The sequence below is a fragment of the Fringilla coelebs genome (genome assembly GCF_963513975.1).
Source record: "Fringilla coelebs genome assembly, chromosome: 2".
NCBI classification, from domain to species: Eukaryota; Metazoa; Chordata; class Aves; order Passeriformes; family Fringillidae; genus Fringilla; species Fringilla coelebs.
Window position 1 is genome coordinate 77,167,415 of NC_140029.1, and position 134,647 is coordinate 77,302,061.

The window sequence follows — 134,647 nt, forward strand, 5'->3', positions numbered from 1 at the left end:
CCGTGCTGTCTTCAAATTAAGTGACTGACACTGTTCAGCAGTCATTGCCATTGGGTGCTAATGAAGCTAAAAACCAGTTAGAGTTTAAAGAGGATTTAAGTGAGGTGTGGGGGAGATGAGCCTGGAGTTCCCCAGGTTGGCAGGGCAGGGCCTGGCATCAGACCTGGGCTTTTCTTAATCACTACACATTAGTGACTAGGCATTAATTTTCTTCTCATAAGCAAAAGCGGTTACTTGAGTATTTTCTCAATAAGCTCATGGATTTAAAGTATTACAGCCTAAGTTCTTGTGGTATTTCATTTTAGAGATAGTGGGAAATTTGTGTTCTCGAGATCAGATGTCATGAATTTGACCTTCATTTGCAGACAGAGTTTTGTTTCCCTCCTATTTTTTTTTTTTCATATTTGTCCTTCTGTTGGTCACAATCAATTAAAAAAGCCTCAGCTTAAACCAAAGTTGACAGCAATGTGGAAGATGATGACAAAATGAAGAAATACATCTTTCATTATAATATTTTATGGATTCCTTTGTTTAATCTCGTGTTTAATTAATTTTTTTAAGTTAGCTTACTCAAGGTTATTAAAAATTGATTCCTGGTAATTTATATTGACTACTATTAAATTTTATTTGGATTAATTAACTAATTTCAATCCAATACTTGAAGAAAATCTTAAAAGGTCTATTTTCAGAAAATATTGCTTTTATTTTCCTTTGGACATACTTATAACTCTGTTGAACTAATTCTCAGATAAGAATCAAAGGGCTGATAGAGGTACTGTAAGAACCTTCTAACCTTTCTCTGATGCTCTCAATGAGGACTGGTACCAAATAGATTCCCAAAGTCTTGAGTCACTTGCTTAAGAGCACAGAATTGATGGCTCAGTAAATTCCAGATGTTGGTGAAATAATAACATTTTTATTCTGGACTAATAGATTTTTGAAATGTAACAAATTACATTTCTGTCAAACGTGGACTCAATTAAAATCACTCACTGATTCAATAAAAAATAAACCAAAAATTAAATAGCAATGAAAGCTATCATTTCTTTTATTGGTCTTACACATTTTTGGACATGGTACTGACAGTTTATGGACAAATCTTTCCTCAGTTTCCATAATGATCAGTTTCCATAATGATCAGTTTCCTGATCATCAGATAAAATGCCCATATATAGACTGTATATCAATACAAGTTCTTATTCCACATGACAGTAAGCAGCCCTAGCAAGCCCATTGCCCTCATTTTTTAGGAAGCCCCAGGACTGACATATCTCAAAGCCCAAGTACAATTTCACAAGCTCCTCAGAGCATGACAGTTTGCTGCCAGCAAAACTGATTCAAAAATTAGCAATTTTCCACTCTTTTTAGAGAAAATATGGAAGAATTTAAGCAAATGTGGTCTCTTAATACCTGACATCCCCAGGTAGTAAATTTTAATGTGTTGGCTGAGAATGGCAGAGTGACTTGAACACACTTTCCTCTTCATCCTCCCTACAGTGGCACTCCTTTGCCAGCAGTGAGGGACAAATGCCCACCTCTTTGAGATGACAATGGAAGGACACTTGATTATTTGAAGCAGAGGTTTAGATTTTCAAAGAGTTGTCCTTTGGGAAGTATAGGAAAATTTAATTAGTGTTGCATGGAGATAATTTCATGGTAATGAGTAGAAAGCATGTCTTGGTGCATGGTTTTTGGAAGTGGTAAGGAAGAACTGACTGTTTTAAAATGCTGCCCAATGCATCTGCATCAGGGCATATAGGGTCTTTTTAAAAAACATTTTAAGTTTTATTCTGCTAAATCCTGCTGCATGTCTTGAATTGATTTACTTTCTTCAGCAAGTTGTACAGCTGAGTCCAGGCCCCTGTCAGGGAAATATTGCCCTGCTCTGAGATGCCAGAGTTGCAGTATCTCCCCTAAATATTTTTCTTGTGCTCAATTTGGAAAAAAAAATACAAAAATCCACCCTCTTTTAAACCCTCTAGGCAGAGGGTTAGTGCCAGAATTGGAAGTGTCAATTATGGCTCTCTCCACAGGCACTATTATGTATCTCCAAGGCTTTCAGACAACTGGCTAACTAGGAAGATGAATCACTGTCATCCATTTAAAAGGCGGAGAACAAAGAGCATGTCAAGGATGGTGTGAGAACCTCTCTAGCAGTTACCTTTGAGCTCAAACTGTTACAGGCTCTGTAACAAATTGCTTGCCTACAGGCAAGGTCACTCCTATTAATTTTTATGAATTGCCCTCAGTTCCTTGAATCCATGAACTCTGCAACAAAAGGCAATCAATAAGCTTCACTAAATCAGTGTTTCAACCTTTAATAATATCCACAGCCTTTATGGAATCAGCTCTGTTTTAATTAAAGCTTATTGAAATTGATTCAGAACAAACCTTGGACAATATGTGTCAATAAATAATGTCTTTAAAGGACAAAGTATTAGAGGAAGGCTAAAAGCAATGATGGATGGCTGGACCTATTTCTGGTCATTCTCTATGCCAGGAAAGGCAGTTTATCATTTTTGTATTGCATCACTGAGAATTCCGTGGGCACGACCTTTCTGGTCGTGAAATTTCAGGAAATTCGGTGGTCCCCTAAACTACTCTAATTTCAGGTTTTCTGGATCCCCTTTTCCTCTGGTTTTGTCATTCTCTTAGTGACTGCTCCTGATGCAGACACGACTGACCTGACCTTAAATTTTCTAGCATAATCTCAGCAGCACACAGCTCATTGTAGGCTGCAGCCCATGGCCAGAGGTGTCTGACATGACCTTCTACTTGATCTCCAGAAACCATTGCTGAAGGACTCTGTTCTGACAGGCCTTGTATAACACCAGCCTTCTCTGTGAGGCTGCCCCAGAAAATTGTGGTGTCTCAAACAGTACAGAACTTGTGTTTAGGTAACTGAGTTGAGCTCAGATTGTCAAGGTAGCTGCTGTTGGGGAAAAACCTAGAAACTCAACTTTTTTCTGTTAATTGATCTGCCCAAGATTCTTTGCCCATATGAAACTTTCAGTAAAATCCTAAGAATAATTGACACAGTTACTAGGAAAGAATGCTAATTTATGGTTAGAATAGTGCTGTATCACCTGTGATGGCAGCAATCATTATGGGTCAAAATCTTGTCATTTAATAATTATCCAATTTTTGTTTGAGCTCAGTTGTCACCTTTCCTCGTATCTAATAAAATAAAAAAAAATTAAATACAATTTTTGCAAGTAACAGATGAAGTAATACACTAGTTCTTCCAGGACTTTGTTTAAGATTAAAATTTATGTAACATGGGTATAATATTCAGCCAAGTTTGAAATTTTCTCTCTAAATTTCTTTTAAGACATAGGACTCAAGTAGAAATAAACTTTATGGTTTAGTTTAGGTCTGGAATTTTATGTTTTCTGGGTTTTATTTTTTTCATTGTGAAAAAAATTCTGTCAATGTCTACATAACCTTTTACTCAATTTCAAAACATTAAAGTACCTCACAACCTTGTAATCTTTTCTTAACAAGAATAAAGATATTTCTCATCAGTTATCTTCATAGTTGACATAACTGAGACCTGCAGTTACTGTCTTAGCCTACATTGGTGATGAAATTGTAATAGCTCCAAAAGCCTGTTTGTCAAGAACTTTCTCATTCAAAAGTAATTTTCTAAAAAAGCAGCTGCAATTAAATTTTGTAAGTTACTGAGGTCATTTAGCAACTACTAAAACAATTGGATTAAACTATTAACTTTCCAATAGTGAAAAAAGTTAGCATATTTTCAATAGGAAATAATCACGTCTTTCACTTATGATTTTATACGGCGCTATACTGAAATAACTCCCATGAGAGAGAACACCAGTCACTTTTATACTCTTCCTGAGAAGAGTGTAAAAGCCGAGTCTTTATTTCATGTGACCTTTCAGAAGATTATTACTGGAGTTTGAAGATGTCTGATAAAATTATATGGGAATGCAATACACATTTCATGACCTCAAGGGCCTTACAAAAAATATTACTTTGCAATTTTCAAGATGAATTGTTCATATAAAAACTTCAACATAATTTCCTATTTATTTAGGGAGAACCCTGATTGTTAAGAAATGCATTTTGAGGGCTGGCACACAATAAATTAGTGAGTGGCTGGAATCTAACAGGCGTCAGAAGTTTTGTTTCTCACTTCCCAGCTTCCCCCTTCTCCTGCATTCCCTCTGCCTTGTGCCATCTTGCACCCATGCTTGGTCACAACAGCAACACAAAGCTGTGCTATTTCCAGCAGAGAAGGCTGGGAGCTGGGAGGTTCAGTGATTTGCACCTTCAGCTCAGCTGTAGAGGGTCACACCAGGACACACTTGCAGCCTCCTTGGTAGCCTGACTGCCAAAGTTCCTAACTCTGCATTGGCCTGTGAGCATATGCTGCCCAGCCTTGTGGTAAAAATCACTCCTATTTTTTTCAGGTTGAATTTTATTTCTACTTTCATCACAGTCTTATCATTGCTGTAAGAACTGTAAGACTTTTTGCCTTTCTAAATCAGGATTGGAGAAAGCGCTCAGACAGCAAGCCCACCTTACAGTGACTGCCCTGGAAGGGTAAAGGGTGGGTTGTGGATTCTTCTCTTCATTTAGAGATCAGCTTGGTCTACCTTAATATTTGTCAGCCATTGTTAACATTGAAGGGTTTTTAATAAGGGACGTAACTGTGATTAATGGGTGATAAAATGATCTTAAAAATTAAGCAGTTAATGTCAGTTATTGACTTAATTTGCTAGTTATGTAGTGAGGCTTATGCTTCAAGTGACAGAAAACTACTTTCTGGCTTTAGTAATTGCTCATCTTCATATGAAAGAGATTTTCTGTACTTCCACAAAGTTAGTGGACACTCTGTCGAGATATTTACTTTCTGACAAAGATAGCATAAAATCTAAGCCATATAACTTAATCTTGTAACTCATCCCAGTATGATCCTGTTTGCCTGAAGTTTAGGCAGTAAGAAGACAGAACATGTTAAACAGGGCAAAAATATGACTGTGAATAATGTGTTTAAAACGTAAAAAATATGTACAGAAAAGAAATGCCAAGGAAGATGTAATTTGGAAAGTGACACAGAAAGAGCACAGAAGGTAGCATGAAAAAAGAATTAAAGTTAAGGGTGCTTACACAAAGCTACAGGGACAAACCTGAGGCTGATGTTGAATTATTTTGTGTACAGGATGAAAGCCAAGCTCTACCAAGTGTGTATGTGAGCAGATACAAGGCATGTAAGCCTAAGGCATGTGTCTGTTCAGTGGGAGACAGAACTGGGACAGAGCATGTTTTGACTTTCTGTTCTCACTAGTATATTGTGCTTGACTAGGAAGTCTGTCTCCATTTGCAGCTAGTGAGCTAAATTTCATTTCATTGTAAAGCATTTGAGGGAGGGGTTATAGAGTTATGTAATTTTCTTTTTATTCTTGCGGGTGCAGTTGGCTTTCCTATATTTGTAAGTACTCAGCTGTTTAGTATCGATTCTGCTATATCAGTTTGATGAAAACATTTGGGCTTTTCCCCATTTATTATGTAAATTAATTATTTATATCTGAAGCAAGGGAAGATATTATAGAATATATCGAGGCCACAGTGACAGTCCTGTAATTCCCCTGATCATTGGTGCACAAGGTACAAGTTCTAAGTTGGAAATTAGAGAACTTGTGAGTAGAAACCTCATGAACTAAGCAATTAATCAGGGAGTCACTTGTTAGACTAGCCTGTACAAGAGGGTTGAGCCCTTGTTTGTTATGTTTGTCTTTTTTTTTTCTTTTCCACTAAGCTTATGAAAATAAATTTAATTTACAGTGTAAATTGTAAATTTGAGATCCAAATGCACTGTGAAAGTCAGGGTCCAGGAGGGCTGCTTTCAAATACTATCACAAAAAACTAATTTCATCACTCTTGGAATTAGTGTTCAGAGTGCACTGCAGTGATGCTGCTTATCATTACTTCAGCCTGGGCTTTGATCATAAGTAATATATGAAAACAGTGATGGATTTACTTCTTGGAACTGTGAGCTTCATAAATCAATAGATCTAGATCTTTTGAGATTTGTTCCTGTTCATTAAAAAACACTGAACAAAAAGATCCTCAACAAAACAGACCTAAAACCATCACAGAACAGAAAGAAAAAAAAAGAAAGAAAGAAAAAAAAAAGAAGAAAAGAAGAATAGCGAGTTCAGTCAAATTTCTGACTGGATCAAGCATGTGAACTGGGGTGGTAGCACATCCTAAGCAGCCAGAGAGTTGTAAGACTTTAAAATGGTTTTGAAGCCATTGGGCAATATTGATGACTCAGCCGCAAACCCGTGGGTATGTGTTGGCTAAAACTTCTCTACCTCTGAAAAATGCAGCTTTGCTTTTGGAATGTCACCCCAATGACTATCATGTTTATTTTTCAGTGAAAGAGAGAGAAGGACTTCTAAGTGGAGCCTCTATTTCAGGAGGCTGTATCCAGTTCCTAACACTTGGCTGACAGATTCAGCAGCTTACCCATAAATTGTAGTTATGTTAGTAACTCTGCTAGACAGATGATCCTTGAGATGTCATGTTTCATGTCAAGTGCCTGAATTTTTTGTGCTTGCATGCTGTGTGCAATTTCCCAAAAGACAAAACTAGATAGAGGGATGCAGGGATTCTGTAATCTATGCAGCTCTCAATACTGCTCTCTTTTGGAGTTGCAAGAAAAACCAAAAACCAAACCAAACCAAACCAAAACAACAACATCACAAACAAAACAAACCCCAAAATTCACCATTAGATTAGGATATAGAAAGATACATGCTAAGAAATTATATTTTTAGGAGATGGAAACTGAGTGTTAGCCTCTGCTCAACAATTTGACATAATAAACCCTCATTTTGGAGCATATTCTTTCTCTATAACCTCGTTTAGAAATCAGTTCTTCGCTCAAGTGCTGCCTCTCATCTGATGCCAATTTAGCAGAGCTGATGGATGTCCCCAGTCCCTGGGACAAGAGGTTGAATCCTTCCTTAGCCCAGTTCTGCACAGCTGCAGAGGAAACTTCAGTGACTCAGGTGTGCATTCTTAAAGGAGTTCCTAACAGCTGCTCATGGTTCTGTGAAGCAATCCCTGCAATCTCAAGTAATGTGCAATTTCTGTACTTCAGTAATAGAGCTAAGTTTAGCACCAGGGGAAAAGGAATACAGAAAATGCTGCCATAACAGCAGTGAAATTTGTTTTGCATTGACAGAAAAATCATAAACTATTTCTGGAAATGTTACTTGCTGATTAAACTCCAAGCAAACACTTGAAAAACTAAGCTTTTAATCAGTGAAAAGTAAATTATCATAACTAATAGTAAACAGTAAATAAACATAATGATAAAATGTATAATTTGAAACTATTTTGCATGAAAGGTAAACAAATAAAGAATCAGTTGTGTCTTATAGGATCTCATTTCAGATTTCTGAGCATCTGGAATTCCTTGATGCTTTCTCATAGAATATAAATGACATTTCTAGAGAAGGAGTAATGTTAGAAAATTAGATTCTCAAGATGGACTCTAGATTTCTTGTGCTTCTCAGCTAGAAGTAGGCATCAGCACAGTAAATTACAGGGTGGAAATACGCAAGGAAAAGTTTCCCCATGAAAAATCTGATAGAGCATATCAGAAAAGAATTAAAAAATCAATATCTATTGGAAGTGTTCAGGGTTGGATGGGCCTTTCAGCAGCCTGATCTAGTGAAAGGTGTCCATGCCCATGGCTGGGGAATTGAACTGGGTTATATTTGAGGTCCCTTCCTACCCAAACCATTCTATGAATCAATGCTAATATTTCATATTTCTCTCAGTGAAAATAAATTAAGATCTAGATGCTGTTATAACATAGTATGCTGCACTAAATTTCTCCAGCTTTCTGGAGCAGACTGGGGACATTTCAGACAATTTTGTAAATACTTGGTGGTGGCAAGGAGGCCATGGGTTTTCTGGAAATACTAGATACAATATTAATCTGGGAGGGAGTAGGAAACAAACCACTATATAATTGTGGGGTGAAAAGAACTTTAGTTTCCATTTTACTCCATGGGCTAAAAGAGTGCCTGAACCCAGAAGCCCTTGTTCAGCTAAACCTGACACCACAGAGCAGCCAGGGGTTGGCCTCCAGGGAATCCACATTAAATATCTGTTTAAATGGACTAAGATAGAGGCTCTATTCAATGAGATTAAATCACTGTAACATCTTCCTAGCATCTATTGCCTAAGATACTCTTTAATGTATGAGCTGTTAATCTTTTGTTTCTGGTGACTCTTTTCTGTGCCAGCTGCTGCAATTCAAAATGCACTTGCTGGTGAAGTGGTGAAAAAAGATTAGAGAATGTCCAGGTGCAAGCTGTTCAGGGCTGTGAGGCTGTTTTCCAAGACAATTTCAGACTAGATGGTGCTTGCAGACGACTCTGAGGCAAGGGTGAAATGGACTAACCATGGGAGGGATTAAACCATGTCAATAAAAGCTGAAGGGGACCAATATTATAGGGCTTTTGTATGGATGAGGGAATTTGTCCATCTTTCTTTATTGTGCCTAGTAACAGTAAAGGCTAGGAAACCACAGTGTTGGAAGCAATACCAGATTTTTTCCCTGAACTTTAGAAACCCATATGTTACAAGAAGTAATTGGGTAAGAATTAATCATCCACCACTGCGGTAGGAAAAAAATCAGCTCCTACTTGACATCTCTGCACAGAAATTGACCTTAATTGCAGTGACTAATATTTCTAGTCCAGTTGTGCTGTGTCCATGCTTTTTGAAGAGGTGCTTCAAGGACTCCAGTGTTAACACCCAAACCTCCTTTCAGACTATATACAGACATCCATCCTGGATGTTGCTATGAAGGGTGATATTGATATTTGTTGAGACTTATTTATGCTGCTACTTTCTGTCCCAGACTATTTCTTGACACGGTTTGGAATAAAATTAGGAAAACCTGGCTAGCACACAGTAACACTTTCAATGAAAAATCGCTGCTGACTGAACAATCAGTCAGTGTGCTTGAAGTTAGAGAGTTTCCAGGGAGGATTGTTGTTCAATGTGACTTGAAGAGTTTGTTTGAAGATAAATGTGTTTAATCATGAAAGACACGGTTCATATACCCTGTACAGTGCTTCTGTCAGCATCTGACTAGGAGCAAAAAGGGACAAGTTTAGATATAAAGGAGCCAGTGCTAACATGCTGATTTGTGCCTCCCAGTAAAAGGGGAAAGCAGAAACCTAAACTAACATTTTCATAATAAATGAGCTAATTTTCTTCACTTATAAAGCCTAAAAACTGGCTTAACAAATAGTTTTTACTGGAGGGAAGAAGATAAGTCTGAAGACACGGACAAATGCAGTGACTCTGATCTCACAGCTGATCTTGTACCACCATTTGTGGCACCGCTTGTTGCCTGGTGTCACCCCCTTGCTCCCCACTGCCTCTTCCTCCTTGCCCTGTAACCACCCCTGGCCATCACAGTTGTGCTCCTATCAGACCCCACCAAAACACAGCTCTCCACAGCTCTGCACTGCAAGAAGTTCAAATTCCCACTCCCATTTCTCTCCTGAAAGGCCTCTTTCCTCTGCCCTGCAGAGACTGATGCTGCTGCCCCAGTGCAATGCCCAGCAAGGGAGCTTCCAGCTGAGCTCTCCCACTGCAGGTCAGGGGGTTGCCTTCCTGGCAAGCACAGCATGTGCAAAATCCATGGGCTTTGGGCCTGTCCATTAATGTCTTTTACTTCTTTCCCCTTGGATCCATCAGGTAACAGTGGAATTCTCCTCTTGGGGAAGTTCTGCTCTGCCATCTGGGCTCACTGCTGGGGAGGGAAGGGAGATGTGGGTTCTTGCCACTGCTTTAGGTCCCAGATTTCAGAATTCTGTATATACAGGTCCTGGGGAACTGGACTGATGGAATTCCTGGCCTGCTGCAATTTTCCTCTCTGTCTTATTGAACTACCCCTCTATAGGTAGGCAAGATGATAGTGAGGTCCACCACCAATCCGAAAAATTGTCAATCAGTACATGTTTGTACTGAAAACCAGATGTAGCTACTCAGGAGTTCCTGCAACCAGCAAGAAGAGAAGAGAAAAGGCTTCTGTCTTAAGGGAATTTTTTGATGTGCTTACTTTTTCTTGGAAATGTTCACCTTTTGGTTTAAATATTAAGGAAATCTTATTAACATATTGACCTACAGCTTTATCAGACACATGGTGGAGTAGAGCATGGTTATGGAGAAGGCACACAAGCTGTAAAAGAAAAAGCCAGTAACAAAATGCAATATTTGATACTTAGAGATTTTTTTATATGACAGCTCTAGGACTTGTTGGAAAATCAGTAGCAAATATTTTCATGTTTGTCTATGTGTTGTGTATTAAAGGAAAAATGGTCCCTTACACAGGAAACCTCCAGGAAAAAGTGTCCCCTGTTTACAAATACCTCCAAGGGACATGCTGCAAGGGGAGAGAGTAAGGTGAACAGATACATAAAACCAGATAAGGATAAGGTGGTAATAATTAAATTTCGGCTAAAAATCATAAAAGCCTTAAACATGGCTACAAGAGTAGTTCTGGAGGAGTGAGGAGTGAAATATGAACCTACTTTTAGGTGAAATTCAATAATAAATTTATGATGGAGATTATATGACATAGTGCATTCTGTAGCCTAAATGATTCAGGAGGTCTTCAAATCTACTTCAAATGATTTGAAGTAAAGGTGTTCTCTGAAAATTTTTTATAGACCGAATCCATAGTGTGTCATATATAATTTTCATTGACAGTGAGCAATATGTAATCTGTGAAGCATCTGTATCATCATTTATGCAGCAGTTGATTAAAAATTGTCAGAGAAAATAAGCTGTTTCAAATTAGCCATAAATATTTCCATTTTGAAGAGATTTGGTACTTTTTTCCTTCTTAGATTATTTTGAGGGGGAAAAGAGGATGAATTAAAAACAGCCCTTGTCTGTCCTTGCATCACTAAAAGTGTTTAGTGCTAAATATTTCAAAGAATGGAGCAAAGCCCTGCTCATGCATATGCTCTGAAGCCATCAACTATATACATGTACATGGAAAAGTTGTGAAGTTGCTTTGTTTATGTCTGTATTTAAATGTATATATGGTTCATCTCAGGGCAAAGAGGCATGCTTCATTCTGCTGTTATGGACCAAAATCAAACTTGAATGCTGAATAGGACTGTAGTAAATTTTTTTTCCACTTTTGTCTAAATTATTCCTTGGATGGTCCATAAAGCATGTGCAATATTTGCAAAGCAGCGTTTCCTGCAGACATCTGAAGCACTGAGATGCTGCTCTCACATAGGAAACAGTAATTTTTCCTAAGACCTGACTTCTAAAATGCCCCAGAGAAGAACCAGAAGCCTTTTAATCTTTCAAATGGACACCAACCCTAAGGAAGCTGTTACCATGTCATGTATCTCAGCTGGAAATGAAATTTGTGTAACAACAAGCAAAACCTGAAATTCTGCAGTAAAGAAGAAAGGAAAAATGTTGGGCTAAGGGCTGGGTGTTCATCAAAGCCTCATTTCTTGTTAAGAAACTATTAGAAAATAGTGCAGCTGTGCCTAGAACATGATTTTCACAACACACATTAAAAAAAAAAAAAACAACTTACTATTTTTTCTGGTTTGCTCTGGATTAATGGCTACAAAAATGTAAAATGTTCTGTAAATAACAGAGGAATAAAGAACTGACTTTGATAATTGTGAATTGCTTTTCTAACACTAATATAGTTATCTTAGAGCTGCATCATCTGCCCTAGACCAATTAAAATACCCAAAGGCATTTTAAATGGGATTTTTAATCTCTGTCACTCTTTTATGTAATAAATATGAGAAATATATTTTAATGAGTCTTAACTGTGGATTGTCTTCTGGCAAATCATTGCCTCCTGCACTCGCTGCACAAACTGGCAACATGATGCCTCACTGTGGAGGTGCTTTTTGTAGAGAGGGGGCAATACACCAGAGCTTGCATCCTAAATAGGGGACGTGAGGGAATGGCACATCCTCTACCACACCCTTGTCAGGGGATCAAAATTAGGAGTTTGGTGTATTGGCAGGGCACAGTGGCAAACACCTTTGCAGAAACTAATCAGAAGACAGCTCTTAAATGAATAACTAGGTTAAAATCTTGTATTAACTGATATGCAGTCACTCATAGGTGAAATTACTGTATCAGCTCAAAAGGAATATAATCAGGGTGGCACTTGTGCTTTACTTCACAGGGTGGGCACCCCTCCCACAATAAAACTTCTAAGCAATTTTGTCTGTACTTTGTGAAATCAACAGCATGGAAATTTTTTGCAGCAAAATATCATGAGATATGTACAGGATAAATTATTTTAGATGGAAATGAATCATGCTCCTGCAGTGAAATGCCTGTCTGAAATTGCTCAATAAGAGTATGGAGTCAGTTTTATGGTGATGAAAACATCACCCTGAGAGAGAGACTGGTGAGGAAAAGAGCTCTGCTAGCTTTGACACTCATGAAATGTGGAGATTTACTCACACATCATTGAATCTGCAACTGGTGGGTTGCAGCATGAAAGCACAAAGTCTTAGGGCAGATATGCTTCTGGTGGTGGATTTTATGATTATTTTTTAACAGTCTTCAGTGATCAGAAAACATATACTGGTTACATAATTAGATTTGTTTTGGATGCCAACAGAAGAGGCAGATGTGCAGGCTTACACTAGGAAATGAAGTTAACTCTTCAGAGTCATTAGGGTTTGCCAAGAAAATTAAGATACCCCCACATTTCCATTCTTCTGAAGCTGATTAAGAGAGGGCTCTGATACTGCAGCCATCACAGGGACACAAGATGAAGTAGAAGAAAAATGATCCAAAGTGAAAAATGGCTCAGAGCCAGCATATATTTGGCCTATCAAGCTCCAGAACTAACAGCAGTTTTTGGGGAGATAATATTAGCAACAGATTATTTTATTTGTCTGGGCTTTGCAAATGACAGCAGTGTGCACAGCATGGACTGGAGGATTGAGACAGTGCCCTTAATTCAAAAGAATTAGGGCTAAACACAAAAGGTGACGCTGCAGCAAAAAATAAACAAGCAGACCAAAAGCACATACAATAATTGCAAATTTTGATTTGGGTAAAGAAAGGTGAAGAGGCAAAAGCTGTGCCAGAAACAATGATATTAGTACAACAAAGAAGTAAAACAGCTAAAAGCTGGGCTGTGTAACTCCAGTCTTACAACAGAGGATGTGATTATCCAGGTAAATACCAGCTGGGAATGAATCTGTTCTGTAACAATGCTGAGGAAAAAGGTGGGCTAAATGAAGGTGAAGCTCTCAGTTTTGTTTACACGGCAGCCACTGGAAGGGCAATAAACTCTCTGAGGACAGTCCAGCAGACAGGACACAAACCTGTACAGACTAAAGCTGAAAAGCTCAATAACCCCAGGTCAAAGCTCTAGAAACGCTGCCATGGCCCCAGAACAATCCAAGACATGGAGAATGGGCTTCAGGATGCAAATAAATACCTCATTTAAGACATTAGTAAATATTTGCCTAAGCAGTTGTCCAGACTTCTAGTAGAGCCCACAGAGATTCAAAATTTAAGTTGATCACTGATATATAAGCACTTAGCCCTCTCCAGTTTCATGTTTCACATGAATGTCTCCACTACCCAGAGGAGATATAGATTGGGCAGCACATGTTTGCCTATTTGTGGATGTTTAATGCCATTGTAGGTCAATGTTTGATTTTGCTGAGCTTCCTTTGCCTGTACCAGTGAAGTATGGATTTCTAGTGGGTGCCAGTCCTTTGTGGAATTTATTTGATACCACTGGAGCACCTCAGATGGTATTAGGTATCCATGGTGAGAGAAATTACTTCTGCCTCTAGCATCAGATCACAATGTTAGGGAAAGAACTTAGGGCCAAATGGGAGCTCTGGTTTCCCTAGCTACCTCATAGAAAGCTTCTGGTACTTAGTATGACATAATGAAATATTTGATCTTGGTATGTCAGCCAGTACTGGTATTCTGTTTAAGAGCCACAGGACAGAGAACTTTAATACTTTTCTCTAACATCTTAAAAAGAATATGTAAATGTCATGTGCAGATTTTAAAAATTCTGTGAAGAAAGCCCATGTTTTAGTCCTGCCTTAGATAAGCAACTGTGCCATAGAAATGGTCAAGAGCCTTTAATATCTCAGAAGCTGGATGACTGGAGCAAAAGAGGCTGGGGAAGCTTGTATGAGTGATAACCCTCTCCCAAAAATAAATTAAAAAAATTAACCTAGACTAATGCTTCCTGGTGCAGCCATACCATAAAGCACACCAGCTGGACAGAGCCCTGCCTCTGAAGGAGCATGCAAGACATGTTACCCATCTCACCTTCACCTCATGTTGTCTCTGCATCTCTCTTTGCCCCTACCCCTAAATGAGCACGTGGTCTCTGTTGGAGGGAGGCAGAAGGGAGTGCCGAGGAGGAAAGAGGTGCCTGCAGAGGTGTCCTCAGTCAGAGGTTGGTCCTGGCTGCCCCCCAGGCTCAGCTGGACACTGGCTGGCACGGAGGGAACCACTGTCTGAGGTATTCACATTCTCTGAACAGAGAGAGACATCATTCTCTCTCCCAGGATTTTTCCTGGGGAAGGCAGTGAGAAAACTCAGAGAGAGAGAAGAGAAAACAATTCTCGTCTCTATTCGCGGCTCCTGTTTGGCACATGCGGAATGTGTTATGGAGATTGTTTACCAACAGAGATTTGTTAATTGGACTCTGCTGATGGTTGCTTGGACTGATTGACCAATTGGGTCAAAGCCGTGTCGTGCCCGTCTGGAAAGGGTCACGGGTGTTTTCTTTAGGATAGTATAGTTTCAGTTTTAGTATAGTCTGTAGTGTAATATAATATAGCTTAATAAAGCATTTCTTCAGCCTTCTGAAATCACTGGAGTCATTGCACATCATTCCATGGCTGGGGGTGTCCCTTGCCAATGTCACAGCTCTGTCCTCCCAGCAAAGGGAATGTGCTGCTACTGCCGCACGACACAAAATCCTGTTAATGCCAGCTGAAGGATATCTTCTGGCTCATGGATGTGCTCTTGCTGAAGTCATGGCAGTACTTAAATGCTACTCTGCTGATGAATGCAGCCTCACCAGGATGATTAATGAGCTTACGATACTAAAAACATAATTTCATGTGTGATAATAATATCTTGCATTGCTTAGATAGCATACCTGCAGTTATTTCAATGAAAAATCCAGGTGTTAAAAATTACCAGCTTAGAGAATTTGGCACAGTGAAAGAATGAGATTCATTCTTAATTAAACTAATCTTTTTTACTGAAGAGTTAATACTGGTCTGTCAGACTACAGATTCAATTTTAATTATAAATTTTGAACTACTAGGCATTGGCTTAATGTAGTAGGTATGAAACAATATCAATAAAAGTCCCAGAAAAGGTGAAAAGTCCCAGAAAGTTTGTGAAAAGTGCTAAATAAAAAAAAGTTACTCTCTTGATCTAGATATTATATTTGAACCCAGACATACACCTCACTGATGCAGGTGACTACACAGGAGGCACAGCGCTGGGAATAGAGATGATGCAACAGAATCTCATGGATCTTGACCTCTGAGTATAAAATATTATAAATATTTCCAATCCAGGAAGCCTCATTTTCAGCTGAGCTACCTGGGCCTCTTTACAGTCTTGCCTGTGTTGGTTTAAAAAAGATTCTCCTAATCTCCAAAGCAAGACCCACTGATGCGAGTTCACAAAAAACTGATGCAAAATGTCTGTGCTTTCGTTTTAATTAATGAAAATTACTCGGATCTTCATGTAAGAAAATTGTACTTATGGACAAATTAAATTCACGTGATTTACTGGACGAAGAATGATTTTTACACTTTTTTAAAACATACTTTTCTTTATGGTTCTGTCTCTAAGAAAACTGTAGTTTAAATCTAATTTTATTTTTGTTTTGCTCTCAAAATGGTAATTAGACTTTTCCCCATAGGAGCTGGCACAGTGGTAGTAATTCTCCTTTTCTGAAATCTGTATATTTTTCTATGGTGCTTCAGAATTTATTGTAAGCTACACTATTGCTACTCATTCAGTTAAAGCACCCTTTTTACACCATGATATGGTTGTTTGCACTTACTAGGGCCACACATGAGTCTGTCATGTTAGTTTACGCACTTTGAGTTTTTGATAGGAAATCTGGTTGTTTTCAATGCTCTTCAGACAGCTGAAATGAACAGCTTTTGGCTAATTCCTGTAATTCAATCTATAAACTAGTCTTAGTTACAATTTGCTATAAGTAATGAGCAAGATGTGAATTAACTGAATATGTCAGTTCCAGTGAATTTAGATATTCAGTGAATTTAGATGAAATACAGTTATCAAAATATGAACTTTACAAGTATAAAAAGAGCTGTCATAAAAGCTTATTATGATAGAACAGCAGCTGGTAAGATCATGACAAATTTATTTACAATTGCGAGTATATTAAAAAACAAATTTCTCCAGGTATTAGTGCCATCTGATTTAAAATAGCATAAACATTTTTATTTGCTTCATGGAAGTTTGTAAAGAGGCACTGCTTCATATCATAATCAGTTATTCCAACCCAATTTCCCAGGCAGTGTAGAGGTCTAGAGCCATATAATTAGCAAAGTTTTCATACTATCTAACATGGAACTTTTCTAGACTTCTGCTACTGGAATCAATAGGCATGAAAATGAAAAACAATTTTTTTTCCCTCTTTCTTTTATATGAACCACTTACCAGTTTCTTCTGTGAACTATCCCTAATGTTTAAGTGGTTTTCCTTAGAGTGCAGTTTCAGAAGTTGAGCACAGTATTAGGGCAAAACATTTACCAGTATGGTGCAAAGAGTAAGGACTGCTTCTTGTGTCTTGCAGGCTATATTCTAATACATACACACACACACACACATTTTTAACAGTTAAGATGGTTATAACTGATTTCCAGCTTGTCATGTCCCTAGAGTTTCTAGGAAAATATTTCTAATGAATTGTTTCCCTAGACACTTGTAAAATTCAATATCCTGATATAAATACAGAGTACCTATTTCTGTTGAATTTTGTCCTTGTTTTACAGAACCCTCCACAGGAGTTCATTTTGTATTGCAACTCTTGTTTCCAAGACAGTTCTTGTTTCTGAGCCTCTTGTCACCTGAAAATTCAATAGCACATTCATTCTGTTCAGTCTTCCAGGTGGTACAGGAGGTAATTGAAGAGTCCAGTACATGTCACAGACTCTCAGAATGGTTTGGGCTGGAAAGGACCTTAAGGTCATCCCTCTCTAACCCTCCTGCCATGGGCAGGGACACCTTCCATGAGATCAGGCTGCTCAAACCCCCATCTTAACTTGGCCTCGAGCACTTCTGGGGATGGGGTATCCACAGCTTCTCTGGGCAGCCTGTGCTCATGCCCCTCAAAAGAAGGAATTTCTTCCTATTATCTAAACCTACCCTCTCCTTGTTTATAGCCATTACCCCTTGTGCCATCACTACATCCCTACTGAATAGTTCAACCTTCCATTTTGATAATCAAAGATTTCTGCCTGAATGAGATTTTCTAATTAGTGCTATATCCAGCCTATGGTACTTGTATCATGTTTCAGGAAAGTGAAGCCTAATCCATTGTTTTGCCTATCAAATTCTATGCAATACTTGACAAGCACACAAATGGCTTGTGCTAAAACAAGGCTTCTGCCCATCATGCAGTCATGGAAAAAGCTGTGCTGGATTGAGAGTATTTGTTCATAGCAAGTTTGTTTTAGTATGTCTTCATTTGAGACCCTAGCTAATTATTTTTAGCAGAATTTCTATGGTAAACTAGGTGGATTAGTTTGTAAATATTTTTTTAAAGGAAAGGTGCTGTGTTTGCCTTCTTTCTCTATTCTCCACAGCTTCTCAAACAGGGCAGGCACTCCTCTGATGCTGCTTTAGCCAGTTCTAACTACCTTAAGGTGACATTTATCAGGCATGCTCCCCCTCTACTCCATCCATTTTAAGTTGTAGTTTTAGAATGAAAAATGAATGTGTGAAAATATGATTTGCATTTTACCATATCCCGTCTGTCTGTAGCATCTGTCAGGACGTGGAGCACGTGCAGCAATAGTGATGGCTGGTGGTGTTCAGTTACTTTTTCTGCCATGTTCTGTGGGTTGAAACATGCATTAGGATGTCCTGCTCTAGGATCTAACACTTCCTTCCAAATTCCATTATTCTTAAAAAAATCAAACCAAAACAAACCCCAACAACAACAACAACAAAAAACCCAAACAACAAAACCAAAAGACCCCAGCAAACCAAAAGAACAGATGAAAAATGACTAAAGGAAACCAGGAGAATGTTGCATTTTGCACTGCAAGGACAATACTGCTTTTCAAGTGCCAGCTGGATTCTTTTCTGAATTAGAAAGTCTTTAATATAATTGCCTGAAACACCCAACTCTAACTGCAAATTCCTTACTGAGATTGTAAGAAGGTAATTAGAAAGTAGTTTGATTGTATTTATTTAATGTGCTAAATTCACTATTCCCTGTTCCAATAAGATTATGTCCAATTAAAACGCAATTACTTCTATATTTCCTCAAACAAATGACTGCATAAGGGAGAATTTTTCAGGCTTGGGGAATCTTTTCTCCATTCACTCTCTTCTACCAGAGAGTGGTGGAATTTTGTTGGTTTTTTTGTGGGTTTTGTTTGGTTTTTGGTTTTGTTTTGGTGGGGGTGGCTCGTTGATTTTTTTTTTTTGGGGGGGGGGGATGTTATTTAGTTTTTTGGGTTTTTTTAAACTGGGGTTTTGTCTGACTGGGGGTTTGTAGTGAAGATAAATCAGCGAGTAACATCAGCTGGTAGAAGTAGATGTGGACATTACCAAACAGGCCTTTAAATATTTAGAGATTTTCTGCAAAAATAAGTAGATGTTTCTTTCCCTCTTGGCATCTCTGTCTTCAGCCTTCCTTCTGTTCCCCTTCTTGATTCAGCATCCTTTCACACTCTTCTAGGCTTTCTTTTGCTTAAGTTTCCACCACAGTACACTTTTATTCTTGTTGCTGTTAGGTATGACCAAAAAACTGAGTTCACTAATAATAAGTGAAAGGCTATGACATCTCAAATTAAATCAGTAAAAGCCAGCAGCCAAGTCATGAAGATCTGTAAAGTTTATGGAAAGAATTGTAGTGCTTTTTCTCTCACCAGACTGTGCATCTCTTCTTCTGGAAGTCCTTCAGTTGAAGCACTAGAAGTTTGTGGTTGCTCTGTAAAATACGTGGTGACCAAATTTCATTGTTAATTTGGGATATTAGGTTCATCTTGCAAACAAGAATTTTACAGACTTTTTTATTGTATTCCATATTTTCCATTTTCAACATTCTCAGAGTTATAAAGTGGTCCTTAGGGAGAAGGATGTGTTCTCCAGAAGCAGCAAAAGTTATATGCAAGTTTGGGCTATCTCTGGAAAAACAAAAGGAAAAAAACCTGGAGAGGAATTGCAACAAAGAATGTAATTTTCACAGACAAACTGTAGCCAGGTGACCTTTAGCAGGATGGTGTTTTACTAGGTTTGAAAACCAGGAGGGAGTGTAGCAGCTGTTCCAAAGCCAACGTTCATGAACATGAAGCAACATGTTCACTGAATATAGGCACTGCCTGTCCTTTTCTTCCACATCACTGCCATCATGCAAGCATGAGGTTCTCTGGCAGCAAAAAATATTTCTGACCCTGGAAGATGTGTCATTAAAGGCATAAAATAGCCAAAACAGGCTGGTCTTCCTCTAGAAGACACATAAATAAGAGTGATTTGGAATGCCAAACATCAGAATACATCTAAGTATAGAACAGTCTATACTGTGGATTTTTTAACCTTCTTTCAAGAAATGATATTCTAAACATAAGCATGTAAATTCACCCTGTTTCATGTTTTTTGTGTGAAAAGACTTGACAAAGGGAAAGACTGCTATCCTGGTGAGACCAGTCTTCATTTGGGTGTGCACATGAACAGTCAGTTTGTGTCGGATGAGTATGGGTGTGTGTGGTGGACATTACTGGCATTGGTAAAATTAAGTTGGAAAGCTCAGAAGATTTGTATTCTGCTTTACGTGCTCTTGCAAAACTCTGTGTGAAACTTTCAGTGTATCTATCACCAGCTCATGAAGCAGCAGACATACATCAGTTGATGTTGGCACATCTCTGTTTATTAAAGGAGACATCAAAGCAGCAATCGTGAGCTTTAAAAGAGCATGGGGAGTGCCCCTGAAAAGTTGTAGTTTCATTTAAGGATAGCCAAAAATGTTTTGTTTCTTTGCTTTTAGAAGAAAGTTTTATTTTGAGGAAAGTAAAATTCTTGTTGCGTGGGAATGGAATGGACTTCTTGGAAAGTTGTGGACCTAAAGGAACAGCCTCACAACTTCTTCAATGTCAAGCTGGAGAAACATGAAACATGTTCTCTTGGGCTCCACTCTCTCCCTTTCCATTAGTGATCAATGAACCTAAACAGGAACAAATCCCAGGGAGCACTGCAGAGGCCCAACATCTGTGACAAGTGCAATATAAGATGATATTTTATTGAGCTTCCCATTGCCATTTGTAGGTCAGGTATGGTTTATTACCAAATACATCTTCCTCATACAGGTGTCTCAGGTGCATCTGTTCATTGCCCACAGTGACTCAGTTATCAGGTACTTCTGTTTCTTTGAGGAAGCACTTTGACTGCTACAGTCCAGAACTGAGTTTTTTCTGTCATGATTATAAAGACCAGTGACTCACCTTCTGCCCTTATTTGATTTAGACAATTAGGTCTCTCTCCTAATTGTCATTTCATTTCAGTTCCTCTGCTTCAGTAAAGAGCACATTTATTAATTGTTCTATTCATGATTTGGATGCTATAGAGCAATATTTGTTCCAAGACAATAATTTCCTTATGTTGAAATACTAGTGCTGCATGATTTTAATAATTTACACGCATAAAAAGTAGTAAGTGTTTTTAAAATAAGGAAAGAATGAATATTGAGAAATGTATATAAGAGTTCATATATTTTTGGTACATTTTCATGGATATTATCTGAGCCTCCATCCTTTGAAAAGGACACCAAGGGAAACTTGAATCCTTGCAAGTGCTGTCTTTTTCCTTCTCTTGCAATTTTTGTGATGGAGATGATTACTCCATGTAATGGATGGAGATGAGATAGCATCCCATAAGAAGTTTAATAACAGAGCTTCCTAAAAAGCTATAACAACTATTAGGCTATGTCACGTTAATCTTCTTGAAGTAAGTTAATAAAAAACCCCTCAGTGAAAAGAACTTTAATAGAAAACCAAAGCAGAGAAGTAGTCAGAAGCCTTGGCCAATAAATAGAACCAAGAAATGCATTTGCTCAAAATATGTTATTCAGATCCATAGATGACGCATAAAATACATATGAAAGTTTGGAATATGTTTTAATTTCTGCATGCTTGAGGTCTGAGACTAAATTATCCAGCAAAGATGTCTCTCAGGTTATCCTGTTAATACAGGTAACCCTGTTAACACTCCAATAGGAAAATTATTTCATCTGATAATATTTAAAAACTTTTAAAAGATAAAGTGGCTGCCTCTCTTGTTATTAGCTTGTAGCCTAAAAGAACAGTTCATAACCCAAAAGATTATAGTAATAACCACTTTCAAGTACTGTAAGTTAATGAATAACTCAAACAGAAATGCGCTATGATGAAAACAATTGAGGTTGCTAAGAGACAAAAATACCATGAAAAGTAAATCACTACTTTTAACATCAGTTTATTCAAGCAATGAAGCTGTATGTATTCTTGTATCACTATCTCACATATGCACACCCAAGTCTGAGATTACACCCTGAGAATTTACAATTCAAGTGCATATATTCATAATAACAGTGCTCTTTCACAAAAGCATTTCACAGCTTGAGAAAAGGCCAGGGTTTCAGTAATAGGAATTCATGTTCTCCATAGATCCCCAGTACATATCTCTGATTATGCATCAAAATGAGGGACACTTTAACTCCAATGAAAAAGTTAATAGGTCCCTGTGCCTTATGCCTGAGAAGTAATTGTCAGTTATACAACACTATTTTTTCCCAAACAGGGAAAAATTTGCTTTCATTTAGTAACACTGCAATGACCCAGAACCATGTTTGGGAGGCTGTAAATGAAACTACGACCTAGTGAAAAACAATCAATCAATTAAAAAAAAAAAAGCACATAAATTTTTGGGTAACATGTACATGTATTAAAAAAACATTAAACATCTAGGAGAAAAAAGCATGGTATTCTCTGTTCATTTAACTTTAATGTGAATTCCTGGGTGCTAAGCATTGACACAGAAAATCACTGCTACAGCAACTTTAGGCAGAGGCCAGTTCAGATGCTCCTAAACCAAAGGGGCTGCCACTGAGCATACCTTGGTGCTCTTCCACAGCCCCTAATTATTATGGTTTCTGAGCATCTCACAGATGCACTGTCTCTCACAGGTGTTCTCCTTTATGAGATGGGCAAATAGTAGGAAATTTAATTTTTCTGGTGGTGGACAATCAGATGTTTGGGTGCCTCACTGCTGCACTGAAATGCCCTGTCCCTGCCTATTTGCTTGATGCCTTCACCAAGTGCTGGGAGGGAAGAGTGATGCCCCAGAGCAGGGAGTGCCCAAAGATGGGAGCAGCTAAAGTAGAGCACTGGCTGGGAAGCCAGCCCAGGTCATGCTGTGGAGAAACACTGAAAACAGGATAGATGATAAATGCCATTTCTCTCCAGGGCTGAGATGCCTCCTGAAGGGTGGTAGATAAGTGCTTCTCCACTTGAGACTCTCACCTCTGAATCCTACAGCAGGGATAGCACATCTTCTTTCTTTCTAAAGCAGAAGCAGGAACAGTTTCTTCTTTTAAAACTGAATCTTTAGTCTTATGCTGCTGTTTTTGAGCAGTATCTTAGCACTTGCTCAGAATGTGGCATCCTCACATTTAATTCCCTCTTGCATCCAAGTGAATTCAGGCCTCTTTTCCCCCTGGAAACATCCTAGCTTTAAGTTATTCTTGGGTTATGGTATTCTCCACCTCTCTGGGTTTTGTACTTGCTGAGCAGCAATTCCCAATGGGAGACAGAGTAAGTTTCAGTCTCTGCCCTGCTCAGTGGGGCGTGAGGAGTGGAGCTGCAACTGCTCCATGGCTCAGAGCCTACGGAACTAAATGGCAGAAAGGGCAGGCCCTGTAATTCCATAAACTGCAATTCACCTACACAGTCTTTCAGCTTTGGTTTATCGCTAATTACAATCCTCCAAAACTGAATTATACATCATTAGGGGTCATTATATTTTACCAAGGCAGCAGAATTTCCTGTGAGTGACAGTTTTGAACACCTTTGTGCGGCGTGGTTCTAATCACAGCGTCCCACGCAGCCTGGCCATGTGAAGTGCAGGAAAATTGGCTATAACAGAGCCAGGAGATAATTTTAGACCTTTGACTTGTGTGCATGGGCTGGGACCTCAGAGCCCCTTTGCAGGGAAGGCAGCCTTTGGAGAGTGATTGAGAACAGCCATGCTGGGAGCCTCCTCCACTCCCACGTGGGCTCCCACCTCAGGCACAAAGTTAAATGCCTCAAGTAAGGAGGGTGAATGTTGCCATTTTCATTAAGCCTATTAGAAATGACAAAAAGGCCAAATCATCATGTGCTGATGCCCTAGCAACCTTTTAATGTAGTGCCCTTGCTGTAACAGCAGAGATTTTAATCCCATAACATTCCTCCCACTGTTTGATGAGAGAAAGGTTAGGAATAGATGAGAACAAATATCCTGAGAAAATGAAATCTTTAGGATTTTGCAATGGATCATTCCTCAAATAGTGAAAAGCTACATGGAAAGCCTGAAGTTAAATATTTCAAATCTCCATTTTGATGGTGGAAATTAACCCCTTCATGAAAAGCGCGACCCAGGATTCACTTTGGCTCCTCAATGCGTGTCTCAGCCACAGGACTCATCACTCCAGCAGCAACTTAGCTGCTTTTTGAGACAAGGTGTGTTGAGTGGCTGCTGATGCCACTCATGCTCACAGGTTGTAATTTATGGGATAGTTATTCTATTCAGTTTCTAGGTGCTGTAGATCATCAAGATTCCTGGTTGTTCTTCAGCCAGCTTTTTGAAATAGAGCTGTGGAAATGCAGAGGTTTGTTCAGAATGTCTTATCTGAGATGCTGTAACACTTCTTTGGTTTATAGCAGCAATTTTAGTAAATATTCTTGTTTTGAGGAGAGCAAGGCTACAGGAAATATGCAATCACTACAGAAAAAGCATGCATAGGTAAGAAATCAAAAATAAACACTTCCCTTCTATTGTTAAAGTGCATATAAAGTGTATAATATTTTTCCTCACATGGAATTAAAAGACATTAAATTATTGAGTGCACAAGAAAGAATGATTACCATTGTAATATATTCACAATTGCTTAGGCAAAGCATTTATATGATTTGCAGTTTCATTTGACTTTAAAATATTACAGTTGTCTCATGCTCAAAATTGGATTTATACCTTTGGTTCTTTACATTTGAACAAGAAAATCCAGACACGTTTTGAAATGGCTGTAAATGTTCAGTGGTGTCCAGTGACCTGGCAGATCCTGCAAAGCAGACTTGTGGCTCAGATCTGAAGAATTCCAGGCAGAAATGACAATCATTTAATTTGATTTTGCTAACAATCAGGAAAGCATGAATTATTAAATTCTGAATAGTCATCTAGTCCTGTTGCCATATTATCCTGTTTCAGGCCTGAAGCAATTTTTTCTCTGTGCAACTGCTTCCTTAGGTCTTTGCCAGAATGTTTGAAGGAAGCATCCCTGCCAGAGGCACAAGGTGGGCATTCCCAGCTCCCTCAGCTCAGCTCACCCTCTCTGGCAGGCTCGGGCTTGCCAGACTCTGTAGAACAGGGCAACTTCTTCCAATAAATGGAATACAAATAAGAAGAATGAAACATTTGTGTTTAATCTGAAATTAAGTTTCCCTGAGTTTTAAAATAGAGTTAAAATATTCCCACTTCATTCCAACTTTATTTCGGCTGTTGGGTTTTTTCAGTTTCTCTCCTCTTCATTTGAACATGAACTAAAGAGGCATTATTCATACAGCTGTACATTTTAAGTGATTTGTACATTTTACAGTGCACATACTGACACTGAGGATAAAAACTTCTGTCTCTAATCTTTTCTAAACATTATAACATACTCTGTTTATAAAATCCAGTCAAGGAAAATAATCCAGAATTTTGGTATTACATTTCCAGGATAAATTATTACAAATATCTCTGGGTTTGCAGGTGCAATACCTGAAATCCCTGGAAATTAAGACACTCACTCTGGGCCACAGAAATAGCCCAAATGGGATTCTGCATTATTTTTCTGGGGACTGGCATAGCAGAGAGTCATTTGTGTTCCTTTGCTGTAGGAAGGCTAATTACAGAAATTTATGCAGATAAAACTTCAAGTGCACTTTATCAAATTTGTTTTTCTGAGGTATGGCTCTGGGAAATCAGCCAAAAACAAACAGCAAACAGCAATTGATTTGCACCTAATTTTTACTAATGCCCTCCATATTTTTTATATTATAAATCTTCTTTATTTTATGGTACTCTGCAACGTCATGATTTGGATTGGAGAAAATGCCTAATTAGTTTGGCTCATAAAGTGCCCAACACAACAGCCTTTCATCTTACTCTACAAAAAGATGGTTTATTATCTAGGTTTTCAAGCAAACAGAGGCTGGTGATGCACAGAAGCAGCCTCATGTATTTCTCTATTCTTGTTAGGTTTATGTTTCACTGAAGAATTTTCATGATCAACAGTTTGATTTATATATCTCAGTTGCTGTTCTTTTCCTTTACAGGCAAATATTATGTTTAAAGTCTCTGTTAGCTTCATGTGTATTATGGCCTGCACAGTTCTGTCTGTGGGATGTGTTTTAAATTGTCAGATGAAAAAACATTTTACAAAGTACTAGAAAAAAGCATAATGAAGCCTCTGTCAGCTTATGAAATGTCTCATTTGGGTAAGGATTTTCTAAAAAAAAAATCACATTCAGATTTTGAAAAAAAAGAATATCACATTCAGATTTTCAAAACCATGATTAACTGAAATGTAAGCATAGCCTGTTACTCCTCCAAGGCACCATGCAACCAGAGGGATGAGGGCTAGGTCTGCCAGAGACATTCCTTCTTAATCATGGCTAAGTCATAGCTCTTTGCTCTATCTCCATTCTTGGTTATAGACAGTAGGTAATCTGGACCTCATAAATACTTGAAATACTTAGTAATATTTTCTTGTCATCCTCTCTTCAGAGTGGGTATTAAGTAGAGCACAGATCAAGTCAGATGAATTGTTCACATTAATTTTTCTTTAAAAAAAAACTGATTATTTTTCAAAATATTTTTTTCATAGGAATAATTGCAATGTTGTACACACAAGTTTTACTATGACCTTACCAGAAATCTTTTCTCCCCTAAATGCCAAAGACAAGCCAAAATCAGATTTGCATGGATTGCACATTTTGCATCTCTGAACTGACATCATGATCTGCAAGACACCTAATCCTGAAGGATGGTTTTCTTGTGTAAAATAACATTAAAATAGGTAACCAATTAGGAAGAGTAAATTGTTGACTTTTTTTCCCCTCAATAAAAGATTTTCAGAACATCAAAAATGCTCACCCACGTCGCAGAACTATAAACATTAGAAATGTAGCGGATCTGCAAAAACTTGCAGAGCATGAAAGAGTTTCAAGAAATCTGCTGAAAACTGTTCTGAGGCACTGAATGCTTCATCAATTGGGCAAATGAGGAATGATAACGACTAGTTAGCTAAATCAGACTTTTGTATAATCTTGCCATCAGAAAGCCAAATTGTTGCATAAAATCAGTGGCAACAAATGCCTTCTTATCACTCAGTGCTTGAATTGATGGAGTCATGTTGGTGCATCATTCACAAGTCTGTGTTCTGAAATGCCAGGGCAGAGCTGCTGCCTCAGCCAAGCAAGGGAATTCTCTGATTCTGCTCCTGTAAAGACCCTGTGCAGCCCTTCTTGCCAGAGGCTGGTGTGGGGGAGATGGTAGGGAAGCATTAAGGTATACACCATTAGAAGACAAATGAGTCCTTCTTTAATTCCCCATTTAAAAGGTAGTTTTGCTCTCAATAGTGGTTATCCAGCCAGGGAAAGATTGCTGTTATCTGTCTTTTGTCGGGATTCACTTCATCCAGCTTCAACTATCTGATTTGTTCAAGTTGCTGAGAGTCAACAACAGAATCAAGGCAGGAGAGGAAAAGAGCCATGAAAAAGCACTGGAACAGAGCAGTTGTAGCCACTGAATACTGCTCCTAGGACATCCAAAGAAGAAAGCATTAATACTTTAATTAAGTTTTAATATATGCTATTGGAAGGTTCTTTCTTAGCAAAATGAGCATTTAAAATTCCTTTAATAAAACAAATGTACAGCATCCTACTGAGTACCAAGGAATTTGTAGTAGTTAGCTAAGTCTGCAAATGTCCATGTGCTTGTGCCATGGACACACATATAAACACATGGACAAAGCTCAGAGGCTCTATTCAGTTTCTTCCCACTCAGAACTGGGAAATCTCTGAAGTATCTTGTGTTTGAAGACCTGTTTTCAGTGCTGCTAAGTGTACAGAGCACCCAGAGCACAGCATTCAAATTGCCTTCTGTGGGACAGGGAAAGGACATTGCTGTACAGAACTTTATCAACATGCTTGTTGCTTAAAAAAGGCAATGATCTAAAATTATTTTAGAGGTGGCAGTGTTGTATGTGCACTTGGAATAGGAGGGTCCTTCTCAAGAAAACCTCATCATCTGGTGAGCAAAGGCATTATGGACTTGAGAAACTGTAATGAGATCAGATGTCTCCTCTGGAGTTCAAATTTATTTTTAATGACACCTACTGCCGTTTTGAAGACTACAAAAGGATAAAATAATGTCTCATTCAGACTAAGGTGGTCACCTCTCCTGAAAGAGTATTGCTGTAGGTTTTATTGAAGAAGCTCTTACACTAAGATTTTGGACGGATATTTACTTTGCAACCAAGTCCTACTGCACATTGTTTTCTGCAAAGTGCTCATTGCTTCATCTGTTCTAGAAGAACTCCTACACTCTTCTGAAAAAAGCAAGATGAGGGAGAAGGATGTGTACAGACCTTGCACCATTACTTCAAGAATACAGGATATTTGCCATCTACAGCTTCCTAGTTTGCTGACTACAAGTCAATTGTCACACTTTAGACAAGACAATTGTCATATTTGCTTTTCTTTTAGGAGATAATGGAATACTTCTTGAGAAAATGCACTAATCTTTGCTCCTATTATGATTGTTATTATCACCTATGTGATATTAGTTTTCACATTGCTCTGGTCTTATTTTAATCTTTATACCTGGTTTTACATTTTTCAAATCCTGTTCACATAAACTCACACCTTCTGACTACATAGATAGGATGGGTTGACATTTTGATAGATCACTATGTTTCCATTATTTCTTTCCTATCTTTTATCTTCAGAAATAAATTTCTTCTGTCTGCAGCATTGAGAGATTCTGATAATGTAGTGGTGGACTCATGTGGCCCCAGGCAAGCCCTACCCAGCTGCTCACTGAGTCTTCACCTTTAACTGGAGAGGAGAGAGAGCAGGAAGAGCAAAAGCAAAAAAAATTCACGAGTCAAGACAATGACAGTTTAGTGAGTGATGGAAAGATGAGAAGGCAAACAAACAAAACCTGAGTGATGTAGGCATGAAGATGACCAGTAGAAGAGCAATGGCCCATGAGTCTCCAAGCAATGGCTACCTCCCACAAAGCCCTCTTCTCTCAGGTTTATTGCTGAACATGTTACATAGCCTGGAATATCTCTTCGGGCAGCTGCACTCTGTTGTCCCAGCTGTCTCCCCTTCCAGCTTCTTGCCCACCTCTAGCTTACTAGCTGTTCCAGTGAGATGGGAAAGAAAAGGAAGTCTTGATTTTGTGCAAGCACTGCTCAGCAATAGGCAAAGCACTGGTGTCCTACCAGCAGTGTTTTAATCCCAAATCCAAAACACAGCACCATTCAGGCTGAGAGGAAAAAAATTAAGTCCACCATTAACAGCCAAACCCAGTACACACTGTTAGTATTATCCAATTATAGTATGAATACTTGAAATAAAACAACCAGAACATACACTGTGAGGTATTTTAGCATCATGCCTTACCATATGTGAGTGAAACAAAACAAAAAAAAAAAGTAGTGCCTGCAGTGTTACACCTCAAATAAAATTATTTTGTATCCAAAACATTGAAGTTAACTGCTGGTTTATTCTTCTTTCACAAGCTAGATTAGCTAATTTATTTATTTTGAAGATGGATATCATGAATCAGGATTGTTCAGTTGATGTGAGAATCTTGTCCACATTGAAATTACTTGCTGTCTGGCTTGGGATGGACTGCAGAGAAGTTCGAATTTCTAGATTGGGGACTTGAATCAATTTCAAGTCAACCTCTGTACAGGCACCTGAAACAGTACACACAAACATTTTGGTGACATCTATGTTCTGAACAGCAAATGCCTTAGGCATGCTCAGCAGCACCCTGCACATATGGACTTCTAAAGTCTATTACCTTCTATTACTTGTAGGAGACTGACCTAGGACTTTTAAAACCACTCAGTCCCCTCAAAACCCCATCCAATGGTGCTGACTGCTGACCATTGTGCTGCATTGAAACATAATTCAGCTTCAGAAAAGCCAGCTGTACCCTGGGCTGCATCCAGTGGTGGGCAGCAGGGCCAGGAGGGGATTCTGCCCCTCTGCTCTGCTCAGACCCCACCTGCAGGGCTGCATCAGCTCTGGGGCCAGCACAGGGAGGGCAGGGAGCTGCTGGAGTGAGTACAGGTAAAGGCCACAAAAATGACCAGAGGAGTGGAACACCTCTGGTGTGAGGAAAGGCTGAGAGAGTTGGGGTTGTTCAGCTTGGAGAGAAGAAAGTTCCATAGAGATTTTAATCCATTCTATGCTTTTTGTTAACATATTAGACTCAGGGTGGATGGTTAGTAGTAGCAGGTCTTCATAATCCCAAAGATAAATCTGAAAGAGTCTATGTGCCTTTAGAAACAACCTTTAGAAAGACAAGATTTTAGAGTTTCTCTAAATCAAATGTTTGGTTAGTGCAAATTACACACAGAGTACCAGATGAGCCATGTTGCTCTTTTAGAAAAGCTGGCTACTCAATACACTGATACCTACCTGTGGGAAAATTTTGAAATACTGTAAGTCTTGTGTGTTTCTGCTTTTCATTCCTAGGTAGGAACCCAGAAGAGGAACAAACGAACTTAAAATTTTGTTGAGATGAATTTTCCCAAGGGTTTTTCCTCTGTCTCTGGTCTGAGATGGAGGGAAGGTAGTAGCTCAACTTTTCTGAGCTTTTTTGCTCTGATTCTATAAGGGGAATAAGAACAAGGAATCATCTCCAAGCTCTCTGTAGATTAATGACTTCAAAATACCCAGAGACCTGGACTTGTGGCGGACCTGGATGTCCCCACAGGTGTATGTAGAGGTCAAAATGAAGCAAAGATAAAAATGTTGGCTCGTTTTTCCTTCTTTCTTTCAGATCCTATTCATAGAGGGGATTCCTCCTGCAGTGTGATCTGGTTGTAAAATAAAGCAGAATATGAACCACAGAACTGGATTCAATATTTTACCATTTTAGTTGGATCAATTCTGACAAATATGGGTCTCATAAACTTGGAGTCTCATTTAGAATAGCTAAATTTGTGCTATTCTTCAACACTAAGAAGATGAAAGAGATGCTGATGAGTTGATTGATAAATGAGTTAATTTTGAATGGCTTTGGCCTGATTATTTAGTTTTGTTTTAAGAGCATTTGTTTTTAGTTGGAAAACACACAGAAATTAATTGCTAACAAGATTAGGTCTCCTGAATTTAGCTGTTATAATTCTAAGCAAGCAGTTTTATTCAGATATTTTAAATGCTTGTCTAAGGAAGGACTGAAATGCACACATATGGACTGGACTGCACTGCACCAGCAAAGTGCTTGTGTGTAACAGTCTGAATGGCTTTGAAGGGGTAATTCAATACAATTTTCAGGCAGGGTCACAACCTCCTTTGCGTATCAACCTGCCCCGGCATGGCCTCCTCCATGGGCTGCAGCTCAGTTCTTCATTCTGCTTCTCACCTGTATTGAAGTTTAGCAAATCAAAAATCTCCTGTGTCTTCATTTTCCCATAATTCATTCTTGTCGCTCAAAGTTGCTTCAAAGTTTCATTAATTAATTGAGGTTCATGTAAAATTCAAGGTCCTTAGATAAAGCAATGTGTAAGTGTTGACGTGACATGATAGAAAAAATACATATTGAACATTATAGAAACTGTGGAGGGAGTTCAGTGGTAGTGCATTTTATCAGATATCAAAATAACAAGAGTTGGGCTCTGGCTAGTTTTATTATTTGGACTGTCTGACTGTAAAGTATAAAAACATGGATATAAAATCAAGTGAGCAATTTTACATGATAAAACTTAGACATAGCAGCACATGGGATTTGACTTTTTTCATACAAGGGATCTCTGAAATGCTAATTCCCTCAAATTAATTATTTAACCCAGGTTGAATTATTCAGGTTTAAAAATACAAAGCCATGCACAACAAAACTTGCGTGTTACACAGGAGATACTAAACCCTCTGGGACAAACTCAAAGATCTTTGCTCAGCTTCCATTCTGCCCAAACTCTTACAGGAAACTTCTAGTGGAAACTTTGCTGAGTGAGGGTCACTTTGAAGCATTTTGTGAGGATTTTGCAGTAGCTGAAGATGGTTCAGGTGAAAAATCAACATCTTCTGTTTGGGGCTTGATGATTAAGAGAGGAGAAAAAAGTTTTTAAAACTTCTCAGATCTAAGGATTTGGCTGGGAAATGAAAGTTTGGCTAGGCCATTCTTCTAATATCCTAAAGGCAATTAAGAATGAAGGGTTTAATATGGCAGCTTTAATTTGCATATGTAAACTGTGATGCAGCACTCAGTCACTGTGAAAAAAACCACTGGAACAGACTCATAAAGAAGGAGTACATAATAACTGCTTAATACTCTGGGATATCTTCAGAAACAGATTGCATAATAGTGACTTACTGCTAATGGAAAATTAATCAAGTACTTAGATTGCCTTATTTAAATTCAATATATCATGGACTGTTGGATGGGTTCTGTTTCTACCATACACCAACAGTTGCATCCAAAAGCCTAGCAAAAATATATTGCATCAAATGCAGCATGAAATGGAAGTAAGGAGCAGCAGGAGATGAGGAAAGGAACAGTGACTGCAGTGGCAGTAGGATTATGTTTAAAATACAGAAAAAACAAATCAGGAGAAGGTGACTCCATGGAACACCTTGCTGAAGTATATATGTACCTCAGTGGAGTTATGGGATCAGAGCAACTCAGCTAGGTTTAGAATCATAGGTTTGTTTTAATCAGAATGAAAGTCAATAGTTTTGGAAAAAAAAAAATTACTAGTTTTTTAAAAAGTAGATTTTGGAACCTATGAATTGAGGACTACCCAGTTGTCAGAGATATACGTTACATTGTGTAGTATTCTTATATTGTTGCATCCTATGCAATGGAGCAATATCTCTGTGTTTTGAAATTTATACTTCTGTCCTTGAGCAGCTGCTCCCTGCTCTCACCAGGACAGTATTGGGTGTTGCTTAAAATATGATTTTAAACAAAACCATATAATTACAGACAAAGTATATAGATTTTCCAAATCTATTATGACTGATTATCAAAAGGCCAAGTTTAAGACTTCTCAATTCCACAACTGGAGATTCAGCTCTTCTGATTTAAATCTGACAAAAGAGCATCTCAGCTCCTCTCAGTTGCAAGAAATTATTTTAAAGGAGTATTCTCGCTTGAGCACAACACTTCATAACTGAGTGGAATTTAGTGCTAAATTTAACCTACCTGAAAAAAAGAGCTTCTTCCAGAGTCCTTGGAAAGGCCCTTTCATTGCTGCTTCAGTGGCTAATAAGAGGATACAGGCAAAGGGAACTTCCCAGAACTAGTGTCTAAACTGGGGGTCTACTGCTTTTTTTCCCCCCTTTTAATTGGAACCAATTCCTATTCTTCTTGAAGTCAAAATTAATTTCAGCATTAAAGCCTGAGAATCATTTAAAGAATTTTTCCCAAGGGAAATGTGAAGTGGATTATTATTTTCACCTCTGTCTTTGCAACTCAGAGTACTAGGAGCTTTTTTCACTGAGAACCCTCATGCAAGTAACGTGGTCCTAAGAGCTGATAAGTGAAGAAGGCGAGCAGACTCTTTGACTCAAGATTCCAAAGAGCTATTTACAATATACAACACTTAGAGATGAATAACAGCAGTCTTGTAGCTCTGAAACAGTTCCATGGGAGTTTCATCCAAGAATTTATTCATTAAATCAGTTAAGTCACAACAACTTACTTTTTCCAACGAAAACAAACTTCTGAAGTAAGCTGTTGCCTGAAAAATGCTCTTTAGAATGCTACTGTGGCCTTGGAAAACTTAACACTTCTTAGAAATACCAGTGTTTCAGAAAAGAATTAACAAAGAGGACAGAAACTGAGGATTCATTTTTGCAGAGATTTCTTACCTCCAGTCTCTCAGCTTACATGTTCCTTTCCAGTGGAACAACATGCACTTTCAGAAAAAGTCTTGTAGCCACAGTAACTTACTAACTTGTCCACTGCAGCTACCTTAGCACAGAAAGTGGATACTAAAGATTATGATGGGATTTGAAGAGCAATTCCAGAAAACTTCAGTCCTGCAAAGATCATGTGTTTATATCCAAAAACGTACATAGTGCAACCACAGAGGACAAGGATGCCCACTGTCCGGGTTACAGATGGGATGTAGATAATTTTGGCAGCAGGCAGGAGAGGCATGGCCAGGACCCAGAGGTTATGTGATATCACCTCCCATTTCCATTTTCCAGGCATGAGATAAGGGCTCCCTTAAGGGCCAGGGTAGGAGGATGGCAGAGGGAGCAGCCAGGTATTCTCTGGGGGTTTCCATATGAATTTTTTACCTCCCTCTTGTACCCTCTGTCATCAGTGCTGTTGCTGTTACTGTTGTTTTTCTTATCTCATTGCTGTTTCCAGTAAATTGTTCTTGTCTCAGCCCATGATCTTTGCCTTTTGTGCCTCCAATTCTCCTCTCCAGGCCACCACAGGGAAGGGGTGGGGTGGGAGGGAGTGAATGAGCAGCTCATGGTATGGAGCAGTCTCAGTGGGAGCGCTAAATTTGAGTATACCATTCCTAAATCCAAACACCTACAGAGACCTATAAAATCCTGCAGGATTTTAGGATTTGCTTGTTATAAAATACCATGGTTTAGCAACCCATTAGCTCTTCTAAACTTGGTGACTGGGTCTATAACTGATGATTTTAAAAGCATTCATCAAGCATTCACGACTCTATAGAGTATTATATTATATTATATAACAAAATTCATACAATCATAATTTTTAAAGTAATTTTCAGCAATTCCTAGTAAGCAAGGCCAAAACAATAAAACAGAATTCCACTGGGCTGACTCTCGGTTGTGGGAGAGTTTTTGGTATTATTACTAAATATTAATGATACAAAGATGCTTATCTAGCTCATCCATACAGCTGGGATTTGCTTAAAGCCTGTACCAATCCTGCTAATATCCAGGATAAACTCTTAGTTTTGTTGTAGTCCATTGATGACATGACTTCTATGGATTTTAGTGGGATCAGAATTTCATCTCAATAGTTAGTTTTCTGGTGCAATATCTACTGAGGAGGCTGACACCAATAATTTTTTTTTCTTTGTCTGTAACTCAAACAGTTTGTACCAATTGTCAACTGTCTGGAAAGATGAAATTGTTCCAATGCTTAATTAATGGGGAAAAAACAAATTTATTTGGCTTCCTGAATCATTTAACTTTGAGAGTGTTTAAAGTACTTAATTCTGGTTTTAGATTTTCAAATGTAATTACTAAAATCAAAATAAAGTAATCACAAAAAAAAAAAAATCAAGGGGATACATTTTGAAGTGACAAAGAATGACTGTTTATCATTTGGGGATTTAATTTCTTTCCAAGACAAAAATCCTGTCAAGTAATAACTGATGATTTTGTGGACACTGCATCTGCTGAATATTGTAGAGAAGAGTTTTGTCTGAAAAATGTATCAAATCAGAATATCATTAACATTATGCAGGCTAGCTCGTGTATCTTGGATAAGATTCAGTATTTACACATTTTTATATTCTTCAATATCTTTTCTTTTTTTGACTTTTCCTGTGAATTGCTTCCTAAAGACACAAATTTCTTTGACAGAATGAAATTAATCCCTTTTTGTATTAATTTATTGTTGTTGTTAATCAATATTATAAAGTAAAACTAAGGGTGTGACCTATGTGACCCAGTATGGGTAGCTTTGTGGATACTGTGTATTTCAGGTAAGTTTTTGCTCTGTCCTTTTTATACATTTTTTCGTCACATAAACGTGATCTACCAGAAGAATCCTGTAGAGCCCGCCAGGATGTTCTCTCTGTCATATATTCAAAGATGCCATGAAGAGTTAAAACTACAGTGATACAAAACCCTTTATATCAATGAGGAGGGTTTTTCTAAGAGGAGATTCATCCCTGATGTAGTTTGGAGGACTCGGACAACATTAAAAATGCATCGTACAATTCTGGATCCATACAGGTGCCATGGACTACAACAGAATGAGTGCAGGACATTTGCACAGTTTTTACTGCAGACATACTCCCTTTGGGGTAAAACCTCAGTAACATCTATTTCTGTACAAAACCATCTCAGAATGAAGGTGAACTGCGCAGAACAAACTGTGCTCCACATGACTCGTGTGTGCAGTAGGTCACTGCTGTGGTTTGCACACAGTTAAGGTATTTTTTGCAGTCTGTTCTCTTCACCTCTGAGGAATCAGCAGACTGGTGAGAATCTGAGAACTGTGAAGTCTGGGACAAGGATGTTTTGAAACTGGAAGTTATTTAGCGACTTCAGCTTGGTGAAGAAAAGAGAGATCTGCTGTCTAACCAATCAAAAAACTGTTAAACTTTACCTGGAAGTATTGAGTAAATAACTCTAGCTCAACTCTCAGTAGGCCTGCTTTATTCAAAATTATTTCATATACTCCAAAAATATATTCAAAATATTTATTTTTTTCGCCTGACAAATTTTCTCTGGGAGAATTTCTCCAATGTGCTGATCATCAGTAATCTTTAAACATTGACCATGTCTTGCTTTTTACATTCATATTTATTCATTAATCATTAATCTTATTTCCCAGGAATGAACTGAATACCCAGACTCCTTTTGGGATATTGTGCATATTGATACTTTGACAAATCTCATTATGTGTGGTACATCTGCTCTCAGGGGATAAAAGAAGAACCTGCATATTTACTGAAAAGGATACGAGCATAAAGATTAAATGCTTTCATCATCACATTTGATTTCTTTGCTAGCATTATTTACAAATACACCAGCCATGCAGATACTTTACAAGGCCTGAACAAAAGTAAGAACCAGACTTCAATTTACTGCTACCAAATGTAAGAGATTGGTATTTTGGAAATATTTCCTACAACTTAACAGTTGTCATATGACAATGGAGAAAACCCGCACCCAAATCTTTCTAAAGATGTAGATTTTCTCCAATTTTTAATAAATATTTTTAATCAGAAGGGTAAAATAATGTTTCTTAGAGCTGTTCTGTCTGTTCCTGTGCCCCAGCCTTATCCCACTCCTTTAGTGGACTAACTTTATGTTCAAAGGTCTCTACTAAATCCTAGAACTGTCTTTTTCTTTTCTTTGGAGGGTTAAGTGGTCATGGCATGAAATGCAGATACTACCTCATCACTTCCATTTGCAAAATAGGAGTCTGGAAACATACTCCTGTTTAATATTTTTTCACAGTTTAGTTTCTTATGATTTCATGGGATGTTCATGCATCTATTACTACAATATGGTCTAAGTTTTATGTGTTGATTATTGTGGGGGAGCCTAAAAGGTAACAGGTTAGTGCTGAACTGTGGAGCAGAATTTACTTTGCTTAGCTTTTGCACATTTGCAATGTAAGAACATCTATTGGGGTTATCTAGGCTTCCCTGATGATCATTGGGGGAAAATAGGATAGACAATTAGCCAAAGAAGAATTGGATAGACAATTAGCCAAAGAAGAAATCTGAATAGCTCTATGTCTGTGTTGTAAGCATATAAAGGTAAGTGAAAATTGTTTCCACCCCATACGGTATTCTTAAAAGTCAAAGGATGATGTATCTCTACCTCCAAACATACCTTCTCTCTTTTATTCCCAGACACTATCACTTTGCTCTTTCTGCAGATAATCTGGTAGCAAATTAGGCAGATGGACATTACAGTGCATTTTGTAAAGTCCATCAGAAGGAAAGTTTTCTTTAGAGAAACTTCAGGTGGGCATGTTTCATATTTTAACTTTTCTAGACTGAAATTGATTCAACTTACATGATGCTGTGTTTAATGAATATATTACTTGCAGGTTTCCATGGACTGCTTTTGTGTTCTTATTTGCTTGTTTTGGTGTTAGCTAAATCCTTCCATGCTATCAAAATGGTCTGGATCAAAGAAATTTCATAAACTGTGTAAGTAGTGACCATCATTCCTGAAGTGCCATGATGAAAAAGGGGCAGGCCAATGTTATGCAATCTGGTGTAGCCAGCCTTGGGGAACCTATGAATTACTAAAAGAGTGTAATCAACAACATCAAGAAGTATTTTTTGACACTGTGGTGGCATACCAGACACAATGAATAAGCATCTTGCAATACATGTTAGCAATTTAACTTCCTTTACTGTAGTTTATGAAACTGAAAATGCATCTGGTGTCAGTGTGGGAACTGCAATGTGGAGCACAGAAGATTTTCAGGTAATTAATACCCAACTGTCCCATCTGGTGGCAGGATACAGAGTGACTGCTCATTCAGGTCTGACGTCACAATGGGTAGAACTGATTGTTAAAGCACGTCCTCGAAGATGCCACCACAGCTCAAACTGTAGAATAGAAGACATATACATGGAGGATATATTTATAAAATCTTTTTCTTACCAAGGATGTTGGGTAGAGCTTGTAAAATTGTTTGTAACAAAATCACTATGTAGCATGAGTTGTCCTACTTTTTCTGTATCAGCCCTGTTTTCTTTATCAAGATATATGTTTACTTGTGTTTTATATTGTATGAATTATAGATTATACCTTGCCATTTAGTTCCTAGAATTCAACAATTAATGTATATAAATGACTTCATCACAGAAATCTGTTTATGTGTTTTCCCTAAAGTTACAATAAGCAAATGATTATCACCATTTTATTCTATTATTTTCTCTAAATGAATGCTTGGTGGACCTTAAAAAAAAAACAGAAAAGGGAAAATAGTAACAATAAGTAAAAGATAGTGACTATATTTTCTTAAACAATCTTGGTCACATATAGTTGTTGATGTGTGATTACAGAGAGGAATTTTCTCTTAAAACAGTTATTCAAACAAACCCTTACTAATCTAAAAAGATGTGAATGAAAATGGCAAAATAAATACAAAATAGAATATAAATCCAGACAGGATTATTTTATTACTTAGAGCTTTGTTAAAAAGAAACTTAGGGTAGAAACTGTAAAGGATTAGGATGCACATATGTAATTCAGAGAAAACATAAGTAAGATACCATTTGTGTGTAACTTATATTTTTGACAGATAAACTGTTGTGATTGATTATTTTAATGCAGAAGGATGAAATTATTGGTATATAAATAATTATAAATTTCACCTGCAAGGCAGAATGGTGGCACTAATATCCATCATGTCAGGATCCCCAAATGACAAAGCTGACATAGCAATGAGATGTTCAGGAGATACTGGAGTTACTCTGCTTTCAAGTTAACAGATCTGTTGGTCTCCTTTCCACGTATTTTTCACACTTTTTGTGGTTTTGTATGTTTCTCAAAGGAGGTAGAAAATTCCTAGTGTAATGCTGGGCAGATAACTGATAAATTTATAATAGCATCATCAATAACCATAGGTGATTTGAGAACTAAAGTAACTACTGATGTCATCTTTTAATATGACGTAGTACCAAACCTTACTGTTGACAATGCTAACTTGAGATTTCTAGTATGCACCAGAAAAAGAAACAAACCAAGAAATTAGTATCTTCTCATTAGTAGAAGCTTCACACCTTCAACTTGTAAAGAACTTAAAATAAAAAGCAAATAGAAATCTTTTCAAATTATTAACCACATCATTGCTGTGGCTGTATATGATCATGTCAAGCTAAACAACTTGTTATTCAAACACATTTTGCGGGCAAAAGCTAAATACCAGGAATAATTGTTTGAATGTTTAAGAACCTATTTTTGTTGAAGCTGTGATGTGTTTATCACTCTTTATGATACTTGTTTACTCTTTACACATTTGCAGGTCTAAATATCAAATCTCCAAGATAAGAAAATGATTCTGCAAAGTATGTACACAGAAGGCTTCAGTGTATCACATTCTTTACATTCTTTGCTGTTGTGACAAATTTAGGTGACAAGTAGAGATGCTTTGAACCACTCAGGCAGGACACAGAAGTTAATATAGTGCCTTGCATGAACATGGAATGGAAGCTGAAAAGCTCTTAGGTTAGTCATTAAAATGACAAATTGAAAATACTTCATTTCTTTCTGCAATGAAAAAAGGTAGAAAAGGGGAAAAATATAATCTTGATCTCACTTATGCTGTAAGTCTATTGATTTCTGTCAAACTAGTCTTGCATTTCATGACATACATGATCTCTGGTTCAATATCTCCATATACACTTTGATTAGAAGGTTAAAAACATTTCCACTTCCTTGGAAAATAAAAATATATTTTCTAGTTAATTCTATCTAGTTTTGAGTTCAAATATCCTCCTACTCACTTAAAATAGAGAAGGAGTATCTTATTATCTGTAATGGGACTAGGGGCTTGATGACTAGTAGAGTTCTTTATCTCGCAGCAATATACCTCAGACTACTGGGTTGGAAACACAGTATTTATTCAAAACCCACAAAATTATATGCAATGAAGCTGCAATGGGTTTAGTGACAGTATTTCAATTGGACTGACTTTCACAGTGTAGATATAGCACAAGTGGGTGTTAGTACGTTTCAAAATTTTAAAATGATTTGACAATAATTAATTACACCATGTAAACCAAGGCAAATGTAGCCTGACAGATCTTGTGTGAAGGCACATCGAGAAGAACTGTGTGTTTCTGGAAAAGATAAAGGCTAAGCTGGATCTTGTAAGGGAGGGGGCAGTGTGTGTGTACACATGTTTAAGTGATGGGAGTAGGATCAGCCCTTGCAGTCCAGGAATAATGATGCTCCCAGAAATCTCTGTGTCCCCACAAACTCGAGTCCTGAGTATAAATGTTCTGGTAGGAGCACATCCTTAAATTTTCTTTGTCATTGTAGGCGCTATTTCTCTCCTCACTCTTTTTGCAGTTCAAAAATCCTTCAGTATCTCTGGCCCATCAACATCCAAGAGTGCTCTTAGCCAAGAAATTTTGAACAGCTTTTGAATGTGTTTCTGTGATCCAGTCCTACTGCTCTCATCTAGCTCACCAGCCTTCCATGCCTAACTCCTCATCAAGCTCTCCTTTGAAGAGAAAAGGTTCATCTGTAATTTCTGACTGAGCGATTAAAATGTGCACTTCAGTTTCATACATGTACCCAGGCAGCATTCTGTGTGAACAAAAGGGGTACAGCTATGAGAGCCAAGGTGCAGAAACACAGAACAGCTTGGATTGGAAAGGACCTTAAAGATCATAATGTTCCAACCCCCCTGCATGGGCAGGGACATGTTGCACTAGACCAGGTTGCTCAAGGTCAGATCCTACCTGGCTTTGAACACTTCCAGGGATAGGGCACCCACAGCTTCTCTGGACAACCTATTCCAGGGCTTCTCCATCCTTGTAGTGAAGAATTTCTAGTATCTAACCTGAATGTGAAACAGCAGGTCTGATTGGGGCCGGAAGAGATTATACAAAGGAAGAATTTTAGAAATAGGGAAGGGTTTCAGGTTGGCACAACATGATTCACATTTAAAGAAAGGCAGAAGGCAGCTGGGATTAGAATCAGTAGTTGACAATGGTTATTCCATTTATCTTATGCAGAGAACTAACAAAATTACTAAGTAGTAATGGTTCCATTTTCAGGCTTTCCAAAAGCAAGTTGTGAGTTCTGCACTACAGAGCAGAGAAGAGCAGGCAGGTTACACGTCCTTCACACCTCTGGGCTGTATAGCATTCTTCTGTTCTTTCCAAGTGATACTCACACCCACAGCAGTGACACTGCTTAGCCATTGCACAGTTAAACTGACTTGAACCTTTCCTTGTTTATTCAGCTGTGGTTTTGATAGCGTTCCCATGGCAGAACAGAAAGCCAGGAAACTGGTTGTGGCATGTGCTGGAGTGTCCTTATTAGTGCATTCCAACCAGCTTGCACAACAAGACTTTGGTTAAATGTGAGCAATTAAACATCACTGTATGTTTAAAATTTCCTTGGAAGTACAAGTTGGTGTTGCCACTTTCTCTTCTTCCTGAAGAGGTTTAGATTAGTCTACAAGTTAGCAATACAATTGCAACTATATTTATTCCAGGAGATAACCTTTTTTGTAAGTTATGTGGTGAGGCTGAATCATGGTACTGTGCTGTTCTGCACGGCATCTTCTGCAGCTTTCATTGCCATGGCACCCAAGTGACTTGTAGTAGTGCATTGAGCAATGTGCCTGTCACTCACTAGGCAAGCTCACTCCATCTCTCATCCTTCCCCTCGTACAGGGAACAGGAGCTTTCAGCTTTTGTTTTTCATCTTTGTGAGTGAAATATCCCAGTCACTAGACTTGATTGATTGAATGATGATGGAATAGTTTGTAACTTGCTGTCTGTAATAAAACCAATTAAACCAACTCTAAACTACGCTTATGCTTCACATTAATGCATCAATTCTTTTTATCTGACAAGACAGATGTATTTTCTGATAATGTACTAAAAAAGGTCCACAAGGGAGATATTTAGCATGTAAATGCTGCAAATTTTTTTGGTCAAGGTTAGGTATTTTTTACTTCTAAAGAATGAAAGGCTAATATGTGTACAAGTCAGATAAAATTTCAGTGGTGGTTTAACCCTGGCTGGATGCCAGCTGCCCACCAAAGTTGTTCTATCACTCCCTTCCTCAGCTGGACACAGAAGGGACAATATAAGGAAAGGCTCATGGGTCAAGACAAGAACAGGGAAAGATCACTCACCAATTACTGTCACAGGGAAAACAGTCTCAACTTGGACAAAATCAATTTAATTTTTTACCAATCAAATTGAGTAGGATAATGAGAAATAAAATCTGAATCCTAAAACATCTTTCCCCCAGTGGCACAGGGGGACAGGTAATGGAAGTAGCAGTCATGTTGTGCTGTTCCTTCCTCTTCAAGGGGAGGACTCCTTACACTCCCTTGCTGCAATGTGGGTCACTTCCAGAGGGTGCAGTCCTTCAGGAACAGGCTGCTCCAGCACTAATCCCCAGATGCTGATAAGTCCTGCCAGCAAAGCTCCTCCAGGATGGGCTCTACTCTCCAGGGGCCCACATGTCCCATCAACCTGCTACAGCACAGGTTTCCCACAGGGTCACACCCTCCTTTGGGCTCCAGCAGGGGCTCCTCCAGGGGCTGCAGGTGGATCTCTGCTCCCCCGGCATCTCCACAGGCTGCAGGGGCATAGCTGCCTCACCATGGTCTGTGCACCAGGGGCTGCAGGGGAATCTCTGCTCTGGCACCTGGAGCACCTCCTGCCCCTCCTTCTGCACTGACCTGGGGTCTGCAGGGCTGCTCCTCTCACATATTCTCACTCCTTCCTCTGGCTGTAAATGTTCTTGTGCAGAAGTTTCCCCCCATTTTTAAATCTCTTGTCACAGAGGTGCTCCCACCATTGCTGATGGCTTAGCCTTGGCCAGCAGTGGGTCTGTCTTGGAGCCAGCTGGCACTGACATCATCTGACATGGGAGAACCTTCTGGCAGCTTCTCACAGAACTCACCCCTGTAGCCCCCCCCCCCACCAAAACCATGTCATACCAACCCCATAAAGACTCAGGAAAAACAGCTGGTTTTTCTAGTTCAGTATTCACTCTGATTTTACATATAGATATATACACATATTTACAGGAAATAATAGAGTGAAGATCTGATAACTTTCTCCAGAACAGCAATTTCATTGTAATTCAATTTGCAATTTAAATGTCTAATAGATGACTGCATAAATATCAATAATGGCAAATTCATTAAAAAATAGCCTGTTCATCTTTGCAACAGAAATACCAAGTCATTAGGAAAACCAGAATAATATGTAAATTTCATTTGGTGTTGGAAAGACTTGCACAAAGCATAATGAATAGCTAAAGTTGTACTCTCTGCTAAGAATCTCTTTTCTTTTCTCTCACAGAAGGAAAGGACCCCACCTTGCTTCTTCATTCCAGCATTTTGGCATCCTAAGTAATTCTCTTTAACCTCACTAGCTTTCAGATAGGTTTCAGAATAATTATCATCCCTAGCCTAAAAAAAGAAAAAAATGCAAGTCCACTCCCATATCCTGAACCATTCCAACATAAATGCATCCAAAAGACACACCACCTTTAGCCAGCATTGCCATCATGTTGTGACTCTTGGAAACCCACAGATTTCAGAACATCTGTGCTTATCTGACCTCTAGTAGAGTATAGCCCACTCCCATAGTGCTGCATGTTTTCACCCTGTAACCAGGGAATGGAGACAAGGCAGTTGCTACAGTATGTTGAAAGATGACTTTTTAAAATATAAATCAGGGTTAAAAGATTCAGAATTTCACCTCAGCATCTTTTTTTTTTTTTTCCTTTCAAGGGCATTGAACATTTTTTGTTCCTATAATTTATCCTCCCAATGTTTCTGGAAAATCACACAGCTGTGTCATTACTGTATCATCAATAACACCTACTGAGTGTGGCTTTGGGATTTGTGAAAGGTTTGGGATTGGTGAGAAAGTAAGAGTGCCTTGGGAAATACCAGAACTTATGAGGCTGAAATAAGAATGAAGACCAAGGAAAGTTTGGCACCTAGGAAGGGCAGCAGCTGAGAAAATGAGAAATGTCACCTGGAAGCTGTGAGAGAGGAACAGGTATCATGTGGAAGATGGGAAATAATCTAGGAGCATTCAACCAGTAAGCACAAAACTGAAGGAAGCAGCAGAATGAAATAGAGAAAATGGCTCTATTGTAGCTCTAGTGCAGACTCTGAAATGAAGGGATCTGATAGCCCACCAACAAAGTAGGATGGTATTCACTTTAAGAAAGAAGAACATATACCAGAGGGGAGTAGAAAAAAGAACAGCAGGAAGGAAAGGGAAAAAAAAGGTATCTGGAAGAAAACATTTGAAACAACAGCCTAATTTCAAATAGACTACTTGAAATAAAAAGTAACTGCAAAGATTTGGGGAAAATACGAAAAGCACTAAGTGGAGAAGTACTGTCTCTTCATAACAGAGTAGAACAAATGAAATTAAATGGTTACGCACAAGAGCAGTGGAACACATCAAAATTCCATCACAAAGTATTCTAGAAAGCAATTTTCTTTCAATAAAAATGTGAGATATTATCAACAACATATTTCTCAAATGCAAAACTTGCGCATAATTTTGTATTGACTGTTTTTATTGTAATATGAAAGAAGTAGCAGCATGAGAATTATAAAATACACATGGTATCATTGTTCCTAAACTTTCTATTTAAAATAAAATATCCTTTAACAGAAAAAAATGGTTTGCAAAGAAGGGAAAATGTCTAAAACTCATTAGAGTGTAATTTTGAGAGCCATAGCTAGGACAAAAAAAATTTCAGAAATTTGACTGCAGGTATTTCTGCACCTCCTCTAAAGACCAGGTAAATGAGCTGCAGGTCTCTCTACACAGCTCTTCCTCTGGCAGTTTCAGTAGGTGAGACGAGTCCCAGTGGCCCAGGCAGCCACTGAAACCATGGGCTGGCTGGGGCTGCTGGAGAGCAGGGGCACTGCCAGCCGGCTTTGCAAACGACTGTCCTGGGGCTTGCCTAGTTATTTTCTCAGCACATCACTAAATCAGGAGAAGGTGTGCATGTCTAGAGAGTACAGGGCTGTGAGCTATTCCAACACAAACACAATTCAATACGTGAACATGGCCAGGAATGAAGGAGTGATTTTACTTGGATGCACTAATGTTTTAACTATACATTTGCAACATTTAATTCTAAATATCCCCTTATGAAATAGTAACGTTCAAGAGATACCTAAAGGTCAGATGTTAAATCTTCAGTGCCATGCATTCTTTCTAGAAAAGTTTGTAATTACTTATTTGCAAACTATCATCAAAGAAAGTGCTACCAGTGAAGCAGAACTGAGAAATACAAGTGGACTGATTTTTGCTTAAGTGCTATTACTGCAAAAATATTGTGGTTTTGGTTTTTTTTTACTACGATATTTGATATTTTGCCCCTTCTTTTAAAGGACGTTATTAGAGGTGATTAAAAACTAGCTCTTCTGTGAAACAGGTGAACAGCGTTTTTAAGAGGATGTTTCAGAGATGAAAGAAAGAGGCGAAAAGCCTGAAAAGGAAGTAGAATTTCCAGTGAAACTTTCCAGTTTATAGGGAAGACTTAAACCTGCAGATTTTCTGGGTGTACTTGATTAGCATTCATTTTCACTGATGCTCTTCCTCGGCCACTTACACGAAGACACAAGTGCAGCGCAGGCTGTCCTACCAAGCCGCTGTATATCCAAGCAAGAGTTCTGTTCCCCAGCCGCGGGGAGCCACCGCCATCCGCGCCGCCGGTCCTGCCGAACTCCCACGGGAGCGTCCGGCGGGATTCATTTCAGACCACCGCGGGCCGTGCCCCGGCAGAAGCGGCGGGAGGCTGGCTCGGTCCCGGCGGGGCGGGCGGTGGGACATGGCCCCTGCCCGGGGCAGCGCAGCCGGGACGGTGCGGCGGGCCGCAGGGGGAAGGCGCGCAGGGGGCACCGGAGCCCCAGGGGAGGCGAGCGGAGCCCGCCGCCCTCCCACCTCCCGCCCCTTCCCTCCGGCCGGGGACAGCCGCGCCGGCTGACGCGCCGCAAACTTTGCTGCCCCCGCTCCGAGCTGCGCCTCGCCCGCGGCGCGGCGGGCGGCGGCCGCGGCTGCCGGGAGCCCCTCGCTGCCGGGGCGCGGAGCGAGCGGGGCCGCGGCGCTGCCGGCGAGAGCCCGGCGCGGTCCCGAGCGCCGGCGCCTCCGCGGCGCTGCCGGCGCGCCCCGAGGGAGCCGCCGCGCCGCCCCGCACCTCGGCCGCGGGACAGCATGAGCCAGGCGCAGCCCTACGCCCCGCGCAAGGGCAGCTCCCCGGCGCCCGGGGCCCGGCGGAACGACAGCCAGGACTACCTGCTGCTGGACGCGGAGCTGTGCGAGGAGAGCGCCCTGCCGCCCTACGCCTTGTACCCCGTGTGAGTCCCGCCGGCCGGGCCGGGGTCGCTCCGTCCCCGCGCGGGGGAGGCGGTGGCGGGACAGGGGCAGCGGGCGGGGGTCAGGGCGCGGAGCCGGGAGCGCTGGTGGGCAGCCGCTGGGGACCGGCCAGCTTCCCTCGCCTCCCCGCGGCCGGAGCGGGGTAGCTGCGTTAGGAACGGTGGAGGAGCAGCGCTGGCACCGCCGTGCCCGGGCTGGCAGTGCTCCTCTGAGCACAGCGTGGTGCCTTCCCGCTGGCACGGAGGCGAAGGGTGGCTTGGGCTCAGCTGTGGAGAGCAGGGCAGGAAACGTCGGGTGTACATAGAACTGATGGTGTCCAGTGGGTTTAATGTAATGACATTTTAACTTCTGTGATCAGTCGCTCTCACCGAGAGAGCGCGCATTGCAGGTGTGTGCATAAAACCATCCCCCTTTCATTATTGCCAAATAATTACAAAAACCCCCATCCTCCTATCATTATTTTTGTCAAGGCCGTGTAGTCTTGTGTAATTTCATTATGTGAGTTTTGGCAGGTAGTTATCAATTAAAGCAGAGTGTAAGAACATATGCAATAAAAGCTGAATTATATAAACATAAATTACAAAGGTTCCGGGAACCACAACTTAACATCCATGTCTATTGGCGTTCAGTGTTGGCAGTGTCCCTTTGGTTACGTGCAGTCAGCATGACTACTGTAATTACCACTTGTTAATGCTTCTGAGGAGAAGCTACCCAACAGAGGGGGAAAATGGGTATTAAGCAATGCAAGATGAGTCCTGAAATCTCAGATGATTGCCAGAAGATGTGTACTTTCTTTTTTACAAATTATATTTTACTGCTTAAATGGTAAATTACAGTTATCAGGCTCTCCTAATATTTGCTGTTTTATCTGTGAGCCACCTACCAGCCACTTGACAGCTACCTGGATATAGGAAAGGAATAGCAACAATGAAACTGGGAACACTTACAGTGCTTGAATATTTATCAACCCAGCTAAGAACAACCACAGTTTTCAAAATTTACTGCTGTATTGCTATTCTTGAGTGTCTTTGTGGATCACTAATTCAGTATGCTCATGTAGCTGTAACAGCATATATTACTGCACATTGGACTTAAACCCTGTCTCAAGATATATGAATGCATATATCTAATGCATATATCTAATGAATCCTTTCAGAAAAAAAAGCCTTGTGATGTTTAGTTCAGATTGGTTCTCACTAGTGGACTAAAGCTTTGAACTAATATGGCAATTCCGAAGTTCTTTTTGCCATCTGCTCGCTCAGAGTGGTTGCGCAGATGTGAGAGGATAGAGCCTGTGTTAAGTGTTTCAAATCATCTCTTCAATCAAAGTCTGCAAGGTCTGTGGGGTGCTGATAATTTCCCTTCAAGAATTAAATGAAAAAAGTGCCTGTGCCTGCAGCTCTTGGTCCAGCACTCTCAGTGTGGAGACTGCCTCTCATCACCTCACAGTGGCCATAAGGAAAGCCTGCATCCTAATCTAGTTACTTTGTAGAACAAGGGTAGCATTAACCACAGGAAGTTATCAAGGGCTTGGTTCTCACATACACATTAGGCATGGAGTTTTTTGGGGTTTCTCTGGATGTGGAAAGAATCACTTCACAGGGATCCATAGGCAATGCCTACACGTGGCCACTGCCAGGACTTCTTTGGCTGGCAGGAGTGAATGCAGCGAGTGAATAGGCTTCTCCAGGGTACAGTGATTAACAAGCAGTTTTTGAATTTTTCTGCATTACTTCCAGCTATATCACCTTTCAGCTACATTTTGTAGATAAGCCTTTTCAACCAAAAGTCATTGGTTTTGCTAGAGGCCTTCATATGGCCAAGAATTTAAAAAATAATAAGCTGGGCCATGTGTAGCATATGATCTTTATATTCTTTATCATCTACATGCACTAAGAATACTTTTCTCTACTTTTGTTTTTTTAATCCTCAATTTACTGGTATTTCCTGATGCTATTATGGTGATTAATGGAGAACAATAATGCAGAGTACAGCTGATGTCCAAAAAAAGCTTAGTTTTACCTCCTTTTAAATATTACTGAGAGGGTAACACACTTATTGGCATAATATGGCTTGGCACTATTGCTTGAAAAGTAGCTTGATACTAAGGAGTAGTTTTCTTCAAGTGGTGATTTAGTGCTGATGCTGATGTTACTGAGGACATGTAGAACGTGCTTTTCATGTGTTGTTTTGTGACTGCTGTTAAGTGATGTAGTTTCTGGAAGATATTAAAACCCAAGCCATTTACAGAGATCTATTTCCTGTATTTTAGCTCCTCTTTCTGGAGGACAGCTTTATTGTATCCAAAATGTCTTTACTGCAAAAAAGATTTCAAGAAAGTACCTTGAGCTCATCAGCTGTGCCAAGTAGAGTCACATAGTCTTTTGGAAGTGGATGGATACCTTTATGTGTGATATGATGCAAAACAAAATTTGAATGGAATTTTGTGCTGAAAATCCTGAAGTTCTTTTGAATTCAGAACCTTAAGCAGGAAATCCAAAAATTGGGCAATCTGTAAGATTTTGTAAATAAATTATTTCCAAAAGATAGACTTACTTACTTACTCACTCCAAAGTCTTACTTTTTAAGACTTAAGACTTCTAAGATGTGTTAGAAATTATATGCAAGTAAACATTTCTTTCTAGTAGTGCTCTTCCATCTGGTCTTTGAGTCCTGCCCCTTATGTATCAAGAAATACACTGCAATATACATGCCAGAAGATTGACTCCTGGAATGCAAAAATGAGTATATGTTGGGATTTGTCCCTCATGTGCAAGTATTTCATTGGCAAATAGCCCAGTTTTGAGGTTTAAAACAGGATGGAAAGTGCATTTTTTTGTCTAACCCCAAGTCTGAGCACTGATGTGCAGTAGGATTTGGAAGTGATAGCACTTATATTAAACTTCCCTGCTGGAAAAAATGTTAGTGAAGGACAGATTGTCAGTGTACTAAGCTAGTGAGAAGGCACTAATTCAGTCAGACATCTGCTTATACTGCCTATTTATACTTCTCAATATTTTGCATTGTAAAAAGAGATGTTTTCTTACAGATGTGAGGAGGGATAATTGTGTATTAAAATGCCCAGTTGTAAAGTAAATGAGGCACACAAATTATCAGATGAAAACAGGGGGAAAAAAGGGTTCTGATGTGCATTACTGCCTTGAGATATAGACTGTTCCTCAAATTTTGTGGCTTTCCAGCTACATGTTTCTTGAAATTACCAACAACCTAGTACATACCTAAAAACCTATTCTTTGTTAAACAACATGTTTAATGATTTCTTTCCTGCCTTCAATATAATGGTTTCTGTCATTGACATAATGTAATTTTTATCTCTAGTCTCAACTGTCTTGCTTGAAATGACCTGTAAAATTATTTTCCAGACTCTTCATTAGACATAATCTCTTCAGGGAGTACTGTACAATGTGGCAGCTGTGTTTCAGATTGTCAGCCTCTTTGATGAGATGCTTTGTCTTCTGAAAATATGTTGCAATAGTCTCGTTGAGATCAAAAAGGTAGAAGAGTTGGTATGGAAGGGGGCTCATTTCTTTCTATAGCCTAGTGTATGGAACAAATGCACAAATCATCATGTGTTTTAGGTTTGATGGATACTGGGCATAGGAAAAAAAAAGTCTGAATTTCTCATATTCTGGGTGACTGGGTAGTCCCTTAGCTCTTGAGTAAAAGGACAACAACATTGTTATCAAGCCCCCCAGCTTTTAGTTCACTCTGTGTATCCTGAAAGTAGGTAGAAGAGAATGCTTCATTTTCAAAATCACACCTATCTGTATTTATTTGTTATTAGGTAGGCTTTTTCCCCCACATGTGCTCATTTTTTAGTGCAGGCTTGTGGGATTTCTTGGGTTTAGTTTTTAGGCACTCTTGTGTTCGCTGTGTACACTCACAAATTTAACTGTGAGCTTCTTTGGTCAGCTACAATACCCAGTTTCCTAAGCTAATACTGCATAATTATTTTGCCTGAGCCATTGTGATATATCTGCAAGCTTATTTATACCCTAACTCTCATTTAGTCACCAAACAAATGAAAGCCACCTCCCTGGGGGACATAATTTTATAAAACTGTAAGATTTCCATAAAAATAAAAGTAATTTTTTAAATTTGCATGAGGAAGGCGGAGTAGTGATTCAGAAATGTGTGGGATGTGTATGGCATACTTTTCAATGTAAATGTTAATAACCAGCGTGCTGGTTGTCAAACATTGTCCCAGCAGCATTTCTCCCCACAGAAGCTGAAGGTTATAGTAACTGGCTACTTGAAAAAGTCCCACCAGGATTGGTATCCCCAAATAAAGGCGGTTTGGCATGGTGGTGTGATAGATGAGTAATGCAATGATTGACTCTCACAGTTAATGGACAAATATCATGTACATAGGTTAAGAAAAGTTTAATAGATTTATAGTTATGTTCTACCCCCTGGCGGGGTTATCGAGGGACAGCTGGAGTTGGGACATCTGGGAGGTCCAGCTTGTCACTGTGGAGACATCTGACCTCCAGTCAGGATTTGAGGAAGAGATCTCCACCACTGGACAGCAAAGAAGGGGTTGATGGACAGAACTTTGGGAGGGGTTAAAGGGTTAAAAGGGGAAACCTCCGTAGTGAGAGCCAGAGAGCACATGGTGGGGAAAATCTTTCGCTCCCGGTGCCCTGGTCTTTTTTCTCTACTCAGTCTTCTCTTGTATTTTCGATAAGGTTTGATAAACCTTCCTAAACTGTGAAAAGCGAGTAGCTGTTTCTCACAGTGGGTCTGCGTTGTCAGGCTGTGTTAGACTTTCCAGCTCTGCAAACATGAGCAAAAGAAGAGTTTGGTGGTTAAACTATGTTCCTCAAATTCTATGTAACTTGCTGTCATCCCCCAGGCTGTTCCACAGTGCGAGGCAATGCCGTAGCAGAAAGCCTTAAGCTTGAAGTGCATACAGTGAGCCTTATATACAGGTTTGTGCTCTTATTTGTGGGTATAGCCTCTTGCACACAGAGTCCACTCAACAGGAGGCTTAAAGGATTTGTGTTGATAAGCAGTATTTAAATCTAAGTTTTTATAATTAAATGTGGGCAAAAAGCTTAATGGTAATTAAATTACATTCTCTGGAATGGATTAACAGTTTTGTCTTGAAGTATAAAGTTTATTATTTGTTTAGCACTGATGTACACAATCAAGTATACTATTTTTAGTGAAATAAAATGTGTGGAATATAATGTGAAGATGACTGACTAAGGTCTGGGTCTGGGCTTATCTTCCATATCCATTTCTGTCCAACTACACTTTTTCCTACTAATAGTGCATTTTTCAGCACAGCTCTATTCTAACCCCTAGTCTGATATATCTGAATAAATTTTTGTCAATATTGAAAAAAAATCCCAAAAGGCAAGCTTTGGCATTAAGAATAAAATGTGAGATTTACTACAAGAACCCCAAGTAAATGAAATAATGGCATATCAAGTATTGTCATTTTTAGGTGCTTTCTCAAAGCTGTGTGGGAAGTAGATAACTTGTTTTCTGAAGAGTTGAATGTAGTTCCCTTTTGTTAAAACAATTACTCATATGAATAAAAATATCAATATTGTGGTTGTGATCTCAGATGATGCCAGCTCAGAAGAGCATGACTGGAGTTCATTTTGGTCTTAGAACTTGATTAAACACTGGGTTTGATGTCAGTATCTACCTTACTGAAGAGAACAAAGTCAGCATATTTTACAAAATATTTAGTGTCTGTGAGGCCTTTCAAGCAGGTAGAAAGAAGGATCATAAACCAAAGGATCATGGTTGATCTGTAGAAAACAGACCACAAGTCTAGTTTTAATTCCACTGTGTTAATCTTTAGTTATATGCTTTTCTTCCTTAAGAAAACTTAAAATTACTTTCAATTTTTGAGTCTTATAAAAATTTTCTTAATGAAACAAATATGTATGAGGAATTTCTAGTTTATAGTCTTAATTTGCTAAGGTTGTACTGTATATGAGTTGAAGTTATGTTTCTTTGGGGTTTTTTCTCCATCTGGATTTATTAATTTACAGTTAATTCCAGTGAAACAACAATAATCCGAGTATATTACCTGCAAAAAGCTTTTGGAATGGTAATTGAAAGGTTATAGAGCTTTATTTGGGGATATGTGGGAGAGGAGTTCTTGAAAGTTACATGTGTGCTGGACCAGTGGTGCTTATTCAAAGAGAAATCCCGTGCTCTGAGAACAAGCTTCTCTTAGCCCTGAAGGATAATTCTGATTGCTGGAGGGTCTCCCTGTGCCATTTCCACTCTTGTCTTTTGCTTTCCAGTGTCCTGTAGGAGCACACAGAGCAGGGTGGTTGCTCACAGGGTTCATTCAGGCTCTGCAAAGGATCGTCTTGCTCCAGTGGGGAGTGGATTACCTGGTTATGCTGGCAGATCAGATGCAAAAGGCAGGCTGTGGGAAGGCAGCAGGGACTCTTCCTCTCTGTAGATTTTATATTCCTCTCCCTTTAAGAACAAGTTTCCTATTAATTACTCAGGAAAGTTCTTGAAGACTACTGCTCTTGTGGGTCTTAGAGTGAATCTCGTGCGTTTCAAGTGAGTTTTAGAATAGTATTTCTCCCCATACAAGACAACAATTTGTTTTCTCTCTTCTAAATGTAGAAATCTGAGCTAAAAACTGCAACAACCCTTGATAAAACTACAATTGAAGTGCAGTAGCACTTACAAAACTTAGCTGCTGATGTGACTTCATTTTTAAGTAGTAAGCACAGGATGAAGCTTTTCAAGGATACTGGGTATTTTGTGTGGCCTCACATTGTGAGATGTTTTCACTGCAAGATCTTTAAAGCTCAACCACACAATACTAAAAGCTCTGGAAAACTTGGTCTGTGAGCCATGTTACTGTTCAAGTCCCTTGGATGTCGGTGGGGCTGGGAGTCTGAAAGAAGCTCTTGCTGCCCAGGGAAGACTAAGGAGTTGCAGCAACATGGCAGAAAGTTGGAACAAAAATAGCAGTATCTTGAACTGACATCCAAGCAACAAATAAAAGCACCAAAAATTAGGAGGGGAGAGGGACTCAAGTTTCTGAAGATACAGTTTAGATTATTTGAAACATTTTGTAGAGCACTTCCAACAAAAAATACAGCAATAGCAGTATCTGCAGAATGAATGCTGAATATGGTACAAAGCTACAAAGCTACAAAGAAGAAGATAATGTTCCCTTCTTTTCTTCAGAAAAGAGTTTTAGAGGTTTAAGTAAGACAGCTATTTAATCATTTAGCAACATCTGATGTGAGCACATTTGTAGGTAAACAGCAAATGATGTGACAGTGAAATTTCAGAACTTCTTTGTACGATAAAATAATAATGATCTTACCTAACAAGTTGATATATAAAATATACACTGGGATTTCTTACCCCACAGCCACTTCCATCCTAGAATCAGCAACATCATTTAATGCATAACAGGAAGAGAAACTAAAAAAAATAGCCTAGGCAGGGATTTACAGAGACAGCAAGTCTAATTCCTGTCATTTTACAAAGCTGTCTGAGGATCTTTCATGACCTGATGTTTCTATTTTACTGATTTTACATCAAATCTGTAAACCAGCAGAAATTTCCCTAGTTTTCAGTGATAATGCCTTAGAGGGAAAGAATATCCTTTGTGGTTTAACTAGCTTTGTGCAGGGCATGGATCAGTGAGGAAGGTGCTGGTAGCAGCACTGCTGGGTGTCTGGGTGCCTTTTTCAAACTCTGTCTGTGACAAGATTTCTGACTGCATACAGGTCTCGACATCTCCAGAGGGCCAGAAAAGGCATGGAAGTACACATTGAGGAGGAGGGGAAGTAGAATCACTGCAGAGGCATGTGGTACAGTTCCTGTAGGTATTTAGAGGCCTGAGGACACTTTTGGGGAATCAGAATTACACGGCAGATTCAACGGCAAAGTGTCTTTCATTGAGTGAGATGTAATTTCTGAATAATTTCTATGTCTGGAATAATTCTTCTGAATCTATCAATATTATATTGGCAGAGGGGGAATGTTGCCCCAAAGGTGAATTTCCAAGCAGACAGCCCCTTGGCAGTGGCACGGTACAGCTGAGTGCTCTTTATTGTAAGAAAGATGGAACAAGATTTGTAGCGCTGAATGCCATCTGAAAATGGAAGTGTGCCCATCTGTGCAAGCTCTCATCCAGCCTGGGCAGCAGGTTGCTGCTGGTGAGGGGCATGAGGTGGCTCTTTTTGCACGTGATGCAGGGTTGGGACCCTGCCTCTGTGCCTGCTGGGGTTGTGCTTCTCTGCTATGGCATGATAGCAAGCAGTCAAGATCATTCCAGCTGTGTGATCCTGTTTGTTCAGGTAAGCACAGCTTTTTGTTACGCTCCTTGGGCTGGTTATTGTGTTGCTGTAATCATAACATTTGTCCTGAGTTTAGGCAATGGGTCATTAGTGGAATATGTTCAGATATGCTAGCAGGTGTCACTGTCTTGGCTGAAGAGTCAGTGATCGACAGGATCAACTTACCTCTTGCTCTGCTTGGTCACCCCTGAGCCAAAGACTGAGACAAAGGGCAGAGGAAAACAAGAAAACATCTAGTATTCTTCTAACTTCACAGTATTAGTTCTGAGAATATAAGAGGCAGTAAATATGAAATTATGACTGCTAAATGCCTTAAAAAACAAAAAAGGCAAGGTGCTGAAAATGATGTAACTGGAGGGGATGTTTAAAAGGAATTGAAGAAGTTATGGATCTGCAAAATAAGACTGCCTTTTTTCCCTGTCTCCAGTCATCAATTAGCATCTTCCTAAAAATTCAAGGTAATTTCCAGAAAGCAGCAAAGACAGATGAAGGTGCTGTATATTCTCGTGTACAGGAATGGGGCATTGCAGAGTGGTGGAGAAGGATGGTAAAATATTTTCATGACACTTTTCATGTGCAGCATCTAGAGAAATGATATGTCAACTAGACTAACTTTATATCCCAGACATTATTGCTGCATTGAGAGCATGACCCTCTGCTCCTCACACTTTTGCACTTACTGCTGCTGCACTTACTGCTGCTCCAGAGAGTACATAGCATAACACTTACAGGAGGATCATGAGGAAAAAAATCCAATTTCTCAGTAAATAAAAATTGTAAGTAAAACTCCGAAAGTGCGTGTTTTGTCTTTTGGGTTTATTTTCTTCCCCTTCCCTTCTTCTTGGATGTCACCTTTTATGCCTGGCAAAAAAAGAACAATTTCATTTTTCCAGTAGAGAATATGCATGAAGGCTTTGTTCCCATTTCCCAAGTCCTATGTAAAAATGAAAGCTGAGTAAATCTGAAACTTCTGTTCATGTGGAATGTTGGTTTTATATTTGTTTTCATGGTTTAAAAAATCACTTTCATTTTTTTTTCCAAATAAGTCTTGACAGCGCTGTTCTCAGAAGTATTCTCCATTGGCTTTTTGATCAAAAGTGTTTCAATGTGGCTGAAATAAGAATGTTTGCATTTGGCTTGTTGAAGCCATAAATCATACATGGGTTGATCCAATATTAACTGCTTTTGGATCCCCCCAGGATATCTGTAGAGGGGACAGTTCCAGCTCTGCTGAACTCTTTCTGCAGACATGACTTGACTCCCTGGGCAGTGCTCAGGTGTGTCTGCTTGTCGGTGTTCAGCTCATGGTGTTCTCTCAAGAGAACAGCCCAGGCTCAGCTATGGTGACCAAAACTACAGTTCTGTCTCCCTTCAACAGGAAAATGTAGCTAATTGTGCTGTGGAGCTGATGGGAAGCTGTACATTCCAGATCAGTTACAAAGCAGCCATTCAAATGCTTTCTTCTCCTCTACAATATGAAAATTTGGATTCAGGCAATGGAGCCTGCCCTTTTCCCCTTAATTATAATGTATTTGGTTAAAATCTTGTAAAGGAAGTTAGGCAGTTAGATGAGCAAGAAGAATTCCTGGTGAATTTTTGGGGTTTTTTTCAGAACCTGTATACAGCACCAAATAAATGAAAAGGCCACTTTGATTCTTATTTCTCCTGATGTACTTTATTTCACCAGGAGGAGAGTTCCCTTACATCCCAACAAACTACTACTGTATGAGTCTTAACTCTGCTAGAGCCCATGCAATTTCATGCTAAAAAAATGCTGTGTATTGTTATTCTGCTTTGATTCACTGGATTCTCTGGATGTTAGAATCATCATTCTTTATCACTTAACACTTAAATTACAGTTCTTGTCTGGAGCATTTCACAAATCCAGCATAATTTGATAAGAAATATGACCATGTGAGAACTGGTTTTGGTTGGTATTTACCATTGTACCCGAAGGTCAGTGCTCCAAATTCTTATAGTTTGAATCAATCTGTCAGTTTGAATAAATACCCCTTAGGAAAATTTCTCATATCTATATTTCACTGTAGGGAATTGTTTAGCAGTAAGGTAGGTTTGTGGGGTGTCAAAGACCAAGTTGCAAGACCAGTTTCAACTCAGGAAAAACAGAAATCTCAATCCACAGCAGCTACCTGCCAGAAAAATACTAGCAAGGCAGAACTCTTCCTGTTTCTCTTCCTTATGTTTTCTTCTTGGAGATAAAGGTCTCAAGATTTTCTCTGTATATTCTGAAACTTTATTTTCCCCCTTTGAAAGCAAACTTCTTGATTTTAGCTATAATAACAGTCTTTGTCAAGTGACATGCTATTCTATTATTATTACCTGACTGGAGAGTAGCAACAGCTAGTAGCATTGTCATGTGACTGACTAGTTCATGGATTTCTTCTGTTCTGTGGAGGCCAGGGCCTTTTAATCTCTTCTGAGTGAAAATTTTTTGCAAATGTCACATGTTCTGCAAAATATTCTGCAATTATGAAGTAACGGTAGCTGTGAAAGGTCTCATTCTGTGCCTTTGCTCTATCAAATCTGCTCACAGCTCTTTTGTAGCTTGTGCTCTGTGCTGCAATCACCATTTCATCTCAGATCTGAGAAAGGCAAATGATCTTTTCCTGCTGGAATTGTGTGTGTGACTTGCCACCAATTCTGTTATCTCTAAAAGTGTCACCGAGGCCATGATACCAAGTACTTGTGCATATCAGGGAACAATATCCATCATCATTGCTTCTTTATTCTTATAGGTAATTAATTTGCATCACAGTAATTACAAATATTAGAAGTAAACCAAAGTAATTCCCTTTTTTTGTACTGCTTTCCCTTTTATGTAAGCACACATTGAAATGATAAGATCTTGTGCAGGAACTCTTCTTCATCCTGAAGTTGCACTGCTGCAATTTTTATTGTGTGTGTGTTAAGGTAAATTTAATGCTACTGCATGGATTCTTTAATTACAAGTACATCACATTTACATGATGGAAATGGCTTATTCCTTACATAGATGCAGGAAGAGCATCAATAGGCACATTTCATTATTTTCCTACAAACACAGCTGTTAAAAAAATGGTCTCCTGGACATGAGCATCGTATATTGTGCAAATCTTTATTTTTTCGAGGTAGGAAAAGTTTGCTTAGATCTAGTGTTCTCTCTGAAGTTGTTGAAGTTAGTGTCAGCCTTTCATCATTGCTTGAGTTACAAATGCAGTTTCTCAGTGAAATTTTAATTTTGTAGAAATACGAGCTCAGACCTAGATTCATATTAGATGATGGACACATTTTATTTTATACAGAGTATATGGAAGAACAAATGGATAAGCATATTAAGTTCCTTAATCAGTCCAATGTGACTGCTGGAATAATCTTAATCATTACTTTTTTCTCATTTGTATTTGCTATTTTATTGCATATCTCTGTTATTTGAAACACGATTATCTCTAAGTTAGTTACTCTCTTTAGTATAATTATACTCTCTTCTACTTTTTTTGCCAAGGAGACACAGCTTACTGTTCCTTCTTCCTCAGATGCCAGGCAGAAAATGCACATGCTGCTTCTGCAGAAGGAAGCAGCTCTGTCCTTAAACTCTGATGGCTCATCCAATTCCAATAGTTTTTCCTATTGCTCTTTTCTATTCAGATGTTTAAAAGATCTTTTGTACTTTTTCCCATTCTCTGAGTAGTCCTGAAGTTGGTGGTTGTCATTTTCCTAATCCGTTGTTTACACAGCTTTCCTTTCGTATCCAGTCCCTTTTATCCACAATTGCATGCGCTCATAAATTATTCTAGTTCTCCTGCAATCATGAGACATATATTCAGCATGGAGGAACCACAATGCTAAAATCCATATTTTTCTCCCATCCCTATTTTATTGGCAGTTTTCCTCAGTTCACAGCCCTCACCTGTGACAGGTCAAGATTAGTGAGAGATACACAAAGGAGAGTATATTGAAAGATATTATATTTATAAAAAGGAATAGCATCTGAAATTTAAAAAAAAAAAAGAATATACTCTGAATAGTATTTCACCATGAAAGATTCTGAATGTGGAGACTCTACCTAGGAATTTGATGAGATCTCAGGGCTGGTACATTTCATATTGGCAGATTTCCTCAGATTTCATCTACGTTTGATATTAGTAGTCAGACCTACAAGAAGGAAATACAGACTGAACAGATCTTCTGAGGATAAAAGAAACATTCAATTTTTGATTGCAACCCAGAATCTGACTAATATGATTAAAGCATAATTTATTTCTGTGTTGGAGTGCTAGTTCAGTGCTGACTGGAGGGCATGTTGATCTGCCCTGTTCCAGACTCACTGTTTTGTGTCATTCACTGTAGGCTTTATGGTTAAACCATGTAGGTGTGTTCTCCCTCATTCAGTTAACAATTTTTTTCATTTTGTTCCACTTTTCTATCTTTACTTGCATAGCATGTGAAAATATTGGAGTAATCTTAGTTGCCACATTATTTCCTGTCTGTGATTTATACTTCACAACTTGATGGGGTTTTGTTGTAAACTCTGAGCTTTTTTATCCTTACAGAGGATAAGAACAATTCTACTGAGGCTCCTGTGCATGTTTTTCTTAAAGGATGCCCAGTAGTTTTGGTTTAGAACAATCAATAAAAAATGTGACTAACTGAAATTAATAAAGCTTTATAAATCTAAAGTGAAAGTGATGTATTTAGACTTGTTACCTTCAGTAGCATTTCTCTGACCAAGTAGCAGAGGAAGCAGCTACCTGAAGACCTGTCTTTTTAAGGTGTTTTACATTACTTTAATCATTCTTTTTCTAATCCTCTCCAGGTCTCCTGTTCAAGATGGTTTTTGTGTTTCTCTGACATTTTTTGCTGATACCATACTCTATTGCCTGGAACTACAGCTGTAAAATAAACCGTGCTCAAGCTACTGGTGAAAATTGTGTCTGACTCATGCCAGAAGTAATTCATACCTCTAGAAGACCAGGAATGAGGAATAAAACAAGACATTGTGCATTTGGTCTGAATTCTGTTCAGTGTTTCACCTTTTGCTTGAATGTCCCCATGCAGTTCCTGGATTTCTGTATTGCATTGGATTTAAATACATTCAGTGTCTAGGATGAGCTCTATTATCTCTACTATGTCATAAATGTTTGTTTTCCTTCCTTTTATAGATATATATATAACATATTCACAGGCTCATATAGGTTCCCCTTTTTCTCCTTTTTGAAAATAGATGGCATTCAATGGAATTAAAGGCAATTACCCTCTATCATTAAATGATCAAAGTAGAGAGGGTTCAGCAGAGCTCTTGACAATGCCAGCGCAAGCTTGTGTTGTTATCCTGTCACTGTATTGTGTTTATCCTCACCTGCTGAAAATTCTGTGAGTGGATGTTCTCTGGACCTTACAAGATAAGAATTGCACAAAGGCAGGCAGGCAGGAGTTCCTTGTCCATCCTCATCAGACGGGATTGCAGCTTCTGAGCTAAGGAAATGCACGGCCCTGCTGCCTGGATACCCCTCAGTGGGCTTACCCTGAGCAGAGAGGTGTCAGGGAGAAGAGGGGACCGTGTCTCAGTCCCACAGGTACAGGAAAGAGGTGTCTGAAGCAGCCAGCCTTGTGGGGTGGCTGGCTCCTACACACAGAACTGTGTTAGCTGGTTTTGTGTCTGGGGAGGTACAATCCCAGACGTGGGCAGTAGGCAAGCAGTGTTACAGAAGCTCCTGCATCTTCTGAGGCTGAGTATGGGGGCTCCATTCAAGCAGAATAGTTATTAACTTATGACCAGGAATGCATGAAAGAGTCATTGTTAGTAGCTTAAAAATGAGAGGACTACAAGGCACTTGATAGCTATTAGTTTGTTTTGACAAGTGGGATTCTCTGTGCTTAAACTGCAGTTCTTTAAGCTTCTGAATTAATCTGTACACAAAAGGTATGTAGGGAGCAGTGGAAGTAATATGAAAATGTAAATTATCTAAGCCTACCCATAAATGTTTATTCAACCTTAAGACCCCCTCCAGAAAGCACTTTACCCTGTGATTAAGTCTTAATGGTTTTAAGGCAACTAAAGTGAAAAGCAACAAACTACTTTTATGAACTTTAGTTACATAAAAGGAGTGGAAAAAACCCGCACTAATATTTTACTGTTCTTTTGCTTCTGCAAAAATATTTTTTCTAGTTTCACATATATAGTATATTCATCTTACTGACCTTAAAAAAAATGGACTTTTAGATATCCTAAACCAATTAATTTAATTTTCCTAGTGTGTGTATTGTATCACACTCCTAAACATGATTCTGGCATTCTGTGCTTCTAAATGTTTTAAGTTATTGTTATGATTTATTACATTTGAAAGCAATAAATTAAATTTTCTCTAGTATTTAATTGAATATTAATGAGTCATTTAATGGAGTTGATAATAATATGAGTGAGAATTTTTGAAAGGCATAAAAAATTAGTTCTGGCATTTAACATTAGTTAACAGTGCTTATATGATTTGACAGAAGGATGGGTAGGCATGGAACTATTCTACTTTTATTGAGCTAATCTGCTTCTGTGTGTGGATTTTATAAAGCATGTTATAAGGCATTAATGCACTTGTCAGTTTTGCAGATTTAAAGGGGTTAAAAACACAAATTGATTTGCATAAATGAAGATTGACAGATGATCTGGCATAGATGAACAGTAGGATTTTTATCTCCTAAGAGGTTTTATTGACTGTAAGGTATTAGAAGGAGAATTAATTTAACAGTGATGCTTACTTCTTGCTACCTGACATAATTTAAATATGTCAGCCCTGAGTAGTCGTGTTAACTCACAGTAGAGTCGATGCAAAGAATCTCAATGTTTCGTGTCTGGTTGAAGAGCAAGAAATTGAGAATAAGGCCCACTGACTACAGGGAAAAAATCAGCCACTGAATTAATTTTGAAGAGCAAATTGCAGTACTTATACGCTAAAACCTGAATATATCTGAGAAAGTCTTTAAAAACATAGAGTGTATCTTGGCTTTAGACAGGTTGTTGAAGTATCTAATGACAGAATTTCAGATATTCTTAAAGATGACAGTCAGGATGGGAGAACAAGGGCTGTTGTATAGTTCTCCTGCAGTAGCCTTGAAACTTACAATGTTCAGCTTAGTTTATCCATCTCACATCTCTGCAGATTGTTTGCCTTTTTGTTTCACCTTTTGCAGAAGGTGAACTGTATTTGACTGGGTATTGCTGGACTTATGTAACACTTTCATTTCTAGTTATAAAAATTGTGCTCTGTTTCCTGCACTTCTCACAATACTGACTGGTTGGCTTTTCCTTGTGCAGGCTGAAGGGCTGTGTGGATTCTCAATTACCTGGATGACTTACATTTCTACTGATTAAACTTCCTTTTGTGTGTGTGTCTTGTGAGGGGTGTTGTGTTCTGATTTGAGAACCTTAGAAATTTGCATTTTTTGTTGTTAAGTGGATGACTGGATGGTTTCTTATTTGCAAAACTGCAAGAAATAACTTTACTGTCATCCACTTTCTTTAATGTCAGCTCAGGCCTCTTTATGTTTATCTTTGGAGTTCCTATCCTTTACAAAAACAATTCTTTGGAATCGTGGTACAGATGATGTCAAAAATGCAGTTGAGACACAGATAAATATAGTGGGAATAATGGGCATTTTTGCATGTCAACATAGCTGGGAAAAGAGGAGTGGTTTTGTAACAGCTTGCACCATCTGGAGATCACCCTTATTTATGGCATTGACTGTGGGAAGGGAGCAGTGTTTGTGCAAAGTTTATGTAGATGGACAACGCTGAGATATATTTTATTTGAAGACTAATTTATGATGAACTTTAAAAAGCCATTTTTTCACACATGCAAAGCCCTCCAAATAGTAAATTTATTTTAAGAAAGCGAAGATTAATTTTTCTGACTATGGGTGTTCAGATTGTAATGCCACTCACAGAACGAGGAACTTACTGCATGGGCAACTATAACTACTGTGAAAATAAATGTCTTTGATTATTTTTATCATAAACATCTCTGATTATTTTTATCTGGCACTGGATTTAAAAGATCTGCGATTTTGTGACTTTCAACAGAATTTCCTAATGGGAGCGTCAAGGTTTGATAAAGTTGTCCTGTGTGTGATTGTGGCAGAATGTTTTTATGTGCATTCTTTCAAAATTTATCCTACTGAAAAAGTACTAGTTTGTCAGCAACTCAGTACTCATTTAGATGTATTTTTCCAGTTACAGGTGTAATTACTTCAAGAAAAGAAAGTTAATGGTGACCTTCAAGCCTGAAAAATACTGAAACATTCTCAATTTTAAAGTTACATCTCAATATATATAATATTGATATATACACTTTCAGGCTGAGAGCTTTCATTAGGGACTTCTATACTGTGAGTCGATCAAATTTTGATTTTGGGACTTTCTGAACCAGATAGATGTCATGATTTGTTTTTCTGCAATAGTTGTAGGTTTCCAGCTCAGGGCAAAAGAATACTGTGACTTCCATATCCTAGGGCAAGTTTAGTGAAGCAGATTATTATCTATGCTTTCTTTACTCTAAAATTTACATTTCAATGACCAAAATTCCCATTTAGAGCCTGAAGGCATCATTGCACTTGACACAATAAGTCACAATAGAAAGGCTCTGTAAGATACTCTCATGTGGGTATTGAAATGTCAAAGGGCTGTGTAGATCACCAGCTGGAGTCCTTAAAATTTAGAAGCCCTTTCACCTTCAAACAAGCTTAAGCATCCTAAATATGGCCAGTAACTAGAAATTTATGAAATACAATTGGTAAAAAATAAGCTACATTTCAGTCAGATAGGTGCTCAGAGGAAGAATTAGAAGTCTGTCTCTTAAAATGAAATTTCATATTTGTAGAGTTGATTCAAAATGTGTTATAAGAGGAATATGGAAAATATTAAAAGAATTTTTTCAAAGCCTATCAGAAGCTTTCAGTTGTAAGGGCAAACAATCTTGTCTTTGCCATTTCAGTATTTAATTGCTCTATCAGATAGGGGTGATATTTTGTGACTACTGAATGGTAGATATACCAGCCCCATTTCAAGAACAGAATACAAAGTTTTAGACAGAAAACTGAAGAAAGGAATAATATGACAAAATGAAATGTAGCAAATTGCCAGCTACTGCAAAATTAATTGTATATTAATAAGAAGAACAGTAACAGTTAATGTACCAGGCTCAGTAATGCATTTGATTTCATGTCATATAGGAATTTATTTGTTAAGTTAGGAAATATTGTTGTCGTTGAAGAAATTGCTTTGGTGGAAGGAAATAAGGGGTTGAATTCTGGTTTCCAAATGTTTAACTTGTACAGTTTTTCATGATGTAACTCCTTGCCTAGTTCAAGGAAATATTTTTCTTTTGTCTTTGAAGCATTATGTATCTGGAAATTTTTTGTGCAGTGGAGGTCCTCCAGATCCAGAAGAAGCAATCCAGTTCCTTCAGTTTTTTTTCAATAGCTCTTTTCTTGACTTTTAATAATTTATTACCACACATCGCACCTTGCTGCTGGTGATGATTTGGTCCGTTCAATCACTTGTAACATAGTTGCCTCTCAGAAACAGTTCCTGTTTCTTAGTTTCTCTGCCCATTTGGCCCATTTCTGTGGTCTGCCCTTTGAACAGCAGCCCTGCCTTCCCGTGTGTCGATGCTCCCACCATCTTCCCAAAGATGTGCTCTGCCTTGTCATCCATGTCACACATTAAGCACTATTAAACAGTGGTGTTGTTCCAGGAGGGATGCACTGGTAACCAGCTGTTGCTGGGCTTTGTAGTGCTTGTTGCTACCCTTTGAGCCCAAATGTCCTGACATTTTTGTGCTCATGTTATCCTGTCCCTCCAGACCCTACTGTGTCAGTTTGTCTATCCTACTTGGGGTCATATTGACGGCCTTGCTAAAATCAAGGTCAGTGATGCCTTAGCTCTAGCTTGGTGCAGGGAGCCCAACATCTTGTCGTGGAAGGAAGTCCAGTTATCAGGTGTGATTTGCTGTTTAGTAAATTGCTGCTGCCTTTTTCACCTTGTTCTCCTTCATGTGTGGGAAATGCCTTCTGATAGAATTTACCACAGACTTCCTGAGATACTGAGTTGGGGCTGATTCACCTATAGCTGTGCACAGGTTACCTCTGGGGAAGCCCTTTTTTGAAAATGGGTGCAACATTTGCCTTTTTCTGCATATCGAGAATCAGGAACTTTTCTCAAATGCCAAAACCTTTGAAAGATAGTACATGACAATCTTGCAATGGTATTGGCAAGGTCCCTCAGCAACTTAGCATGTGTCTTATGTGATCAGTTTTACTTATGTATATCCAACTGGTCCAATTTAACCTTCTGGTAATGTAGGTAAGTCTTTACTCCCCTGAACTCTGATACTTGGCTCACAGACTTGAGGAACTTTGCCCATCAAGGCAAAGAAGACCAAGCTCTTCAGACTTGCTCATTCCATTAGGTTCACTGCCACATTGAGTAATGGACCTATCTTCTCCTCAGCCTTTTTTATTATTTGGCTTCTTTAGAAAACTTTAGAGTTGCTTTTCATTTCCTTTGCTAACTGTAACTTTGCCCAGACTTTGTTTTACCTAGCTCCATCCCTATGTGGTTGGACAATATCTTTGTATCGAATCGAATAGATTCTGCCTTCTTTCCACCATCCCTGTGCTTCCTTTTTACACCTGTGCTCAGTCAGGACATTGTTGCTCATCCATACTGGCCTCCTACAAAGCTTTTTTGGTGTATTGCAAAAGTGTCTTTCCATACTTTTGAGGAAGGTCTCCTGAAAACCAACAAGTCCTCCTTGACTTTTTGCCTTCCCACAGGATGCTGCTGAGAAGCTTTCTAAACAAGGTCATGTTTGCTCTCCTGAAGTCCAAGATTCTTAATTCTGTTGTTTGTCTTGCTGCCTTCTTTCGAGGTTTTGAGCTGTACTACCTCACAGTTCCTGATGAGAAGGCTGTTGATGACCTTTGTATCTTATACCAATTCTTAGTTGGAAAGTTCCCTGTCCTGCTTTATGCTTAATCCATATGCAGTGTTGCAAACAATTCCCTTCACAGTTTAAGAAATGAGAGTGTTTCTGGACCTGTTTCCAAATATTCATTTCCATGCAGCCACCCTGTTCTCAACAGTGAGAGAGTTCACTGGAACTCAGCGCAGTGGCTGCAGTGAAACATTCATTTTAACCAGCGTAGAGGTCGATGAGGATTAGCCTCACAGGCGTGCCATGCAGTTGACTAAACTTGTGGCAAACACTGCACCAGCTAGTGCCAATTTAAAGAACACATTTCTTTGTTCTGTAAAAGAAGACTTTCATTAGCTCTAAAAAGGGGAGAGGTACAGAACAAATGATAGAGAAATTTAAGTGTGCGTCTGTATGTGTTCCCCCAAGCACTCAGCCAGTCCCGACCAGTAGAGAGGTCACTGATAGTAAGAGATAAGTGGTCTCTTAAGACTCCCTCTGCCCCCCACCTGCTATGTTGGTTTTCCTTGCTCTGAAAGTTCACTCCCTACTGATTCTAGATGGAGTAGCTGATGCTCTTTGATTAAACTTGTCCCTGCACACTTCCAAAGCCCTGCACCTGACGCATATCCTGGAAGCTTCCGGGATCACAGTGTCATTTCCCCATTTCCATCTTCCCCCAGCCTGTCTCCATTTGGCTTTATACTAAAGAACCTCTCATATGCAGGTGGGGAGGCAGCTGTATAACTCTGAATTTTTTTCAAAGTAGAGTTTGGACTTGATCCTAATAAATAAATCTTCTATGACAGTTTAATCTAGCTGCATATTATAGCCACAATGTAACCATTGAAAAGAATCTTCTCTGACAGTACACTGGAAGGCAGTATATTTATAGTTATACAATAGAGGTGTAAATGTGTTCTCAAATATTTCTAATAAAATAAAAATGTGTCATAGTAGCAAAAAGGAGAAATTGGCTAGAGCAACACTTACAAATTTATTGTATGATAGTATTTAATTGAATAGTTACAGTGTATGGGGTTTTTTTTTATGTTTCTTAACTTTTTTTTTTAATGTTTGCAATGTTTCTGCTGGATGTTTTATTTCCATGTGCTCCTCTAGATGGTACTTCTTATTAATTTATTTGAACTAATTATGAAGATTTTGCCTTTGTAGTGGCAGAATTTAAATCTGTGATATTGATGTAATTTTGCAGTGATGGGCGTCTCCTTCTGGATGGAGATGTCATAGCTTGTACTGAACTGGAGCTCTTCAGCCAGGACAGGTCAAAAATGCTCATATGCCAGTAATCATGGAATGAGATTTCCTGAGGATTTCAGCAGGAGCCAGTTCAGTTCATGACTGAAAGTGGTATCAGCCACAGGTCAAGATGCATATAAGGCTGATTAATGTTTCTTTGTGCTGTGCTTACGGGACATTTTTCTTACAGGAATTTTTGTTGTTTAACACAGATTGTTTTCTCTACTGTTGTGTCTGATATGTGCTTTTCCCATATTAAAAACAGTAGGAGAAAGGACATGGCAAAAGTGTGCAAATAGTTACAGCAAAAGGACTCATCAGCCTAAAGCTTAATTCATCCTGAAGAATAGAAAACCTTGCTAGATGAATAGTGGTTTCTTTAAAAGCTCCTTACATTTTATCAGTATTGCCTCCAACATGAGAAGTCACATAAATTCCTCTTCCAAATCCTGTAGAAGAGGTTTTTGAATATTTTATTAAATACTTAGATTCAATTTATTAAAGGTTTTCTTTACTTCCAACCACAGATTTCAAAAGTAGGTATTTTCAGTTTATACTTTCACTAGGTATTTTTGATTGAGTATCTTAGAACTCTGGTTTCAGCAGATAAGTATGAAGAATTCCCATCAGAAAGTTGTTTGAGATTCCTCTTTTCATAAAAATAATTTCTGTTTCATGAGGCTGTATTTGAGTAAATATGTCCGATGTTTCTTGGTAACGTAGGAACAAGCAGCATTCCAATAAATTGTGAAAACGAGGCAATGAGAAAATTAGAATCTTTCACTTCTCCACTAAATTCACATCTGAAATGTGAAGACAAGTTTCTTGAGCATTTCTCAAAATTATTCCCTGGATTACATAACACCAATGAGATTCTGTGGTGACAGGATACAAGGATTTATACGTCTATATAACAGATTCAAATCCACTTTGTGCTGTTATAATGGGGGGGTAGATCCTTGCCTAACTAAAGATGTCTTGCTCAATTGAACTTCAAGAATCTAATTTCAAAATTATTAGTAGCCTTTTGCTCTGTGTTCATAAGAAATTACCTTGCATTCTCATTTTAATTCCACATATACTATCAGCATATATGCACTTAATGTTTCTGGCTATCTACAAAATCAGGTATTTCATGTGGATTACATAAATAGCTTGCTGTTCCCACAGAGAACCTCTACATGGATATTTATTGACAGTCCTGCCCAGGTGGGTGCCAGCTTGGCCTGAACTTGCCCTTAGCTTGTAAATGCCATTGGTATGGTGCAGTTTTTGGGTTATGCCCCCAGCAGGAAGGCAGAAGGCTCAGGCTGAACTTGTGGTTTAGCTGTGATTACTCAGCTTTGCACTTGGTGGAGGTTCACATCAGGCCAGCACAGAAAGTCAGCAGAATGAATCCTTGCCTGCAGGCAGGGATTATAGAGATGTCAGAGTGTAATTTTTATGTCCATTTAGTGTATTTGCCCAGGAACTTCCATTTGACTTTTCTGCTGCACGAGGGAAAAGGAAAATCTTGCACTGATTTCAAGTGTATGATCTATTCTATTTCTACCATTGCCTTAAGTGTAATTAAGGTGTTGCTTATCAATAACATATTGATTACAATCTTTTCCTTCCACTAAAATATTTATTTCACTTTTATTTTGATTTCATATTTCAGAACATTTTGAAAGTCTTTGTTTCTTCCCACTGCTCTATTTTTCCACTTATCTCAGCGCTTACCTTCACAAACAGGTGAAAGATTGCAAATTATCTACAAAGGAGGATTCAAAAGACTCAGGGAATCCTGATATGGCCATTAATTATAATGAAATTAATATGCTGCCCATTTTGAATTGCTTTTCCTCACTTTGTTTCATTTTCTAGAATGTATCTTGATGTAGCATAAAACAATTGTAGTCCTAGATATATCATGGGTTGAAATGCCAGTTTCTTTCAATTGTTTTAGTTTGCCATTATTTGAACTCCTTCCTGTTTCAGATTCACATAAGCATTAGTGCAGATCATCCCAAATCTTCTAATTGTACTACAATATTTACATTTTTACATTGCAGACAGCGCGTCCAGAGAAAACAGATGGCTTATTTTTGTCTAATAGATGTAAGTCTGAATTGATTTTAAAAAAATTAAGAGTTAAGGAAAACTGGGAAGAAAAGCTGCTGCTTCTTGTACAAAGGGCTTTTTTGATTTTAGGAGTGTCTTACATTTAGGAGTATCATACATGGATGGAAGACCTCAGGAATTTTGCCTCCCTCTCCTCCTAAATTCGTCAAAAACTACACAATATTCTTTTCTTCTCATTGTTTTGTTACATCCGCTGTCCTTGGAAATATATGGGGGAAGGGAAATCTTGTCATTCAGCTAGCCATGTTTCCTGGGATATTCAAGGTTTATTATTTGTTTTGGAAACACAGGAGCTTTATTAGGGTTATTCTTGGGCATTTGCTCTCTACACATTTTTCTTTCAGGACCCAATGTGCCATTTCCAACTTTTTGAACGTGCCCAGCAATTTCACACAACACCTGTAAATGGAATCAGTAACTACTAGGAACTGAATTGAAAACTTGTAATTTTGTCACTTGTAAACCTGTTGGTCACAAAAGTACTGTTTACTTATGTGTCTGGACAGCATCTCACACAACAGGTTTCTGCTCAATTTCTAGTCCCTAGGCTATGTCTGTACTAGTAAATGAGTAAGAGCCAGGGAATGTTCCTGGGCAGCAGATCTCCCTCTGTATGGCTAAATTATTAGAATGGTCCCTGGTATGTTTTTGGGATAAGCCAACTAGCATTCCCAAGTATTCCCACGCACCACTCAGGAGTTAACCCAGGCCATGGAAAATTTCCATTAGCTAGTCTGAATGCTGCCACTGTGTTTTTGTAAATAACAGGGTTTAATAAAGGGTCAAGGGCTGTTCAGCACCAGTTCATTTTTGGTGCAGATACACCAGTTCCCTTATGTGTGTTCCACATATACTCTAACTCATCATTTTCTTCAGCTTTCCTTCCCATGTCTTGAGTATTCCAAAGAAAGAACATTAATCTGCTGGCTGAAAGGCAATCATAGCATGCTCCAGACAGGTCCTCAATATGGACAGAGGCAGGACCAGGACAGCAGAGCAAGTAGCAGAAAGCACCTTCAATTCTCATTTTCTATAACTGTACATTATGTATCCTGTTCTGAGCATAGAACATTTTGACAAGTTTCCTACATTAAAGGGAGGAGTCTATATTTTCTTGAAAAATTATTTGTATCGAAGGAACGTGAAACCTTCAAGGACCCAATGTGCCAGAGGCAGCTTCCCTGCCTTCCCTGTGATCACAGCCTTCCCTGTGATACAGCAACTCATGGCACCTAGCATATGAGATCAAGAAGAGTGAATGAACAAAACAGAGCAGTGTGCTGAAAGCCAGGGAAATGAATGAGCTTCATCCTCTCTATCTGGGATTCCACGTGTGAACATTTATATCTTAATTATGGAGTGAAACTCAAGTGCACACAGAAAATATAGTATGCAAAATTTGTCTGTATTTAGGTAGGTTGACTAATATTTTACATATTGCAGCAAAGCAGAATACATTTTTTAAGAGGTTTCATTTTGATATACATGACATACAGCCAAGTCATACAGTAAAATCCCAGCCTCATTAAAGTGAGCAACAGAGCTTTATTTTGTCTTTGATCAAGTGAGAGTTTATCCCTGTACATTTTTCATGGATGTTTGTTCACTTGTTTAGTTTTTCAAAGACTGATGTTCTCATACATTGTGCTAACTAAAGCAAGATGCTGGCATATTTTAATAATGATTCATCTCTTCCAAACAGATAGCATTATTTCATCTCATTACAAGACTTTTCTAATCCTTTTTGGACATTAAAGGTCCCGACCAGTTCCCACACAAGTCAGTAACATTTGGATCAGATTCAAGGAGATGTTTGGCTTTATCTAGCTTATGCTGCCATGGTGAAAATGCAACTGCCTGGGGAATTTTCACTGCATTATTTGACCTTTTGCTAGAGCTTAGATGGAATATCAGAAAAGTGTGTTTTCAAGAGGGCATCTGTTCTTACATAAATCTCTCAGATCTATGCTTTAAACCTAATTTCTGGTACAACTTCTAGCTAAATTCCCTGCATTCTGCTGTACAAAGTGGCAGAGTTTGAAAAAAAATGGCATGCTTTAATTTACAGACAACGTTACAGTCAGAATGATTTAAGGATGTTGGAAAGATAAGGTTTTGGGATGAAGGGAATACCTTTCTTGGACCAGTTAGTGTAGACCTGAATCAGAGCATGAAAAGTCATAATCCTCTCAGAAAATTTTAGTGATGTATATGTAGGTATCTCCATCTCAACTAGCCATGCTTAGCTCTTTTACAAAAAGTGGAGATAAATAGGCCCTTCTAATGTGCAGTTCAATTTAGACATTTGCTTGGGGCAGTGAGTCATGCTGTGGAAGGGCTTATTTCTGTCCATCAGCAGCGTGGAGGGTTTGGGATGCCGAGTTCAGTTGCAGATGTCTGCATTGTGTGCATCTATATTTAGTCAGATCAATCGTGTCTGATTGTGTCACACATAATGGATATGATTAGATATTATCTCATTTCCCAACTCAGTTCTGGTGTCAACATGAGTATACCCCATTAAAAGCCTCAGATTATTTTCTACTGTGCTGAGTGACTCATGTTTAAATTTTTTAAAAGAAAAATAGACCATTCTGACATACATTGTGTTTCTTACTGGTGGGTTTCTTGTGCAGCTAAAGTCAGAATAATCTAGTGTAGTGAGGTAAACTGTGCACAGCAGGAGAGCGACTGCTTGACAGAAGAGTTCCTCCAGATCTCATTAGCAATAGAAATGCGAGTGAGTCAGTGTTCCCAGTCATTTTTAGGGAGTATTTGGAAATGCCTGGGGTGTTCTGCTCAGGTGTGTTGAAATCATCTGTGCAACAGTATGAGAATCAGAGTCTAATTTGGTGCTTCTAGTCAGACTTGCTGGCATTCAAGCAGTCCTGCAAAAAATTCTGCAGCCATTCAAAGGAAAGTGATTTGTTTACTAACTTTTGTCAAAGAAGTATTTAGGGATAAAATTCAAAATAAGAGGTGGTAAGGAACTTCTCATTCTCTGAGCTGTGATTAAAAACAAAGTAAAATATAGACGCACTGGTTTAGAAATTAAACTTATAAAGTTATAGACTTAACCTTACCAAGCTCTGCTAAATCATTGTCTTGAATTTGATGGCATATTTTGATATTTCTTACAAGTTACTGCCCAGTGTCTGGACTTCAGCACTGGGAACAATTACAGTACTCGTTCCTTAAACACCAGCTTTTATATCTTGATTCCTTCAAACCCTATTATCCACAAATGCATACACATCCCTTCCTTGCTCATTTAACCTATCTAAAAGTGTCCCTTTATGAGCTGAGCCACAAATTGGCTTGTTACTTTGAAAATTGAGATGACCAAACATTGTTATGAGAGAATGTTCTCTGAAACCTCTCCAAATGAAACCTACAGAGGGGCAAGGTCATTAATGACCATATGAACCCTGCATTTTCATGCATATTTAGCTTTGCCATAAAATTGATTGAGGTGACAGGGCATGTATAGGGAACCCACAGACAGCTGTGAAAGTTAATAACTGTGTTTGATTGTCAGTTTGCCATCTTTGAAAAAATGTTAGTATGACAGATGGTGCTCATAAAGTTAGAGCTCAAGATTCCTCTAAGTTCTTCTGAGGCTTCCTGGGTGTCTGTGGACTAACCAGAAAAATAAGGATTAGAAGAATTAGGAGCTACATCAGTAAACAATCATAAGGGCAAAACCTTTCTCATGAGATGAGTGCTATTTATTTAGTTTTGTATGTAGTATTTTCAAATAGCTCCCGTCACGTCATTGAATTCTGGGCACATGAAATGGATGTGAGATTTTATTCTGGCATAGTCTCAAAGGCTGTTTTGATGTACACAGTCATAACCAGATATGGGTAACTCATGCAAAGAGCTGTGGCTCCCTGTCACAAAAGCAATTTCAGAAGCTCAGAAAATAGAGCACAAAAAGTGATGTTTCACAAAACACAGGACATTTATTAGTTCTTTACCAAGGGCAGCATTTAGGACATACTTCTTTAATCCTAGTAAAACAGGTTATTTGGGAGCATTATTTAGTTTCTGACAGTGTTCAACACAAAAACACCCTAGACATAACAATGACTACTGTAAAAGGTGGTGTTTTATTCCAGATCTATTTTATGATATTTATTATTCAGTTCTTAGTGGAGTTGCTTTTGGAAAAAGCCTTAGTGCTCAGGGATCTGGTGACACAATTATATTCTTTCCAGAAGCAAAAGCAGACAGAAATTAATGATTACATCTTGGGGCCACTGACATCAAGCATAAGACATAAGCAGTTGTTTTTCCTTTTAAGGCACAAAAATGACAATTTACCAATTAGCTTGTGACCTTGAAGATCAAGATTAAAACGTGTCCTTTTGACACTAAGCAAAGCACTTGAGACCTCTTTTAAATTTTGCACAGATTGCCGTGCAGAGAATCCCAAGTTAATATTTGGGGTTTGCTCCATGCCTGAAGTCACTAAAACCTTTCATTTCCTCACTAATGAATTTCAGAACAACTGAAAAAACAAGTTTCCTTGGAAAATAAGCTGCTTCATCCTTTGGTCTTATTCCAAATAAATTAACATTGAGGGGAATGTTTTCCTTTATTGTCATCAGGTTTTGAACTTGAGTTTCTGCTGTTTTGAGGGAAGAGGGCTCAGCTTGACTCGTTACCTTTTTTAGGGAAACAGAATCAGCCAGCAGATTTAAAGCCAAGTAGGTTATGGATGTTCAGTGTTCCACGTAGTGACATCTGCAAGTTTCTTACTTGGAATTTACTTTCCTTTTCCTTCCCCTGAAACATTAACTCAGCTGGGAGGTCTACTTGCAGGTTTTCGGTATTTCTGTGGAATTTATAAGTGTAAGAAGCCTTTCCTAGGTACTAGGTAACATGAATTTTGGCAGTGTAAGACAGCAACATGTTCAGACTGTTTCCTTAATATTGTTGATGCTGTCCATAATTTCATGTGAAAATAGTAATCAAAATGCTTCACCAACTCCCATTCCACTGGCTTTGGGTTTGGGTTTGTTTTTCTGATTTTTTGTTGGTTCTTTGTTTTTTTTTTTCCTGCCACACAGACCCTGAATAGTAGCAGTTCAACTGGGAGTAGAGCTGGAGTAATCCTGTTATGCCAGACTGAAGCCTCAAGCAGGATCTGCTGATTTTATGATGCAGCAGGAGAGGTGACCTGCAAAAGAAAGGGGCAGGCAGCGTGTATTTCTGGAATGTGTATGATCCAATTTCAGGCCGCCTCTGACACCCATGGATTTTTATATTGCAGGGAAATGTCCAAAACAGTGTTCTGTTTCAGGAAACAGAGTTTGTTTTCCTGAGTAATTTCCTGACCTGAATTCCTGGTTAACTTTTCCTTTCATTTTCTCCTGCTGTTTCCTATTCAAAGAACATTTTCCCCCTTTGGATTGACTGGCTGCCATCTTTTCAGTTCTTTAGGTGCCTTAGATAACCTAGGTGCCCACATGAGAAGTGTGTTTATGAGTCAGGTTTCTTGCATAATATTCTTTCTTGTCAGCAGGGCTTCCTGATAGAGCTGTGTTATGATAACACAACCCTTTTAGGTCATTCATCCAATTTTTTATGAGCCAATTCAGTTAATCCTATTCAGAAGTTCCTCAGACTTCATTCAGGTTTTCTTTTCTCTAAGAAAAATTGTGCCATTGAGAGTCATAGTGTTGATGATGTTTCAGTGCTATTGTTTGATATTTGATATTATTTATTTTGATTGCCTTTTTCTGATTTTAACTAATGTAAAAATATTTTAATGTTTGCTTATCTTCTTTTAGTAATGGAAATTAGTCAAAAATTTGAGAAATTATGCCCCAGACTCAGCCAAAGTTAAAGGAAATATGTGTTCTCTGTCATGGTGTTGTTTTTCTTCTCCAATAAATTTGCAATAAATTTAGCATCCTTTCAACAAGTTCATTATTGCTCAGTATTGGTCATTTCAGTATTTTAAAGCTGTTGTGATTGCTCTAGAAATTGCATTATATATGAAAAGTTATGCAAAGGAGCACTGAAGAGCTAGACCATGATAAATAGACTGTTATGTTTGATGACGCAGACAAAGGGAACATAATGTATTAAATTTATTTTCTCCCTGCCACAGTAATGAAAACATTGATTTTCTTGGAAAGGATGAGACTGACACAGCAAATACTTTTGCTATTACTGACCTGTCTAGAAAGTGGAATAAGCTAAAAAAAAACTAAAATAAATTCTATTAAAACTTCTGGCCCAATTTTCAGAAGGTTTATAAGACTCATAGTTAGAGACCAGTGTAGTAACTGATGAAGAGGGGCAGGAGGAAATAGTACAACAACTCATGAAAACCTGAGAACAAGTCTTTAGGTTTTGTATTTGTGTGCAATTTGGGGCACTGTTATTTATCCAAAATGCTTTAATCAGGATAAAGGTAAAATCAAGTGGTTTTTATAAGGAACATTGAATAGTCAGCTCTTTACATCTGTTTCCACTTTATTTCATCTTTTCCTTTTATTCAGTTTTGAAGCTCTTTTTAATTTGCTCTGAATTCTTTGTGTTGGTTTAAATTTTCTTTTCTTGTAATGGGTAAGAGAAGTCTCTTCTCTTCTACATAATTCTTCTCAAACCTCCATAATGCCTGTCCCTTTTCCCCCAGTAGTATTTTTTATGACTAAGAAACAGAAAACACAATATCAAAAATGCAGATCTCATAAAGAAAGACTCCGATAATCCACCATATTTTTCATAGAATTTTCACCATCTGATAGTGCCAGGCATTTAAGGAGGCACAAAAGGTGCTTCAGTAAGAAATTAATCTACTCTGAAACTAGAGGTAGCATTAAATGAATCTGTTCATTTTTTTGGATAGCTGACCTAATTTTTCTGCAGTGAACTTGGCCCAGATGCTTCATATCACTATTACTTATTTATAGGTAAAATGCAAAGTATTTTTAGAAAAAAAGTAAAAGCTCATTCTTTACTTACAAGAATTTTTTATTTAGGTCACACAGGAAGAAGGCAGTGGGAAATTTAATGTAATATAAATGAAATGTGAATGAGGAACTCTAGTTTTGTCTGTGTTTCCAACCAAAGCTACCACTCTAGAATCAAGCAGCAATGAGACTTGTGGCAAACTAAGGCAAGGGTAACAGTAACACCGGCCACAAACTTCTTTGAGCTAAATTCTGAACAGCTTCAGGTGATCAGGATTATTTCTGCTTCTGCAAATGAGATAATTTGATTATTGTTTTGCCTTCAGTACTAAGCACTGGAATGCTCTAACTCTGGTTTTCAGAGTAGAGATCATTCCTGTTGTTTGCCTTGTATATGGAGATATCAGGTGTCTCTGTAGAAAGGTTTCCTTTGGGCAGTGTGCAGGTTGTCTGTGAGGAGATTTGGATTATTGGCATAAGGAGCTGAGGACTAGACTTTGGGATGCATCACTTCCTTTGCTCACTGGTAGAAAAAGCAGTTCAGGGTGACCCTGGACTATTTGCCCCCTTGATTAATGTTGAATAAGCAGTGAACAGGTTGATTGGATACCTTCTAAAACAGTCCAATACATTTGCTTAATATTCTTTATCAGTGTGGAGCTAAAGCATTGCACAAATGCTCCTCTCCTTGACAGGTTACTAAATGTTTGAAACCCTTTTGATGACAGCTTGTGTGACCACAATTACCTTACTTCATCCCAGTCTGGTACATTTTTTTTCTGTTGTTGAGAATTAATTTTCATCAAAACTGGCCACAGCATAAGTTCACTGCTTTTATTTATTCCTGGAAGATCAAGATTTACATAGATTTCAGGTAGACTCATTGTTTGCATTGAGAGGCAGATATTTTGTGCAATGTAAGACAAATCTCCGAAGCAGAACAGAGCTGGACATAGACAGCAGTTGTTATCAAGTACAGCTGAAGCTTACACAGCCTGAAGTACTTCAGCACACCTTTTCCTTCCAGAGGCAATTTCAATCTGGTTGCTTTCAGTTTCCATATATCTACTTCATCTCTGTATCAATAACAGTTGCATGTTTGTGAAGTATATTCTGAATAAAATCAGGAATTTGCGTCAGGACAATCCAACTAAGGACCTGTCATGTTCTGATTCCTCTGCATCACCAGTGATCACTGAAAGCTCAGTCAAAAAAAAAAGAGCAATAAAATGGTAAGGAATACTATTAAAAGAAATAGGGAGTGGTTGTATAAAGTTTAATTAAGCAGTCTTCAAAAGTAATTGCTTGAGGTGGTTAGTTAATCCAATGAAGAATAATAATTCCCTTTTTTACTCTGCTGAAAAAGTAATGGGCTCAATGTAATGCTCGAGTTACCCCTTAAAGCAATGATTGGCAGCCCTAGAAAATGACCTGCTCTTTGTACAGATTGAGCACTCTTTGCTGTAGAATGTGTGAATGGAAATTCAGCATTCTTGCAAGTGGAAAGTGAATCCAAGCTGGATTCATATGGCTGTGTTATTTCCTGTGTTACTTCCAATTCTTGTACTTCAATGACCATCTTCAGTTCTATTGCTGGGTTCTAAAATGGTTTATGGAAAAGCAGGTACATACACTATGTGTAACTGTAATAATGAATTGTTTTTATATGAACCCTCTGAAGTTTCTGTGGGGAGTGGGAGAGTCCCTACAAATAAATGATTTATATCCATCAATAGCAGGAAGATTTGAAAACAAGGGAGCATGCCTTGTTAATTTTCCAAAGACCTTTCTAAGCACCATAAAAATGTTGCATGAGATAAGTGATATGCCCTATGTTTTCTGAAATCACTTGACAGGATTCCTTGCAGGAGATTATGAGCTGTGGTAAAATGGTGTTGAGTGAAAGATGAAATAGGATATTGGCCAATTTCCAGAAACCAAGAAACACCCATAGATGGATCTTTTCCTAATGGAAGGGAGCTAAGGTTGGAGTAATCCAGCAGCCTATTTCTGTCACAAGGGGATACTGCTGAGTTTCTTTATGTCTCAGGGGTGAAAGGAAGTTGAAGCCTGGTAATAGCACAGACAGGAGAGACAAATGCTGTCCTACATCCTGAAAAAAAATTGTACCATGTTTTCTGGAAAAGTAAACATACCTTCTGTATTTTAGAGAATCAGAAATAGAAATGGTAGATGAGCTTCTTTTTTTTTTTTTTTTTAATTTAATCTGTTTTAGATTGTTATATTTTAGGGGTAAAACCTCTACATTTATTCTTACAATTACGAGGCAAGGGATTTTGAGCCCTGATTACCTGGGTAGGTAATTATCTGTCTGCTGCAATCTGGTGTATCCCCCTGCAATGTTTGCGCAACATTTTCGCTGTGTGTATTCCCTGAAGAATTTCGAAGCAGGATGCCTTTTCTGCCTGATCTGGTTCAGTTGGTTGTTATTAAGAGCTGTTTTCTAGGTTCAAACCATGTGGAGTGCAGCCCATCAATGTCTTAAATACCTTTAATTTTACACATGAAACTACAACCCAAAGTACTGAGAAGAATGTTGTGATGTTTTTCAGATTTTTTCCTAGTATATTAATTTCACAGTATATTATTATTTACAAGCAATTTATTAATATCCTCTGGCAGGTTTTTGAATATGGATAAAGTAGGTGACAATATTGTCTCTAATAAGTGTTGGTTTAAAAATAAATGAAGGAGTTAAGAAAGTGCTTGGGGAGAAGCATTTCCCAAATGAGGTTAATTAACACATATGTCAGTAAGCAGCTTTCAGTTTATGAAAAAACCCAGGAGAATGGAAATGGCTGTGGTAAAAGGGCACAGTTAAAATAAACTGAAGAATAGTAATGCTAGCAAGTGTATGGAGTTTCTCTGCTTTTAAAATATCTTCCTGAATGTGACAAAATTATGAGCTGAAGTGAAATTAATTTTTAAACATCTTCTGATAGCAACTCCACTGCTCTCAGAAGGCTAATGCCACAGGACTGTAAGAGGACATTGCTTCATATCTGAGGCATGACTTAAATATACCCTTCCTCACCCCTTATTGCATGAGTTTTCTTTCTGTTTTCCATTTTTTTGGTCGACAAAATTCAACCAGAATCTTTCTCATACCTCTGTGAAGTCTCTACAGTTCTGCCCATTCTAGCAAGCAGAACAGAAAAGCTGCTAGGCTAGGTTCACTCATTGTTTCACAGATCTAGGCAGTCTTTCACACGCTGCACCTGCCCACAGTGTTCAGCTGTGGCCGTCTGGAGTCCCAGCCCCTGCAGTTCCACAGCTGGGATTTTGCTGGAGCTCATAAATGTGTAACTGTGCTTAGGGCCCTACCTCTCCAGCCCTTACTCTTTGCTTTGGGAGTATGAGCTAGTGACTGTGGACAGTGTCACTTCCCTGACTGCAGACAGCCTGAAACCATAGTTTCACAAAGTATGAACTGCCCAGTTACCCTAAATCAGGTATCTGAGGTTTCCTGCCTTTATTTCAAAATCACCTGCTCCCAGCAGTATTAAGCTTTACAAGTAGTGAAGCACTATTAAATGGGATTAAATCCTATTAAACTGAAACCCCATGTACTTGCATCTAGTGTTTTTTCCCCTCTAAAGGTCAAGAGACACTATGCAAAGCATGTTTCATACATTATGGTGTGAACTATTCAGATGAGGGGGGCTATTAGAAAAAGCTTCTGACTGTGCTGACAGGTACTTTAAAGAACTCGAGGTTCAGACTTGGTTGGGAGAACACAAGTTTTCCTCACCTGTGTTTTTTACAGCTAATTACTCATGTAGGAAGAAGCTGATCAGAACCATGAGGCTTACATGGGTGTTGTTCTCTAGCTGTGAGCCATAGGTGAATAAGATTTTGCAAAGGCAAGAGGAGTGAGATTTAGAGGATGGTATATGGCACCAGTAGTACGCCCACCAGTGTTGCTGGAGAGATTCTAGGCTCTTGCAGCAGCATTGAGAGCTTGTGACATTGAACTTTACGTTTCAGCCCTGGACTGGCTGAGAAGAATGGGCTGCTACAGAGCTAATCAGTAAATGGCTGATTCCCCCATCTTTCTGGTACATCGAGCACAGATGTCTTTCAAAGCTGTTGTTTAATTTCAGACATTGGTATTTATAATAGAGGAACTTAAATCAAGATCAGCTGTCTGAATGGTTGAGTTCTTCAAATTCTCAGGAAAGACTACAGCTCAGGACAGTTTCTATTCCTTAAATTTATTTCCATTAACCTCTTGAGTCTATTTTTTTCTCTTAGGCGTGAAGAGATTTTTATAAACATGAATCCATTAACTCTAAATTACCACTGTACTAAATCAGATTCAATGTCTCTCTGATAAATTGTGGCTTTCCTCTGAGGAGCAACACAAATGTAATTTTGTCTCTAGGATATAGATGTACCTTCCTGTTGCCTAATTTAATAATCTTTATCCATACTGAAGTTTACATAACAAAATGTCCATAACAATTTTTTTATTCAGCTAAATTTATACAACATCTGTGTGATACAAATATTAAAACTATTGAAACTGGAGTAGATGATAATAGAAGCTTTTGGAATGTGCTGTAGGCTATGCAAACACCTACAGACATGGGAATGGTTCAAGAAAACCTTTTCAGGTAGGCAAGTATATGCAATTATATATATTATTTGGTATACACATAGTTCTTTGTCTAAATATATATATATAAAAAAGAGGAAATTCAATCCCAGAAGTGGATTTTTGTTGGCTGAATTTGTCTAGCTGGCCCTTGAGCCTCTTGTTAGCTTTTATCACCTGTAGTATTGTGTGACATGTTGCCCATACTAGCTGCACAGTATGACAGAGCACCTCCCTTGCCTTGCTTTGGATCAGTAATCTGCTCATTTACTTCCTGCTCCCTTTTCTTCAGTTTCTTTTGTAGGGATAAGTTACAGACTCTGCTTGTACTTGTTCCTGAAAAAAAATAAATGCAAAAGAAGGGAGGACAGGCAGCTCTCCCTCCAAGTGCTACTTAAAAACATGCCTATTTGTGGTCAAAATTGAAGAAGACGTGGCAGAAGGAAAATGCACACTATAAAAGGGTGATGTTGTGTCTCCAGATAGGTTTAAATGTATTGTTCTGTCAGTGCACTGGCACATGCTCGCTAGATTAAGGGGGGGTGTTTGTAAGTGGGTTTCTGATCTTCAGCTCCCAACCAATCTCTGGGATCCTCTGTAGCTCTTCATCAGTAGTCCTGTGATGACTCAGAAACGTGAGCAAGAGAGCTGTGCATGAGCAGTCCTTGGGGCAGGGAACTGCAGGCATCCTATTTGGGAACTGCAGGCAGTGAGTGGACATGAGAGCATTAAATGCTGAGAAAATAACCTGGCCCTTCTGGACTCAACCTGTTTTCTGTTTATGATTCACTAAAACTAGAGATGCAGTGTCTTTCAGGTTTGCATTTTCCAGTTTTCTTCACCTGAAGGACCACTATTACTGGTCTAAATATGATTAATATGCCCAGGTTCTGTTTATCTGGTTGTGAAATGGGAAGGCACAACCCAGAGCTTGATAGAGAAAATCCACATGAAATTGTCTATTCTGCTTTTCCCCTGTCTTCTAAATCATCTGTCATCATCACAGATAGATCACTTCATGAATGAATACAAAATGCTGGTTAAAAAAAAAAAAATCCTCTTTATTTTGCATCATAACCTATTGTTTTGAGTAAGTGTTCACCGTAGGGTGGTTCAACAAAGGGAGAATACAAGGGAAAATACACAGTTTTCTCTAAGTGACAACTGTAGACAGTGGTCTTTGTGATACAGACTGGTATTAGAATCAAATCTCCTCCTCTCCTCACTTCCTGACACTGATTCCTGTCCTCACACTGCTTCCCCCCAGGGGTCAGCACAAGGGTTCACATATCACATGTATGATAATCTGGGTTGGAAAGCTGGATTTAGAGTAAGCATTTTTCTGGAGGGGTGGGGGGAGAAGAGTTTGCTTATTTTAGAAATGTTAATTTTCATTTAGATAGCTCCTTGCTTGGGGTCAGCCTGGAGATATCCCAGCATTTCTGTCAGGACACTGAATGACAGCGTACAACAGTAACCCAGAGCAGCCAGAGCAGAGCAGAAGGTTTGGAGTGTTTCTGCAAAAATGCACATGAAACATCATCCTGACCTAATTTATGAAGCAGTTAGCAAAACTGCTGCACTGTATAAAATATGACAGTACAGGAATTAACCTGTTCAGTTGAATAGAAGTTAGGCTTTATCCTTTTGAAATTAAAAATAAAGAAATTCAATTTGTCCCTCTATCTCTATGGGATCAACATTTTGTGTAAAAAGATTTGGAGAAATAAAACACTGAACCTTGTCTTTAGTTTATTGCTTAAAAGATATTTTCTCTTTAAGAATCTCAGCATTTCCAATAGTGGAGGGCCAACATCAAGTTGCTTGTATGTAATAGAAGTTTGCTTTGTTTGTATCCAGTTTTAGCATTGGTACAAGTATCCACACTCTATTTAGAGTACTTTTATTTATAACCAGTGGGACACAGCACTAAAGCACATGCTGTGCAGGAGTACAATGTTCTGTGAGATATAAGAGAAACGGATTTTCCTTTTATTTGATTTCTTGTCACTTCATTCCTAAGGAGCTCTGTGAAAGTAACAAGGGCTATGGTGTTGATGTCTGATATTTCACTGCTAATGTAATAATATTCTGTTTATAGAGGCGTGTTTGTCATATACAGACAGCTGTGTTTGTGTTACAGCTGCTATATTGACTGTGATCCTTCTAACTGAACAAAGTTTTAGCCTCATTTCAAAAATCCATGACTTGTTAGCTTCAGTGATCTGGTCTACAAATCATCAGAGTAGTCTTATGATACTAGTAATGATATGAGAGTTATGGAAACTTCAGTGGCAACTCTAATATAAACTGGATGTACTTTTTCAGGGGGCTCCTATCTAGGTAAACGAATGGTTCTTAAATTACCATCTCAGATAAAGTCAGATCTGGAATTCTGAAATTGCTAACTGCAGTGGCTTATTAAGACAGAAAGGCCAGTGATACTTGGTGGAGAAGAGAAGCTTGCTTGAGGCGAGCAGGCACCTGGCAGATGATGTCTACCCTGGTCCTGACAATCATCTCTCAGTGAGGTGAGTAATGAAAGCCATAACTCACCAGAGCTGCTGGCAGGCAGCTGCACTGTACCATACTGATAGCTCTGCCTTGAAATGGACAGAATGCCCTTGACCAGAAAACGGAGTTCCTGAAAGGGGAGGTGGTTTCAGGCTGACAGAAGGAACCTCAAGGAGCACCGTCAGCTGCAGTGACAGAGTGAGGCACGGCCAGGGTACTGGGGAGGAACAAGGCACAAGACATCACATTTTACAAGACATGTAAGCTCAGATACACCTGTATAAATTTAAGCCCCAAATACCAAGCCATATAGAAACCTTCAGAAATGAAGAATTATTTACTTCATCTCAAAATGGTGATGTGTAAGACTGTAGGAATACAGAATTTAACATATCCCTTGGCACATGCAAGTGGAATACCTCTATAAGCACGTGACAGTGAAGACTCTGATGTACTTCAGGTATTCATATAAAAGCCACAAATTAGCAAAGTAGCCAGCTGATAAAACTAAGCTAAAGTCATGCTTTGTATTTAATTTATTTTAATTTTCCTTTTTATTCCCAATCCAGAAGATAAAATACAGGCTTTAATTTGAATTGTTAAGAATGTTTGGTCTTTGTTTTACTATTCTTAAACAAGTGAACTTTGGATGGTCTCCAGAAGGGCAGAGGATGTAACTAACTTATATAGAAGGCACCAAGAGGAACTTCCTGAAAATCATGTAAGGAATGTGGAATCCTGTATTTTTTATTAGATACTGGGTATAGAGGAGAACAGTGGTGTTTTCCAGTGCCAAGCTTAATAAAGTGTTCCATCTGGTGGGCACACACCAGTATTCTTTGCCACCTTCTGCAAGAAACAGTGCAGAAAAATAAATGTTTCCTATCTTTAAACAATCTCAGAGTTGAGGTTGCACATTGATCAAATAAGCTGTGAAAATAGACAGTTGCACTTTAATTAAACTGTGCTTTAAAGGGTGAATGCATTCAACATTTTTTTACGGTTGAGGAAAAATGTTTGGGCAGGTGTTACACAGAGAGGAACTAGTTTTGCAAACATAGCTAGACACCATTCTGAGCAAGATCAACTACTAGAGAGTAGGAATTCAGTTTTTCAGTAATGACACTAAAATTAGGCTTAAAAAATTGTATTTAAGGTTTATTGTCAAATGTCTTCAGCAGCCAGAATGAAATTTTGAATGTGCTCAAGTGCATCTCATTCTTCAGACCTACAAAATCCAGATCTATAGAAGTCTTTTAAACCTTAAAATGATAGTAATCCTCAAAGAAAAGGATGATGTCTTTTGACACTCCATCCTAAACAGTCTCAACCCATTTCTTCATGTCATCTGCCTTGCCTCGCCATCCTAGGCTGACCCTGAGGATAGCTCAGTTGGGGGGTCAGAGCATGATGCTAGTAGCACCAAGGTTCTGGATTTGATCCTCATATGGGCTGTGTACATCAGAGCTGGACTCAGTAATCCTCGTGGGTCCCTTCCAATTCAGAATATTCAGTGAATCTGTTTGCTTCACTTTGCAATTGTGATGTATAAAAGCCTCTGGGCTGGTAAAGCACTCTCTTCTCTAGTTTTTGTTCTCTAGGGAAAGAATTTAAGTCTCACACCCCTCTTTAAAAGCTTCAAGCAATGTGAATGCTATAGCCTTTGTATGTTGTTCCTGATAAATCTGTAAGCTGACTCAGGCTACTTTACAGCTTTCCAGGCTACTTTTTCTCCTTATTTTTATTCAGACGCTGTTTTCCCAGTCATTTCCCTAAATGCTTCTATTTACTTGTCATTCCCATTTCAGTGGTTGGAAGCTACTTCATCAATAATAAGCCACTGGTTTTATTACTCAACTAAGAGTAAAAATTAGGGTTAATGAATGACAAATGAAATAAGGAGCCTGGGAGCTGGTTGTTTGCCTTTTCTTGGGTGCTTTCTCTCCATCATCCATTAGATAGCCACTAAACTACTTTTCAGGAGAGAGAGAAAAACCTTTTGTTATTTCCTGAAGAAAGTTCTTGTCAGACTATTACCCTTCCAGGTTCACAAACTGTGACTGATGAAACACGCTCTGAAACATAATTGTTTTTAACTGCTTCTGTACAAAAGCGTTTGTGCAACATAATCAATCAGCTTGGAGAAAACACTTCTCAGCAGTCTGTAAGCAAGAAAGCTTTGACATTCCAGGTCTAAGGAAGACCTCTGGGACAGCTGCAAAAGGCAAATCAGTTTTCACCAAAATTTCAAATAAAAGTCTTAAAGATTTTATATTTCATACTGTGTGTTAAATGTACATCTTCTGATAAAAACCCCACAAGAGTAAAATACTCTTACTTGTACCTTTCATCTGCTAAAAAAGTAATACTTAAGGCTTGTTCATTATGGGGTTTTCTTACTTCTAAGACAGTCACTGTCACTGATTATTTGTAAGCTTTATTGTACATGTCCACAGGTGATTTTGGCTTGTTATGTACAGTGTTTTTTAGCCCCAGCTCACTTACAATTCACCACCAGCTCCTCAGGGTTATGGAGGAACCTTGGATCCTCATGCCAAAGGATGGAAAACCCAAGGTTTTTCAGATACTTGTTTCAAGACCTTTACAGTCTTTACATTTAGAATTTCAATTTAATCTTACTTTTTACAGCCTGTCATTTTCTGTCTCTTAGCATGGTATCATGTAGAGGTTCACACCATGTGTCTGTCTAAGCTCCCATCCTATCTCTATTTAGATGGAGTTTATATTATTTAATTTTATATATGCTATTGTTTTATGTATATCAATATATAATTTTATAAAATATGTTTGGCAGATTATATATAATAGTATGCTACATATATTTTTATATTTTTTGTATAGAAGTATGATAAAGGACAGTAGAAGAACAGAACATCCAAATTCAAAAACTTAGATAGTATCAAGCTAATTTATTATTTGGTGTTTGGTGCTGATGATCTTCTTTGGTATTACTTCCTAGCTGATCTCCTAGCTAATTGCTAATTATTGACAGTTTACCAATAGGAGAAGAGAATTAAATTTGAAAATGTCTGATTTAGTTTAGCTGTTTTCTTCTCTTTGTAAAAGTAGGCTCATGGCCTTCGAAGTGTTCTGGAAGCTTCCCCACAGAGTTGGTTCAGAAGTGATTATTAATGGTTTCAACCTTGTTTCAGCTGCATACTTGACTTTGAACAAACGATTGTCACAGTGATTGGACAATTTTCAAAATTCTTGAGCTTCACAAGACGGAGGAGTTTGTGATTAAACCAGTGTGTCAACACAACTTTCTCCTCTTAGTTTGCTCTGAGAGCATTTGTGTCTATGACTTTTATTTTTTTTAGGATGCTGCCAGTAGTGTCAGCCTCCTTTTTTCCTTGCCATGTTTCCAGCCTGTAGATTTGCATTGGCAGCGCACATGAGTACACTTTTATTTTCTTTTCATGAGAACAGCAGGCTTTATGTCTGGTTTTATATTCATATATGCAGGTCAGGAACTTCAGTGCAGTCTCTTACTAAAGCATGGTCCTGAAGATAATAGCAAAGTTGGATTTTTTGAGTTTATATGTTCTAATTTCTTGAGATGTCAGTCTTCTTCTAAAGGTTAAAAACTTTTGAAGGAAAGCCGAGCCTCAAGTTTAAAGGCATTAACAGATTACTCTTATAAGGTAATTTTAAAGTATTGTAAGCTCTTTTAAGTGAGTAAAGGAAGATGAGGACTCTAACCTGTCACTATAACAGCTTTTTCAGCTTCTAGCAGATATTGCAGGATCTCCTGAAAAACATTTTAGTTTGGATTATAATGCTGTGGATACTCACAGTTGTTTCCCATGGCCAAACTTTCCCAGCTGCACAACTCTTTGTAATTACAATTCATATCCCCAAAGGGAGTTGAGGGTCAAAATCAGATCTTTCAGCATAGTTCTTTCACTTCATAAATCTGAGACTCATTGTCTGTGACCTGATTAAGGAAAGTCAGCAAGGGCAGAATTCTTCCTCACAGGAGAATCCATAGTGCCTAAATGATTTCCTGGGTGTAAATGCACCTGAGAGATAGCCAAAGATGTAGTGCACCAAAAAAGGTGTCTAATAATTTTACTACAAACACTGACACAAGGGATTACTGTATTTTAAGTTTAGGAAGGTGTACTCAGGAAGGGTTTTGTTCTGTGGCAGGCTTAACTTCATGGATGTAGCAGGAAATGAGGGAAGCTTCACTCAGCGAGATGAAGGTTGAGGGGTGACATGATTGCTATGAGTTCCTGTTTTGTAGGGGAAAGTGATACTTAGTTTGGGTAAAATAGATCTGAATTGGTGATTTTTAAATTTAGGCTGAAAATTAAGTGAATGTTTCTGAGTACTAGAACAGTCAAATTCAAGTTTAGTCTTTCTGTGTGATCAGTGACAGACAAAATTTCAGCAAGACAGCCTTTTCTTTCAAGACAGAGTCTGAAATTTTAATGGGAACTGTTTGAGGTGATATATGTACTTGTAAGGGACTTCACTCCATCATCCTTCTGTGGTCTATATTCCTGTTAAATTCTATGCATTAAAGGAGGCCTCTCACCTAATCTGCTGGAATTCTCTTTGAAACAATGGAAAAATATAGGTTCTCCACTTAAAAAATAGGTAGGAGAAATGTCTCTCCTTTATCTACAGAGGAGATAAAAATGACTAATTTGTACTAGAATTCTACTGATCCAAGGGTGGAAGTGAGATGAGTGGAGTACCATCCTGTATAATTCACAAAATCAATCTTACTGTGCTTCAAGTGGAAGATATGGTAGAGACAGTGTGACCTTTGTTGCTCTCTTGCATTCAATTTCTAATTTTGTAGAACTCCTTCCTGTAATATGATGTCACAAGTGATGATGATATTCCAGCCTTGGTCATACTGGCTCTTCAGTACTAAGGAACAACGAGTATGGTGCTTTAGACTGCATTTCCCCAAAATGCATTGGTAGTGTCTTACAACCAACAGTTATAGTCTGAGAAGGATGAGGTTTCAAGTGGCTTTAAGGTTTATGTGGCCAGCACTGTGACACGAGCATCTATTTAAGAAAAAATGAACTGTAAGGAACTTAATGAGTGTAAAATAAATGTAAGAACATCAGAATAACACAATACTGAACATGCTATTCTGGATCGTCAAATTCCTTTCCCTGCGCTTGGAGGCAATCGAGCGTCTTGCACTTTTCTAAACAAACTCCTGAAGTAATGTTTGCTTCTCTGTCTAGTTAAGCAGAAATAATAAAACAGAAAATTCAGCTTTCTGTGTTGCAATTAAACATACTTACAGCCTTGTGCTGCAAGAACCAGTTTTAATGACAGATCCTTAAATTTAATAAACTGCAGTTGCAAATGGACAAACCAGGACATTCTTTTCATACATATGAAATGCATTGATGCAGGAAAAATTGGTTGCATTGAGATTCTAGAGGTCTGCATCAGACATGTGGTACAGGCCAGCAAACAGTAAAAATATATTCTATTTCATTCTATAATAGCTTCTAATTCAGTTGATGAGCTACTGTATAAGGAATGTATGTATTTAATATCCCATTTAAGCAATGATTTTCTTCTAAATGCAGGCAAGGAAAGAGGAAGTGGTACTAGACAATGACACTAATTCGAAGTATTCTTCACTGCAATGATTACCCTTTGCTTTGATAAACCATACTGAATGTATTGCTAGAGTAGAAATAGAATCTCTTTCCCTTATTTGAAAAATGGAAGAGGAAGTGTTTAATGAACGGCAGTTTTTGGCTGTGGGCTGTGTCAGTTCACCACCACAGACTGATTTTGCTGGTGGACCCAGTGACAAAGGACTCAGATGAGGCTGAGGTACTCAATGCTTCTTTTGCCTCAGTTTTAAACAGTAAGATCTGTCCCCACAAGCATTATATTGGGTGAGTTAATCATCTCAGGAAAAAAATAATGACCAAGATTCTGTTGAAGGGTCTATTTCCTTGTTCAAGGATCAAATATTAACAAAATAATTTCATACTGGGTTAGTTTTGCAGGGCACATAAAGATACGTATTTTATACCAATGATGTTGTTATTGACAATTTAACTAAGATTTGAATCTACGCTGAACACATCTTTATTGTTTGGAAGAAGTTTAAAAAATATATTCTGATTTTTTATGAGTTGAAGTTATTATCTGTTTATTATCTGTTCAGAGGAGGCTCAAGTTGGACATCTGGAAGAATTTCTTCATGGGAGGGGTTGTTAAGCATCAAAAAGGACTGCCCAGGGAGGTGGTGCAGTCACTTGGTGCTTGATAGTGCTTTGGTCTAGTTGACAAGGTAGTGATCAGTCAAAAGTTGGACTTGATGATCTAGGAAGTCTATTCCAACCTAAATGATTCTGTCCTTCTGTGAAATAACTTCAGTATAAATTATTTAAATTACGTTCAACAGTAATTGGTTGCTGAACCGAAGAAAGAAGCAGTTCCAGATAGATGGGGAACTACTGCATTTAAATAATCAGCTTACTCAAACTGAGAAGCCAGTGTGAAGCTAAGAAAGTTGGAAAACATGGTGCACTTAAAAGATGGTAGAGAGCAACCCTGCCATGATTTCTCCCTCTGCATCCTTGGATGCCAGGTCTCAGGACTCTGTGTCTGGTTGGTTAAATTGAAGCCCAGGTCAGTTTACCTTAAATGTAGGGTAAAGCCTCACATTGCTAAGGACCTTCTCTGGTACAAAAGAACAAATCAATAGGAAATGTATATGAAAACTTTGCACTGCTTTTCAGACATCCTGCAAATGTGATGTCACAGGAACACACTGCATTGTGAAAATACAGCAAGCTTACAAAATTCAACACATACTCAGGAAAACTAGGATAAATACAAAATAAAGCTTATATCGTTTTTTTTCAGAGCTACATTTCACAGTTCATAGGATCCTCATTTATCACTAGGAAAAAAGTTTGCTTTCAAAATGAATTTAAACATAAAACTAAACATTTCTCTGCTTGATTTAAATATTTTGTGCTTCCCTACTAGCAATTCTGAATAGTTATTTATTAAAATATAAAATAATGAAACTAATAATTATAATTAATAGTTACTGTTGTCAGTTGTGATATATTCCACATTCCATACCTATTATTACCTTGCAGAAAAATGGTCCTTTTATATTTAAAACTTTGGCAATTTCAAGTACTTCCAGTGCTGCACAAGACTATGTCTCTAGAACAGAGAAGGCGAGAAGCAGAAAGGAAATTTATACTAAAGCTAAATCTAAACAACCTAGAATAAATAATACCTTGTAATATTAGTTTTTATGAAGAAATTTTGAATCCCTCTTTTTAACCAAAATTTAAATTCATATTCATTAATATTTAATGAATAAAATGTTGCTTATGGTTATTTTTTGTGGGAAACACTGAATGTAGTGAAGTGTATTTGAGCATATGTATGTAAAGAATAATTAAGCTACTATTCAATAAAGAAAAAAGATGAAGTTGTGGGGAATATTATGTAGTTTAGCAGAGTAATTCTAGAAGAGAAAATTATTTGCAATTTAATTTATATTGAAGATTGGAATCTTAATAGGCTGAAAACATAAGATAGAATTAGTGAATTGGATTTCCTTAATTTTAAAGAGAATGTAGCATATTTTGTAACATTTCTCAGAAAACTTAAGCTTGCCATGTGTACTTTATAATAATAACTAAAAAATTATTAATGATTAATTTAATAATTATTAATTATTATTAATATTATTATTATTAATTGATATTAATAATTAATATAATAATTATTAATAATAATTTAATAATTATGGTTGGAAATGGCTGAGGATTTCAGTAGTAGCAAACTGAACAACATTTCAGAGCTATCATGAATCAAGAATTAGCAGGATTTGTTGGCAAGACCCTGAGTGAAGGAATAAATAGCATATCAAGATTCTAGAAGGTAATAATGAAAAGAATGGCAGCGATGGGATGTAGGAGATGTCGTACAATGTATTTGATGTGCTTTTATCTTGTCCAGATTCAGTTATGCCTGAGCACTCCATTATAGATGTCAGAAAAACATCAGCAGGGTGAAGAGGAGAAACCAGAACCAAAATATAAGTTAGATGGTTGCTGAGGTAGGGACAGTAAGAGCGAGGGAAGTCAGCCTGACTGCTTTTTTGAAACAGAAGGGAGTTGAGACATTTTCCATCTTTGTGTGCCCTGCTGTCCTGAGCAATCCCTCACTTCCCATCCCATGACTGCTGACTCCTTCCACACTGTGGCTTATTCTCACTCTGAGCTGGGAGGACAAATAAGGAAAAAAAGTGTAGTTTTAAATGATGATTGATGACAGCTTTTTCTTCTTGAAATAAAACGTAGCTGGCTACTGATTCTCAGGTTTTGTAGTAACAGTGGTTACAAAATCATCGAAGGCAGGGTTTCTGGTGTCCGTGCTGCATTCAAAATACGCAGCAGATAAAGAACTAGAATATTTTTATTAATTATTATTCAAAATGCCCTCGCATAAAGCAGAACTAACAATCTCTCTGTGTGCACACAGCCGGGGCAGCGAGAACAGACTGGCCCTGCGGCGACAGACCATTCTGCGGGAGAAGGGCAGGAGGCAGGCCAGCCGGGGGCCAGCCTACATGTTCAATGACCACTCCACCAGCCTTTCCCTGGAGGAGGAGCGCTTCCTGGACGCCGCCGAGTATGGAAACATCCCGGTGGTTCGCAAAATGCTGGAGGAATGTCCCTCGCTCAACGTCAACTGCGTGGACTACATGGGACAGAACGCCTTGCAGCTGGCGGTGGCCAACGAGCACCTGGAGATCACCGAGCTGCTGCTGAAGAAGGAGAACCTGGCCCGGGTGGGGGACGCCTTGCTGTTGGCCATTAGCAAGGGCTACGTTCGGATAGTGGAGGCCATCCTGAGCCACCCCGCGTTTGCCGAGGGCAAGAGGCTGGCTCTGAGCCCCAGCCAGTCGGAGCTGCAGCACGACGACTTCTACGCCTACGACGAGGACGGCACGCGGTTCTCGCACGACGTGACGCCCATCATCCTGGCGGCCCACTGCCACGAGTACGAGATCGTGCACACCCTGCTGCGGAAGGGCGCGCGCATCGACCGGCCGCACGACTACTTCTGCAAGTGCAGCGAGTGCAACCAGAAACAAAAGCATGACTCTTTCAGCCATTCCAGGTCCAGGATCAACGCCTACAAAGGTCTGGCCAGCCCTGCTTACCTGTCTTTGTCCAGTGAAGACCCTGTCATGACTGCCTTAGAGCTCAGCAATGAGCTGGCCGTGCTTGCCAACATTGAAAAAGAGTTCAAGGTGAGTAGAGGGACGCTGATGCTGGCAGACACGGAACTGCAAACTTTATCCCTCATAAATCAGCAATATAATGTGGGAAAAGATGCAGTTTTTTAGTGAGTGGAAGATTTAAATCTTTGTGAATGACTTGTTGTTGTGTGCTGGCTGTAATTCATGCTGCTTACGTAGAATGTGCCAATGAACTTATCTTCTACTTCTTACCAGGCAGGAGAGTGAAGGAGGCCCTTCAAACCCATGGCTGAAGCTGGTTTAGGGCAGGGGAAAGAGGAGACTAAAGTGGAACATTTCAGTCACTTATGACAGACAAGTTGCATGATTCTATCAAACCCTCGTGCATTCTCTTTAGTTTCTTGTATTTGGACTTGAAGCTTTCATACTTACAGTGTATTGCATTCCTTCATGAGGAGGATTCTAAATAAATGTCCCCCTTTTTTAATGTACTATTCTGGTATTTCTGTTCACTTCTTCCTCTTTCTTACTTTTTTGTGCTTAGTTATATGTAAACTCTGTAGAGTTAAAAGGCTTTTTCAGTGTTACACAAAAATGTTTGTATTTCATAAATGCTTGTTTTTGAAAAAAAATATTAATAGTTGAGACCCAGGCTGCATAGACTCCTGAAGCATGAGTTAAGGCAGTAGGAATGTAAGGTTTTATCTGTCAGTAGATGCAAAGTCAGGCCTTGTGCAAACATTGCCAATGTTATTTATGACCTGGGTTAGCAAAAATCACTTAGCATGGGTTTGCCTCATGGGACCCTGTCAAGAGCAGATGCTCTTGTGACAGAGCAATATATATAGACTCACTAGCAGGAGATCAACATCCTTCCAAAGCTGTATCCGAATAACTTCCAACATTGTGTTAGCAAGTGTTTGAAGTTATCGTGATCAATATTTAACAATAATCTTGGCAGTGGTACAGTTCACAAAACTGTGAAGCTGTCTCTACTCGGCCAACCTGAGCTGAGGTGCTGCAGTTCTGAATGAATTCCCCTGGACTTGTGCTCATAGGTGGCACCAGTCTATTATAAGAAACTAGAGAGGGAAAATAAGAGAAATGTACAAGATGATCTTAAAAATGGCAGCTGAACTGCTGAAGTTGGAGGGAAGGAGAAAAAACCAAAATGCTGGGAGGACCATTTGAGATTATTGGAGAGAATGAATATCTGCTCCATGAAGTGCCTGGCAGAAACATTTAGGATCTCAGTGGGCTGAGATTTCATCCACTGATTTCATGTGCAGTTCAGTGAAGAGTATTGAAACCAGATACTTCTTTCTCTTTAGCAGCTGCTGATGGCAACAAAAGGACTTGATTAACTTAAAGCAGAGTAAATTTAGAACAGACCTAAAAACCATTTTCCATAAACCATAAGTGCAGCCGGTTAAGTTCACCGCTATGTTGAGCTAAATAGCATGCCTGATTTGTAGGAACTGTGTAGATCCCTTTACCACAGTTGGAATGACATAAGCTATGATTATTATAAGGATAAGTAAACTCATCATCTGGAGCAGCCAGCAAGAGGTGCCCTTCAGATGCTACAGAGCACAATCAGTGAGATGAGTGGGAGGACAGTACCTGTCCATGGCACCACCAGGCAGGGAATGGAGCACACAAGGGAGAACCCAAGTAGCCTGGGTCACAGAACAAGCTTCTGCAGCCAGCTCTGAAGTGCCATGAGGAGGTCCTTCTTTGATGACTTCTGTTTTTCCAGATCCTCCTTTGTCTCAGTTGCTCTCTGCAAAATGACAGCTTCACTTCTAGTGTAGTGTTGTACAAAGAATTTTAACAGATTTTGGATACTGTCCCTCAGCAGAAACAGGAGATTAGATGAGAGACAAAGCAGCTCCATACTGCTGGGCATTAATCATCCAGGTTCTGCTGGGAATATGCATACTCCTTGGATAGAGTGGAGTGGAATAGGAACACTGAGGAGCACAAGCACAAGGCAGTGCGGAAATTTAACTCTCCAATAATTTAAGGTTTCACCAGGAGCGGGCAGCTGGCAACATAAGGTCTTTTGGGAATGTTTTTACAGATACTCAAACCATGTAGTGGTTCTGGATAAATGTTAAAGACTGTGAAGTACTTTTATAACTGAATTTATGAGACTTGACATTTACACTATCGATAAGCAGTGATATTTACAATATCTAGACAGGCCAGAGACTTGACTGCAAAATACCCTGCCTTAAGTTCAGTGGAGGCAGTACAGGTGTGTAAAAGTTACAAGGAATGGAGGCTGTCAGCTCTACTGAGTCTGGGCTTGTTTGCACTCTGCAGGCTTATATCCCTGGTTGCAGCAAGTAATCTAAAAAAATGTTACCCTTGCTTTATTTCAGGAGTTTGCTACAATTATTTGGAGAGTGTGGTCACTGCCTATAAGTGTGGGTTTGGCAAAAATGCTTTATGTGTGTTAGTGTAATCAAAACAAGTCTATTTTTAGGACATAGGTTTGCTGGATGTGGCAAATCTTTAGCTCCACCTAGGGTTAGCCTGAGCCATTCAAAGTATTTCAAATCTGACCTAAATTAAAACTGCGCTTTCTGGTAACACACCATTTTGTAGTGTCACCTATTTTATAGTGCTGATAGGATATGGTAGCAGGGAAACTTTCAAGTGGTTGCCTACAGCAGCCAGTGACACAGATAATTTCCAGGTCTTCCTCAGAGGCAATAGGAAGGATCAGTGCTAAATTGTGATGCTGGTTGTTTTATGATTGTCCTATAAATTGCTTCTCTCTTCTAATATTAGAGAGAACACTGGCCATGAAACTGTGATTCATACAAAATAGGAAATGCCACAGTCAGGGGAAACCATTATTCTCTGGAATAAACCCCTTTCTTATTCCGGAATAAACCTATGCAGTAGTGTCATCCAGCATTACATGCATTTTCTTGCATGTATTAAAAATGTTGCAGTATTTAAGAGTGTTTTGGAGAAAAATACTTTATTAGGAGTAAAAGCAGAAAAAAGTAGATTACTTCTGAAGGAAGAATAACTGGATAGACATGTAAAGCACAGCGTAGAAATATTTCTGTACCAAACAAATAGCTAATTCAAGCTTCCTAAGTAATTCTGAAATCTTCAGGTATTTCTGAGGACCATTTAATTTAGTTTTGTGTCATAGAACCATGGAATGGTTAAGGTTGTAAGTGACCTTAAAAGTCATTTAGTTCCAACCTCACTGCCAGGGTTAGACCAGGTTACTCAGACCCACACCTAACCTGGTCTTGTACATCTCCAGGGATGGAAAGTCCTCTAAGGACAACCTATTCCACTGCCTTTCCACTCTTAAAGTAAAGAATGTTTTCCTAATATGTAGTCTAAACCTATGTTCCTCTGGCTTAATGGCATTGGCTCTGGTCCTGTCCTGCCTGGCCTTTTTCTGAAGTCCCTCTCCCGCTCTCTTGGATCCCCTTTAGGTACTGGAAGGTTCATGTTGAGTTTTTCATCCACAGCACTCCCAGTACTACTTCCCTTGGTTTTTCTTGGTCTGTTCTCTGCCCAGCCCATGCTTGCGCTTGGGATTGCCTCAGTGCAAGTGCAGGACATGGCTTGGTGTGCAGCTTTACAAAGTTTGATATTATACAGAATTTTTTTATTTATGGAGATGGTGTTCATATTTTCTGTCATCTCAGTGGTTTGCCCACCTAAGAGCTAATTTCTTTACTATATGCATAAAGATGTAGATGATAAATGACAAATGTTGTTCTGCAGAGATGTGGCCTGAAGTTTTGAAAGGGACAGTTGTGGCCCAGTGCTGTTCAAAATGGATAAGATTAGCATTTATTATAAAGTCCACTGCAACTATAACAGCAGCTGACAGGTTTATTGTTTAAAGGGATGAAATGGAAAATGTGTTTTCGAGTTAAACATAGATATATTACTGTTTGCTGTAAAGTAATCCCCCCAATAAGATTGTCCGAATTTGCTTTTCTGATGAGAAGTGAAATTCAATTTACCATCTCAAAAGTTTAATTTTCTGAAGGATTTTTTTGGTTTGGTTTTTTTTTTCATTTATACAATCCCCATTACAGAAATGGGACCCCCATCTTCACTACAGCTTTCACTAAGCTATTGTCAGCTTTCCTGAAGAAAAAGTAACATCACTTGTTAGAGAAGGAGTGAAGCACTGAAAGTGTAAGGGCCACCTTTGAAAGGGAAATAATGTATTTAGCTACCTGCTGTGGCACCTAAATTCAACATTACATCCCACTTTGAAATCCTAAGTTCTAGTATAGCAGTATCCATATTTCTGATCTTGTTCAGTTCACCGAGCAGAGCCAGGACATGGTGTGGAGCACTGCTCCATCCCATCCATGGGGCTCAGTGTCATCCTGCATCCTGAGAGCTTTCTCATTCCAGGCACAGTCAGGGGGGCAGCAGGAGCCTGTGACTGGTCACAGGGACTGTGTGAAAAAAGACTCTTTCTTCTGGGAGATGCAGCTGTAGTGATGCTCTCCTGGTCTCCTGGCTGCGGTCTCATGTGCATGGTCAGAGGTAAAGCAGGGCATGGTCAGCTGAGGTTTTCAGAGTGGGGGGAGCCTGCTTGCTCCTTTACTTGGCACCCCAAGACAGTTTGCCACATTAAGGGCAGGTGACTCCGGTAAGCAGTGCCACTCTCACTCTGTTCCTCATCTAGTTCCTCATCCCCCACAGTGCTCACCACAAATCATCACCTCCCTTCTGCAGGTGGGAGCAGCTAGTACTCCTCCCTCATCCTTGGTGTTGTGAAATTTGGCACAATTTGTGTTTTCCCTAAACTGCTGAGGAGCCCTGAGCCAATGTTGTCACATGCAGACAGTAAAGCACACATGCTTTACTGCAGAATTCAGTGCTGATTCTTTTTAGAGCCTCCACGGGTAACTTAGTCTCTAACTACCATCTAAAGTTTCTCAGGAGTGGGCTTTTTTAAAATCACTACGTTTTCAACATGCAGTAAAGGAGAACTCATTACCCATGCCTTTGTCCAGTTTTGAAACTAAGTTCAGCCAAACAAATTGCTCCATTCCCTTGGCTCACATAAATGGTAGGAGACATGTGCGACCCAGGGAGGGGGACCTTTGTGTGTGTGTGTGGCAGAGACGCATTGAAGGGTGTATCAATCATTTTTGCTGTAATTTCATTTTTGTTCTGCCTTCAGCTGACTTTGCCTGTGCCACAGCAGAGGTGGAGGCAGGGATGGGCAATGTTCAATTTCCCAAAACTCGTTTGCCACAACCCGACTGCCGAGAACTTTTCACCTCGGCTACCACCACTGGTCACAGCTGTGCCAGTATTTCATGGGATGGGCAAATGTTTTATTGCATTTGCAGGTGAGAAAATAAACTGATGGATATTACGGATGAATTTATGGGGCGCTAATATATACTGTGGTACTGTGTACAAACCTAAATTCAGAAGGGATAATTCCCCTGTAGAGTAGTGGTCTCCTCACATACAGTTTTGAAGCTCCATGTCCCCTGTCAGTCACTTAAGCTGGACAATACTGGTGAAGAGTGTGTGTGAGTGTGAATGCATGTACCTATCTTCTACCAGTAAAAATACACATACTAATATATTACAATGCTTCATGAAGGTCAAATGATATTGTTCTTATGTTTATTGAAAGTTATTTGGTTTTTTTATATTGGTATTCAAGGGTCAAATATCAGTTTGGAAGAGTTAGTACTTAATCATACAAGGGTGGGTAGTTGCCTCTATGTTTCTCCTTTGTCTGTGAGTTTGAAATGGCCAATTTTCCTTTTATTTGGAAGAGAAAATTCATGTGTTAAAAATACTGAATAGTGAATCTTAGCTTCTGCAGAAAAATGAAAGCCAAATAGAAGGTGAAATATTACTCTCAAAAAATGTCTTTCTGTAGTGCTAGAAGTCAGGATTTTGGTTAAAATCTCCTGTTATTCATCTGAATGGAGAGAAAACATATAATACAATAATAAATTATTCAGAATGACAGGAAATTATTACTTTTAGTATTTAGCTTCTGTTTTCTTTGTAGATAAATAGCATTGAAGTGCCTTTTTGCTCTTATAAGAGATCTGAGTTACCTTGTTTATGTTATATTATTAAAAAATCACTAGCAGTTTTATGTAGATGTCTGTAAATATTTGTCTGTGAATGTTTGCATCCATCTAAGCAAAGTGAAGTGTAAAACTTGGATGCAATCCTTTAATATATCCAAGTATTAAACTGTTATTGTAGTAATGTGGGTAATAAAGCACAAAGATGCATGAAGTACGCCCTCAGCAAGGAAATTAGGGTATCCTGCGTTCTCATTCTCTTCTAGGATGAAGTATTGGATGCATTCAATGGCAGTTAGTATGAAGGAAGTATTTAAAGAGAAGGGGCTAACTTGAGGCTAAGAGTGGAAGAAGGGGAAATACCCTGAAGAACAGACTGGAAGAGGGGGAAATGTGTCTATGTAATAAAAGCATTTGTAGAAAATTACTTTGAAAATGCCACAGAGACTACATGAGCAGTCCTGTGTGGTGTGGGGTGGTTGGAGGTTTCTTCCATTCTTTTGTTTCGGAAAAATTCTACAGTAATTTCATCTTTTTAAGACATTAAAATGAGCAGAAATCACAAAAATAGCAGAAGTCATTGACACATGTGTGACTAAATCTCTTGTGAGATTTTTTTTAGCTTTAGATGCACATCTATACCTAATTCCCAGCCATATCCAACTTTTATGACCCAAACACAGCTGCATTTAAGGAGTGGTTAATGAACTGCAGATTGCAACGAACAAAATACCGATTTCTGTTTTGACTTATGTCTTTTGGAGAAGAGTGCCCAAGGACAACACTCGTTAGCTAGAGCAGTAAGCAACTGAAGCTGCAGTTGGAGAGCAACATCATGGCCCATGTGCTGAAGTCTCTTGAGAGGTCCTTGAGCTAGAGCAGAGCTGCAGTCAGAGATGCAGTATCACCACACAAGCTGTACCACTGCTGGCAGTGTTGCTGGAGAACAGCAATCAAACCTTGTGTTTGCAAGCTAGAATAGAGGCTGGAAAAGGGGAAAGACAAAGTTTGCAAGAATAATTCTAGGCCTTAGAAATTTCAGTATATTTATGCAATTCTGAAGAAGGTTGGGAATTTCTTTAGATGTATTCTGCGTAGGATGCTCATCCTGGCCAATTGAAATCTCTACAGTGCAATTTTCTACGTCTTTTCTAGACTTCTGCAACAGTGAATAGAAAAATTTCCCCTGTGCTATACATCTCAGCTTCAATTGGTCATTAAAATGTGTCATACGATGTTTCTGAAAGTGTTTTGGTTTTTTTTTTCTACTTTAATTTCCTCTAAAGCATGTCTAGACTAGTGACTTGAGTGTGAAAATGGATAATGTAGATGTGCAAAACAATCAAGGTGAGATGAATCCCCTTCCTTGAACATTTAGGGGGAAAAAAAGCATAAGAAGATGCAAAGAAGCTATTCATGTTCACAGAGGTGTAGGTGGAATGTAGAATTTCTTCTCTCATGTTGGATCTAAACTCCAAGATTTTTTCTTTCCGCTTCTGTTTTCTAGAATGATTACAAGAAACTGTCTATGCAATGCAAAGATTTTGTAGTTGGACTGCTTGATTTGTGCAGAAATACAGAAGAAGTGGAAGCTATTCTGAATGGTGATGTAGAGATGAGCCATAATAATGGAGAGCATGGTCGTCCCAGCCTCAGCCGCCTAAAACTCGCTATCAAGTACGAAGTTAAAAAAGTAAGCAATTCTGTTGATCAAACAGACATGTCATGATGGTGGTATAAAATTATGCTTTTGTTAAATTTTATGTTTTGGTAGCCTGTGACGCTGAAATGAATATTTGGGCCCTTTGGGCACAGTGGTTTTACAATCTAAAGGATCCTTGCTTGCAAAATAAACAAGAAGCAGATATTTAAGGTGAATACTGGTCACAATAGGCATGAGAGCAAATGACTCTAAAACAATGTGTAGCTATGTGCAAAAGTTTTTGATACATATTTTTATTTTAAATCTGTTTTTTAAAGAAAAAAGATGGAAAAATTTTGCACTACTTTTGAAGCCTGGTAAAATGTAAGATGAAATAAAAGCTGGAAAATCGTACATCAGTTCTGGTGTACTACATAATAAGTATTGATACAGATTTTTGTCAAGCTGTTGTGTCTTACTCAGGAATTTGAGAAAAGCTGGAGAAATTGCACAGAAACTGTGTTTGTGTCTGTACAGAGGGATCAGAAGCACAGCCTAGGAATATTAGTACTGTGGTTCTTAGTTCAGGAGAAAGCAGGCTTTAGGCCGTGACAGCTACAGGAATGATTGGCCCTTCTTTGGCCTGCTTTCATTTCTACTGACAGTTTAATACTCTGCTCTCCATCTGAATAGTGCTCAGTGAAAGCAGCTGAGTTTGTAGCTGCAGAAACATTGGAATTTCCCAGGAAACTTGTCTGGGATAATATAGGTTGTAAAATTCTAAGTGACCTGTGTCAACCAGGGAGATTTGAAGTTAGTACGGCCAAAGATCAAGGAGACAGATAAAAAAGTATACTTCAAAAGCATGTTACCCTAAATTTTTGCAGAAATTGAGTTCACATCCCTGTGGGACACACAAAAATGTATATGTGAGGTGTATTTATGTGTTGATTCAGGGAAGAAAAGACGAAAACCCATTTTGTCTGAACCAGTATATGAACACAACCTGCAAAACACTTGCCAAGCCACAGTCACTAAAGAGAGCTGGAACAGCTGTTGAAGAGAACAGATTACATTGAGCTCGAGTCCTTCTTACTGTTTGAGTCTTGGTGCTTCTGCACATGTGAACTTTCTTGCAACACTTTCTCTTATCTCAGTAAAGACATTTCTTGTAACTTCAGCCAGTCATCTTTTTAAGTATAGAGAAGGGATCTAGAAAAAAATACTACATTCAAGTAAATTTTTATTTTATTTATAGATTTGGAGTTTAAAATGTACAGTGCACAAGAATCTACAAATTTTTAACATCTACCTTTTTAAGATGCTTCTTATACTGTCCAGAGGACACAAAGAGCCTTATAGGACAGACTTCTCAATTTTGCAGTTTGTCCAAATGGATCCAGAACCAAGTTATAAGTAATCCTCATCTGATTTCCTACAAATGTGACAGCTGTTTTCTCATGCCAGCTGAAAAAAAGGTATTTTCTGGGTTAATTATGTGTAAATAGGATGTATTATTTCTTTCCCAAGTGAAGATTATGTAGTGTTTTTTGCAGAAGAGAAGACTCAAAGTGTTGGAATTTCTGAAGCAGTAAAATTAAAATTATGAATGTCAGAAACAAATAGAGTTTGCCCAGATAAATTAGCCTTAGATAAAATTAATAGTTTGTGATGGAACAGAGTGTTAATAAATAAGTTTTTAAGTTAAAATATTTATTGCTGATGGCAACATGCCATTTTGCTGGAGATTTGGCTCATCAAAATAGTTTTTATGCTCCTTTGGATTTCAGCTGCATATTCACTATTCCAGCATTCTTAATCCGCTTCCTATAGCTGTATTTTAAGAGAAGTTATTCTGAAAGCAGTATCATTTTGGTGCTCTTCTTTTTTTATTAGTTTGTAGCACATCCAAACTGCCAGCAGCAGCTCCTCTCTATTTGGTACGAGAATTTGTCGGGTTTGCGGCAGCAGACGATGGCAGTGAAATTCCTGGTTGTCCTCGCGGTTGCAGTCGGACTGCCCTTCCTCTCCATGGCCTATTGGATTGCTCCTTGCAGCAAGGTCAGCCTGGGAAGCCTTTTCAGGGCCTCCTAATAAATCCTTCAGCATGTAAATTTCTGCGTGACAAAGACACACTTGTATAATACTTCAGAAACATGCTGTTTTGAAAACAAGTTAGAATGGAACGGCTGCAAGGTTGCGCGTTCCGCAATTGTAATTAAGACAGGTAAATGTGTTCATTGCAATAGGAAGTAAACTAAGTTACAGTGGTCAACCAAGTGTTACATTGAGGAAATCCTGCTTTATACACCAGTAAAACAGGCTTTCATTTAGTTCTTGCCTTAGCAGGCAGAGGCAGAGGATACTCATTTTCCATTGATTCAGATGTGAACTTAGTTCAAGCTGTGCGTTGATTCCAATTGCCTGAAAAGAAATTTTCTTTTTCATTATCAAAAATAACTCTATAAAAGTCCTGACAGTGCTAGTATTCATCATATTTTGTGAGGTTTTCAGAGCAGTTGCGCAACCTGCCCTGCATTCACTTGCAGGGATTAGGGGCTACCAATATATCTGGTTTGGTTTATAGGTAGTATGGAAAGCCTGTCCAATAAAGAGGGGTTGTAATTTCTGACCTCGCTGAGCTTTGTGTTGAATCCCTGTTTCAGTGGGCCAGTATCCCTTTTGAGTGAACACTAATGGGAAATTTCCCTTGAAAGTATGTTAGAGGGACAAATGGCCTCCCCTATAAGGATTGTTCAACATGTTGCAGTATGAGATCCACAATTCTAGCAGGTTGAACTTTGTAGCCTTTCATGTTTTGCCATATTTTTTCATGTCTTTCAATCTAGACAATAAAAATTGCATTGCATTGTATTGCGTTGCATTATTTTCACTTTTTGGTAATATGACCAGGGGTTTTATGAATAATTTTCTCTTGAAACGCCCTGATACAACACATTTCAGTAATTGAATTTCTGCTGTAGCAGTGACTTACCTTCTTGCTATTTTCCTTCAATGATTTATTTGTGATATGCAAATGCAGTCAGTCTAAAATTAAAAAGTACTTTTCTGCAGCTGCCAACTAAGTGGACAAGCTAAGACTTTTAATATTAACACAGGCACTCTCAAAAATAAAGAATTGCTAAAAGTTCAACCTCATGTGAGCTTGTATGGAACTATCAGGTTTTAAAGTGTTGCACTAAACTATTTTTTAAGTTGTTCATAGGCATTACAAAGCTAAGAACTTTTTCTTTGTACAAGTCAGGAGGAAATTAAGGTTACAGAACTACACATGTAACCTTTTGAGGTGTCACGACTTTTTTAAAGAAAGAAAATAAGTTGGGAAAACTGCACAATAACTGTGCTAAATTGAGTATCACATCAGTCAGGAAAGGGAATTCTTTTCTTCATAATTCAGTCATAGTGGTAATGCTTTTAGTAAGTGTGTCAAAATCTTATTTTCTGTCTTGCCTCACAATGAAGCTGGCTAATATTAAAAAATTCACCAGCTCTAATAAATTTTTCTCTTGATTATTGGTAATAGACGTGGATGCCACAAAATAATTAAAGTATTATTTCGAATCACTGTGTTAAAATGTGTATTTTGTATTTTTTTCATTTCAGTTTCACTGTTAATCTATCGCTGATGCCCTAACAGTGAAACTGACGGATTATTCCTCTGAAAACAGCAAATCAGTAGAAACTTCTAAAGATGACTGTGAACAGGGCATCATTAAACATTTTCAGATATTTGTTTCTTTGTATTATTGAAATATATGATTATCTGTGTTACTGCTCTTTTTATACGTATTTTATTTGGAATCAGTCAGTGCAATATCCTTGTGTTTGTTGATCTCTGTTGCAGCTGGGGAGGATAATGCGTGGACCATTCATGAAGTTTGTAGCCCATGCAGCCTCTTTCACCATTTTTCTTGGTCTGCTTGTCATGAATGCAGCTGACAGGTTTGATGGCACCAAACTCCGACCTAATGAAACAACAGACAATGTAAAACAGCTTTTTAGGATGAAAACATCCTGTTTCTCATGGATGGAGATGCTTATTATTTCTTGGGTAGTAGGTAAAAATTTTTCCTTAAATTGCTATGATTACAAGTGAAGCTGAACCCAACTGAACCCTTTCCTTTGAATGTTTTGTGTAAAAATTGCAACAAAGGGAGTTTATTCAACAGTCTGCATTCCCACGTGAGCCTTTTGTTTTTTATTAGATGGCAGCAGGATTCATGTGTCTCGTTGATCACAAACATACAGACTAAGTATTTAGGTGAAATCTATATTATCTGAAGATTAATAATTCAGTTTTATGAATATCAAAGCAAAGTGTCTGCCAGTTTTTGGGGTGGTTGAGTCCCAGTGTGAGCTTCCAGGAGGAAAGATTTTTATCTGATGAGACAAGATTGATTTGTGTCCAATTAATCTCTTATTTTGCAAGCATGCCTGCAGAACTAATAGTGTGTAGCTGAATATATTAGTGACAAAAGAGAAGAATATAGCTCCCTGAAGAGATTCAGTGGTAGATTTTTTTCCATCCCAACAAAGGAAAGAAATGAGTGCTATGAGCAGTACTCTGTGCTGACACATTCAACTTGGTGATGTAGAACTCTAGCATCAGAACTTGAGTGCAGACCTTCCAAAACAGTTTAGCTGTCAGATTCTTACTTACAAGAGTACTACCTTTAGTCCAGTAGGGTTTAGATGCCCAAATATTTTAAGGATCTCACTGTTAGTTGTGTCAGTAAGAAGAGCTAAATTCAGGCTATCTATTCAAGACCTTATGCATTTAAAGTATTTTGCTTTTATGATCTCACTATGATTGAAATTTGTATAACAACTGATTCTTATAGCTTTAAAAGACCTTGGCACTATTTATTTAATTGTAAAGTTATTTATAAATTATTATAATTTTGTATTTTAGGAATAATATAGCACTTTGGTTTCCAAAGTCTATAAATATTAATAATTTCATCTGGTAATAAAGAAGTAAATAATAAATTCTCAATTTGAAGTTCTACTTTACTAATTTAATCTACTTTTGTATCAGTGTCATGCATAAGACAGTTTATGAAAAATTGATTCATGCATATAGATGTGACATTGAATTTAGCTACTGTAATTGACATTATTATTGTCCTTATCTGAAAATGATGAAAAGTGCTTTCAATTTGATAAGTATAAAAACTAGTGACATTATTCCATTCAGTTATTAACTCCTTAGAATTTACTTCATAATTACATAATTTTAACCTTGAAAAGAAAAAAGGATTTTCACAATAAAAAGAGCTGTCATAAGCTGATAATGTACTTCCATTTTATTACTAAGGGACAGCAGTTAGGAATCTAACAGATACCTTTGTCCTGTTGAAGAAGGATTAGGTCTGAGTCTTATTTTTTGTGATCATTTGTCACATATATGAGAGAGACTCTAGCCAGGGAAATGGCAAATAAGAAATTTTGAGTTATGCTTTAGCTCTGCCACCATTGTATGTTCATGCCAGAGCATTTCTACTCTTCTCGTTTTGTCCTGTGTCTGTAACAGATGGAAATACTCACATCCCATTCCTCTCTTGGAAAGCTTTTGTAGTTTTACAGGAAAAAGCAGTCTGAAAGATTGTTATTATTACTCAGATGAGAAAGAAGTCTCAGAATGTATGTGAATTTGCAGGTCCAAGGATTTCATTTTGTGTTCAAACTCCCACTGATCAAAGTAGTTTTGAGTTTGACTGCAACCAAGAGCCTGTCCTATATATAATAAAAATATAAAACAAGCATGAAAATAAAGAACACACTGTTTTCTCTGTTCTGTCTTATACAGGCATGATATGGTCTGAATGTAAAGAAATTTGGTCTCAAGGTCCAAAGGAATACCTGTTTGAGTTATGGAATATGCTTGATTTTGGTATGTTAGCAATTTTTGCAGCATCATTTATAGCAAGGTTTATGGCATTTTGGCATGCATCCAGAGCCCAGAACATCGTTGATGCAAATATGAAAGATCTGACAAGTCCAACACTGGAGCCTAACATAAAATACTACACCCTGGGTGAGTTGATTGCACAGTTATTGGGCCAAAGCAAACTGATTTTCCTTTAATCAGTCTCCAATATCATAGTTTCACAATGTAGCTCTGAAGAAATTCCCACTGCTTCTCTTTCTTATCCTTACAGCAAGTTGAACATGAGCCAGCAGTGCCCTGGCAGCCAGGAGGGCCAACCCTGTCCTGGGGGCATCAGGCACAGCATGGCCAGCTGGGCAAGGGAGGGGATTGTCCTGCTCTGCTCTGCTCTGCTCTGGGGCAGCCTCACCTCCAGGGCTGGGGGCAGATCTGAGTGCCACCATATAAAAGAGACTTGAAACTGTGGGAGAGTTTCCAAAGGAGGGCATCAAGGATGGTGAAGCACTTTGAGGGGAAGTCATATGAGAAGCAGCTGAGGTCACTTGGTCTGTTCAGCCTGGAGGGGAGGAAACTGAGGGGAGACTTCACTGCAGTTACAGCTTCCTTGTGAAGGAAAGAGGAGGGGAAGGCACTGATCACTTTTTTGTGGTGACCAGCAACAGGACCCAAGGGAAGGGCCTGAAGCTGTGTCAGGGGAGGTTTAGGCTGGATATCAGGAAAAGGTTCTTCACCCAGAGGATGGTTGGGCACTGGAACAGGCTCCCCAGGGAAGTGGTCACAGAGCCAGCCTGTCTGAGATCAGGAAGCATTTGGACAATGCTCTGAGGCACATGGTGTGACTCCTGGGGATGGTGCTGTGCAGGGCCAGGAGTTGGACTTGATGATCCTCATGGGTCCCTTCTGACTCAGCATATTCTGTGATTCTGTGATTCCACTACTGGATCATAGTTCCCCTGGCTGTGTTTGTACATATTTTTGTAAACTGTTCTAGACAGCACTGAAATGAAATAATATCAAAATAAATTCAGTTTCACCCACCTCTTTTCTAGATCATTTTAATCTGTTCAAATATACAATACTGTCCTGCAAACTAGTGTGTGGTGGTGCAGCTTTGAATGGAATGTACTGTAATGCAGGAACAGAACTGAGCAATGAGATGCAGGAACTTCATAAACCTATTTTGCCAGCAAAGCCAATATATCTTTTATATATTATTTGCTCAGAGACTCTATTATATTTCTTTAATATTTCTCAATCCATGCTCTTTACCAGTAAGAGATAAAAATGTTAAGAAACTTGCTTGGGATATTTGGGAAGTCCTAGAAGGCATTTTGCCCAAATGAGGAAAAAATGAAGCAATGTTGACTTGTTTTCACTCTCAACACCACCACATCTCTCTTACCATTATTAGCTATATTTCTCTAGATACTAAATTACATGAGTTTCAGTCTTTATTCTGTTTCTGAAAAGGTTGCATTTTTGCACTATCCAGACTGCAGAAAAGCAGAGCAATTAAAATGCATATATTCTGAAACACATTAAACTCTAGTTTTATAAATTTTACTGGAAAGTTATGAATTTCACATAAATCCTAAAAGCAACTAGTTGAGGCATTTTTTTCAGGTATGCATGTACACCGAAGTCTATTTGAAGAGCATCTGTGGTATTAATAGTGAGTATTGAATGCCAGGTTTTTTCACAGGGTAGCAAACATAACTTGGTGGACACCAGGTTGAACATGAGCCTGTGCAGCAAAGAAGGCCAGTGGCATCCTGGGCTACATTAGGCAGAGCACTGGCATCAGGTGGTCCAAAAAGGACTCCCATTGATAAGCACATGTTGTACTGACAGGAATTCTCATCTTTTGTTTGCAGCCAGAATAAACTGGGATCCCTCTGATCCTCAGATCATTTCTGAAGGGCTGTATGCAATTGCAGTGGTGTTAAGTTTCTCACGGATAGCCTACATCTTGCCAGCTAATGAAAGCTTTGGACCACTGCAGATATCACTTGGCAGAACTGTGAAAGACATCTTCAAGTTTATGGTGATATTCATCATGGTGTTTGTGGCTTTCATGATAGGCATGTTTAATCTCTACTCCTACTATCTGGGAGCAAAGCAAAATGAAGCTTTCACAACGTGAGTACGACTAAATTGTAACCTTTCTTTTCTTAACAATAACTCAGTACAATACTAAATGTTCTTTGCAATGCTACCATATTTTTGGATGTGGGGACTGAAATCTCTTTATCAAAGCCAAACAAATAAATAAATAGGACAAATAGGAAAAAGTACCTCAGAAATTTGGACTTATGTTTATTTATAAACTGATCAGGAGGAAATATATGCATTTAAATTAACCAACCTGAAAAAAAAAAATCACTATTTCCACACCCTTTACCCTGAATTTACCCATGACTTTACCCTGGAATTGTGGAATAGTAAAAACTCAGCAGGAATATTATGGTCCATAAGACTAGTTTTTTTGAAAACTGAATTTTTGAAAATTTGAATGATTTTCCATTAGATAGATATCCTGTCTTCTTCTTAGTTTCGGAATATTTGTCATATTAATGGTGAAATAATTTCCAGTAAGTGAACTAATGGTACAAATTAAATAAAGTATTTACAGGTTAATTATTTTAAAGATTTTAACAGAAAGCTTGTAGTATGTAGATTAAAGTAGTTAACAAGTGAATCATTGTAATATTCTTTTGAGGATGGATATATGATTCCCAAAACCATCTGATCTGAATCAGATGGTTTTATTGTTAATCCTGTTAGGAATCTTGTGTTAAGAAACAGCCTGTACCAATGAAATTAGACAGTCTACTTTTATGAACAGAGGTGGAGCTCAACATTATGATAATGTAAAAATTTGTACACTGTATAAAAATCATAACTGACAATTTCTACAATAAGAATATAGAGTTTTTCTTTAATAACATATACATGTGTCCAATTTCTCCTTTTAGTGTTGAAGAAAGTTTCAAAACATTGTTCTGGGCTATATTTGGACTCTCAGAAGTTAAATCAGTTGTTATCAATTATAAACACAAATTTATTGAAAATATTGGTTATGTCCTTTATGGAGTCTATAATGTTACCATGGTCATCGTCTTACTGAACATGCTTATCGCAATGATCAACAGTTCATTCCAGGAAATTGAGGTAAAAAGTCCATTTATGATGAAAAATCACCCTATTTACTGTTACAATTAATTGTCTCAGGCTCCTGGAAAATTTTCTTGTTGACATCAAGACAAGTACCACATAAGCTTTTGGAAAATTTTAGAAGAAAATATTAATGTCACTGTTCATTTTTATTATAAAATATCTGTCAATTACTTGGTTGCTTGTGCTTGCAATAGTAAGAACCTGACTGGAATAAGAAACTACTGGTGAACTGTGTTATGTTCCTGAAGAGTTATATGGTGTCACTTTGTGAATCTTTCATTTGCCTCATTTGTAATTACTTGAGAAGTGTCCTTTTTGTTGCAAGGTCCTGTGCCTCGACCTTGCAGGCAGGTCTCCAGCATGCTGTGCTCTTCTTTCATTGAAGAAAGCATTGCTCTGGACCTCTGCAGTGAACAAAACTTTACTTGGCAAAGTAATCAGCAGGGCTGCTGAAGTCCAGCATGACCTTTTGCATTCCATGGAAAACCATGGAGGGCTAAACCATTATCAGTGTTTAGGAAAAGTAAGCAGATCTCCAGGAGCTGGGCCATCCCAGACTTTCCTAGGGGATGCTCTTGCCAAAGCATTAAACTCAGGTTTGATTCCACTTTGGTCCCACATTCTGGGCTCTGACTGGGGTCTGTAGCATTGTCAATGTAGAGCAAGAGCAATACACTGTCTAGGGATGTTCACATTCTTCTGGATCAGGAGGCCACAGGGCAAATTTATCAGGTTTGGAGCATTAAAAATACAGTGACAGGACAAAACAGCTTCTAAAAACAGGTTCAGCAATATTGAGTCATGGCCTCAAACTGATGTCAGTCCTTTCTGCAGAAAAGCCTCTTAAAATTTGCAGGGGAAAATAAAGTGTTTTGGTGGTCATAAATGATAAACATAAACCATGGTGATGATAGTAAATCTGGTTTAATCATATATTTGAGAAAATTGAAGGAATTAGGTAAGAATTACCTCATCTTTTTTAACTTCATGTTTAAAGTAATAGAGTCTATAGACTAGTAATAGAGTCTGTCATTGTGATCCTGCATTGCAGAGTATTAGCACTCACTCTGGAATAAGCAACATTCAAATGAAATCCATTCTGTTCTTCTGCAATTGCATTATTTAAAATGGATTAATAAGAACAGTTCCATTCATTGAAATTTTGTTTTTCATAAGTCTTGATCTATTTGAGATTTACTTCAGCCAATTACACTTAAAACACACATAAAGTTTAGCTAGAGCATCTTCAGTAGCCAGAGTGGTATTAACAGTGTCTTAACTGCTGTGTTTTTGTTTTATAGGATGATGCTGATGTAGAGTGGAAATTTGCAAGGGCTAAACTTTGGTTTTCTTACTTTGAAGAAGGAAGAACTCTTCCAGTACCCTTCAACTTAGTGCCAAGCCCAAAATCTTTGCTGTATCTCCTAATCAGAATCAAAAAATGTATTTCTAAACCATTTTTGTGCCAAAAGAAAAACTTTCAGGAAGATGCAGAGATGAACAAGGTAATTTTTTTTCTTTTATATACTGACTTTCAGAAGATAAAGCCAATTTTAACTTCATTTTTATTATTGCCCTGCTTTATTTATGAATTTGCCAACATACTTAATTCATACTGAATCAGTCATCAGTATGGGAGAGTAGAATGGAATGGAATGGAATGGAATGGAATGGAATGGAATGGAATGGAATAGAATAGAATAGAATAGAATAGAATAGAATAGAATAGAATAGAATAGAATAGAATAGAATAGAATAGAATAGAATAGTTTAGTTACAATCCCTGCTGAAGTTCAGGTCCAATGACATCTCCTGCTTTCCCCTTATCTACAAGTCATTTTATCTCAGAATACCATCTAGATGGTCAGACAGATTTTACTTTTCATAAATACACACCTGCTTTTTCCATTCACCATCTGTTCTTGCATGTGCTCCAAGAAGTTTCATTTTTCATTACATTATTTTGCCAGTTACTGAAGGGAGGTTGAGTGGCCCAGGGCTGCTCCTATCATAATTTTGACCTTTTTTGAAGTTGGATCTGACATTTGCCTTTCTCCTTTTCGGCACCTCTCCCAATACCCGTGGTCTTTCAGAGATGATAGCATATTTGAAAGGGGTGCATCTGCTCTCTCAGATGTACCTGTGGATCCAGCACTCTGGACTTGCCTGGGTCAAGTTCTTCCTGCCTCCTTGAATTCCTTCACTGAGCACAGGGGCCTGAGAAACTGTTGATGAACCCTGACACAAAAAAGGCCCTCGAGTCCCTCATTCTTTACCTTCATCCAGCTGTCACCTAAATCCCTTTCCCACTGCCAATAGGCCTGCATTTTCCTTGTGCTGCCTTACATTGCTGTTGTAGCAATAGTTCTTACTGCCCTTGCAAATGTCAGCTTAAGCCAAGCTTTGTCTTTCCTAACACCACCCTCACATGCCAGGGTAGTTTCCAGAGTTCCCCCTTGGTAGCCTGTCTGTGCTTCTACTGAAAAAGCCCTTTGCTTTTATTGAAAAATATTTTATTACCTGTTTTACTTACACAGCTTCAGTTAAAAGCACTTGAGTTGATTCACTGGACTTGCTTAGTCTGTAGCAGGTGTATTTTTCCTGCACTATTTTGGTGTGGATCATTTCAATTGCTTGAGAAAAACATGGACTGTTAGGTGGTATTGGAAATGTAAAGACTGGCACTATTCTAGCACTATTGTAATGTGTTGGGGAAGAAGAATTGTGCAAGGCAGCTGATCAGATGTAGTGAGTAGAAAGGTGTCCATATGTTAATGTACAGAAAAAAAAAAGAATTTGTAATGGTGGCAAAACAAAATTTTCTTCAATGGAAATTTAAGTGTGGAAGGATGTTTGTTAAAATGGGCTGTGGTCTGAGCAGAGGCCTGTTCAAAGTTAGGAGTTCTTGAGTCTGTAGTCAAGAGCCATTAGTCATTAGACTGGGGACCAGAAAAGAATTTATGTGCATTTATCAGTTCACTGTCACCAGTGTGACAAACACATTTTTGCACTTATTAGCTTAAGAGTAATCATAGAAAGAAAAAATGGACTTTCAGGGAAAAATCCTGTGCCTCTGGGTAAGTTTATACAGTTTATGAAAACAAATACAGGTATTACAAACACTATTATCAAAGTCAAAATTGTTTTTAAGTTCAAGTGTCTCATCTCTATTACCCGTAATTTTTCTAGTGTTTCACATATCTCACTTCATCCTAATGTATTTGGGAACTAACAGAAATGACACATGCATTTGGTCAGGTTTTTAATGAATCTGACATTTGCAAAATTTTTCTTCAAGCTTCCTGATGCAATCCGATTTTAAAACCTCTGTGAGTGATAAAGCCATCAGTAAAATGCCATCAGTTGTGCATTTGAGGAGATGCATATAAACTTAAAATTGAGTGGTGGTGGAAAACAACAAATGGTTATTTTCCTAGTTCACTTACTGTGAATTTGAAAAGCACATAAGTAGGTTACAAGCTTGTGTTAATGACTTTTTAGCATGAAATTTATGTTCCCATAAAACAGGTACTCTCATGAGTCCCATTTATACAGACTAAGGAAAGAAGATGTATTTTTATCATTCCATTCAAGCCTAGCAATTCATGTTTTCTAGCATATTTCTAGAAAGGTGCAAAGTGTAATAATTACCAGTTCTACATAAAACAGTAGCAGGTTTGTCAGCTTTTACAGCAGTCCTTCTGAAAGAGAGCTGTAGGGATGTAAACATTGTTTATCAGATTTTTTCCTAGCCCTGAATTAATTTTAAGTCTTCAAATATTAATGCTTTTACACTCAGTTCAGATTTTGTTATAACTAATCCTAAATGAAATATGCTTACTCTGCAGCCAAAGCAGCTATAAAAATGCAAATCAAATTTTAAAAAATCAATTTTACGTTGAAAAACATTAGGTGTCTGAGTTGTGTTTATTAATTTCTCAGGTTTTGCAGCAGATACTGGCAGATGATTACATTTTTGCTCACCTTTTGGGCTTCTGCATGCTGAATTTAGCTGAATCTTTGAGCTATTGCCATCCTGTGCACTTTCAAGAAGTAACTGAAGTGGTTTTGTGTTACCTTTTGATCCACTGTTGACAATTCATTATTGTCGAGGCTGTCATGGCATCTTCTCAAAGGCACTCTCAGGTTTTTGGGATTTTGACTTTTGATTCACTTAGTGCTGAGTGGGTTGATGCTGCCATGGCTGCTGAGCAAGGAGCTACCCATGTGGGGGGCTACTATAAATAAAATGAGCTGTGGAAAGGTAAGGAAAGATTTGGCCAGCCCAGACCCAAGACTTGATGACTGTGTTTGTGATAGTGAAACATGGGTAGCTTTTCTGCGTATTGAGGCCAGTTCAGGAATGGCTTGCCCCTATTTGGGTAGTTTTCCTCACAAAGCAGGAAACCTCTTGTCCCTAAACCATTCCAGTTGCCAGACTGTGCCTGGGAAGATAGAAGGTTGCTCTGGTGTGAGTCCTGCCTGGGAGGACAGTAAAAGTTTACTGGTGGAAGACATTGCCCTGCAGTAAGGTTAACACATGCTGGAGTTCACTGATCCAGACCCAGCCTGGGGATGTTCTGCTGCAGAGCCTGCATCTTCCCAGTGCAAAAGCTGCAGCAGCTTCAGAGTGAGGGGGAAGACAAGAATCAGGGTGGGAAGGAAGAAATGCTACTCCTAGCTCCAGCCCTGCCCTGATTATTGCCCGCAGAAAACGAAGCCAGATGCTGACAGTGCTAAACAGCAAGTAATTTACATAGCTGTGTTCAAAGTGTAGTACACCAGAAATTAATTTTCTTAGCCATATCTAAATACAGTACTAAAGACCGTGAAGATGTTTTCTTTCAGGCTGTTGATTAAAATCCATAGATTTCTTTTTTCAGGCTAGAATTGGCATTTTAAACATGGAGTGAGTGAGAAACTCAAACCAATAGAAAGGAAGAAAGAAATTAAGAAAAAGGAGAGTTAAAAAAAAAAAACCTATTTTGACTTCTGTATTAAATTTTAAAATTGCCTTGGCATTGAGAAAGTTTATTGCTCAAGTGTCACAGAACTTGTTCATCTTCCTGAGCTAAAAATCAGCAGTGAGAGATGACATAATTAAATTTTGTTCATTAAACATAGCTCTCCAGAAAAGAAGTAAGGGACAACTGTTTATTGAAGTAGCTTTAAGCTCTCACTCAAACAAGAAAAATAACTTTATTTTTCCTAGTGTAAAACAGTATTTTTGAAATTTTCACGAGTGGCATCTGGTTATAGGAGCACAAACTGAGTCACTTACTGGGAACCCTCCTTTTTGATCCAAGAAAGTACAATCTTTTGGAATTGCAAGTTGACAGCAGCTTCTGATTTAAGACATTATTAAAGTGCTAAAAAAACCACCAACAATAATTTCATTACTATTCTGATTGCATTGAATTTTAAGTAATACAAGAGAATAATGAAATGAGAAGCAAGTTTAAAGTAGAAGGTGTTTTCAAAGAACAATGATCCATATATCCTGCATTTCCTATTTCACCCCACACTCTAGAAGAATAGTTATTTTAGTTGGGATTTATATAATTGTTTTATTTAATTTACATAATTTCCCCTCCGGTTACTCATATTCAATAAATGTTAACTTAAAAATACGGATTCTAGGTCAGTCACCAATGTGACCAGCTGAGTGTACTCTAGTACTAATTTTGGAGAAAGAAAAAAGCCATAGGCAGGAAGCTTAAAGAGAGTTCAAAGAGAGCTTAAAGAGAGTTAAAAAATGTTAAATGTGGTAATGAAATCTTGGCATTCTCTGCCACCAAGTGGTCATTCAGCAATTTACAGTGGATCTTGTGTCCTGTTACTGGTACACATAAGAAGATCTAATGAAGTTACAACTTCTGATTTACCTGCCAACTTTCAAGGTGGCTAATTAAAGGCACATTATTATCTCAAAACTGTGCAGGAGGGTGAAGGTTAAGATAAAGGTATTACAGTCTGCCTGGTTTTACAAGTTTGCAGTGTCATAACTCATCTCACCACATATTACCAATTTTTGCTATTTCAAGTGAAAATCAAATGGTAATTGAGAAGTGGATTAACTTTTGAGGTGAAACAATGTAACATAAGTTTGAAACTGGTAACCAGCATGACACATGGCTTTTAAAATATGTGATAAAATACAGAGTAAATATCAAGGCAACTTTCCTCTGCTGCTACAGAGGAAGCGTGATCTTACTCTTATTCTACTGTATTATTTCAAAAAATGGTGCATGAGAAATCCAGGAGCTGAAATAGCAGGAAGAATTGTTTTTCTCTTTTAACCCAGTATTGTAGATGAGGCACAAGAAAGTATAATTAGTTCGAAAATCCTGAAAAACATAGTGATTACATAGTGATTGTGTAAACTCACTAGTCATTATTTTTAGTTATAAATCAGATACCTAGTCTAAGTTAAAAAATTTTGATAAGATTATACTTTCTAATATATATTCAAAATATTAGAAGTAGCATTATTCAAGCACAAAAAAATAGTAACTTGCCCTTTTTATACATGCCCGTCTACATGTAGATAAATATACAAGATAAATATTAATTGTTTTATATGTTTTACACTATTTATCTTTTACTATTACTTTTGCTTAGTCAAATAAACATAGACTGAATAGATAAATAATGGGTTTTTTAAAGAATATGGACAAATAGATTTGTGAATCTTTCTGAAGAACCAAAAATTCCCAAATTCAGTGTACACTTTATATTGATTGTCAATGAATATATTTTACCAATACTTTTAATCAATTTTTGTATCAAAATACAAGCCTGATCTAATAGGTGTCCCTGCCAATGGCAGGGGCATTGCACTACCTGTTTTTAGATGTCCCTTCCAACACAAACCATTCTGTGATTCTACGGAATGCCAAACAAAATCTAATAGTGTTCAAATTATTCCCAGTGTACAGCTGTGTAAGCATCGAATCCTGCCCTATTTTTGTCCCCAACAAATTATATCCCATCATATCCCACAGAGTATTTAACAGGCTTCAAAGTGCCCCAGTCCAGTCTGCTTATCAGTAGATGCTCGACATATTAGGACACAACATAGAGAGGTTCAATGGAAGTACAAAACAATCCTACGGGATTTGAGACACTGCACTGATGGTTCCATCCTTTGAAAGAGCAAAAATTTGATTAGACCATGTATAATTTCAGGGAACTGAATTTTTAGTGACAGTCCCACTTACTCCTCATCCACATCCACCATGATTTCTATTTCTTGCACTGCCATTTGTTGAACTGGCCCTGCTCTTTATCTAAAGTAATACCATTTGGTTTTGCAGTTTCTGGTCACTGTTACTACAGCCCAGTCATTCAGCTGGAGTCCCAGTTCACCATTTTGTGATGCCTTAGGTTTTCTGTCACAGGATATATACATGAAATATACATATTGGTCTTCTGTTTATTTTGCACTATAAAGAATGTTTCTGTTTCAGCTTGATCAAAGGAAGCAATCGAGTATAAGAAGCTCAGATGAAATCCACTTAAACAGTTTAAACAATCCTCCAAGACAATACCAGGTAAAGACCAGTTTATTTTTAAATAAAATCAAGAAGTAGTAGAATTGGCAGACTGATGGCATGAGGACAGTTTTGAATTTATGCTAAGTAAGATGAGTCAAGAATAAATCCACAGACCTTGTATATATCAGAAATAAATGAAATGGTTTAGGTATTTGCAGTACAATTTGAGGGTGCTTTTCACTGCTCTTTGTTTCTTAAATGGTATCCTAATAGTGCAATGTATTTATCTGCGTTAGAAAAATGTTCTTAATTTTAGAGTTGAGTCCTCAACTGTACAATGTGAACTGAGAAATCCAAAAATAAACCCCAAATCTTACATTCCATTTGCTGAAGCAGATCAGCTTATTGTGGCACATCTCTAGATACAAATGCCTCAAGCACTGCAAGTGTCTGTCAGCCTTTATCCTATCAATGCAGTCTGTTTTTCCTTTGCCTCCTAAACAACTGCAACGAGCCTTTGTGCAGTTAACTATAAAGAGACCCAGCACAGTCCTCATAAATCTCAGCTATTGTGGTCCTGCTGGAGACTGCTTCTTTCCTTCCTGTAATACTGCAAAGTGGGTGGAGAGAAAGAAGCAAGAGGTGCCTGGGCAATATAAAAAGACAATCTGAATGAAAAAAGGTACAGAAAATGAGTATATTTTATTGATCCCAAGAGAGACTTTCCCTTGGGCAGGCTAGCTTCACTCCACTTTTATGCTATGCAGTGTCTACAGGAGTCTGTTCCAGAAACTCCCTCACTTTTTCACAGCCAGTTTCATTATGAAACTAAGGGATGGATACTAAGATTAAAAATCGACCCCATAAACATGGAGTGTGGCTTTGTATTTGAAAGATTCTTGGATCATTATAATAAACAGTACAGCTGCTGACCTTGCAAGCGTGACTGCAGTGATGGCCTGGGACCACTAATCTGAGATGACTCACCTCAAAACCAGCTCTGGTCAGCTCTGTTATTGTGGAGACAAAAGCAGACATATAAATCTATGAATGTTTTCTATCTTAAAATGGAAAAGAAGAAGTATTGTGTTTTCATGGGCTACACCCTATGAAAATATTAAAGCCAAAGGCAGAAATACATATCCTAAAATGTACTTGGATACCTTGTTCTTTTTTGAGTAATTTGAGTTGTTGGGAGAATCAGGGCCAGAATTCATTTTTTTTCTGGAAAGGTGAAATTTACAATAAGTTTGCTGGCCTAGATTCCCCTTATTACTGGCAGAGAGGTTGGTCATTCTCATGGTATGAGCTATTTGGTCAGTTTTAGGTGTCTTAGATGAGTTGTGCTCTCAGGTTTGCTCATTTTATCCATGGAAGGAAATAAAGATGACAGATATGTCTATTTACCTTAGAAAGTATCTGTCATTGGTTAGATGAGTCCCAGCTGAGACACTTAAATGACTTAGAATTTTGGATCCCATTTTCTGTACATTGGGAAAGCATAACTTAGCAAATATATCAAAATAGGTTCAAATAAACTAACAACAAAAGGATTTAGCAACTAGCAATGCTAAGCAGGGTCATTATCATCTTTGGGTAGCAATAAAGGCCAGATGGCTTCATCTACTTGGAGATCAAAGATGCAACTGTATTAATAGTTCTTACGGCCTCCAGTGGTAGGTTTAAGCTTTTGAATTGTAACATTCATAAAATTGTCTTTAGTTCTCTAACTTTCAAGTACATATAAATATATATGCAGAATCATAAAGGTTAAATATCACCTGTAGATGAAAGCAGAGATTTTTACATTCAATTTCTTTAACTTGTCAAGTTCTACACTGAAATATCTGAATGCAGCAGGTCATAATTTAACCCATCTGTCAACTAAGTACCACACAGTTGCTTACTCACTGCCCCCACACTGCCCCTTCTAAGTTCATGGGATGAGGAGGAGAATCATAAAAGGTAAAACTTGTGAGTTGAGATAATTACACTTCACTAATTTAAAGAAATAAAAAACAAAGTAGTAGTAGTGGTAGTAGCAGTAGTAATGAAAAGGAGAGATAGAGGAACAGTGGTCAGCCCTCAAGGCCAAACCTCCCCCGGTTTCTATACTGAGCATGATGCTCCATGGTATGAAATATTCCTCTGGCCAGCTTGGTTCAGCTGTCCCAACAATTCTCCCTCCCAGCTTCCTGTGCACCTGCTTAGCAACAGAGCATGAGGCCTTGAAAAGTCCTTGCCTTTGGGTAATCACTGCTCAGCAGCAGCTAAAACACCAGTGTGTATTCTCATACTAAACCCAAACTCACACTGTACAAGCTACTAAAAGGAAAATGAACTCTTTCCCAGATGAAATCAGGATGAGAGCTCTTACTTTCAAATGTCATAACAATATTACTCCAACTAAGAAAACTCTTTTTTCCTTTCCTTGTTTCTTCTCTGCAGAAAATAATGAAGCGTCTAATTAAAAGATATGTGTTGAAAGCTCAGATAGATAAGGAAAGTGATGAAGTCAATGAAGGTGAGTATGCTGGTGAATTGTATGTTTCATCAGAGAATCAAACTAAAGTGACTATGTATTTCCAAAATACTTAATCCCCTTCACACTTGTTTACAAGTACAAGAGGTAAAATTAACATGCTGTTGAAGAGATGGGATTTATGTCTCTTCTCTCCCATCAGAAACTATCACTCATCTGACAAGCATTAAAATGTGTTGCTGCATTCTAGTAATAATAGAATCACAGAATAGTTTGGTTTGGAAGGGCCATTCAGGGTCATCTGGTTCCTTAAAGATCTGGTGGGCTGGGAAGTGCTGGATTAATGATTGGATTCAGTGATTTTAGAGGTCTTTTCCAACCTGAATGATTCTGTGATCTCCCTTGCAGCAGGACAGCATCTTCCATCAAATAGATCATGTGAGTTTTGTGAACTCATGGTCTCTCACACTTTTGCCTTCAGATTTGTTTGATTCCTGAACTGCATCTTCGTATTCCTATCCCCAAGACACCATTCCACTGAGGTCAGCTCAGCTGGTCAGACCATGGTGCTAATAACATCAAGATTTTGGGTTCAATCCCTGTGTGGACCATTCACTTAAAGCTGGACTCAATGGTCTTTGTGGGTCCCTTCCAACTCAGACTATCCTATGATTCACCAATGGGCAGCAGAATATCTACTTCTTCTGTTTCAACAAAGAAAAAAAACGATATTTGGGTATGCTGTTTTTCCTTTTAATATTGTGATCTTTTAAAATCTGTTACAGGTGAATTGAAGGAAATTAAACAGGACATCTCAAGTCTCCGGTATGAACTCCTTGAGGAAAAATCTCAGAATTCTGAAGATCTGGCAGAACTTATAAGGAAACTTGGGGAAAAACTGTCACTTGACTCTAAGGCGGAAGAAAGCAAGAGATAACCAAAATAAGATATGCAACAGAATGTTAACAATTCACTTAAAGCCATATTTCTGTTTTCCTCAAGTCTAGCTCACATTTCTAAAAAAGATTCAGAAATGAAATAATTCCAATTCTTTATTAAAAATACAGTGGCAAATCCTCTAGGTCTACAGTAGGGAGACCCTACCACTTCAGTTAAGATATTTATTCTTTACCTGCTGAAGAATAGTTGATCTGAGATAATTCAAGTACACAATTTATCATCTAAAATTCCAGTGGAATCTTGATAAGCTCAGTCACTAAAGATTAAAAGCATAGATCAAAACTTTTCCTATGTTAACTGTTTGTTTTTTTGCAAATTTCCTTTTGTAACCATTCTTATGTATATTTTAGTGAAGCAAAAGAGAAAAATCCAGGCTTTTACATATATACATGTATCAAAAGCTATTTAATTTTTCCAGCATTCCCAACCAGCAAAAAAAGAAAAAAAAAGCTTACTCCCTTTCTTAAGAATGTGTAGGATATTAAAATGAACTTAGGAACGTTTCCATGTAGGAGTAGGTATCAGGACACTCAGAGCACTGTGCTGTATTTTCCCTACTGATTCCTGTCAGCGCTGGAGTATCCTGTGAGATACCTAGGTTCCAATGGGAGTCAGTGCATCAAGAAAGAAATAGTTTTCACCAAGTTTACTGAAAAGCTATTTCTGAGGCTGGAAGAAAAACTTCTTTAATGCAAAATAATTAACCCTTGATGTTCCAATCTGTTTCAGAATTCCCAAGTTCTCCAGCTTTTATGTCTTGAAGTGAACCTCCAAAACTGCAGGTTGGGGGTTTGAATGCAACATTTTTATTTGAGGTGGAAGATACTAAAGTGTTAGGTGCAAACCTCTCTGAATTATGGGAATGTCATGTATGGGGGATCATGTTTCTCTATGTTAAACCTGTTTAAATGATTAAATTTTCTGCAGACATAGCAAACAAAACAGTCTTGTTGCAAAAAATAATGAAATCTTATCTTCTCTGGATTTGCATCCCTCGTCCTTTTTTCCACTGCTGACAGCTCAGCTCTTGTGCTGTATTTTTAGGACTCTTTTAATGAAGAATCTTCACTCCATGTGGTAAAGAAAGCTCCAACATTTTCACCCTGCCCACTGCAATAGTTAAAATCTCTTTCTGTTAGACTGCAGATGAGCTATCCCATGCTCTGTTTGTTGTGTAACAATGTTCATGCAGGACAGTCAGATGGTTTCTGTCTTTCCAGAGAGAAACAGCATAAATTCCATTCCATAATTTTTCCCTTGGTTAATAGAGTAATTTGTGTTTCTCTCTTTGGACAGCCACTAATTCTGGAAGTGTTATAAACATACATTGGGCATCTCTGCTTCTCTTTAAGCTTTTTTTTTGAGATTAGTGAAAGGGCTGTGAAAACTTATAACATGGCATCCAGGTGTTTAACACACCTGTAAAAGACTTGTATGAAACAAGACTTAAAAAGGCTTGTCAGTAATTGCTTTAAAATTAGCTTTGTGGAACTTATTTACTGTGGAATGTATTAGAATGTTTCTGCCTTTCCCTTTCAGGCTGGAGATTATTTTTATTGGGTCTAGATTAGTTTCCAGCTGGATTTATTGATAGTTCTTTTTTAAAAATTGTTGATGGAATCACTGTGTATTTTCAGGGAAAAAAGACATATTAGAATGGGTTTTGAAATCACTTGGAGGCAGGTGGAGGTAGGGGACTGAGGTCAGCTTGCCCCGTGAGTGTTTGTCACGCTTTGGAGGAAGAGCTTGGCGCGAACGTTCGGCCACAAATGGAGTCTGGGGAGCAATGTGTGTCCTGTGGGCCTCAGGTGCAATGAACTCAGGGTTTAGAAACTTCTAAGGCTTCTTCCTCTGAGGGAGAAGGAGGAAGGTGAGGATTCAAAGGCAGTAGAGCACAGGCAACTGGTGTGACCTCAGGCTGGAAGGCAGCGTGATGGTAACTTCACTGCATGTTGGCTCCTGGATGGCTCCTGGCCATCTCCTTTGGCCAGGACTGGCCTCTGAACTGAAGTTCCACCTGAGTATTCTGGACCTGGTTTTCTGGAACAGTGGGCAGTTCATTCAGCTCCACTGAAGGGCTGTGTTAGAGGCCATGCTGCTCAAAGCACTTCTTCCATCTGAGAGAAGCTCTTCAGAAAACCTGTTGGTCAGGATCAGAGGTAACAGGGACAGTCAGTGTTCACTTTCAATAATCAGAAGTCTTAATTTTTAGTCATTGTAATACACAATTTGGATCTGCTGTAGTGCTCTTTGATGGTAAACCCTCACTCTCCATAAACCCAGAGAGAGGAAATACATATACACAGTTTGAGATCCAGGCACTTTTAAAGTGAAGATTTTTATTACAGAGGTAAAATGTACACTGTGAATTTGTTTAAACTCAAAATTTGATGTACCTTAAAACTATAAGATCGTAATGTATATATTGTATTTCATGAAGAAAATACATATGGATTTTTTTAATCATTGAAGATATTTTATATGTAGTTATTACTCATTGAACAATTTGTTAAATATATTTGAAGAGGTCTCTTGCCAAATGTAGTGTGACAAGCAATGTAGTATTTAAAATGAGCACAATACCAAATATAATATGCTGATAAAAAAAAAAAAATTAAATGTACCAAACTGAAAATGCCTTTGTGATCCATTGTATGAACATTTTGGTATTTCACTGGAAACCTTTGGCCGCTCCCACTTGGAAGACTGATATGGTAAAAAACTTTCATTTGCTAACAACACTAATATTAAAAAAACATTTCAAAGAAGTCTTTTCATACTTAATTAGACTAAAGGCCAAGTATTTTGTCTCCTGTGACTGTGCCTGATGCTAGATGTTTCAGAACACCTGCAGTAACATAATTTTCACCTTACATAGTTCTCCTTTTGGTTTCTAATAAAACAATAATTTGATCAGAAGATATTTCCAGATTTTTTTGGTGAATTATTAGGATAACAAGATAATCTTGCTACCTACTTAATTTTTTCTTTGAACCTTGTTAATTACTTGAGCTTAGCAATTCTGTTTCTGTAGCAGCAGCTTCAACATCTAAACCAGACCTGCAATGAAGTATTGCCTTTATATACATTTTCTCCCCTGAGTATTTCTTAAACTTGAATTATGAGATATCATCAGTAGATTTCATCATCCCTTACAGAATCTCCTTTCTGTTCACCCAAATGTATTTCAATAAAAGGTGTGGAAGGACTTTAGAACTTCTGAAGACAAGAGAGTGAAGTAAGAAAATCCCCAAATCAATGTCTGTGCAATGTTTTCTCACACTGTTCTGGATGAAACAGAATCATGTCTAAATATTGAGAAAAAGCTTTTACATCACGGAGGACTGGAAATTTTCTTAGAGACCAGTCATGCAATGCAAGCCTAAGATACCCAAGATTTACAGTGACAGATACTGAGAAAAAACTACAGGATTTCAAATTAAAGTTCTGACATTCCAGGGAAAAGTCTGCTGCATTACACCCTATTTTAGACAGGCCAAGCCACTGAATACTACTGGTTTTAGAAGTGGCATCTACAGATTCATCTGGTTTTAGATGACAGCTGTGAAGACATGCAACTGAGCTTGTCTAGTCTTTCTTTGTGTTCAGTGGATAGAAGTGATCAAAGGCATGATTTTGGGTCATCTTAAGGTAGACAAGTATTCCAGATAAGTCACATGAAGTGACCATTTATCTCCTGGTCACTGACTCTGAAGAAGCCACTCTGGCTGTTAGCAACATTTCTATTGAAGTGTAAGTCCCAGCTTGTCAGAAATCAGCTCTCAGCTCATGAACTACCAGGCCATGAACCATCACAAATGATCATCTCATTGGAAGGGTTTGAACTGATGGGGACAGTCACTGAGAGGGGCAGGATCTAACTTGCCTTCCCAATAATCTATCCCATCGCCCAGGGATGATGGATGCCTTGGGTTCTTCTTTGCTCTGCACCAATATTTTCATTTTCCCTTCTTTATTACTGTTGCTGTGGGTCAGCACAAACAAAAACACCCATTAACCAAATCTATCACAAACATGAGAAAAACTCTGTTGCAGAGCACATGGCAACTAAATTCTTGTTGCCAAACCAGGACATTTATGATAAAGAGAAGTTTATATCTCATGTTTTAGTACTTTGGGGTGAGCATATATTTTCAATAATATGTTTTCAAAGCTTAAAATACATAGCTTAGTCTTGGCAGTACTTCAGCTATAGCAGCTGTATCCTGTAATTTACTAAGAACATGTTCTCATGACTTCTGTGTCCCAAAATGCAGTTTAGTACAACAAAATCTTGCATTTGCTTCTTAGAGATTTCCCTCAGGCGTGAAATTTCTATCTGAACATTATAATTAATACATTACAAAATACATAATCTGAGACTGTAATCATTTGCAGAACAGAAGGAATTGTTCTTACAGTGTAAATTGCTAGTTTTTCATGTAAATATTTAACGCTTTTTAAAATTTGTTATAAGCTGGCTGGTGTGAATAATCTAGCTAAGTACTTATGTTCCTGCTTAAATTTTAATTTGGCTTGTGGAAAATAGAATTCATAAAGTTTGTGCTTGGAAAACTACTTGTGCTTTAGAAGCTCATCTCTAAAGAGAAGTTAATCAAGGCTGAGGTGTGTACCTTAAGCTCCATGCTCATAGAAGGCCAAGGAGTCCCATGCACTGCTCTTCCCTGGTGTATAAGTAACCTCAAAATATTTCTTTTTTTTTCTCGTTTCCTAGTTACCATGAGTACCTCAAAATATTTCTTTTATTTTCTTGTTTCAATTTTTGCAAAAAAAGCCAAGTTTCCTGTTCCTTTTTCTGTTCTTGTCCCCATCTTGTCACCACGTGACAGTGCAGTAGGGATCAAAAAGTACAAAAAGTAGAAATTTTCATTGCTTTTTCTGTCCAAGGAGATGTATTTTAGTAGTACTTGGTTTTGTTTTAAGCCTTTAAATATTCTGTGATTTAGTTCCTTGACATTTCCACCTTGGTTCTTTAATCAATGGAACTCCAACCAAAGTAATTGAAGAAGATCAGTTCATATTGTATTCAAAGTAAAATGCAGCAGATAAATCATTATCAATGTTAATAGCAATATTTTATGCCCTTTTATATATGAACAATTTTATACCATTCTGATACTTAATTGTGCTTTATAAACAAGTATATTCTAGTATGTTTGCAAAGGGCAAAGGGCATAGGGCATAAATAAAGTGACAAACAGTCCAAAAACTTTTTGTTAGTAGGCAAAACCTGCTCACTCTCAAATACAAATAAATGTATTTTCCTATGACCGTTGTTAAACCAGCTCAGTCTCTGTTCTTCAGCTTCTTCATTTATGCCAGGAGAAAATGATGCTAATTGATGTCAACATGCTCAAACAAGTAATCTGATGAATTAATGAAGAAAAAGTTCAGTTCTTTCTCAAAGGGAGAATTTTATTTTTTTCAAAGAAGATTTTGTGTAACTTTACCAGAACTCCAATGATGTAATCAACTTCAGTAGAGAAAACCCATGGGATTTCATGAGTTAATGTCTTCACTGCAAAAGGCGCTGCTATGGGTTTGTTCTTTAGAACTGCTGTCCTAAAAGTTCCAGTTGAGACACTCACTGAATTTTTCCTGTCTGTGGCCCAATTTATTCAGTCCCCCCATCTCCTAATGGTAAACTGAGGCTCTGCAGCTGGGTCAACACCCTCACTTTGAATGGAGAAATATCAGTGACACAGTGAATTTTTTAAAATACATACAGCATGGGCAAATCTTTCTGGTGAACTGAAGATGAGGTACAATATCAGGTTGCTATCAAATCATGTTGGCAGTAAAAGATTCAAGAGTACTTTTTGTGGCTGTGCTAGAGCACATATGGTCTCTCCTGACATGTTGATTCTGTTTCTCAAAAGAGAATATTACTTCTAGAAATGACTTATAGCTTCAATCTGCCAGCATAATTTTAGAATTCTGCCAGTTACTTCCCTCTGAAGTGGACATCACACTTTGTTTGAGGAAACTAAACTGCCTGGTGCAGCAATATCAGTGCCTCTAATCCTTCAGCACAGTCTTACCCTACAGGAGGCCACTGACCTAGTACCATCAAGAGTGTTAAAAACCAGCCCTGGCTATACCAAGAAATAGTTCTCAAAATCAGTTTGGAAAGAAATAAAAACAAAATCATTCCCAAAGTGCCTATGGGTCTTCTAATGTTGCAAGTTAGCCCGTATTCACTCATGAATGTTCCATGTGTCTGCAAATTTTGTCCCCACTGATTCAACATCCACAGCACACATTACAGTAAGTCATCTAGGCTCCCCTGCTAGTCTCTGAAAACTCTGAATGTTGTTTCAGAGGTACATATTTGCTTTAAATGGAGGCACAACCTTGGCCCAAGCTATTGTGGATCAAGATCCTGAGAAAGTGTAAATCCCTTATTGGGTCAGCAATGAGGTCTCCATGGAGTACTGAGCTAACAAGAATTGCTGGCAATTGCACATAAAAATAGGTCAGGTGCTCTTCCCTGCAGAAGTTTTCATAGCTTCAAACAGAGTACTTTTGTAAGACTCAGATTTTAAATAATCTGTGAATATTACAAATTAACCCCCAAACGCTTGCCTTTGGACAATAAAATCCAGTAGTTCCAGTAGATTTAACAGCTTGAATTATTATTCATTAAACCTCAAATTTAATTGCTGCATTAGGCAAACACTGAGATATTTTTATCTAATGCTGGTGAATTTTCTAATCACCAGCCAAAATATAATATGAAGGAGATTGTTTTGGGAACAGGATCCATGTTGATGATCCCAGTGAGGTATCCTCACTTCCCTGCTCCATCATCATCTCAAAGGATGGTGGCATGCCATGGTCCTGGGGGGTTACCTTAGGAGCTTGACAGGCCAATAAAGTTACACATAATTGAAAAGAATAGAAATTTGTTTTAACAGATGCTCCTGTTGTCAGGCTTGCTTGAAATTACTTCAAATGCATGTGTTTCTTTTGGTTGATTTTATACAGAGAGGAGTACCTGAGCTGCAGAACAGCAGTCACTGTACTGCAGTAGTTCTGGTAAAAATTATTCCAGTTCTTCTGGAAAAAAAACTTGAAAAATTTGGAAGCAGTCTTAGGAACTGCAAGGTTGCCATATACATGCCTCCCAATAAACTGTTTCTGCTTACTTATCCCTTCCTTTCATCTAACACTTCTTTTCAAAAGTAAATTATTAAGGTCACCCATTTATTTTTAGGTTTATTGGTTTACATAGTGGGTTTAGGCAGGAATTCAACTTTAACTAAAATAAATACATTTCAAGTCATCATTTTCAATGCCTATAAATTTTATGGTGGTGTTCTAGCATAGCCAACAGCTCCTAGCCAAGACTTTGTCCTCCTGGGATTCCTCTATGCACAATGAATACCATCAGCTGATGCAGCAAAAGGTAAAGCTCTCTGTGTACCTGCAGACCCCAGGATGCAGGTCAGAAGATGACAGATGGTATTAGATATCCATCTTTTAAAATAGACTATAGCAAAGAGAACCTGGAATTTCTGGAAATTGTGTTTGCATTCACAGGATGCATAGTAGAGACTCTCAAATTAATCCATTCCAGTGACTTAGAGTGAATTTTCCTTCCTGTACACCTAAACAATCTTAATTAACTTTATAATGGGACTAAAAAATATCTGTATGCACCCTGTTCTGTGTGATACAGGCCTGTAGTTTCTTGCCTAGAGTAAATTCTATCTAATAGCAAAGGTGAAAACAGCCTGGAGAAGTTAGTCTTCAAATGAAACCTCGGGTGCTTCTTAGTTCAGGTGACTTGTAGGTAAGGGGGAGCAAGAGGGAGCTGTAACAATGGGGATTGAGTTACAGTGAAGTCCCTGCAGGACTGTGGAGGCTCCCAGAGCCCTGCAAGAACCAGCCTGGAATCTCTAATGAGAACTTTCAGTGACTATTGATAGTTTCCAGGCCCAAAAATTGTAAAACAAAACCCAAGAGTAGTTCCAATAGAACTGAAGTAGCAGTGACTGTCTGAAAAACAGCTTCTAGCAACCCCTGAGGTTTATGCTCTGCGAGACGTGCCAGGAGAGCTGAACACATGATTATTTCCTTGACAAAAAGCTGCCCGCTCCTGAAAGATGTCCCCCTGTGGACAGCAGGAAAAGAAAACATTGGCAACTTTCAACGTAGCTGAGTTGCTTTTTTTTGTAGTGCTGTACAAAATAAATACAACTGCTGTCTGGATCAAAGAGAACCACAGTATAGCTTGCTATAGCCCAGAAGCATATCAACCACATTTTCTTCAGTTTATGAGAACTACATTCCCTCTTGCTGCACACTCACTGTCTGCAGTAGTCCCATTAAACTCTGCCTCCTGCTAAGTCCACCCATGTAAATGTCTTAACTGGCTATGTAAATGCATGAAGTATCCTCCTCTTTCCAATAAAGCATTTATTTTAACAATATTTTATTTTCCGGCTGTATTTCCACATTCCTTCTACCTTTTTTCTTAATAACACTTGCAAATGAGCTTGAAAACAATACTGTCCCACAGAGTGCCTTGGCAAACATAAACTCTATACTGTGGCCAGAGATTTGAACTAATAATTAGGAAACAGATGAATTGATTCAGTAATGATTATAATATAAACTACCTATCTCCATGCAGTACCTTTATTAAGTTATGGCTAATTGAATTTACTGCATCAGGTTTTCAGAAATCTTTCTACAAGACCAAGAGGAAACACAAAAGAAATGCACTTGTCTGAGCAGACTGAATTCTGGAAGTCAGAACCACTGTTCTCATTCTTATTTCTTGTTTACATTATGAAAGGATTTGAGTATTACAAACAGACCTTAAAAGCCCAGTTTCTGCTGGGAGAAGTTATTTTCAGCACTAAAAATGGATGTAAACAACTGTAATATAGATAAATGCCCTTCAGCAGGTTGCAGCCCTATAAAATTCAAGCCCTATATCCCGGTTCATATTTTACCTGCACCCTCATGTGGGAATTCAGCGCATCGCTCCGGATGTCCAGAGATACTGAAAGAACCCTTGGGGGGCTCGGAGGTCCTGGAATGTTGCCAAAAGCGCTTGGTGGCTTGACTTTGATCCCTCTAGGGATGTGCCACCTGTGTATGAGGACATGGGAGTCACTGGGGTTTGAATGGTGCAGGAATGATATATTTACAGGGGAAAATAGAGATTTTAGAGCTTTGGTACAGGGGGGTTATGGAGACAAGGTGGAGGAATCAGGGCCTGTCTCGTGTTTCTTCTTTCTTGTTCTTGTCATCCATTTTCTGTGTGATGTTGGCACTTGTGGATTGGTTCTCGGTGAAGGTGCACTTGTTAACAAGGGTGAAAGGTATTGGGGATGAAAGGTAAATATGGTTTACGTAGTTTTTACTATAAAAAGACACGACTGCCCCGTGGGCGGTCAGAATGCCTTTGGCTGCCTTGCTGGTCAGATCCCAGCTGGGCAGAGAGAAAATTCTGTAGATAAGAAATAATAAACAAATTCGAAGACCAAAAATCAGAGAGTCCAAACTCGTCCTTTGAAGCCCGATCTCCAACACAACCACCCTGTGTGTCTGGGCAGAGACAGACAGCCGACCAGACACCCTCAGGCTGCAAGAGCAGTTGAATGCAATGGATGTTCTGGCTGGGCATCACAATAAATAAAACTCCTGGTGGTCTGGTGGCTCTCTCTGCCTCTGCAGTCATGAGCTCCATCTCCCTGGCACTGCGCCTGTGACCTGCCTGGCAAACATGAGCACCAGCCCTTAATGCCAGCTGAAACCTGGCCCCCATTGAGATGGTTTGGATGAAAGTGTTCAGAGCAAGCCAGACATGGAGGCTGACTGAGCCCATGCACACCTTCAAACTCGGGTCAGGATTATTGCAAGCTGAGGAGCATCTGGACCTGTCATGGGGATGTGACACTCTGCTGGCCTGAGGTCACTGTTGTAGCGCCCACAGAAGTGTCATTTGACTTCATATGGCTCCCTCAGGACAATTGGATTGGTCTGAAACCCTATAAATCAGACACAGTAAGGTCTTATCAGCTACAAAGGTGCAAGAATTGCAGCCGTCTAAGGGCAGCAGTGATGGCCAGAGCCTCTCAGTGCACATGCTTTGGGTTATATGGGAAAATGCACTGCGACTGGAGCTAATGCCTCCACGAGGTCTCTCCAGGCATGAGCAAGCTTGTTGGCCAGACCAAAGGAAATCACAAGGAGCCCACCACTTCCAGCAAATGTTCTAAACAATCTGTGTTGAAGTGATCATATTCATTTGCAGTGTGTGGTTTTTTTGTGTATGTTTTCAAAACAAAAAGCACAGTATGTCTCTTTTGGAGTTGCCTAGTCTAAGAGCACCCCTACTATTTGAGGTTCAGGGAAACTGAAGTGAAAATTGAAACAAAACTCTGTTTGAACTTGTATCAATGTGGTAAAGCTTTAAGGATCAAAGTGAGAAAAATTTCAGTGAATTCTAGGCCTGCAATTTTCAAGGCACTTGCAAGAGCACAATCCACCACGCTGGGGCAGTAATGCCCTGGGTTTGCTTAGAAAGCAGGTGATGGGCTGGCTGTGCACAGTCCTGCCAAACCTGGGCTCTCATCTCACTGAGCAGTGCTGGCTACAGGCTCACACAGGCTTTGCACTGTGCTTATACACGTGTGTTCATGCAATGCACACCCATCACATACATGCTCATGTGTATGCTTGTGTGTACTACATATCTGTATGTATTATACATGCACAAATATTATATATACATAGCATAACACATATTCACGTACTATTAGACATTCAGTCATCTGATTTTTACAGTGCATTGGGCATTCCCCTACAATCTTTCCTGTAAAAGAGATGGTCAAGTGAAACTATGATGGCAGTAAAATTACTCAAAGGCTGTGGAAATAATTTCAGATTTACAGTTATGCATCTAGATCACACGACGAGAATAAGGGGCCATTGACATAAGGTGCAAGGCAGTAAAGCTGGGTCAGATATTAGGAAAAGTATTTTCCCACTGGACTTGTTCAAACACTGGCACAGGCTGCTCACAGACACTGTGTAGTCTTAATATTTTCAGATTTTAAAAAACTGGGTGGACAAAGTTTTGAGCCACCTTAACAGGGTTTGGACCAATTTTGACCTGGAGGGTGGTCAAGATGATCTATTGCACTTCCTTCAAAACTAAGATATTCCATAATTCTGTATGGAATTCTATTGATTATTATGGATAACTTTAAACACATTTACAAGCCTCAGTAATTGAATGTGTTACCTATATTTAACCAAAGCAACTATTTGGGACCATGTTTACAAAGCCTCTGGCTTGTGCTCCAGAATGGATGCAAGAAATCATCTGAGATTTCACCATTTCAGTTTTCCCTTGGTGAACTTGTGAAATTTATTATTTTTTTATGCATGTCTTCTATGTCTATGATTAATCACTTCCCTCTCATCTAAACACAGCAGACTTACAGTATTTGTTTATTTTGTTTTCCCAGCCAGAGAAAACAACCAAGTAACAATCAGGCAAGCAAAAGCCACAAAAAGACAAACCAACATAGGAAAAAACCCAGGCCCTATCCCTACTTAGAAAGTCTTGCAGAATATAAAATTTATATGTAGCAGAAAAACGTTATTATTCCAATCTGATGCAGCAGTGTTAGAAACTGCCTTGAAAATTGTCTTAACAATTCTTTAAAAAGATATTATATCATCAAAAATGAAGGTCTGTAAAAAGTCACACCCCAGGTAGAATTTATGAATGTTGTAAATCTCTGAAGACAGGAACTTCTAAGTCTTAAAATATATCTGCTGTCACTTGTCAGACTAAAATTCCAAGCATAAAAACTGCTTCACCTATTTTCACATTATCCTCTTTCTAGAAAAACAACTCCAAATTATTTTCTCTCTTTTCCTACCTGGCACCATTTGTCCCCAATAAACCCTTGGTCATCAATGCTTGATATTAATTTTGGAATAGCTGCTAGAAGGTGAGAGTTTGACAGAGCTTGTTTGGCACGGGAGAGCCGAGAGAGAGACAAGCAGAGAACCTGCTCTGGATTTACATCAGAAGGTCAAATGAGTTGGATTTTTTTGTATCTTAAATGCCATGGATCAACTTTATTAGGTTATAGGTAAATATGAAATGCATTTGATTCCTTCTTCATTCCTGGATTTGTATTAAATTTATTATTTTTTAAAAAAAGAAGATGTTTTACTATGATGTCTGTTTTCATTCATTATTTTTTCATTAATGCAAATATTTCCCAAAGCCAATAGCCAGCCAGTGTGGTATCTCTGCACAGGGCTTGTGCTGTGTTTTCCTCACTCAGGATGGAGGCAGAAGCTTCTGAGAGAAGTCCATGAGCAAATGGCCACTTTGGGCATATATAATATTTGGAAATAGAACAGAGAATTTGACCCAGCAGCCTGGAAGCTCAAACACAGCTCAGGGACCAGGCAGGGCCCTGGCCTCTGACCCCTGCAGGCAGTAAATCTGTGCTGGCCCAATGGGAGGAGGCATGAGGACCAGGAGCAGTGCACCTTTCAGCTCCGCACATGCCCTGTGGCTGGTGCTCCTCACCCCAGTTCTCATCTGCTCTGGCTTTACAGACGAGTCACTGAGAATATAATCCTCAGCTCCATGTTTTTGGCTCTCTCTTGTTAGGTTTGTTTACTGGCTCACAGATGGCTCTCATTGCAGAATAGCCCAGAGGCTGTCTTCATTTTACTCACAGAAAAAATAACATTCCAGCCACCCATCCCGCTATCTTGCGCCACCACAGAAATCCGCAGCAGTGGCCCAGTTCGAACACGTTGCATGGTTTTGGACTGCATGGGTTTCCTGGGGTTGTGCTGCAATAGTGGAAACTGAAAACTGCAGTTCTGTCAGGCTGTGTTTTTGTACTTCTCATCCTCACCATCCCACACCTGCTAGGTGACGGGCTGTTGCCTCGTTTATACATATGAAATCTCATTTTAATGGTCACTGTCCTTGTGACTTAGGTTTATTTGTCTTAGATCTAATTTCTTCTCCTGGGACTGGATCATGTCCAGTCCTAGCAAGGTCATGAGGGTTGAATTACTTCAGTGCCTGGATTTTATTCTGCAGTAAAGTGATGATTACGTGACATGGCCTTGTGTCTATTCATTTTCTCCCCTTGATCTTAAGCCTTGGCAGGCAGAGGAGTGATGTGAGTAAATTGACCATAGGTTTTCTATGCCTGCTAGAAGATGAGCTGAAACTGCTAGTTACCTGGAAAAAACACAGCCATTTATTTCTGTATATGCTTCTGCTTTTATAAGTAATTTTTACTAAAGCCAGTGCTGCAATCTGCACGCTGTGGCTCAGAAAGCAACAAGCAAGCAGATGACCTTTGAGCAAACTTTGTGACTTACCTTTCCCCAGGAGTCCTGTATCTGACCACAGATAAGAAGGTTTGGGAAATTATACATATTGGGATATAAGGAGGACTCAGAAAAATGGAGTAAATGCATTTCACTATTAATGGTTGGGAAATGTTCTTGTTTTTAGAAGGTTTTTGGGAGGACACATAGACAATAAGGTCTGCACTTTCAAGTCCTAAGTGATGGGAGTTCTATGGAACAAGTATATGACAAAGGACTTGTCCTCCCACCGGGAAACAATGACCAAATCAGTTTGCCTGGTGGAATTTTGGAAAAAAAATTCCTTTCAGGGAAATCAAGGCATGAATATCTCATTGCTGTATTTTCTGCATGACACCAGTGCTCAGAAAGGAAACACTAAATCAGTCCCCACAGCTGTAAGCAGCAAGACTCTTGTGTGTATTTGCTGCTAATGCCTTGTGATAAGCAAAATAAAGGGCATTAGAAGGCCTTCATTCCTGGGAAGGAAAAGTATCTTCCCACTTTTAAAGGCAATAGTTAGCTCTGTTTACACGGAGCGTAGCCTGAGGTATGGTGCTGCCACCAGCCCCTATACCATGACTGCTTTCATGGCTGTTGGATTTCCAGCACTGAAGAGCCCCTGTGGAATTAGGAGTGCATTGGGAAGGGATCTGTGTGTCCTCACTGCCCAACAGGACCCCCCAGAGCAGTCTTTGCCTGCAGAAATCCACCCAGGACTGCCCAGAGCTCCAGTTGCCCCTCAATGGGCTGATCCCAAGACGTCTAAAGGTCTACACCAAAATTCCATCTTCTGGATCTATTTTCTGGGTATAAGGACCAAACAAAGTATATTTTCATCAAAAAAATAGTATTTCTTTAATTCATATTATTGCTCACTGCACTTTTACATAAAGATCCTAGAGTCTGAGCTCAGAAAGCACCAAAATG

General features: G+C 38.5%; 1 protein-coding gene across 1 annotated transcript; it reads left to right on the forward strand.

Moving 5' to 3' along the window:
- The first annotated feature begins 46,366 nt into the window (after nucleotides 1-46,366).
- On the forward strand, nucleotides 46,367-120,500 carry TRPC6 (transient receptor potential cation channel subfamily C member 6). Its single transcript, XM_084227071.1, has 12 exons — nucleotides 46,367-46,578; nucleotides 91,860-92,634; nucleotides 100,159-100,344; nucleotides 102,190-102,354; nucleotides 104,159-104,372; nucleotides 106,124-106,351; nucleotides 108,079-108,343; nucleotides 109,180-109,375; nucleotides 110,683-110,886; nucleotides 116,851-116,934; nucleotides 119,326-119,401; nucleotides 120,145-120,500. The coding sequence occupies exons 1-12, from the start codon at nucleotides 46,436-46,438 to the stop codon at nucleotides 120,294-120,296; spliced, it is 2,688 nt and encodes an 895-aa protein (XP_084083197.1). The 5' UTR covers nucleotides 46,367-46,435; the 3' UTR covers nucleotides 120,297-120,500.
- The last annotated feature ends 14,147 nt before the right edge of the window (nucleotides 120,501-134,647 follow it).

What these genes read in the sequence shown, in the direction of transcription:
- TRPC6 (XM_084227071.1), top strand. Translation starts at nt 46,436, where the DNA reads ATGAGCCAGGCGCAGCCCTACGCCCCGCGCAAGGGCAGCTCCCCGGCG. An exon ending in CATAAAATACTACACCCTGG is followed by an intron (nt 106,352 to 108,078) that starts GTGAGTTGATTG and finishes TTTTGTTTGCAG; the next exon opens with CCAGAATAAACTGGGATCCC. An exon ending in ATCCTCCAAGACAATACCAG is followed by an intron (nt 116,935 to 119,325) that starts GTAAAGACCAGT and finishes TCTTCTCTGCAG; the next exon opens with AAAATAATGAAGCGTCTAAT.